A 123,015-nucleotide genomic window follows, 5' to 3' on the forward strand; every position below is an offset into this window, starting at 1 on the left:
AAGCAGGATGTTTGCTTTGTAAACATTATGTATGTGCCAGTGGATATTTTGAAATTTCTTATTATTACTAGTAGTCATATTAGTATTAGTATTCTGCATGGAGCCTTCAGGCGGGTGGTGAATGGTGAAAACAGAATATATTTCTAATGTATGGGGCTTTTAAATCCTACAGTAGCTTCCTTAAATTTTGATTTCATGAAGTGTTTTCCAGTGTGTCAAGTTCTTAATCAGTTATGCCTATGATGGTTCCTGGGCAATCATAATGAAAGACACCAATCACACCTTGAGTTATTCATGTGTGGATAAAGCTAGAACTTTCCCCACCTTTAAAACAGATGCTACCACAAGAACAGATTCGCTGTCCAAGTTCACTCTGTCCCCAGAATTTAGTTTCTCCTTTAGGATTCTGCATGATTTTCTACTTCCTGATTTTCTGAAGATGCCTTTCGTGAGTGGTCCTTTCTGATTGATAAATGAAAGCATATCCTGTAGGAAAAGAAGAATAGTATATGGCATTTCATATCCCAATCCCAGAGCAAAAGCTTGCTTCCTTTTTGAAAGACCTAGGGAATGTGACAATATGTGGTTTTACAGCTGGGGGGACTAAAGTCAATTTAGATTCTTTAGTCAATGTCTCTCTATAGTTTCTACCCAAAAATCCACCTTACAGTCATACACTGAAACATTGTAATCACTTATTTTAATAAGATTTTTTCATTGAATTTACCCTTTTAAACAAACTTCCATGTTTCAAGGCCTTTGTGGAATCCTTGCCTGTCTCCTACTTTACCAGTCTTTTCTCCTTATTCCCTTACATATATGCTCTTCCCCAAAGTATGGAATACTTTTTGCCATACTCATTTCCCTTTCATTGATTCCTCTTTAAGTGATTGCATCCTTCATTCCTACTATCTCTATTTCATTTCCTCTTTTAAAATCAAGCTCAAATGCTCTCTTCTTATTCTCTGATTACAGTCCCTTCATGAGTCTTTCACTGTCCTTTGCTCTATCTTCATGTCCTCTCCCTGCAGTGTAGAAAGATAATAAGGACTGGAGTGAGATAGACCAAGGGACCAGAAACCTATTATGCTTCTGATCTATTGTGGGAACTGGGGCACATGCAAACTCTACTGAGAAGTTTCTAATTCATTTGTAAAGTGTGGAGGATGATAGTTTTAGCTACCCCCAAAAATTACCATGATGTAAGGACTGAGGTAGTAGCTAACAAGTAAGTAATGTAGTAAATTTCTCCACACCTAGCATAACATTCCCAAATCTAGTGCAGTGCTTGCAGAGGTCCTGGGTACTCAGTAAATTTCCACACTGAAAATTCAGTACACCAATTTCAGATAACACATAACCAAACTCTGTGGCTGTCATTTAACATATTCTGGTAGGATTAATGGATTCATATTTGCCACAAGATGAGTCTTTATGCTTAGGTAAGATGTTTTCTAGTGTTAGATTTAGTAGACTCAGTTGAAGGAGACCTGAAACTACTGTGAGTTCAGGAAGACAATGGCAGAATTGAAGATGATTCATGTACTCAGTCTATTTTGACTGATCTGAACAGCGCTACATAGGTCTCTGTGGAAACAAGTGGAATGGACAAAAATTTGTCCTGTTGTATTAGCCTCATGACTCTGCAGTACCTAAATCAAATGACACTACGAAAGCCTCTCAGCCACAGCAGGGGCTGTCCAATGATTTCTCCATTTGGGTGTAGGTTTACATGAAAACACTTGGCCTCTCCGAGTTCCCCCTCCTCAGGAAGGCAATAAAAGACCAAACTGAAACCTACCAGATTTGGGAAGGGCAAGTTGTCATTATCACAGATATCAATGAGGGAAACTCAAAAGAGCTGTCTGGGTTTTGCAGAAGGTGCAGTTGTGCACTGGTTGTTCTTCAAGTGCCAGCGCACCGCCAAAAGGCCGAGTTTCTGAAAGCACTAATTTTAATGGTTTTCTGGCCTGAATCTAAGGAAAAAGGGAGATTAGTGTATTTTAATTCACTTAGCCTTGTTTCCACCATTGCTATTATACAGCGTGTTCATTGTAGTGGCTAGACGAGGGAAACTGAGTCATTTGTTGTATAGAATTCTCCACGTTCTGTTGTTGGCTAATACCATCCTCATGGTGTTGATGACTTCTTGCCCATATCCTTCAGACTGATGGTTAAACCTAGAGACTCGATCACACTCAAGGTCAGTATTTCCTGTGCCATCAGTTACTGTCGATTACACTGCATCAGGAGGCACTGAACCTGTAGATGTGTTTTCTACTGGTGTGATCAGTGGGTTCAGGTGTCAGATCTCATTTTAAAAGCTAGAAGGATTTAGTATTCAAATCAAGCTGAGTTTGCTAATCATAGGCTTTCACAGCTCAACTCCCCTCAGCCTCAGATATCCTCTTTGGCTTTCTCAGTGCTCAAGTTTCTCCCATGCAGAGGATCTGCCTCTCGTGACACAATTTGCCTGAGCCATACTTCTCTGGTTCCTCTGCTCTGGGTCATCTTCAAGGATGACTATCTGCAGCCAGGGTCCTTGGGAAGTTGTCATCACATGCTGGCTATGTGGTGGCTGTGTTTTCTTGTCATATCCCACCAACCCACCCAGAGATGATGTTTTCGGTTAAATATGTTTAACATTTACTGAAAAGAGCCTAAACCACAATGAACTGTGGAAACACAATTCCTCATACACACACTCAAACATACATGTATATATACATCTACACACAAGTACAAGGCTTGAAAGAAAACATCGAAAAAGCAAAACAATGAGAGGTTATAAATGCATTTATTTACCACCAGTTTCCAGAGATGATTTTTAATTACTCAACATTCCCTATCAAAGGAAGAGCTTTCCAAAGAAAAGGTGATCAGCAGTGAAAAGCTTAATTCAGAGTTTTGAGTGGTCAGCTATGAATGTTTCCCTTTGAAGATACCTTAACATTGCTTAAATAAGTGAATTCCTTAAAAGTCAACAGATGAGCCAAGCTGTTGAAGGATAAAGAGATGAGCAACATTTCACCAAATGACCTTAAACACCTGGCCTCTTGGCTTTTTTGGAATGTAGTGAGTGCATCACCACCTCCACTCATGTGGGTGCCAGCACTCCACCAGAAGCATCCTGGTCCTGCCACTTAGGAAGCTCAGCATTTTAAAGCTTCGGTTTCCTCAACTTTAACATAAATGATGCTGCCTATGACTCTTAAACTAAATATATAATATTCTACTCAGCACAAGGCAATAAATGGCCCCAGGATGATTAATTTTTGGGGTCACTTCAAAAAAGTCAAATAATGTCAAATAAATGTGGAAAAATTTGGGGCATTTGACTTTCAAAAGGAAAGTATGAATTTTCCAAAGCAATTTGACAATGGAACATTTCTGGGAATGGGAAAACAATGCATGGATCATATATTCTATATGCACAGATACCAATCTCTGTCTATACACTGGCATATGTAAGAAACCTACACTTCTGTAGTTCTAAACAGCTCACTTGATGTCTAGTTTGGTTCTCTGTTCCAAGACTGCTAGAGTTTTAGGATTTCTTAATTGCCCCCATGAGTGTGTCTATGATCTGGAGTCTTCTAGTGCCAGGGAGGCTGTAAAATGGTGAAGTGGCACTTATCTGGTTGCTCTGTGTCATTGATGTACACTAATGGCCATTGAGGTGTCGGCACTGCTCTCTTGACCTGGGAAATTGGTCTGTGTGCCTGTTGATGAGGCATGTCTTTCAAACCCAGTGGATTTCTGTTTCTTCCATACTATTCTGTGACTGATGGAGATACTTTTACTAACCGATCTGTTCCATGTTGAGGTATAAGAAACTCTGTGTGGACATAGAGGGCCATATTTCTTAGACATGTCAGCTCGCTATTCTGTGAGGAATATCTGCTTCCTTTTGGTTTCCATGCAGGAAATGGTGCAGATATCCCATGTACCTGCCTAGTGGTTTTGAGCTTTTCCCATGAGTTTGCCACCAAAATCTTCTACTCTATGCCATGAATCATTTTTGGTTCCTAGAAAGCTAAATCTTTAAGACTTATAAGCAACAAAGAGCTTCCTTTTCCTCATATTCTCCTCTTCTATTCCCTGAGGAGGTGATTTAGTTGTCTCTTAAGGCAGCTTAAGATGGGAAGAAGGATGAGGGACGGAATACCTGAGGTAAAAAAATGAGTTAGTACTTCAAAGATACTTCCTACCATACTTGGAATACCCCTTAGGAAATGCTGTTGTAGAGAACTGAGGATTAAAAGCCAGTGAAGAGAGGGTATGTGTAGTAGTGGTGCTGCCATGAGTTTTATGATGTGTGGTCTCAAGAAATAATGCTTCCTCATCTTGTAAACCACCATCTTTGGCATGGTCCTTTGCACAGTCCTCTCAAACATTAACTCTTGAAAAGTCTCTTTTGGTTCTGGGAACTCTTCCTCCACCCTATGAAAGGAGGAGAAGTTACCTTATGGAAGACATGAGGACCAATTGAGAGCCAGCTCCAATAGACAGACACCTAGGTTAGCTCCAGATGAGCTGCAGGCTAACTAGAGTATTAGGTCACTGCACAAGTGACCTCAATTGAGCCTTCAGTGAAGTGTTATGTGAATCATAACCAAGTTAAATAGTTGTCTAACCTACTGAGTTATGGAATGATTTTTATTATCCATATAAAAACATACAACACAATACAGTACAGTACAATACAATACATTAAAATACAATACAAAAAATATGTAATAGGATATGGTAGGCATTGAAGAAAAAAGAGATATTTTGTGGGAAGATTTCCTCAATATGAATATATGGGACCAAGGAAAAAACGTTAAATGGAAATAGCTGGGTGTTGGATGGGGTTCATTTATCATTCATTGGAAAAATAAAGAAAGAGGAAACGTCAAGCGTCATTATGGAGATTCCAGTCTTCAGTGACTTAGTAAACTGTAGACATGTAGATGGATGGACCCATGCCAGATGGGTACTTTGTAGCATTCTACAGTTTTGCCTTTTTGGAAATCACTATCACTCTCAGTGGCTTGGATTCAGCAGTTTGTTTTTATGTCACTGATGAAAAACAAACACTTGTCTTATACCAACATATTCTCAGACATGACACAAGACTAATCTTAATACCTAATGACGTGGGTTACCCTAAAGATTTCCTCAACACAATGAGGTATGTGTCATAAAATGCAGATGTCAAAACTATGGAGGGATTTATGATATGTGTCTCCAGGTTCTGAATCTAAACTCTGTTTTACAAAATGGGGTGTTGCCAGAGAGCTGTGGTCAGCTAGGCTCCAATAATACTCACTCTAGTCTCAGGGGAACTTCTCCTAGTTCTATTAATTACTTTATTAGAAACGTATTTTACAGCCATTATCTTATTTAATCTTTACAGCATATCTGAGATTTAGACATTATTTTTATCCACATGTTAGGGATGAATAAACTGATACTGAGCTTGAGTAATAGGTCAAATGTCATATAGCTGATTAATGGGAGCACTGGAGTTTGTACTCTGGAGAGGTGGTTTGAAGTCAAGTCAGGTCCTTTTTACTCAATGATGTTGGTTCTTTTCAACTCATTTTAAAGAGCACTGGAATCCTATGGTACCTCAAGACCACTGAGCCAAACGAGGAGGGAGGAGGAATAAAGCCTTGCGCTCTGGTTTCAAACAAAACACATTTATATATTACAAATAGAAATACAAAATTATGCATTATATGCTTAACTACATATATAATATATATGTGAGATCCATTTAAAACTGTGTTTAAAAAAATTCCCAAACACTCTAACATACCATGCTATCTCCTAATACAGCTAGAAACTTTTTGAAGTTTCTATGCTTTCTTTGTTCTCCAACAGTATGAAACCTCCCTTGAACTGTGAGCCAGCCTTCAGAAGAAGGAGCAGCTGGGAATTATTGCCCTGGGGATGCTCTGGGCTCCAAAACGGGGCTAAGTATCTACCATGACCCCCAGCAACCTTACTGTCTGCATCTGGCCAAAGCCAATTAAATTATTCACAGTACCTGCAGCCTTCTCATTGTTATCACAACTCATTGAATTCTCTCCCAAGAGAGAAGTGATGTCTTCTCCAAATATCTAGAGGCAATTTTCAATCAAAAAGTGTACAAGACAAGCCTGTAATGCAAAAAGTCCACAAAGGGGTGCTCTTTTTTATATGGCATAGCTATAAGTCACATTTTGTTTATAAATCTTGGATCTAACCAATAATGTGAAAGACTTCTAAGAAGAATGCAGAGTTGATAAAAAATACATAGAAACCTGAGTTCCCTAAGAAAAATAAAATAGAGTGATACTTTACAGTGTACTTTCGGTACAGATTTTAAAATACTACTAGTCAGTGGGCTAAAGTTCTAATTTGTGGCCTAGTTTAATAGCTAACTTTGTGATATCAATGGTTACATTTTTAAAACTAGGATGGTTTTCAAAGTAACCTACTTTATTAAACTTTACTTATTTTTCAAATTTTCGTTTCCAGTTTATATTGGATTGTAACTTATGTATAATGTCTTATTTAAATGTGTAAACCATAGACAAAAACTTATGAAATCCATTTCTTAAATGAGGAAGTATCTTAGTTGGAAGGTGGAGATTATCATAGGTTTTTTTGTTTGTTTGTTTCTTGAGGAAAATCTCACATGGCTGGAGAGAAAACATGTCTGTCTATCTAACAGCAGTCCCTTCTCATGTCTTGCTTTGCCTAATGCTGGCTCTAGACATGAGCTTGGGATAAAGCTGTCATCTTATTAGGCAGGTGTGACTACATTAGGAATTCCTGGAATACTCTAGTAGTTTCTGTCTGATGTAGCAGAGGCAAAAGAGTAGCCAAGTATTTTTCTAAATGAGCCACAACTTGCAGAGCAAGGCCAATGTGTTTGGAGCCATGGGTGCTCATAGTGCCCGAGCCAACTAGAATCTGCCAGTAATGACCAGAGGAGCTGGGTGTTGTTACCACTGTGTCATGAGGAGCCATGGCTTTGCCCAAGGTTACAAGTTCCCCGCTCAAGGATCAGGCTGAGAGTTTAACCTTGGCTTGTCAAACTCCAGAGCCCAGGTTCTTTCCTACCATATCACACCACTCTTCTCTCTCTTTTGTTTAGTCAGTCTAGTATTGAATATCTTGGATGGGAAGGAAGCGACTCAACAGCTCTGCATTTACCACTTTAACAACACCCCTTCCCAATTTCCACCAGAGTAGGATAACGAACTCTGCCATTCCAAGGAGGCCTATGAAGATGTGCTCTTTTCAGTACTGATCCATCCAATTTACTACCACACATTTCAGATTCAAAGCATGGATTCTAAACCCCAGAGGACACAAATGAGAGCTCTCTCTACCTTTTTTATGAAGTTGTCTTACAATTCCAAGCTCCAGGAATTAGGCAGACAAAGAATGCTTGGGGCTATATGCAGTGATAAAATAAAAGCTGTCATCTGATTGGATGAGGTTCATTGCTTAATGTTGTATAACACCCCAAAAAGGTATCACAAGAGAACAACATTCGCTTTTGGTAGCTGGGCTAGAAGCCTAAAGTCAGAAAGATGCACTTCTGAATAAGGCAAGTCATTGCACTTAGGAAGCTGGAAGCATAGAGATAGAGAACAGAGAACATCTCTCTAGATCTAGTACACAACCCGCTGTAGCAGAGTTCCAGGCATGAATGTATACGAAAATGTTTCACTGAATTCGATTTCTGGGCTAACCCTCTCTGGTTAAATGTTTGACAAACATAAGGTTATACCATGGGCTGTTGATGCTCTAGGATCTCTCTTAGGCCACTGAGTTTTGTCTACCAGTTTCATATATTCAGAAGGTGTACAATGGCTAAGGATTCCACATTAATAAGGTCAGGTGAAGAGCAATAATAGCCATGAGGCTTGCCTGTATTCTGAAACTGGCCTCCACAGGTGTGAAGAATTAAAACTCTTTGGCATTGATCGGTATTTTAGTGGACAAAGTGGCAAAAAGTAAGACAATATTTTCCTAATAGCATATTGGCTGTATTTCTGAGACATGACCAGATTAGAGCAATTATTGCATCATTGCCTTTGGGCTGCATTTATTTTCTCCTCCTCAGTCAATTCATCAATAACGCCAAGCCATTTATCATAAAGGTAGAATGAAAATATACATCCTTGGATATTTCGAAGAAAATCCTTATGTAGATAAAAAAAAGATATATACAAACAAACATAGATATAAAATAGAAAATATATATTGGAAGTTTTACAGAGAAAACACTGAGTTGAAACTTCACTTCAGTCCCTACTTCCTTCATAGATACTCAAACTGTGACCCACACAGAGCTCAGCTCTAACTATCCATTTACTTGCACATGCAAAAGCAGGAGAGTAGATTTTCTCCAACAAAAATGAAAGCATCAAAGCAGAGCCTAGGCTTCAGTGGAAAGGAAGACAAAGCTCCCTTCCATCATATGGCACTTACTCTTTTGTGTACTTTTTTGCAAACTATTACAAAAGCTACTCTCATAACTGCTTCATTCTTCCTTTCTTTAACTGTATAAAAGTAGACGGTCTAATGGCAAACTCATGATGGTCCTGAGGATATATTCATTTCTAGTGTAGGCCAATTCTCCAGATAGTTTGACATGATACTATTCAGGCCAAGGTTGCAGAGTCTGATTCCCCACAAAGATTAGTCAACTTTAGGAAGGGAAAACTTTTGAAATGTGTAAGAACTCTATGCACATGTGGTCACCATCTTCCTAGTCTGTGCTTATAACATGGAAATAGAAAAGACCCTACTAAGTCTTGCTAGAAGCATCAATTCCATGTGTGCACCTTAAAGAGGGCTACACTTATCATGTTACCCGAGTACCTAATGTATCATCATTCTTTCCCCTGTCTCTTGATCCCTATATATATATATATATATATATATATATATATATATATATATATATTTAGTGGTGTGTTTTACTGTAGCCCAGTGTAGTAGTGGTCAGGGAGTATTGCTATTTATTGTATAGTTGAACAGTAATGGCGGAGAAGGAAAGACCAAATGTGACAAGGAAGGACCAAATATGATCTTGATTCTAAGAGTGTCATCATTACTGCATTACCATAGTTTTGTTTAGAGCTGTTAGCATGTACCAAGGTAGATGGATTAAATTCTTTGTTTTAGTTCTCACTTCTTTCTCCATTACCATTTTAGCAATACAATGGGATATCTGTGATTTAGGTATATAATTTCGAAATTAATCTATTTCTTGAGTCGATCCATTGAATTTTCAGAATTCCAAACTACTTTTGTCCGTTGCACCTACTTCAAAAGTTAGATTTATCAAAAGAGGCATGTAGCAAGAGCTGGTTGCCATGTTGTTATCACTTTGGATGGTGGGCTGGACATCACAAATATTAACTAAAGGATGCTTAGGATGTGGTGAAAGCAGACACAAATGGCAAAATCTTTCCTCCATGACTTATAAAGTAAAAGGCACTAAGAAACAGGAGACAATGATGGTTAAGAATGATTTGGTCACCTCACTGAGCCTTTTTGGATTCCTGATAAAGTAAACATTTGCTTACTATTGTGAACTTCTATGTCTATTTTCAAATGTTTCATATGATTTTTCTTTTGGAAACTGCCTTCATTAGGAGGGTGGTGAGGAAGTCATCAAAAGCAGGATGTTTGCTTTGGTGAACATTATGTATGTGCCAGTGGATATTTTGAAATTTCTTATTATTACTAGTAGTCATATTAGTATTAGTATTCTGCATGGAGCCTTCAGGTGGGGGTGTGTGGTAAAAACAAAGTATTTCTAATGTATGGGGCTTTTAACTCCTACAGTATCTTCCTTAAATTTTGATTTCATGAAGTTTTTTCCAGTGTGTCAAATTCTTAATCAGTTATGCCTATGATGGTTCTTGGAAAATCATGATTGAAAGACACCAATCACCACTTGAGCTACTCATGTGTGGATAAAGCTAGAACTTTCCCCACCTTTAAAACAGATGCTACCACAAGAACAGATTCGCTGTCCAAGTTCACTCTGTCCCCAGAATTTAGTTTCTCCTTTAGGATTCTGCATGATTTTCTACTTCCTGATTTTCTGAAGATGCCTTTCGTGAGTGGTCCTTTCTGATTGATAAATGAAAGCATATCCTGTAGGAAAAGAAGAATAGTATATGGCATTTCATATCCCAATCCCAGAGCAAAAGCTTGCTTCCTTTTTGAAAGACCTAGGGAATGTGACAATATGTGGTTTTACAGCTGGGGGGACTAAAGTCCATTTAGATTCTTTAGTCAATGTCTCTCTATAGTTTCTACCCAAAAATCCACCTTACAGTCATACACTGAAACATTGTAATCACTTATTTTAATTTGATTTTTTTCATTGTATTTACCCTTTTAAATCAAACTCCATGTTTCAAGGCCTTTGTGGAATCCTTGCCTGTCTCCTACTTTACCAGTCTTTTCTCCTTATCCCTTCCATAGATGGTCTTCCCCCAAGTATGGAAATCTTTTTGCCATACTCATTTCCCATTTGTTGATTCGTCTTTAAGTGATTGCATGCTGCATTCCTACTACCTCTATTTCCTTTCCTCTATTAAAATCAAGCTCAAATGCTCTCTTCTTATTCTCCAATTACATTTCCTTCTTGAGTCTTTCACTGTCCTTTGCTCTATCGTCATGTCCTCTCCCTGCAGTGTAGAAAGATAATAAGGGCTGGAGTCAGAAAGACCAAGGGATCGGAAATCTATTATCCTTCTATTCTATTGTGTGACCTGGGGCACATGCGAACTGTACTGAAACATTTCTAATTCATTTGTAAAGTGTGGAGGATGATAGTTCTAGCTACCCCCAAAATTGCTGTGATACAAGGACCGGGGTAGTAGCTAGCATGTAACTAACGTGGTATATGTCTTCACACCTAGCATAACATTCCCAAATCTAGTGTAGTGCTTTCAGAGGTACTGGGTACTTTGTAAATTTCCACAGTAACAATTCAGTAGACCGATTTGAGATAACACAGGTCAAACTCTGTGGCTGTCATTTAACATATACTGTTAGGATTAATGGATTCATATTTGCCGTAGGATGAGTCTTTATGCTTAGGTAAGATGTTTTCTGTTGTTAGATTAAGTAGACTCAGTTGAAGGAGACTGGAGTCTACTGTGAGTTCAGAAAACAATGGGAAAATGTGAAGATGATTCATGCACACAGAGTCCATTTTGACTGATCTGAACAGGCCTACATGGGTCTCTATGGAAACAAGTGGAATGGACAAAAAGTTGTCCTGATGTATTGGCCTCATGACTCTGCAGTGGCTAAATCAAATGATACTACCAAGGCTTCTCAGCCACAGCCAGGGGCTGTCTAATAATTTCCATATTTGGGGGTAGGTTTGTATGAAAACACTTGGCCTCTCCGAGTTTCTTCTCCTCAGGGAGGCAATAAAAGACCAAACTGAGACCTACCAGAATTGGGAAGGGCAAGTTGTCATTATCATAGACATCCATGAGGGAAACTCCAAAGAGCTGTCCTGGTTTTGCCGACGGTGCAGTAGTGCACTGGTTGTTTTGGCAAGTGCCAGCGCACCGCCAAAAGGCCGAGTTTCTGAAAGTACTGCTTTTCATGGTCTTGTGGCCTGTATCTAAGGAAGAAGGCTGATTAGTGTATTTTAATTCACTTAGCCTTATTTTCACCATGGCCATTATACAGCATGTTCATGTAGTGTAAATGTTCCCAGGATGATTAATTAATGGGTCACTTCAAAAGGGTCAAGTAATGTCAAATATATATGGAAAAAAAATTGGGGCATTTGACTTTCAAAGGGAAAGTATGAATTTTCCAAACCTATTTGACAGGGGAAGCCTTTCTGGGAATGGGAAAACAATGCATGGATCATATATTCTATCTACACTGATAGCAATCTCCGTCTATACACTGGCATATGTAAGAAATGTACAGTTCTGTAGTTCTAAATAGCTCACTTGATGTCTAGTTTGATTCTCTGTTCCAAGACTGCTAGAGATTTAGGATTTCTTAATTGCCCCCATGAGTGTGTCTATGTTCTGGAGTCTTTTGGTGCTGCAGAGGCTGTAAAATGGTGAAGTGGCACTTATCTGATTGTTCTGTGTCATTGATGTATACTAATAGCCGCTGAGGTGTCCAGACTGCTATCTGACCGTGGGAAATTGGTCTGTACACCTGTTGCTGAGGCATGTCTCTCAATCGCAGTGGCTTTCTATTTCTTCCATACTATTCTGGGACTGATTGAAATACATTTACTAACTGATCTGTTCCATGTTGAGGTATAAGCAACTCTGCATGGACATAGAGGGCCCCTTCTTTCTTAGACATGTCAGCTCATTATTCTGTGAGAAATTTCTGCTTCCTTTTGGTTTCCATGCAGGAAATGGTGCAGATATCCCATGTACCTCCCCAGTGGTTTGGGGCTTTTCCTATGGGATTGCCACCGAAATCTTCGACTCTATGCCATGAATCTTTTTTGTTTCCTAGAAAGCTAAATCTTGAAGACTCATAAGCAACAAGATTTATTTATTTTTTTTTATTTACTTATTTATTCATGAAAAAACACAGAGAGAGGCAGAGACATAGGCAGAGGAAGAAGCAGGCTCTGGGCAAAGAGCCTGATGTGGGACTCGATCCGGGAACTCGGGGATCACACCTTGAGCCAAAGGCAGACGTTCAACAGCTGAGCCACCCAGGTGTCCCTTAAATAGATTTTAAAACTTTTCCAAATTCACATGGTAAATAATCTAGAATAGGATTGAAATTCAGGGCTGTACGATTAAAAAAATCAATGTTCATAACTAAGATTCTATGTTCTTATTTTAGCCCCAGTGCCTTCTTTTTGACAACTCTGGTCCATAAATTATGCTAACAGTTAATGCACTTAATTACACCTATAGGTTATTTTTCACTGAAACACATGGATACCATACATTTCTTCTGCTTGAAAAAACTAGAATTTACCCATTTGCCTTCCAGATAAAACCTTGTATTTGTTAGTGTGGTATTCAGAAAGTAAAAGTAAATTAGGGAGATCAGAGTGAAGAAACAGGGGACTCAAGATGAGTTAAAGTTCAGAGTGATTAATGTACTTAATTGTATTTACTTATTTATGTTTTTTAAATTATCAAAGAAAATATCGGATTTCTGATAATATGGATTTCTGATATTTTTCTTAATTTACATTTAAAACTACCATCATGGGGTGCCTGGGTGATTCAGTCAGTTAAGTGGCCAACTCTCAATTGCGACTTGGGTCATGATCTCAGGATCCTGGGATTGAACCTCACATTGGGCTAGGCAGTCAGCATTGAACCTGTTTCAAGATTTTCTCTCTCCCTCTCCTTCCTTCCCTCCCTCCACTCTCTCTCTCTCTCTCTCTAAAATAAATAAATAAATAATAAATAAATAAATAAATAAATAAATAAATAATATAATAATATATTTTTAAATAGAAAAAATAAAACTATGATCATAATCACCAATGAACTAATTGAAAAATAACCTGTTGGGTGATATGGATATTTAAAAATCGGTGAAATATATTTTGTCAGATAGCAATTTCCAGCCTGACTTGGGAGAGAAGATAGCTGCATTTAAATACACAAACCACACATGCACAGATACATGCATGCACATGATTTACTGACTACCAAATAGTCATTAATGATAACAAGTGTTTTTTTAGGGTTTGGAAGAGGCATAGTCAGCAAAATGTTCCTGATGGAGATGGGCTGTGTGCTGAACTTTGAAGGATATGATACATTTCTGTTTCAGTAAAAGGGAGGAGAGAACAGAAGAGAGCCATGTGTAAATAAACAGAGGTAGAAAATTGCAATGTGTAACATATGTTTGATTAGATCAGAAAATATGTACAGGAGTAGTGGGGGAGTTGAGGTCATGTTATGTATCTGTGGTCTTTAAATGCTTCACTAGTAATTTAGATGTTATCTTATAAATAGTGGGGAATCATGGTAGGTGAGTACATGAGCTCCTCAATAGTAGGTTCTCTTAAAAAATTAACTCTTGGGTGCTTCTAGATGTACATAAGGAACACTTTATTATAATGATCTTTTAAGGGCCCATCCACTGCTAACTCTAGCAAAAGTGTTATACATTTAAATGTTACTGGTACCTGATTCATACAGACTTAATATTATAACCTGGCTTTTATACTTTTTAAGATACAAGATCAATGATGTCAGTGTCCATTACATATTCTGCACTTAAATCCTTGTGAAAACTTTCCAGCATAATCAGTTGATGAGGTGGATAAAATGAAATAGAGAACATGGAAAGCAACATTATCATAACTGTGTAGTCTTCCTTTAATCTTTCCTTCCAAGTACTGATTGATTTACTCTTTAATACCATAATTCAGTATATATCATCAATGTATATCATTAATTTATTATATATCCCCATCATTTCAACTAGGTGCTGAGGATTCACAGATGAATTAGGCTTGACCTCAAAGACACATGTACTTGGATAGAGCATAAGATACATATATGTTAGATGTATTGGGTTCATGGAAGGAAGAATGAGTGAATGGCTGTTCTACTATGTTGTGGTACATGACTTCACTATGGGCAGAATGTTGACTGAGTCACTCCTGTTACTTCTCCTTTCACCCAGACAAACCAGACAAAGTACCACTACCCCCAGCCCATTTTTTGAGGTGGCACTTTGAAACTGGCCTCTAAACTTTCCTAATTGCAATATATAAAGAGTAGTTCATTCTGTCATCTCAGCATGGCAAAATCCTTTTAAAAAAAAGATTTTATATATTTATTCATAAGACACACATAGAGAGAGAGGCAGAGACAGAGGCCGAGGGAGAAGCAGGCTCCTCACAGGGAGCCCAATGCAGGACTTGATCCCAGGGCCCTGGGATCATGCCCTGAGCCAAAGGCAGATGCTCAAACACCGAGCCACCCAGGCATCCATCAGCATGGCAACATCTTAGCCATTTTTCAATATGTTATACATTTGTGCACACCACTGTGGATCTTTCCCACAAAATCTTTTTACCTCAAAGTAGTGTCCCCTAAAGGTAAGAGGTGATCACAGCTGCAGAAAAATTTAGAGGACTCTAAAGAATAGAGAAGTCAAAAAAGGACTGTCCCTGTTCCCACTGGGACTCCTAGGAGGCAGTTGTGTGTGTCTAAGCAGAGAGGGTTGGGATGATCCCAGAGTCTTCTGTGCCATGGAAGCCTTGTGGAAGAGGTCCAGGAGTAGGGATGAAGAGGACAATAAATGGAGGACTGCTGAGGGAGACCATGGGGGAATTTCTGATGTGTTAGCAGATGCTAATGAGTTATGATGCCATTGACCAAAAACTATGAAACCAAGCCTGTACCAACTTTTTTAGTGTATGCCTGATATTTGGATTGAAAGTATTGTGACTGCTACCTAAGTCATGGGATCAAATATCTTTTCCCTCAGCCTTCTCTATTAAGAAATTATCTCTGTCCTCTATATGTCTACTCCATGTTTAAATCATTCCCGTGACACTTTTGTGGGGGAGATTATAGTAGAGTAACTAATGCTACCTGTCCTGTTTTCTTTATGAGATTGTAATTTGGGCAGCCCGGGTGGCTTAGCAGTTTAGCGCCGCCTTCGGCCCAGGGCCTGATCCTGGAGACCCAGGATCGAGTCCCATGTCGGGCTCCCTGCGTGGAGCCTGCTTCTCCCTCTGCCTGTATCTCTGCCTCTCTCTCTGTGTGTGTCTCTCATTAATAAATAAATAAATAAAATCTTTAAAAAAAAGGAGATTGTAATTTTGTTGGATTAAGTCATATTTATCTTGTTATATCCCATCCCTTGTAGGGTCAAACACAGGGTCTTATACTTCTCACATAGTAGGTACTTCGTATATAATATGTAATATGTTACAAAATGAACTGAATTGTAAAGAAAATACCATTGAGTTTGTATTCCAGAAAAGACCATTTCCTATACTGCATTGTAGGACAACGTAGCATCACACAGTTCTTTATCACATACATTAATGAGTTCTTACATAAATAAGCGAAGGGACAAAAATATTAGCAAAATGCTGTCAGTTACATAATAAGAGTTTTGCAGAGAATGTACTCTGAGTTCTATAAAGCAGATAATTCAGTCCTGTGGCTCCAAATAGGCATTTATCATGTCTCCAGAATGCCCCTTTCTTTTTTTTTAAAATTTATTTATGATAGTCACAGAGAGAGAGAGAGAGAGAGAGAGGCAGAGACATAGGCAGAGGGAGAAGTAGGCCCCAAGTACCGGGAGCCCGACATGGGATTCGATCCCGGGTCTCCAGGACCGCACCCTGAGCCAAAGGCAGGTGCCAAACTGCTACACCACCCAGGGATCCCCCTGCCCCTTTCTTTATTCCATCATTATAGAAGCTCTAATCATAGGGCACAATTTTAGAGAATATGTAAGTTAATGTGAAAAACCCCAGCTGTGATTCCTAAATAAACATCAAGAAAATGAACAGAAAAAACCTTAGTGTGAAACATTTACCTTGAAGAATTTTCTTCTTTCTCTGATACTGGCTTGATTACAGGGGGCTGTTGGAGTAATCGTTATATTTCCTTTGTGATTTTTTATTTTATGCCATTCTTGTAAAAACTGAATTTGTCTGATTTATTAATTTCTGTTTTGAGACATGAAAAATCACTCATCTCTATTTAAATTTTCTTTGTATTGATTACCAACATCTCCATGAATCTGTATGAGACTGTCCCGGAAGACGACTTACCTCATTTTGAGAAGATGAGATATTGACTATTTCATGCATATAGCAAAATGTTAGAATAGTGTCTTGTAATTAAAATTAACTGTATCTATAAGGATATGATTATGAAATAAATATTGGAAAATCTGGTTGAGAAAATAGAAACTACTCACCCCATTAAAAATAATTTTTAAGGGTGCCTGGCTGGTTCAGTCAGTGGAGCATGTGACTTTTGATCTTGGGGTTGTTTATAAGTTTGAGTCTCACGTTGGGTCTAGAGATTACCTAAAAAAATTTTTTATATGTCTCAAATTCTGAAACACTCATGATGAACATGACACCCAAAGTGCATTTTTACAATAAATGTGTTACTTTGAGAAGAAATATCTTTGTGTCTAACTAAAGAATATGACAAACCTGAACTTTTATATTCTAGAACTAAAAGTCTTACTGTTTGACATTTTTATGTTCATTTATACATTTTATAGAAATATAGACATTTCTAGAAATATAAATATTTTCACATTTCCCCCTATACATATGCTTGCATATTTATATTTCATTTCTAAGGTATTTATATTTTTTGACCTACTTCATACTTTAGAGATAGTGATGGTTAACTCATTAAACACCCAAACCAAGCAAATAAAACAACAGCACTCTATAGTGGTGCAGGCCATTTATGTGTGTATCTCTTAACATGGATCCCACAGCATCATGGTAAACAAGACAAATACTTTGGATAGAACAAATGCCTTTGCGATGTTCTTACAAATTTATATTCCCATTAATGGTGATATACCAAGAATAGAGTATATTTTTAATTTCTTTTAGGACCACAGCTATGTTTTCCTTCTCACAGCAAATGGTAAGATATCATCACTATTGGGAATTGAAGTCCATAAAAGAGAAAAAAATAGTTCTTCAATGACCAAATGTGATTTTCAGAAGTCATGTTTAGTGAGTAACATGATTAATCTTGCATTTAAAAAGAGTCAGAAAAGATAAAAGGAAGAACATCTTCCTTCTTTTGAACTACATTTCACTCCACAAATACTAATAAACAAAGAGTAGAGAGTCATGTGAAAAACCTATAAAGGATAATTCAATACAGGAACTTGCATAGAATTATTTTCCATTAACTAATCAGAACTTGCATTAATGTAAATGAAATCTATTTTAGCTTCCAGGAATACCATTGATTCTTTAAGGGACCTAAAAGAATAAAGAATGAATGTATAAGAATAGTAATACGATGGTAATGTGTAATAATTATACATCTACCTAATTGCAAGATATAGTGCAAAGTGTAATCAGTACTGTTGTTGTGCCCAAGATTGCGAATCCAAGAAACCACCGAGGAGCTGACAACGATGCAAGCGCACGAGGGTTTATTAGCAAGCTTGAGCTTGGGTCCAGGTATACCCGACACAGCGGAACAGGGACTTGGACCCCAAAGTGGGTTACAGCTGGGTTTTTATGGGCTGGTCTAGGGGATTTTCAGAAGGGATGGAGGAATCTCAAGTTCTGTTTATATTCTGATAGGGGGCTTTCAAGGGCATTGAGCTCTGTTCTTATTCTAATAGGGGCTTCCTGCCCTTGGCTTGGGGTCTGTTCTTATTCTAATATGGGATTTTCTACCATGAGCATGGGCTCTGTTGTCTTTCTGATATGGGATTACCTGCCGAGGACACTGAGGACATTCTGCAGTTTTTCCCATAAAGTTCAGCTCTTATTCACAGGGGCATAAAATGGCTGTACTTGTGCTAATGCTAAACTTGAGGTGGAATGGCTTTGATTTTTCTTGGCCTCCACACTGTGAAGAGCAATTTAGTAATCATTAATAATTCTCAGATGTTTCCCTCATAGTCCAGTGGTACAAAGCAATTGTTGTACATTTTCTGCTGATATCAGCCATCACTTTAAAATTGGTTTTGTTTATCTTTACTGAGTACAATAATTGGCTGTTTTTTATTTCAAATAACTTTTAAATATGAAAATATTTTGATATTATATTACATATGTTGCACTTAAATTACATGCTGTAGCCTTCCACAACTCACCCTGATACTTTTGGTTTTCTTACATGCGAACTGAAATGTCCTTTGAAAAAAATCCTTCATTAGCTGATAAGTCTCCTTTTGTTGACGTATCCTAGAGATATGGTAATTCCAGAAAGAGGATATGGAGACAAGAATTTTAATCACTAAATCACAAAATCTTTTATAAAATTGAATAACCTCCAGATGCTATTCTTTTTAGCCTTGTAAACTAATGGAAACATATTTCAAACTGTACATTTTTCTTCCCTTTAATGAGGTCACTTGTACCTTTTAGTGGTCTACAAATAGCAAGCTAAATAAAAGAATGTCTTCTTTCTTTATACTCTGATAGCACTAAAAATGAACAACAGCCTCTCTGCTAAGCTTGTCTATTGTTATCTCCAGCCTCGTAGGCATATTTCATTTAAATTAATCCTTGTCTTTCATGAACATACACATTTGGTCTTGGCATGTAGCTGGGCCAGTGGCCATTTTTAACGATGTAGCATAATAGACCCATGGGAGGAGAAAATAGTGTTCTATTTGTTAGTACTTCTCAAAGTACTTTGGTTTGCATACAAAATTACCTGGGGATCTTGGTAAAATATAGTTTCTGACTCAGGAGGGCTGGGGTAAAGCCTGATGATTCACATTTCTAATAAATCTCAGGTGACCCAGTGCTGCTGGTCTGCTGACCCTCACTTTGTTTGCTAGGTATGATCAAAGTGATGTATTTTCATCTTTTCTCTTGAATTGAGTGCAAGCTTGGGGGAAGGGACCTAACCTATCTTTATCTATTCTTTAGCAGGGCCAAGCACAGCACTCGGCATCTGGTGGGCGCTCAATAAACATATGTTGCATACCAGACGATACACCAAGAGTAAAGACTCCCTGTTCTCTGGTGCCCTAAATTTTCTTTTCTCTCAGAATGTATAACAACAAGGGACCCTCTTCTCACCTAGTAACGTGATCTGGTTACAAGTCAGAGTAGTAAATTGAAATTATAAGGTTGCACTAGAAGTCACAGAACCAGGATGACAATTTTACTTTTTTTTTCACCTCTTCCCTGCTTTCCTTTGTCTAGCTAGAACATATTCTAGGAGTGGTGCCCTCTTCAACTCCTCATGGTCCAAAGTACTGAAGTATTAAGCCTCTTAGAGGGAAAGTAAGGGAGGAGCACAGGAGGCTGAGGGTAACACCTTGAAAGTTCTCTTTAACTTGAGAATATCAACAGAGGGTCACCCAGACTTACACATGCATTGCTTTGACCTTCTTCTAAGATGTAAAATTGTTTGTTCTTGAGGTTATTTATCCACAGTTGTTTTTTTAGTTAGAATTGCTCCTAAGTATTTTTGGAAAATGAAGAGGTCACAGGTGTGTGGCTGTTGCATTTTGCCCCTAGATCATTAGGCATCCACCTTCAAGAGTGTACAGTGAAGCCATCCTGTGGGATGCTTGGGCAGCTTGCCTTCTTCGTGTGATGGACGTGTAGACAGTCTTATACCCACTCGGTGCTTAGAAAATCAGTGTTAACAAAAAGACATTAAAGGCATTAAATTGGCAAAGAAGAAGTCAAACTCTCCCTCTTCTTCAATGACATGATACTCTACATAGAAAACCCAAAAGACTCCACCCCAAGATTGCTAGAACTCATACAGCAATTTCGCAGCGTGGCAGGATAGAAAATCAATGCCCAGAAGTCAGTGGCATTTCTATATACTAACAATGAGACTGAAGAAAGAGAAATTAAGGAGTCCATCCCATTTACAATTGCACCCAAAAGCATAAGATACCTAGGAATAAACCTAACCAAAGGGATAAAGTATCTATACACTAAAAAGTATAGAACACTTCTGAAAGAAATTGAGGAAGACACAAAGAGATGGAAAAATATTCCATGCTCATGGATTGGCAGAATTAAGATTGTGAAAATGTCAATGTTACCCAGGGCAATGTACACATTTAATGCAATCCCTATCAAAATACCATGGACTTTCTTCAGAGAGTTAGAACAAATTATTTTAAGATTTGTGTGGAATCAGAAAAGACCCCGAATAGCCAGAGAATTTTAAAAAAGAAAACCATAGCTGGGACCATCACAATGCCAGATTTCAGGTTGTACTACAAAGCTGTGGTCATCCAGACAGTGTGGTACTGGCACAAAAACATAGATCAATGGAACAGAATAGAGAATCCAGAAGTCGACCCTAAACTTTATGGTCAACTAATATTCGACAAAGGAGGAAAGACTATCCACTGGAAGAAAGACAGTCTCTTCAATAGATGGTGCTGGGAAAACTGGACATCCACATGCAGAGGAATGAAACTAGACCACGCTCTTTCACCATACACAAAGATAAACTCAAAATGGATGAAAGATCTAAATGTGAGACAAGATTCCATCAAAATCCTAGAGGAGAACACAGGCAACACCCTTTTTGAAGTCAACCACAGTAACTTCTTGCGAGATATATCCATGAAGGCAAAAGAAACAAAAGCAAAAATGAACTATTGGGACTTCATCGAAATAAGAAGCTTTTGCACAGCGAAGGATACAATCAACAAAACTCAAAGGCAACCTACAGAATGGGAGAAGATATTTGCAAATGACATATCAGATAAAGGGCTAGTTTCCAAGATCTATAAAGAACTTCTTAAACTCAACACCAAAGAAACCAACAATCCAATCATGAAATGGGCAAAGACATGAACAGAAATCTCACAGAGGAAGACATAGACATGGCCAACATGCACATAAGAAAATGCTTTGCATCACTTGCCATCAGGGAAATACAAATCAAAACCACAATGAGATCCCACCTCACACCAGTGAGAATGGGGAAACCACAAATGTTGGAGAGGATGCAGAGAAAAGGGAACCCTCTTACACTGTTGGTGGGAATGTGAACTGGTGCAGCCACTCTGGAAAACTGTGTGCAGGTTCCTCAAAGAGTTAAAAATAGACCTGCCCTACGACCCAGCAATTGCGCTGTTGGAGATTTACCCCAAAGATACAGATGCAATGAAACGCCGGGACACCTGCACCCTGATGTTTATAGCAGCAATGGCCACAATAGCCAAACTGTGGAAGGAGCCTCGATGTCCATCGAAAGATGAATGGATAAAGAAGATGTGGTTTATGTATACAATGGAATATTACTCAGCCATTAGAAATGACAAATACCGGGGATCACTGGGTGGCGCAGCGGTTTGGCGCCTGCCTTTGGCCCAGGGCGCGATCCTGGAGACCCGGGATCGAATCCCACGTCAGGCTTCTGGTGCATGGAGCCTGCTTCTCCCTCTGCCTATGTCTCTGCCTCTCTCTCTCTCTCTGTGTGACTATCATAAATAAATAAAAATTAAAAAAAATAAATGAGAAATACCCACCATTTGTTTCAACGTGGATGGAACTGGAGGATATTATGCTGAGTGAAGTAAGTCAGTTGGAGAAGGACAAACATTGTATGTTCTCATTCATTTGGGAATATAAATAATAGTGAAAGGGAATAGAAGGGAAGGGAGAAGAAATGTGTGGGAAATACCAGAAAGGGAGACAGAACATAAAGACTCCTAACTCTGGGAAACGAACTAGGTGTGGTGGAAGGGGAGGAGGGTGGGCGGTGGGGGTGAATGGGTGACAGGCACTGAGGGGGGCACTTGACAGGATGAGCACTGGGTGTTATTTTGTATATTGTAAATTGAACACCAATAAAAAATAAATTTATTAAATAAAAAAATTAAAAGAATAAATTCTAGAATCTCCAGAATTATACCAACAATTATTTACATATTCAGAAAAATGAAACCGAAAAAAATATTTCCTTAAGTGCTCAGTATTGATATAAAATTCCTCATAAAGAGAAACAATTTTTATTTGTAGTAAGCTGAGCATGTGGCTCTACCAGTATCATGCCCGAGTTCTCCCTCTAAGTTCCTGGTGGAAGTAGTGAAAGATGGTGATTTAAACACACCTGTGTATACACAGGTACAAAAGACTAAAGGGTGTAAGGAAAATATTTTACGGCTACTTGGCCTATTAGCTATGTTTCAAACTGATCAAAATCTGATAACACTGTCATAGGCAGCATTCTAAGAGGGCAGAAAAATCCATGACTTCTAAGGAGCACATTTTAGATACTCTCCTCTGTTTGAGTGTGGCCAGAGTCTGTGAATATGATAGGATTCACATCCCGGATTAAATTCATCAAAGGTAAAAAAAAAAAAATCATCAAAGGGGAAATTAACTGACTAGGTCTAATCCAATCAGATGAATCCTTAAAAGAGATCTCCATGAAGTCAAAGAGACTCGCAGTATGAGAAGGTCTATGGAAGAGCCATCTGGCTAAGGCACAAGACTCCCCTCTGGCCAACGAGCAAAACAATAACGCCAGTCCAAGAAACACAAGGTTATTAATTCTGCCAACAACCAAGGGGCTTGGAAGAGAACCCTGGATCTTCTGGGTTGATGGATGCAAGCGGATGAGATTCCACTTGCAGAGACACCTGTATTTCAACCGAGTGAGATTCTTAAGCTGAGCATCCAGCTGTGTCACACCAACCCCTGACCTACCCGACAATAATAAATGTGTGTTATCTTAAGCCATCAACTTGCGGTAACTTGTCATGCAATCATAGAACAGTAAGACACTAGGGCATTTCTCATTTAAGCAAGTAGGATAGCATGTCTGGTAGGTAGTTTTCGGGGCTTGAGTTTTACAAATAATATTTCTAGCTCCTTCAAGAACTACACTGTTTTTGCAATTGACATGGATTGTGCACTCTCTTCCAAGCTTCTCATCCTAAGGTAAAATCCGTGAATTCGTGGGTCAAAATTCCCTGACAACTTCTTCAGTGTGTCTGGGCCTGTTTGGTGGGGGAACTTATGCCCGAGCAACTTATTCCCGCGCACAGAGGCAGCCCCTGCGGCTCCGGCTGACAGCACAGGACAAGGGCTGCGGCTCACCCCTTTCACCCCAACCCGATTCCTTTGTTTTTGAAGAAGAATGTATTTATTCACGATAGACACACAGAGAAAGAGAGAGAGCGAGGCAGAGACACAGGCAGAGGCAGAGGCAGGCTCCACGCAGGGAGCCCCACGCGGACTCCACCCCTGGGCTCCAGGGTCAGGCCCAGGCTGAAGGCGCGTCAACCGCTGGGCCGCCCGGGCCGCCCCCAATTTCTTAAAAGCTGCGCGGGCAGACAGTCACCAGGCCCTCTCCAGCTGTGCTCGGTGCCACGCAGGCGGCTTCTTGACTGGCTGGAAGCATCTAAGCAAAAGTTTGCGGGGGGGGGGGTCCCTGGGGCCACGTTAAGATGCAACCGGCGCGCAGTTCACATCACTTTGAAAATAGCTTTGAAAAAAAAAATCGCTTTGAAACTGCCGAACTGGGATCCTGGGCCTCACTCCGCAGGCCTCGGAGCGGGCGTCAGAGCCAGGTTTTGCAGTCCTCTCGCCTCAGCTGCGGCCCCGCGACCACAATTCCAGGTGCCCGCCAGGACCCTTCGAGCCCCGACAGCCCGGAAGCGCCTGACCACGCCTACCCACTGCGCCTGCGCGAGGCGCCCCCTCCGGCGAGCGGGGAGACTGGCGCTGGGCGGGCCGAGAGGCTCGTCGCGCCTGCGCGAAGGCCCCGGGGAGCAGCGTCGTTACTTTCCAAACGACTGGCGGGAACCGTTGGAGGCTGTGCGGTCGCCGTCTGGTCTGCCGGGCAGCAGCGCGCTCCCTCGTCCCTAGGCCTGGCCGTGGCGCCGCAGCTCTCCCGCGAGCAGAGGCGGAAATCGTGGCCCAGTTCTTCTGTGAGTCCCCCTCCCGCAGGCCAGAGGGCGGGGACAGCTGAGGCCAGCGGCCCTGGAGGCCCGGCCGGCCCGGAGGCGGGGGCCGGGGGTGGGGGGCGGCTCTGCTCCAGCGCCCGCCTGGCTGGAGAATCTAATCTAGGCGCCTTGCTCCTGGGGGAGCGGGAAGCCCAGGTGCTGCCCGGCCTGCCTCGCGCCGCGCCCCTGCACCAGCAGCCTTGCGGGAAACTGCGGATCCCACAGGCTGCCCAGCCCGGCCGCCCGGCACCACCCCGAGCGGTGGAGCCCAGTGCACTTTGAACAGCCCATCCACCAAGCTTTGATTCCGGTACTGAGGGCGATGGGCTAGATTTAGGACCAGGCCATGCTTGTACCCTCTGATAGACTCTGGCAGGAGAAGAGGAGGGAAAAGTGAGGGAGAGGCTTGCTCTGGAGCATCCGACCGGTTAATCAATCAATTGCTAATCCAGACGCAAAAGCCTATTTCCACACCCTGTGATCACGTAACCTGAATTGGGGCTTGCATTACCCTGAGCTTGTAGTTCTACTTGGACGCTAGGTTAATGCAGTTTGGCATTTTTATTTCCGCATAAACGCAGGTATCGTGTTCTTTTGATTTAGAAGCAACATTTTTAAGGATTTTCAGTGGCACTTTTCCCCTACTCTGCTTTCAGCAAGACACGCACAAACGCACGTTTAGGCTTTTTCAGTTTGATGCCATGAATGAAACCGCAGCCACATCTAAATAGGCTTTATTTTCCAGAGTTACAAAGTGGAAATAACTTTAACATTCCTTTTGTTTTCAGCATTTGGCATCAACAGCATTTTATATCAGCGTGGCATATATCCATCTGAAACCTCTACCAGAGGGCAGAAATACGGACTCACCTTGCTTATAACAACAGATCCTGAGCTCATAAAATAATTCAATCATGTAGTGGACAAGTGAAAGGTATTTAATTGTTGAAAACCAATTTGAGTTTTGCAGGTCTTCTTGGACCCGTACTTTCTGGCATCTTGGTGTTCATTTTTCAGCTCTATACAAAGAGGTGTAGAACACTGCAATCTCAAATATAGTGATTCTCCATCGGAAGGAAGCAAATAATAAAGTGAAAGAAAGTCCACTCTTCCCTACCGCATTTTGAGTGGGTTAAATACGTTGATGTTAGGAATCTGATCTGGCTTCACAAAACAATCTCTATCAACTCCTTTTGAAGTGATTTTTGCAGTTCGTGTAGCCAGGTGGAACAAGTTGGAATTTTACATAACTATGATGATGTTTATTATTGGAGAGAAATCCACTACATATTTTTAACATGATATATTTTCTATAGCTGCCTACAGTTTAAAACCGTCATTATTTTAAGATAAAAGAAAATGAAATTGGATCCAGCCTGGGAACTAAACTTAAAAAAAATACTACTAATAGAATACCCAATAAAGTTTTTTAATGTCTTACTGTCTTCATTTGTCTTTGTTAAAATCCTGCCTGTACGTTAGCCATTTCTATCTGAACACCCCTTGTTTTTTCTTAGCTCAAGAAATTACTGAATACTTGTTGAATGGATACTTGTTCTCCATCTATTCTGTCTCTTTTTTCCCCCATTTTTTTCTCTACTTAGGATTCTCACTTCTAATTTTTCTGTGTTATAGGATGTTTCTCCCTGGCTCCTCATTTCACCTTCCAAAACTAGTTCCAAAAAAAAAAAAAATTACAGTAATTTTTTTATACCTGAGTCATATATATATATATTTTTTGTTTGTTTGTTTGTTTGTTTGTTTCAAGAGGCTTTATTTTTAAAATCTATTAATTGTGTTTTTATCATCTTCAGGGCTAAATCACCCAGGGCGATACTCAGATTACTTAGCCTGAAACATAGAAGTAACTAAGAATCTATGTCACCTTAATTTGATGAAGAAGCAAGCCCTGCCTAAGTTACTGGTTTTTAGGTTGTCTCCTTTAAGACTACACTTAGGACATTTCACCTCAGTTGTATGTAGACCTTCCTATTTAATTTGTCCCTTTTATTTTAGTTAGAATGGAGGAATTGCCCTTCTTAGAGGCAAATTGTTCAATCTCTTTGAATCCCCATCCCTCTAGCCTTCTTAAGGAATCTACCCTAGTTCTTCTCTGGTATGTCTGATTTCTTTGTTTTGAGATATTTTCATTGGTTTCATTTGTCTTCAGTTTTAAAAGAAAAAAATTTCCACCCACCCCAGATCTTTAAGTGACTACCCAATCTCTTCCTCTTCCGAGCAAAATTGAGACAAGGTTTGTTTTTGTCAAGGGGTCAGCAAGACTGATGGCCCATATCCAGCAAGTGGCCTATTTTTGTACTACCTGCAAACTGAGTGTTTTCAGATTTTTAAAGGCTAGTTTTTAAAAAACTATGTAAGAGACCTAGGTGGCCCACAAGTCCTAAATATTACAAGATTGTTTTTGTGTCTTAAAAAAAAACAAAACTGTGTATTCTTGAGTATATTATCCCAAGTTCCAATATTAATTCAGGGCTCATTATGAGGCCCCCTTATTATAATCTCTAAGATGACTTCTGACACATTCATAACTTTACTAACAATCTTTGTGTAGTTGACTCATAAACATACATCCAACCCAAGTCTTCTCTTTGCTCATATAGTAAGTGGCTCCCTTGATATCCACATGTGGCTAACCAAGTGATACTTGAAAACTAAATTTAAGGGGGTCCTGGCTGGCTCAGTCAGTAGAGCATGCAACTCTTGATCTTGGGTTGTAAGTTCCAGCCCCACATTGTGTGTGGAGATTACTTAGAAATAAAACCTTAGGGCAGCCCGGGTGGCTCAGCAGTTTAGCACTGCCTTCAGCCCAGGGCATGATCCTGGAGACCTGGGATTGAGTCCCACATCAGGCTCCCTGCATGGAGCCTGCTTCTCCCTCTGCCTGTATCTCTTCCTCTCTCTCTATCTGTCATGAATAAATAAATAAAATCTTTACAAAAGAAGAAAAATAAAACCTTAAAAAAATTGTAAGCATTGTGTCTCATTTCCGTTCTCTTTCAATGAATGGATCAACCTTCCAACCAGTGGTATAAACCAGAAAGTTGGCAACTATCTCTGAGTATTTCCTCTTCCTTAGTCTCATAAGTATCCAATAAATCTTAACAATTTTAACCACGAAATCTCTTGACTCTACCTATACTGATCCATCTCTACCAATTTATCCTTCTATAAGCCTTCAGTACCTCTTGCTTGAATTACTAATCAATTAGCATCCCTAGATCCTCTCTTTACTTCCACTCTACTTTCCACACATCACAGCCTAAAGGATAGTTCTGAAATATAAGTTTAATCACATCACACCCTACTTCAGACACAGTAATGACTTCCCTGATTCTTGAACTATAAGTTCTTTAATTTACCCCATGTGACCTTGTGTGGTCTGACCCCTATGTATCTTGCACAAACCGACCTTGTTCATTCTCCCTTTCTTAACTGTATTTGTATTACCCTTTCAATCCTCTGGTCAGATACTTTTCGCTTTTCAGTATTTTAGACCTGTACCCTTTTCTGTAATCTTTTGCATATTTAATGGTATTTATTTGTAGAACTGAAGTCAAGTGAGAATTCCCTGAGTCAAGTTTTCCTATATTCTCTCATTGGATCACATACTGCACCTTCTTAACATTTATTACAATTAAAAATTTGCATTTATTGCTGCAGTGATTAGATTAATGCTCATCTTCTGGAATTTACCTTGGATTAGAGTATACTGCATGTTCACTACTCTGTGCTTAGCATTCAGTACTAACTACATCTGGTACGGATACTGAGAATTGGACAACGGGAGCTAGGTTATTGTGAGGCAAGTTTTCTGTACAGGTTGGAGGAGTTCCAAAATACCAGTGGTAGGAATTTGCTAAGGGCAGAAAGTGAGACCTGGGAAGAGTTACTTTGTAATGCAGTGAACCAAAAAAGATGCCCTGTTCTGTATTGCAGATTGGTTATACAAGTGTTCAGTTCAGAAACTGGTGGTATTCATCTCAAATATTGAAAGCGGTGAAGTCCTTGAAAGGTGGAAGTTTGATATTGAGTGCGACAAGACTGCAAAAGATGACAGGTAAGTATGAATTAAACTGCTTCCACTTTCATAGATTTTTTTTCCAAAACTTGTTTTCTTGACTAACTGAGTTCTAACTATATTGAACTAGTTTCGTATAAGGTAGTTTGTTTCTAACTATGTTAGATCTCCCGTGGAGAAGAATAAGACTCACAAACTGTGCTCACAAAAGAGTCGTGCCTATTATGGACTTGTATAGTGTACTTTTAACATAACTGCCCTTAGTCTAAAATCCATAAATTTCACCCTTTAGTATTTATGGTGCTATATGTAAGCTACACATGATGTATTAGGTGGGCCATTTAATGGATTGTGTCAAGGTACTTTTAACCATGAAGTATTATCCTAGATTTTCTCCTAGCTTGATATGCAGCTCTACTGTATTTCATTTAACGCTATAAACTTCCTAAGACACTCTGAACTGAAGTTCTTAGATCCTCTGGATGGGAAATGCCCCCTCATTATATGCTAATTCTTAGCATTGTCCCAGGCATGCTTACCTGTAAACTCAGAACTCTCTCGCATAATGAAATGTAGTTTGTTCCTGAAGCCTTTGGTCTGTTTTAGAAAATGATTATTTTATTTTTTAATGAATTTATTTTTTATTGGTGTTCAATTTACCAACATACAGAATAACACCCAGTGCTCATGCCGTCAAGTGCCCCCCTCAGTGCCCACCACCCAGTCACCCCCACCCCCGCCCTCCTCCCCTGCCACCACCCCTAGTTCGTTTCCCAGAGTTAGGAGTATGTATGTTCCGTCTCCCTTTCTGATATTTCCCACACATTTCTTCTCCCTTCCCTTATATCCCCTTTCACTATTATTTATATTCCCCAAATGAATGAGAACATACAATGTTTGTCCTTCTCCGACTGACTTACTGCACTCAGCATAATACCCTGCAGTTCCATCCACGTTAAGCAAATGGTGGGTATTTGTCATTTCTAATGGCTGAGTAATGTTCCATTGTATACATAAACCACATCTTCTTTATCCATTCATCTTTCGATGGACATCGAGGCTCCTTCCACAGTTTGGCTATTGTGGACATTGCTTCCAGAAACATCCGGGTGCAGGTGGGTGCAGGTGTCCCGGCGTTTCATTGCATCTGCATCTCTGAAGTAAATCCCAGAGGTGCAACTGCTGGGTCATAGTGCAGGGCTATTTTTAACTCTTTGAGGAACCTCCACACAGTTCTCCAGAGTGGCTGCACCAGTTCACGTTCCCACCAACAGTGTAAGAGGGTTCCCTTTTCTCCGCATCCTCTCCATCATTTGTGGTTTCCTGCCTTGTTAATTTTCCCAACTCTCATGGTGTAAGGTGGTATCTCATTGTGGTTTTGGTTTGTATTTCCCTGATGGCAAGTGATGCAGAGCATTTTCTCATGTGCGTGTTGGCCATGTCTATGTCTTCCTCTGTGAGATTTCTCTTCATGTCTTTTGCCCATTTCATGATTGGATTGTATGTTTCTTTGGTGTTGAGTTTAAGAAGTTCTTTATAGATCTTGGATGCTAACCCTTTTTATCTGATATGACATTTGCAAATATCTTCTCCCATTCTGTAAGTTGTCTTGTAGTTTTGTTGACTGTATCCTTTGCTGTGCAAAAGCTTCTTATCTTGATGAAGTCCCAATAGTTCATTTTTGCTTTTGTTTCTTTTGCCTTCATGGATGTATCTTGCAAGAAGTTATTGTGGCCGAGTTCAAAAAGGGTGTTCCCTGTGTTCTACTCTAGGATTTTGATGGAATCTTGTCTCACATTTAGATTTTTCATCCATTTTGAGTTTATCTTTGTGTGTGGTGAAAGAGCGTGGTCTAGTTTCATTCCTCTGCATGTGGATGTCCAATTTTCCCAGCACCATTTATTAAAGAGACTGTCTTTCTTCCAATGGATAGTCTTTCCTCCTTTATCGAATATTAGTTGACCATAAAGTTCAGGGTCCATTTCTGGGTTCTCTATTCTGTTCCATTGATCTATGTGTCTGTTTTTGTGCTGGCACCACACTGTCTTGGTGACCACAGCTTTGTAGTACAACCTGAAATCTGGCATTGTGATGCCCCCAGCTATGGTTTTCTTTTTTAAAATTCTCTGGCTATTCGGGGTCTTTTCTGATTCCACACAAATCTTAAAATAATTTGTTCTCTCTGAAGAAAGTCCATGATATTTTGATAGGGATTGCGTTAAACATGTACATTGCTCTGGGTAACATTGACATTTTCACAATCTTAATTCTGCCAATCCATGAGCATGGAATATTTTTCCATCTCTTTGTGTCTTCCTCAATTTCTTTCAGAAGTGTTCTATAGTTTTTAGGGTATAGATCCTTTACCTCTTTGGTTAGGTTTCTTCCTAGGTATCTTATGCTTTTGGGTGCAATTGTAAATGGGATGGACTCCTTAATTTCTCTTTCTTCAGTCTCATTGTTAGTGTATAGAAATGCCATTGATTTCTGGGCATTGATTTTGTATCCTGCCACACTGCCAAATTGCTGTATGAGTTCTAGCAATCTTGGGGTGGAGGCTTTTGGGTTTTCTATGTAGAGTATCATGTCATCGGCGAAGAGGGAGAGTTTGACTTCTTCTTTGTCAATTTGAATGCCTTTAATGCCTTTTTTTGTCTGATTGCTGAGGCTAGGACTTCCAATACTATGTTGAATAGCAGTGGTGAGAGTGGACATCCCTGTCTTGTTCCTGATCTTAGGGGAACGGCTCCCAGTGCTTCCCCATGGAGAATGATATTTGCTGTGGGCTTTAGGTAGATGGCTTTTAAGATGTTGAAGAATATTCCCTCTGTCCCTACACTCTGATGAGTTTTGATCAGGAATGGATGCTGTATTTTGTCAAATGCTTTCTATGCATCTAATGAGAGGATCCTATGGTTCTTGGTTTTTCTCTTGCTGATATGATGAATCACATTGTTTGTTTTATGAGTATTGAACCAGCCTTGTGTCCCGGGGATAAATCGTACATGGTCATGGTGAATAATTTTCTTAATGTATTGTTGGAACCTATTGGTTAGTATCTTGTTGAGAATTTTTGCATCCATGTTCATCAGGGATATTGGTCTGTAATTCTCCTTTTGGTGGGGTCTTTGTCTGGTTTTGGAATTAAGGTGATGCTGGCCTCAAAGAAAGAATTTGGAAGTACTCCATCTCTTTCTATCTTTCCAAACAGCTTTAGTAGAATAGGTATGGTTTCTTCTTTAAACGTTTCATAGAATTCCCCTTGGAAGCCATCTGGCCCTGGACTTTTGTGTCTTGGGGGGTTTTTGATGACTGCTTCAATTTCCTCCCTGGTTATTGGCCTGTTTAGGTTTTCTATTTCTTCCTGTTCCAGTTTTGGTAGTTTGTGGCTTTCCAGGAATGCATCCATTTCTTCTAGATTGCCTAATTTATTGTCCTATAGCTGTTCGTAATATGTTTTTAAAATCGTTTGTATTTCCTTGGTGTTGGTCGTGATCTCTCCTTTCTCATTCGTGACTTTCTTAATTTGAGTCTTCTCTATCTTCTTTTTAATAAGGTTGGCTAACGGTTTATCTATCTTATTAATTCTTTCATAGAACCAACTCCTGTTTATGTTGACCTGTTCCACAGTTCTTTTGGTCTTGATTTCATTGAGTTCTGCTCGAATCTTTCTTAACTCTCTTCTTCTACTGGGTGTAGGATCTATTTGCTGTTTCTTCTCTAGCTCCTTTATATGTAAGGTTTGCTTTTGTATTTGAGATCTTTCCAGTTTTTGAGTGGATGCTTGTATTGCGATGTATTTCCCCCTTAGGACTGCTTTTGCTGCATCCCAATGATTTTGAATGGTTGTACCTTCATTCTCATTAGTTTCCATGAATCTTTTTAATTCTTCCTTAATTTCCTGGTTGACCCTTTCATGTTTTTGCAAGATGATCCTTAACCTCCACGTGTTTGAAGGCCTTCCAAACTTCTTGTTGTGATTTAGTTCTAATATCAAGGCATTATGGTCTGAGAATATGCAGGGGACGATCCCAATATTTTGGTATCGGTTCAAACCCCATTTGTGACCCAGGATGTGGTCTATTCTGGAGAAAGTTCCATGTGCACTTGAGAAGAATGTGTATTCAGTTGAGTTTGGATGTAAAGTTCTGTAGATACCTGAAGTCCATCTGGTCCAGTGTATCATTTAAAGCTCTTGTTTCTTTGGAGATGTTGTGCTTAGAAGACCTATCCAGTGCAGAAAGCCTTAAATCGAAGTCACCAAGTAGAAGTGTATTATTATCTAAATATGTCTTAATTTTGGTTATTAATTCATTGATATATTTGTCAGCTCCCACATTCAGGGCATATATATTGAGGATTGTTAAGTCCTGTTGTTGGATAGATCCTTTAAGTATGATATAGTGTCCCTCTTCATCTCTTACTACAGTCTTTGGGGTAAAGTTCAGTTTATCTGATATAAGGATGGCTACCACTGCTTTCTTTTGAGGACCATTTGAATGGTAAATGGTTCTCCAACCTTTTGTTTTCAGGCTGTAAGTGTCCTTCTGTCTAAGATGAGTCTCTTGTAGACAGCAAATAGATGGGTCCTGCTTTTTTATCCAGTCTGAAACCCTGCACCTTTTGATGGGGTCATTAAGCCCGTTCACGTTCAGAGTTACTATTGACAGGTAAGAGTTTAGTGTCATCATGATATCTATTCAGTCCTTTTTTTGTGGATTGTTCCACTGAACTTCTTCTTAAAGGGAAATTTTAAGAGTTTCCCCTTAAAATTTCTTGCAGAGCTGGTTTGGAGGTCACATATTCTTTCAGTTCCTGCCTGTCTTGGAAGGTCTTTCTCTCTCCTTTTATTCTGAATGAGAGCCTTGCTGGATAAAGTATTCTTGGTTGCATGTTCTTCTCATTTAGGACCCTGAATATATCCTGCCAGCCCTTTCTGTCCTGCCAGGTCTCTGTGGAGAGGTCGGCTGTAACCCTAATACTCCTCCCCATAAAAGTCAGGGATTTCTTGTCTCTTGCTGCTTTAAGGATCTTCTCTTTATCTTTGGAATTTGCAAGCTTCACTATTAAATGTCGAGGTGTTTAATGGTTTTTATTGATTTTAGGGGGGGATCTCTCTATCTCCTGGATCAGAATGCCTGTTTCCCTTCCCAGATTAGGAAAGTTTTCAGCTAGGATTTGTTAAAATACATATTCTGGCCCTCTGGCCCTTTCGGAGCACTTGGGAAACCCAATTAAATGTAGGTTTTTCTTCCTCAGTCTGTCGTTTATTTCTCTTAATCTATCTTCATGGTCTTTTCATTGTTTGTCTCTTTTTCCCTCAGTTTCTCTCTTTGCCATCAACTTGTCTTCTATGTCTCCCTCTCATTCTTCTGCCTCATGAACCCTCGTTGTGTGGACTTCTAGTTTGGATTGCACCTCATTCAATTGATTTTTAATTTCTGCCTGATTATATCTAAATATTGCAGTCATGAAGTCTCTTGAGTCCTTTATGCTTTTTTCTAGCCCCCAGTAGGTTTATAATAGTGCTTCTGAATTTCCTTTCTGACATTGAATTGTAATCCAGATTTTGTAACTCTGTGGGACAGAGGACTGTTTCTGATTCTTTCTTTTGAGTTGAGGATTTCTTTCTAGTCATTTTGCTCAGTGCAGAGTGGCCAAAAGCAAGTTGTATTGGGAAAAGGAGAAAAAGAGAGGAGAGAAAGAAGGAAAGAAAAGAGAAAAAGAAAAAAGAAAAAAGAAAAAAGGAAGTAAAAAAGAGAAGAAACAGAGATAGAAAAATAAAGAAAAGAAAAAGAAGGGCAGGGTAAGCAAACAGAAATCAAAAAGCAAAAAAAAAAAAACAAAAACAAAAAAAAACACAGGGGAGTATCTTCTATTTCTGTACTTTAATTCCCTTGACTTCCCCTGGAATTTGTCCATCTAGTTGGTCTTCTGGGGGACGGGCCTGTTGTGCTGATCTTCAGGTGTTAGCACTTGGGGGATCTGCTCTGCCGCCTGCCTGTTCCAGGGCTCAGTGGGGATTTTTTACCCCCTTGAGGCTCCAGAAGGAACAACCACAGTGACAGCGGCCAGCTCTGGAGCTCTGGAGTCTCCTCCCGCAGTAACTACAGAGCTCTCCATCTGCAGGGACCTGGATGCTCTGGGGGCGGGGCCGCTGATCTGCTCAGCTCGGGGCAGGAGCGTCCTTCCCGTCCTGGGCCCTCCTGGCCTCTGCCTGTCCTGGGGGGAGGCCGGATCCTGGGCTGTGTCCCTGGCGCCCTGTGCTCCTGGGCCTGCGCTGTTGGATTTGCACTCCACCGCATAGCCACCTCTCCGCAGAGCTGCCGTCCGAGCCCCTCTGAGCTGCTCCCGGGTCCAGCGATGCCATGCTGCAGCCCTTAGGGAGCTCAGCGCACTCTCCCCAGGGCACAGTTGCTCTGTTAGTGTCCCAGGGAGCCTGAGGGCATCCCCACCTTTCTGGGGTCCTGCTCCAACTCCCTGTGAGGCCTTTCCACCCAGGAAGATTGGTGAAGCTCCTGTTTCTTGGGGCCTGGGCTCTCCTGTCCTGGGGACACTCACCCCGGCCTTAGCCTGACTCTTCGTGGGGCCCCTCTCCCTTGGATGCCTTTTGTTTCTTTATTTCTTTTTACCCCGTCTTCCTAACTTGATAGAAGCGTGAACTCTTCTCACTGTAGCATTCCAGCTGTTCTCTCTTTAAATCTCAGGCTGAATTCATAGATTTTCAGGATGATTTGAAGATTATCTAGGTAATTGGTGGGGACAGGTGATTTGGGGACACTAGTCTTCCGCCATCTTGCCCCTCCCCTAGAAAATGTTTAATTATAAATACACCTTGGTATAACATCTTCTTTGAAGCACTACAGAATTAGACATTTAGGTATTCCTAAAAATACCAAAATGATTATGCCAATTAAAGATCTTAGATACTAATTGTTATCTTTATTTTACAATATCCTGAATGTTTCCTGACTTGAAGCACTCGGCAGGTTTTCTAGTCATCTGTTATTTAATGATCTGATACTAAGATCAGCCTTAATATCTGGAATAATAAATGAAATTATAATTGTTTTTTAAAAACTCCTTTGGAATGCATTACTTAATTTGAGTTTTGAAGCATTTAATCAAACAAATAATCTTATCAGTGTTTTAAATAACTTGTTAAAACTTAAAATGAATCAACTCATTTAGTTTCTTTGGTAGCACACCCAGAGAAAAGTCTCAGAAGGCCATCCAGGATGAGATCCTCTCCGTAATCCAACAGATCACAGCTACCGTGACATTTCTGCCGCTGTTGGAAGTCTCTTGTAAGTATTATATGACTTCACGTTGGTTCAGATTTCTTGTTGAAAGACTATTACTAAAGCTATTACTTTAAGAATTAACCGTTTTGTTGAATTTTTTCTTAATTATCCATGTCATGGTATATAAGTGAGAAAAACGTCATGAATCTAAAGCAATGCTGGTTGTGTTTTATTTACAAGTGCTGAATAGGGAAAGAATGAAAATTTTCTACAGTGCTCCTGAATATTTTGATGTAATTTCTTCCATTTCTTTTATTTTATACACATTTCCTTGTATATAATTAAGACTTAGACAGGTATAACTGTGTCTTTCTTTTCTAGATTAGTTACTCCTTCATTCATCAGATATACCCTAAATGCCTACTGTATGCCTAACACGGTTCTGGGCATTGGGATACAGCGGTCACAGAACCAAGATGTTCTTTTTCTCTGGCTTAGATTCATGCTGTCTCGTGATTAATTATATACTTTCTGCAAATATCTTTAGTGGTTCTTTGAAGAAAAAAATCAAGTTTTTCATTAAGTAAAAGGGAGTACAGTATTTTCTGTACTAAAATTTCCATTGAAGAAAAGCAATTAGCTAATATAACTGATTAGAGATCAAGCTAAACTAGCTTTTCTGACATGATAGCTGGCTCACATGTGAGGGAGACAGGAAGGATAGTTGTACCTTTCGAAAAATAATTGTACTTTAATGATCTTATCCAATTTGGGTTCATTTGACCTACTGATTTATACAGACAAGGATTTGGTTGTACTTGAAAAATGGGAAGAGTCAGGACCACAGTTTGTTACCAATTCTGAGGAAGTCCATCTTCGTTCATTTAGTACTACTATCCACAAAGTAAATAGCATGGTGGCCTATAAAATTCCCACCAGTGACTGAGGATGAGATAAGGACAGTGATGTACTTGTAGTTCTCAGATGCGGTTTTCCTGAAACCAAGTCAACTATAGTTGATAAATTTTGTATCACTGGTTAATTTTTAGACTGGGAAAACTTAACATTCTACATCTATTGAACTGTGCATAATTGTCCAATTTTTTCTACCTGTATAACTTTATACAGGGTTGACATAAATTATTGCACATTGTTCAAAAGGGAACTAGCAGATCACATCAGCATTGTTGTCAATTCCTTGAAAGTGGTAACTGTAGATGGATAACTTTTGCCATAAAACTAAATGCCTTCTTAAATCAGACCTTTTGGTCAAGGACTTTGACTCTGGAATATAGGTAGGGAGATATTAAATGTAAAATACAGCAACAGAAGTCTGAATATTGAGAGTCTTTGTTTAGATTCTGAAATTATCTAACGATAACTTGCAAGTAATGAAACATTGCTCATAATAGGTCTCTGCCATTTATTTTATTTGTCTATTTTCCATATTGAAAACATTTCCAATGATTTGATTTTAATTTGTTGTAGAACTCGAACCTACAAAGCTACATATATTGCCACTGTTTAAATTCCTGTGATACAGAACTCTTAATTTTTTTTGTTTTATAAAATCAAGCTTTAAATGATGATGAAATAAAGTTAAATATGTATGTTTAAAATTTGTCTTAAAATATGTTTATATTGGTGTGGTATTAACACATACAATAGAATGGATTCAGTATAGCAAATAATATCTTGTGCCTACTGAGGCCTAAGGATACAAACTTGAATAAATCTGGAGTTACTTTCAATTTAATGAACAAGCTTTGATTATATCCCTTTAATCTTATAACCTTAGACTTAAAATAAGCATCATTCTCTGTAAAAAATAATAGATGTCATTGGAATTAATTCATTTTAGCATGTAGTGTACTGGAGAACTTTTCTATCCTCTTAGCCTTATTGCCAGCCTAGTTTTCCTTATTTTTTAAGGGTCAGTTTAAGGCAAACTTCTGACGTCTTTTCTCATCTCTATTCTAAATGTTACCTTGTTTTGTAATTAAGTGCTTAGTATCAGACACCGTTCTAAGCTTTTTATATGATTTAACTCATTAACCTTCACTATAAAGTAAAAACACATAGCCTGTATCACTCATTCAGAAATTACAAAGTGAGCACCTGTTAAAGTGCCAAGTATTAGGATGAATGAAACAAAGTCCTGGTCTTTCTAAAGCGTGAGATATGGAGAGGAAAATAGATGGCAATCTTCCAGGCAGTTACTACACAGGTTTATCTCATTATGTATTTGTCTTTGTTTTTTCACCTGAGTAATCTAATCTCTTTGATCCAGTTGCCTGCTTGTTAAGAATAAAGGGCAATTCTCTCATTGCAAGACAAATAAGTGCCAGTAATTGATGACAGGTATCGTGAATGCTACTGTGAAAGCCCATTGCCTTGAGAATTGTTGAAGCTATCTAATTGAGGTCCACCCACATGTGTCCTTTTCCTGAATAAGAAAAGTAGTTCTGCAGAAATGAAAATGATGTTGAATTAAGGTATGGTCAAGAGTCTGGTTTTCCAAACATGAGGTATGTTACAAAGTGGACACTAGTAAGATTAAAACATTTAAATTCTGGGCTGTTTGTAACCTCTAAACATGAAACATTAGGTTGAGAAGGAAAGCAGAACTGGAAGTTCAGTAAAAATATGAAGAGTTAACAATTCTGGTCCTACTTTTGGGACAAAAGTTTGAAATTCTTTTTAGAAAGCAGTAACTGCTTTAGGAAACACTAAATACCTCGCTAAATAAGCAGAAATAATGTGGTCATTCCCTGAAAAATGTTCACCAGTAGCAACTTTCTTAATAGATCATGGATAATACTTAAATTTCTGTCAGTTGTTTTTATTCGCCAAATTAAACAGTCCTAATATTACCACTTATACTTTGTGGCTTATAACACTACTGAGTCCTACTAGTACATATATTAGAGTTGAGTGGGAGCCAAGCTACAAGCTTTATTGGCAAAGCTCAATCGGAAAAGCTTTGGCCTATGGCTCCAACTAAACTTGTCCTGCCCTCTTTTCCTATACCTTGAAGTCCACCTTAAGAGGAAGATATTTATTTATTTTTTTTTAAGAGGAAGATATTTAAACCAACAGATGCAAGAATTGCGAATGACCTATGAACAGTGGGTATTATGTGTAAGTGATGAATCACTAAATTATACTCCTGAAACCAATATTACACTATATGTTAACTAAAATTTAAATAAATGTTTGGAAGAAAAAAAGAGCCCTACATGACTTCCACACCATGTTATACAGAGAAACCAAGATTCTAAGAGAGCCTGATGGGCCTGCCCTGGACTCTTGACTCAGTTTTGCTTACCATAGGTGGAGGAATGGAAACATGTTCCGACTGGGCCTATCAGGGTCTGAAATAGAGCCCCAGAAGGGACTGAACCACACGTCTCCAGGATTCTTCTCCCAGTGTCATCAATTGGAGAGAGGAGTCAAGCCTCCATGGGAATTCACACAGAGGTGTGTAATAGTCTCATGTATTAATTGGCTTTTGCACAAACAACCATAGAATAACAATTTTTTCCCTGTAAGTCTGTGGGTTATCTGGAGTGCTTGTCTTCTTATCATGCAAATCTGCAGGGTACGTGTCTCCTTCTATCATTGAAGGGGCAATGCCTCACCAGGACTGCTAAAGCTTATCTTCAGAACTTTCACACTGACATTTTTGCCCATATTCCACTGATGCAGGTAAGACTTAAGGCTAAGCCAAACTTCAATGGGGCCAGAAAGTACACTCTTCCCATGGACTTGGGGAGAGGGCTGTGTGAAAATCTGGTGAAAGTGATAGTATACAGGATAGATCAGGATATCTAAATAATGCTACCCTGTAACTTGTTTTCCACCAGATGTCACTAATGCTACAATATTCAAATTAAGGTGAACTTTTAACTTTAATATTCAGCCTTTCCTATTGGGAATTAACATTGGGATTTCTGGCTACAAAGATATAAAGACATCAGAGGAAGAAAACACAGCACCTGTATTCGTTAGGTAATATTTCATTTAATTTTCCTGCTTTAGTGCACAAGTAGAATTGCAGGATCAATGGACACACAAACAGCTCTACATTTTTTAAACTTTAGATGGTCTCTTCTGTTCATGATCAAGAAGCTCATTTGGCTCCTCAGCAAGCTCATCAAGAGCAGTGTTTCTTCACCTTTCCTAATGGCTCCTACCCTTTTACATCCTTTTAACAATTGAATGTCCATAACAAATTAGTTTCCATTTACTGTACTTTACAAAGCTCCAGGTTTCTTTGGGAGCATTGTAATTACACTGTCCTCAGATGACTTTAACCGATTAATGGCAGGGACCAAAAGACAGAGGACTTAACCCTGTAACTTACCTATATCGTTCAAAGAATAAATCAAGTGTGAATTTGTGAGCAGTGGTGCAACAATTTCCCAACCAGTCAAAAGAATTGTTCATTAAATAACCTTTTACTCTTTAGGGAATTAATTTTTGGCTAAAGTTGTAAATAATAATATCTTCATCTTTTTATTAAATATGTAAAGTTCTGTTTTAAGTTATTTTTGTTCAATGTAACCATGATAAAAACTTGTGTTGGAATAACTATGGAATAGAAATGCTGCTAAATTTCAAATTTTATTAGTTACATCTTCTTAGAGCAGATCTTTATTTTTTATTTCTTTTTTTTATTTATTTTTTACTGGAGTTCAATTTGCCAACATAGAGCAACATAGAGCCCCCCTCAGTGCCCGTCACCTAGTCACCCCATCCCCCTACCCACCTCCTCTTCCACTACCCCTTGTTCATTTCCAAGAGTTAGGAGTCTCTGAGAGCAGCTCTTTAAAGATCTTTCCATTCTTCATGAATATGGCTTTGAAAGCCAGCAGCATTAACTGATGCTTATTTTAAAAAAATCTAGTTGGGAAGGCTACTTAATCTTCATTAGAGTTGACAATCCTCTTCCAATCTGGCAAAAACATGGTAGCCTTAGCAACAAAACTATTAGAAAAGCTTAGAGAGGAAAATGCCAAGCGTTGACCCTCTGATTACACAAGTCAGTTTATGTTACCATTTCACCTACTTTTGTGCTCTTACCATTTGATCTATTTTTATACTAGAGAAACATAATTTCATTTATTTGTATAAAGTCCATTCATCTGTGTATATCTGCACCATTTTGCTAGGCAAGCTTGTTTGCATAAAGGAACACATGAGATCAAAATCTTTATTGTTCTGGCATTTTATCTGTGCTAAAAAAAAGCCTCTGAGTATAAGCACGACCACACATACTCCACTATCCATGCAAGGAAAAGATCTCAAACCTCTTCAAAAACTATCTAGTTATGGACATACCCAGTGGATACCTAGACATGGATCTGAATTTCTTTCTGAATGGCAGTGTCACTGACTCACATGCATTATTACTTAATCCTCACAACAAACCTAGAGGGGTTATTGTTCCCATTTTACACGTATAAAACCTGAGACTCAGGAAGGCTAGGTAATTTGCTGAACTTCAGACATCCAGGATCTAACCCCAGGCCTGACCCTAAACCAATATTCTTTCTCATTGGTTTTCAGAAACTAAGCAACAGCGGAAGGTGCCCTGCTCCAGCTGCAGGGACTCAGCCAGAAAGACTGGAATACTACATGACTCTACCTGCAAGTTGGGGAAGGAGAATTCAACACTATTTGAGTATTGAGTTGCATTAAATGTTTACATATACATAGTATTTTTGCTGTATAATAGCATCATGCATTTTCTTCCATCAATGTTTTCTTCTCTCATTCTTTCACTTGTTTTTGTAACTACAAGCTGTGTTGGAATTTGCGCTTCTTTACAGGTTGGAACCAGTTTGAGAAAGGGGAGACAGAAGGCAATTTAAATGTATGTTATCATCCAAATGATAGGGTTCCCTAGTAAAGCTGGGTAGAGGCTTAGACCTCATGCAAAAACAGGGTTTGCTACTGCATCTCCATAAACAAGCCATGGGATGGCCAGACAACTGCAGTTGTCCTCACTCAAGCCCACTCCAATAGGGGACCAAGAAACTCTTTAAGTACAAAAGCTCTACACAGCTTCTATAGGTCTTTTAAAAGGTCTGTTCTACATTGTTTGGGATGGTGTGAGAAAGTGAAGAGAGCGACCCCAAATCTCTTCTCCAACACCATGTTCTGTCATCAGGATTGGAGTAGAATCCTGAAGAGGGGAATAACATGTATGCCTCTGAATGTTTGCCAGCTTTTTAATTTTTTAAATATATTACATTGTGGGTTCCACTGGCATCATGTGAGTTGTTTTAAGTAGCATACTCACAGGCATATTTTTTTTCAGTTTTAGTAATTATGTATGTATTTTCATCTGTAGTCAGAAAGATACCTGTTTTTTTTCCTAACATGTTTTAACACATATTACCCTGAGCAAAGATTGTAAAGTCCATGCTGAATACTTAAAAACATGTATTTGTAGAGAAGTCATGAAGGCGGTGTACACATGATGGAAGGCTGAAAAACAATGTCATAACCCTTTGTACTCAGGCATCAGAAGGGGACCAGGCAGCTGTCCCTCTCAGCCGAGTGGTGCATGCTCAAAGTGCTGCTGTGCTCACACAGTCCCCAAGTCTGCTTCTCCCTACACAGAGTCCTTCTGGGACTTCTTGAAGGGCATTTTGTTTTTTGCCCATACAAGACTAGCACCATGAGTCAGATAGTACTAAGCTGAAAGTTCACTCTCTAATTCTATTTCTTATCTCTAATTATGCCCAGTCATGTCCAAAATAGCTCACCAGACTTTATGAAATGAATACAGAGAACTATATCAATATTAAAATGTCCCAAATTTGAACAATATGAAACTCATTTTTGTTACTCAACTTCCCCACAAACTAAATCCCCTTGCAAATAAAAGCTCATAGAGCTTTTATTTAAAGTCCAAATGCTCTCACTCTCCATTTTATACAATTGGCTCAGTGTCAGCCAGAGGCTTTTACTCAGAGCCAAGGTTCCTATAGCTGCAGCTGTGTCCTGGGATTTCACAGGAATGAGTATAGCTTCTTCAGCCTCTTCAAAGTTGCTTCAAATCTCTAATTAGTTCTAGTCTCCAAGGGGTCAGCAGTCACAAAAGAAACTGTCCACTATAGAAGTTGTCACAAACAAAACTGTGGTACCCCACCTAAGTGACTATGTAATGTCACCTGACACTGCTATCGGAGCACAGCAGATAACTTAGTAGCACCTATGCTGGAGACAGCGAGGACCTGGTCTCAGTCCGGTGGCAAGCCAGCCAGCTGCACCAGCACTGAATCCACGGCCTGTGAATCTGTATGACTGAGCAGAAAGTGCCCATCAATAGTTGTGCTTCCACATGTTTAATATAGGTATTCCTTTGCTTTTGCTGTTGTTATTGTTTTGTTTTGGTCATGTGTCCCGGGTCTCCCATATATATTACCTACTTTCTCTCAGAGAGTGACATTTGAGACATTATTGCCTTCTTCAAAAATGTAGATAGGTATTCTGGTTTCTTCATTTCCTTGTGTCTTGTGTCTCATGTTTTGGCTACTTTGGTACAAGATTGTGAGACCACAAGTCTAGAGAAAACTTCTACTCCCAAATTCTTCCAAGTCTGTTCTCTCTAGAACAGGGAAGTACACTCTCCTCTGTAAATGCATGAGGAATGGGATAATGAACATCACCGTACTCCCTTAGTACTATGTTTAACTTACTAGTATATGACGTTTTACTTATTCTGAAAATGGTAATTGTCATCTCTCTTCCATAGACGTTTCATTCCTACCTAGGCAGGTTGAGTTGGGCCAGGCAAAGCAGTAGTTGGCTAGAATCAAGATTCTAAGAAAATAAAATACTGTGATCACAGTAAGAGGCAGTGAGTCAGGATTAGTCTTTTGTCAAGAAGTAAAAGAAGGATAACAAAGTTTAGCAAAACTTTAAGGAGATTCTAGATATCACAGATTAAAATAGTCAAAAGTTAGTATTCCAAAGAGTTGCACCATTGAAAAGATAGAACCCAAGCACAAGCCAAAAAGATTCCAAGAAACTTAAATTCAGGACAGAAACTTTTTTAAAAGCTTTTTTTAAAATTTTTTATTTATTTATGATAGTCACACACAGAGAGAGAGAGAGAGGCAGAGACACAGGCAGAGGGAGAGGCAGGCTCCATGCACCGGGAGCCTGACATGGGACTTGATCCCAATTCTCCAATTCTCCAGGATCGCGCCCCAGGCAAAAGGCAGGCGCTAAACCGCTGCGCCACCCAGGGATCCCCAGGACAGAAACTTTTCTAGTCTCTCTTATTCCTTCCTGCCTCCATAGGATCGGACTACTGGTGTAAGGAGAGAGATTGCAGATGGGAAGGAAGTGGTGCCAAGAGCTGCAGCTGCAAAAAGTCGAGTTGGTTTTGTTTCTTCTAACTTTTCAACTTAAAATTAATACATACACACATTTTAAAAATCAAGCAGTAGAGAATGATACCAAGTGAAAAGTAAATTCTCAGCCTGAACTTGTTCCCCGACTCATTTCCAGCTCCCTGTTTTTAAGTATTTTCTGTTTTCCTGGTGGTTACCACAATACCTCTGAAATATATGTTAATACTTGATTTCTTCTTTTATCTTGTTTATCAACTTTAGATAGCATCTATTGGAAGATGAGAAACTTATTTCTTTGATCCATCCATGTCTATGTTTTTCCAGTTACATTGCTTTGATATTTCTGGTGATTATCATTTTAAAGAGTATACTTAAACTCTATTTTGTTACATCAATTTTAGACAGTATATAATTGATTTCTTGCTATATAAATAAATAGGTGAGAAAAATCTGTGACATTATCTTCCATATCTCTCTGCTGCTTTAATATTCAGACTTCCATTGTTTCATATTATCAGTGTTACTATTAGTCAGATTCTCTTTTACAGTTGTTGTCTTCCAAGCTTTGTTTGTATGTTGATTCTACAAATTAAAATAGCATTTCCGTTATTCCAATGATTAAATTACTCCTTACTGAAGGACTAAATAGCTCTAGTTATTGAGAAAAAAAAGGGTAACCTTAGGTCAGGAAAACTGAAAGATGAATGTTCCAAGTGTCAAGGTCAAATGCGATTCCTTGAACTCAATCTTCAAGACTTTCTATTAAATTCAATTTGGTCGATGATACCTTTAATATACAAGAAATATTTATCTGCCTTTGTTCTTATTTCATAGCCACCTCTTTTTTGGCTTCTTGACTCTAAAGATGTTAGTTGGCTTTGTTTTCTTAATTTTTTTTCCGTTCTCTTGTTTTCCTCAGGAGTCTACTGTTATAATATCTCTTCCACTTGCACCTTTTTTTTTTTTTGGTTTATTCTAAATTTTCTGGGTCTTTTTCCCAAATATGCGAGTGATGAAAAAGGTTCATCAGCACTGGTAGCATGATTTTCCACTGTGGTATTAGACCTCTTTCTTGAATGAAAAGATGGATGGCAGGGTCTTTGTACATATAAGCTAGTAGTACTGTTTTAGGGTACATTTCGGTATTTTGTTCATCATGTATCTTTTGAAAATTGACTTCTAAAAATATTAAATTAAAATATCATATCTTATTTACTTAGTTTTTTGGTGCATCTCAAATTTTGTGTGCCTGGTTTCACTCACTGCAGTATCTCTATCTGCTTTGGGACAAGGACCTGGAAGGTTAAACGTAATTTCCAGATATGGTCAGTAGAGGGCAGCAAAGGGTAGTAGAGTGAACACTCAGCTGCCAAGGCCTGGGCATCCCTTTTTTCCCTCTTTATAGAGATCAATTAGTGGTAGTAGAAAATCCAGAGTGCCAGAATCAGGATAGAAATTATCCATAATACTGATCCAGGATGGGTATCAAGCTTAGAAGGCAGTGGAAATGTTTAGTCACAAATTCATAGCCTGGTATCTATCAAAGAGATGTGAACCACTGGACATTAGGAGGGGAATCATTAGACTTTCACAGACCTGACTCTTACTCCCAGCCTGCCTAAAACCTAAGATCTCGTTCTGTAAAGTCCCAGGAGTCTCCTATCCACATTGAGAGCTTTGCAAATTTCCTGTCTGACAGTCAGTTCATGGTACCAGCAGTGGCTCTGGGTTCCACAACCAGCCATTCCTGAGAGAAGAGACAGAGTGGGACATGGGCACCATACATAAACACTGACAGTTGATGAAAAACTCACTTATGTGTCAGTTAAATAATTTGGGAGCCAACCTAAATGGGATGTGGCTTAAAATACATTTTCTTTCCTCTTCCAGGACGGACACATTCTTTAGGCAAGGAAAAATTATAGGACTTTGAAATTAGACAAACTTGACGCTATGAATTATTAGGTATGTGGTTTTCAGTGCCTTAACTTTACTAAACTTCAGTTTCTCCAACTATAAAGTGGAAATAATGATTCTTACCTCACAAACCTGCTGCAAGGAAATGAGATGATGTCCATAAACTGCCTGGCAAAGAACTTGGCAATTTGTAGTTACTCAATTGGCATTACTACAATCTCCCCCTATCTTTGGTCATGGAGAATACCCATGATATTGTTACTATTTCTGAATAAAAAGTCTCATTGTCTCCTATAAGCATAACTAAATCATTTGAAGGATTACTCTGTTAGATATCATACTAAGATTTCTGCGGTATGATCTCATTTAATTCTCATAACAGCCCTATGAAGCAGGTGCTTTTATCACCATCCTGATTTTATAAATGACAACAGTGAGGCTTCAGAAGTGTAACTAGTTTACCCAGTGTCATGTAGGTAGTAAATTATGAGGAAGGATTAAAACTACATAATTTGATTCCCGACCTCGTGCTCTTGCCATTACATAATGTTTTCTGATGTACACATGTAATCAAAGATTTAAAATTTTAAGCGAAGAAATCAAAGAAGAAGTTTAAAAATAATTGGAGACCAATGAAAATGAAAACACAATGGTCCAAAAACTTTGGAATCCAGCAAAATCTGTTCTAAGAGGGAACCTTAGAGCAATCCAGCCCTACCTCAAGAAGCAAGAAAAATATCAAACAACCTAACCTTACACTAAAGAAGCTGGAAAAAGAAGAACAAATAAAACCTCAAACCAGCAGAAGAAATAAAATAATAAAGATTAGAGCAGAAATAAATGAAATAGAACAAAAAAAAAAAAACACACCAAGGAACAATAAATCAGATGAATGAAACCAGGAGCTGGATCTTTAAAAAGATCAACAAAATTGATGAACCTTTAGCCAGACTCATAAAAACACAGAGAGAGAGGGGACCCCTGGGTGGCTCAGTGATTGAGCATCTGCCTTCAGCTCAGGGCATGATCCCAGAGACCCAGGATTGAGTTCCACATTGGGCTCCTTGCACGGAGCCTGCTTCTCCTTCTGCCTGTGTCTCTGCCTCTGTCTCTGTCATGGATAAATAAAATCCTTAAAAATAAGACAGAGAGGGCAAGAGAGAGGACTCAAGATTATAAATGAAAAGGATTTCTGTACATGTCTTTTGCCCATTTCATTATTGGATTCTTTGTTTCTTTGGTGTTGAGTTTAATACATTCTTTATAGATCTTGGACACTAGATATCTGATATCTGATATGTCATTTGCAAATATTTTCTCCCATTCTGTAAGTTGTCTTGTAGTTTTGTTGACTGTATCCTTTGCTGTGCAAAAGCTTCTTATCTTGATGAAGTCCCAACAGTTCATTTTTGCTTTTGTTTCTTTTACCTTTGTGGATGTATCTTGCAAGAAGTTAGTGTGGCCAAGTTCAAAAAGGGTGTTTCCTGTGTTCTCCTCTAGGATTTTGATGGAATCTTGCCTCACATTTAGATCTTTCATTCATTTTGAGTTTATCTTTGTATATGGTGCAAGAGAGTGGTCTAGTTTCATTCTTCTGCATGTGGATGTCCAATTTTCCCAGCACCATTAATTGAAGAGACAGTCTTTCTTCCAGTGGATAGTCTTTCCTCCTTTATCGAATATTAGTTGGCCACAAAGTTGAGGTTACAATTCTGGATTCTCTATTCTGTTCCATTGATCAATGTGTCTGTTTTTGTGCCAGGACCACACTGTCTTGATGACCACAGCTTTGTAGTACAACCCAAGAATTCTCACAGAGGAAACATAGACATGGCCAACAAGCACATGAGAAAATGCTCTGCATCACTCGACATCAGGGAAATACAAATCAAAACCACAATGAGATCCCACCTTACACCAGTGAGAATGGGGAAAATTAACAAGGCAGGAAACCACACATGTTGGAGAGGATGCAGAGAAAGGGGAACCCTCTTACACTGTTGGTGGGAATGTGAAATGGTGTAGCCACTCTGGAACACTGTGCGGAGGTTCCTCAAAGAGTTAAAAATAGACCTGCCCTACGACCCAGCAATTGCACTGCTGGGGATTTACCTCAGAGATGCAGATGCAATGAAACACCAGGACACCTGCACCCCGATGTTTCTAGCAGCAATGTCCACAATAGCCAAACTGTGGAAGGAGCCTCGGTGTCCATTGAAAGATGAATGGATAAAGAAGGTGTGGTTTATGTATACAATGGAATATTACTCAGCCATTAGAAATGACAGATACCCACCATTTGCTTCGACATGGATGGAACTGGAGGGTATTATGCTGAGTGAAGTAAGTCAAGCGGAGAAGGACAAACATTATATGGTCTCATTCATTTGGGGAATATAAATAATAGTGAAAGGGAATAGAAGGGAAGGGAGAAGAAATGGGTAGGAAATCTCAGAAAGGGAGACAGAACATGAAGACTCCTAACTCTGGGAAATGAATAGGGATGGTGGAATGGGGGGTGGGTAGTGGGTGGGGGTGACTGGGTGGTGGGCACTGAGGGGGGAACTTGACAGGATGAGCACTGGGTGTTATTCTGTATGTTGGCAAATTGAACACCAATAAAAATAAATTTATTTTAAAAAGAAATGAAAGAGGAGAAATAACAACACCACAAAAATATAAAGGATTTTAAGAGAATATTATGAAAAAATTATATGCAAACTAATTGGACAACCTAGAAGAAATGGGTAAATTCTTAGAAACATATAACCTCTCAAAGATGAGTTGGGAAAAAATAGAAAATTTGAAAAGACTGATTATCAGCAATGAAATCAAATCAGTAATCAAAAAACTACCAAAAAACAAACAGCAATGAAATCAAATCAGTAATCAAAAAACTACCAAAAAACAGATGGCTTCACAGGTAAATTTTACCAAAGATTAAGGGACACCTGGGTGATTCAGCAGTTGATCATCTGCCTTCAGGTCCTGATCCCAGAGTCCTGAGATCGAGTCCCACATTGGGCTCCTTCCATGGGGCCTGCTTCTCCTTCTGCCTGTGTCTCTGCCTCTGTCTTTCTCTGTCATGGATAAATAAATAAAATCCTTAAAAAAATTTTTTACCAAACATATAAAGAAGAGTTAACACCTACTTTTCTCAAACTACTTCAAAAAACAAAGAATGAAAGCTTCTATGTATTCTATGAAGTCAGCATTACCCTGATACCAAAACCAGATAAAGACACTACAGAGAGAGAGAAAGATAGAGAGAGAGAGAACTACAGGCCAATATCTCTGATTAACATACATGCAAAAATCCTCAACAAAGTATTAGCCAACCAAATCCACCAATACATTAAAAAAGTCATTTACCATGATCAAGTGGGATTTATTCTTAGTATGCAAATGTGATTCAATATTCACAAATCCATTATCATCATACATATCATCAACAAGAGAAGGGTAAAAAACCATGATTATCTTAATAGGTGCAGAAAAGCATTTAAAAGTACAACATCCATTCATGATACAAACTCAACAAAGTAGGTTTAGAAGGAACATACCTCAACAGAATGAAGACCTTATGTGAAAAACTACAGCTAATGTCATACTCAATGGTGAAAAAGTGAGAGCTTCTCCCCAAGATCAAGAACAAAACAAGGATTTCCACTCTCACTACTTTTATTCAGCATAGTACTGGAAGTCCTAGCCCCAGCAATCATACAAGAAAAAGCAATAAATGGCATCCAAATGGGTAAGGAAGAGGTAAAACTTTCACTATTTGCAGGTGCCATGATACTATATGTAGAAAACCCTCAGGATTCTACCAAAAATGGACTAGAACTGATAAATGAGTTCAGGAAAGTCACAGGATACAAACCAATATACAGAAATCCACTGCATTTCTATACACTAATAATGAAGAGAAAAAAATAAATTAAGAAACAGTCCCATTAACAATTGTACCAAAAATAAGATACCTAGAAATAAGCTTAAAGAAGGAAGTGAAAGACTATATATATATATATATATATATATATATATATATATACTGAAAAACTATAAATCATTGGTGAAAAAAATTGAAGACAACACAAATGGAAAAATATTCCATGCTTATTGATGAGAGAACAAGTATTAATAAAATGTTCCATACTCAAAATAATCTACAGATTTGATGGAATCCCTATCAAAGTGCTAATAGTATTTTCACAGAACTAAAACAAGTAATTCATAAGCATGTATGGAACCACAAAGACCCCAAATAGCCAAAGCAATCTTGAAAAAAAAACTGGAGGTATCACAGTCCCAGATTTCAAGATATATTGCAAAGCTGTAATAATCAAAACAGTATGGTATTAAAAAAAAAAAACAGTATGGTATTGACAAAAATGGACAATAGATCAATAATACGGTATTACTGGCATAAAGATCACCTTAGAGTATCTCTTTTATTTGATATTTAGGGTGAAAACATAGGTGTTTGGTGAAATAGATGAAAACAGACCCGGGCAGCCCGGGTGGCTCAGCGGTTTAGCGCTGCCTTCAGCCCAGGGCATGATCCTGGAGAACCGGGATCGAGTCCCACGTCGGGCTCCCTGTATGGAGCCTGCTTCTCCCTCTGCCCCTCTCTCTCTCTCTCTCTCTCTCATTCTGTGTCTCTCATGAATAAATACATAAATAAAGTCTTTAAAAAAGAAAAAAGACCCCATCATTATTATTCTATTTAGAGCTCATTCATCAAATTAAAATAAATCACAATGGTATTATGGAAGAAATTAAGCTTTAGCTATTACTGCAAAGGTAACTGTGACCTGGTAAAAGAAGCTCCCTTTATCTTTCTCAAACTTTTCTTTCCTTTGCTTTACTACAAGGAGAAGATACTATCAAACACTGTATCTTTCTCAATTAATTCCTTAAAACCAGTGACTCACAATCCTGGTTACATGTAAGAATCACTCAAAGAGCTTTTTCCAGATCTGATGAATCAGAACCTCTGGGGGAGGCAGTTTCAGAATGAGTGCCTGAAAAGCCTCCCAAGTGAGTCTGATGCATATCAGAATTGATCAACAGGACGAGATTCTAAAAGGAGAGTTTTCCCGGCCTCTAAATCTCTAACCTCTCTGAAGGGAGATGCAGAGAATGGGACATAATCTGAGAATTGGGGAAGGTGCAGAGATAAGTCTGCCTATATTTTTTACCTGAAATAGATTATTTTTTACCTGAAATAGATTTTGACAGGTACTTGATGGGAGGCCAGAAAGTGTTGCCCAATGAGCCTCCATGGTTCTAAATATAGTCAAGCATGGCCAGACTAGCACTTGTCCTTTAAAAATGGTGAGAAAGGGGTGCCTGGTGGCTTACTTGGTTAAGTTTCTGACTCTTGATTTCAGCTCAGGGTTATGATCTCAGGATCATGAGACAGAGCCACAGGTCAGAATCCACACTCAGCACCATTTGTGCTTCTTTCTCTCTCTCTCTCTCTCTCTGCCCCCACCTCTTGTGCACATGCACTGTCTCTTTATCTCTCTCTCTCTCAAATACATAAAATATTTTTTAAAAAATGAATGAAAGTGGTGAGAAGCCTGGAGGCCACTATCTACATGCCACTTCTGTGTTAGTTTGGTTTTAAGATGAGAAGCCTTAATAAAGTCTAAAAGGACTACCAGGACTTGTGCTCTCACCTCTACCTAATTTACAGGCCAATTGCACTCTCCTGTACCTTCTGCCTGTGTCTCCAATCCAGCAAAGTCTTCCATGTTTCTGAAACATCAGTTAGTCACATTCTGTCCCTTCAACTGACAAATGTATCTTCCCTCCCTTCCTTCCTCTTTCTCTAAGTAATCCCAAGTTATTCTTTAAAGGTCATTTCAAATGAGCTTGTCAAAGAAGCCTTCCTCTCCATAATTGAAATCAGGTGTCAAGCCCCTCCCTAAATTTCTCACCTCAATCTTTAATTTTCCTCTGCAGTACTTTCCAGAGGCTGTGTTAGGCAGTTATTGATGACATTCTCTGTTTAATATCTGTCTTCCCCCCTCCTCACTTAAATCCTGGTTTTGTGAGAGTTGGGCCTGGCTCCCTGTTGCCCAGACCTATCAAGTGCCTTTCTCCTAGTACAGGTTCAAACACTATCTGTTGAATGAATAAAGTAAATAAGAGAAAGACTATTTTATGTCATGCCTTTTTCCCTGTCCATCCCTGCCAGAAAACTATTTCATTCACTTGTTCAATACAGAATTTTTTGATTCCTCCGATGTGCCAATGTTTGTGAGAATTTAATGATAAGTCAGACATAGACTCCTTCCTTGAGGTCCATAGAGTCTAGTAGGGCATAAAAGATAGGTTTTCACATGCCTGTTACAGGAGCCTGTAAGGGAAACCACAAACTTTGTCTGTAGGATCAAATTTCTGTCCTCCACAGTTGTCAAAGAAAGACACTGTCCATGGTGGGAAGAGTGGGGATGGGGGGCCCTCGCAGGAGGCTGTGTGACCTCCTGAGTCAGTTGGATTTGAATCCTTCATATTATGTCACGGCTGCTTGGATTCAGAGTCCAACCTGTATGCGCAGGAGCCTCCTCATCTGTAAAACCATCAGTTTCCTAGTGGAAAGGGAACACTGTCTTCATGTAACATGTTTTTAACAGGCTCCTGTAGGTGCTTTGACACTGAAGGAGATGTCCAGGTGGCAAATCAATGTTAGTATCACTAACCATTAGGGAAATGCAAGTGAAATCCACAGTGAGATATCACACTACACAGCTATCAGAATAGCTAAAATAAAAAATGACAACACCAAATGTTCATGTGGATGAGGGGAAACTGAATGACTCACACAGTACTGGGGAGAATGTGAAATGGCACAGCCATTCTGGAAAACAGTTGGACAGTTCCTAAGAAATAAAAAATAAAACTATAAAAAAACAAAAAACAAAAACAAAAACAAAAAAACATACCTAGCATATGACCTGGCTCTTCCCATCCTGGGTATTTAGCCCAGAGAAGTGAAGACTTCACGCTGACACAAAAACCTGTACACAGATGTTTATAGTAGCTTTATTAGTGACAGCCAAAACCTGCAGACACTTCGAACTCCTTCAACAGGTAGTTAAGCAAACTGTGATACATCCATATCATGATGTACTACTAAGGGACACCAGGAAATGAACTGTGAATACTTGCAGCCATCTAGATGAATCTCCAGTTACATCAAATGGGAAAAAGGAAATCCCCAAATTTCATAAACTATGTGATCCCATCTGTATAACATTCTTGAAATGGCAACATTATACACATGGTGAACAGATTTGTGATTGCCAGGGATTAAAGAGGTGGTGGAGGGGGAAAGAAATTTGTGTGGTTGTAATCGGGGAATAGGAAGGACCCTTGTGGTGATGCAAGTGTCTCTGGAAGACTCCATCTGTAAAAAAACTGATGTCATCTCTCTGTGTTATTTATTACAGCTGCAAATGAATCTACAGTTATCTCAAAATAAAATGATTACTTTTAAAAAGTCAAAACTTGGAGGCCAAGATAAGGAAACCAGTATGTCAGTTTGGCAGTTACAACATGAGCTTTGAATATGTGACATCATAATGGCAGTGACCACGGACCGCTGCGGAATCTTCAGGCTTCAAGCATTTGACAGTACTCTGCCAAGTGCTGTAGACTCACTCGATTTCCCGTCCCGCGAATTGAAGAGAAAAGGATGTTCCCGTCAATCAGAAAGCACGCTGAGCTTACAGGTGGACATTCAAGGCTTCAGCGCATGAGGTAGTCTTCTGATCCACTATTTCTGACCATCCAAACAGACCGGCAATAACAGGAACTGTTCTTTTCTTTTGTTTCCTCTAATACATAGAAACTAATTAGTAACTCCAGCACCAGCTTCCTGAAAAGCTGCTCCTGTTCATAAGATTCAGTGCTGCTGAGCAGAAGGGAGCAGGCTTTATACATCCTTGGGGGAGGCGGAGACACTTTCTTGGCTCCATGAGAGAGCCAACTCTCTCTCTCTGTGAGACAGTTTTCAGTGGGTCTATGAAAATACCTGTCCTAGTTATGAAAGAATTTTTACACTCTGCTCAATTGAGTTGTTTTATTACCTATTTTGACCAGGAAGTCCTGTCAGAGCTCAGCCAAGTAATAGCTAAACTCTTGTGTTCAGAAACTTTCTGAGGTTTCCAATATTTTTGTTGATCTTTGAGAATTTTTACCCCAATTTTGAATATTGAATTAGATAAGATGGGGGTCAACTTCCAGGATCTTCAGTTATCTTCATTTTATCTTAACATAAATATTATTATATTTATATTATATTATATTTTATAATATATTATTAAATATATTATTATATATTTTATATTAGGCCACAAGTTGTCCTGTTTGTTGTTGTTGTTCATTCTCCTTCTTGTAATCTGCTCTACCTTTGGCTTCTTGGCTCTCGCCTACCTAATGGCTCACAATTAGCTCTGCAGCTTTCTCCACCACACCTCTAAGTGTTGGCATGCCCAAGGGCTTTGTCCTTGAAACTGTCCTCCCTCTGCATCAGTTTCCCAAGTGACCTCACCTCTTTCTATAGCTTTCTGTAACTCAGGGATCCTTGATTCTGAGCTCTGGAGCTCTGCTTTGGGGGTTGAGACTACATTTTAGTGTTGTGTGAACCTTGAAACTTGGCATTAAACTATATTGTGTATTTGACCAGTAACTAACTGCTCTGTGTTTGATGTCTTGCAGGAAGAGCTCGTCTGTGGAGGTGGACACCTACAGCGAAAGCACTACATCATCTGAGGGTGCCACTCGTACCTTGCTCATCCATGGCCCCGTTGAGCTCAAGAAAGGCTGGAGGAGGCAGAAGTGGCAGCTTTTCTTGTACAGCGATTTATTACTGATGTCTAATACCAAGTAGGTGTACCATGTTTCATGCTCTTGTGAATCTCAAAAAAATTACATTCCCATTAACCCTTACTATATGAAAACATAACATTTTTTCCCTTTTGTGTTTGCCAATGCTTGAGTCCTTCATTCCATGAGTACTTCTGGAGGTCTTGTTTTGTGTCATGTCCCTGCAGCAAATACAATTGACAATGTGACAGACCAATGTCTCTCCTGCCTGGGACTTACAAATGATAAAATAAGAGGGGGAATGATAATGATTAGTGCTGCTGATAGAAGGTGGATAGGGGGCTGTGCGGAGAGGGTGGGAACGTGTTAGAGAGGAATAGTCTAGGAGGGCCTCTCTGAGGTGGAGCATTAAAACCAAATCTATGAGAGGAGAAGCAGCCACATTCCCAGACAATGTGCCTGAGCCATCGAGGCTGAGGGACTTGCAGGTCTACGTGGGTACAACCTGACCCTCAGAGAGAGGGGCTCAGGGAAGCCTGATTTGACTAGAGCCCAGAGCATAGGCCATGCTATCAGATATGATACTATGCTCAGGGGTCTAGTCACACAGGGTCTTCACAGGCCATGGTAAAAAAGTGGAAATATTTTGCCAAAGGATTTGTAATTAGGGGACTGACCAAATCTGATTTATATTTCCAGCAAATTTTTCTGACTGTTGCTAGATAATAGATGGATGGGTAAGCAAGAGTGGAATCAGAGAGAGTAGTTAGGGGAGGCAATAGTCCTGATGGATGGTATCAGGGCTCTATCTTAGCAGTTTAGTAAAAAGGAAAGATGGAGCAGGGTAGCCCGGGTGGCTCAGGGGTTTAGCTTCGCCTTTAGCTCAGGGCATGATCCTGGAGACCCAGGATTGAGTCCCACATCAGGCTCTCTGCAGGGAGCCTACTTCTCCCTCTGCCTGTGTCTCTGTTTCTCTCTCTCTCCTCTCTGTGTTTCTCATGAATAAATAAATAAATCTTTTAAAAAAAAGATGGAGCAGATAGATGGAATGTAGGAGAAAGAATTGACTGTGTGCATTTTCCTCTCAACCCTGAACACAAATGCATTGAATATCCAGTCTAGAACATGATGATTGCTCAATAAACGTGTGGGAGCAGGTCATGGAAGGTCACCTGTTTACTTACTCCATCTCTGTTTGCATTATTCACAAAACGTGGAAGACCAAGAACACTCCCACAAACAAAATATCAAGAAGTTTTTTGGTCATGAGAAAAAACTAACTCCCTCTTTTTTTTTACTGCTTTCACCCTAGATCTCAGTTATGCCATGTCATAGGTACGACATGCTAGTAATAATTTGGCAAAATGATATACTCATCTGAGTTACATTAATAACAATTTATCAGGGGCTTACTACATGTCAGATATTATGCTAAAAACTTTATGTACCTAATTTTGTCCAACCTTACAATGACCCTGTGAGATGGGAGTATTTTTATATTGGAGAACCTTGATGCTCAGAGGTCTAATGGATCTGCCCAGGTTACCATATTAGTAATGGACAGAGTCTACATTTGAAATCAGGTCTATTTATTTCAAAGCACAGGCTTTTATTCACTATGTGATGCTACCATTTCTATTCTCTCTTTTTTCCTGAATTTTATACAACATTCCATGAACACCTAGATTCTTTCATTATTGAAATCAACCCTTCCTTTACATTGAGTGAACAACTAACTCCAATCTGCTTGGTAAGAAATAGATCAGAATGCTTAGTGAATTGAAAAATGAAGCAAGTATAGCTATCAAAAAAATCAGAGTCAAAGATAGTAGTAAAATATATTTGAGACTAGGGAAATTGCCCATAGATGTAACCTTGAAGGTGGTGATGTCATAAGGAGGACAAAGAGAAAAGGAATGTCCAGGCCTTGGCATGAGGTCCATATGAAAGACTCTCTTCCTCCTGAAAGAAGGCCAAGTCATTATTTTAAAAATGCAGACTAGTTACCATTCTCTTTATTTAACCAAGGTGAGTATGGGAGACCAAAATATGTGGGATGCATGCTGGGAACCACACTAGGAACATCACAGATGCCTCACCCACCTGGGTTTCTCAGTGATTGAGCATCTGCCTTTGGCTCAGGTCGTGATCCCTGGGTCCTGGGATCGAGTCCCACATCGGGTTCCCCACAGGGAGCCTGCTTCACCCTCTGCCTATGTCTCTGCCTTTCTCTGTGTATCTCTCATGAATAAAGAAAATATTTCTCACAGCCCTCCAAGGCCCATATTTTTTATCATCCACAGGCTGCAGAGATGAAAATGGGAACAGAGGAAGTCTCAGAAATGGTCCAGTCATACATAGGGAAATCATGCAAGAGATTCCAACCCAGGCCTGCCTTCATCAGAAGGCCATGTTCTTCCTTCCATACCATGTTGTACCCTTCCATCCTTAGCCCAAGAGACATGCTAACAAATAGCAAACTCATTTCCTGGTTGTTAGGACCTTGCAGACCACTCATATTCAATTTACAAGGGGAATATGTTCTTCTTCTTTTCTTTTATCTTTGTAATTATTATAGCATTAGGGACAGGAGAAGACTTTCCTTTTCTTACTAGAACTATTTATTGTCCTGGGTGCTGCTTACCTCTCAGCCGGTTTTACAGAGCCTATGATGTTCTACTAAAAAGATTTTTATATAAAGATAGTGTTGTTTTTCCACTAGAGAGTTGCATCTATTGAAGGGCTGAATTTTTATTTCGAATGGTTCATTATGACAAAACAAGTTGAACATTTTTCATCTTTCACATATTGCTTTTGAGATATGTCCTTATGTCTACTCAAGGGTTTTTATGTGACAAAATCTTTATCAATTTATTTGTTAATGTTCTTTGAAAGAGACTCAGTTCCCAAAAGATTATCTTATATACTTTATATTATACATTGGTATTATTAGAAAATGTAAGTGATCACAGGCATGTTAATTTCATATTTAACCCAAGGTCTTTGATATAGAGAGAACACAGATTTTTAGAATTCCGAGTTCGGGATATCATCATGGTCAGGTTCTGGTAAGAGCTCTTTTTCTGCTTGCACGCGGCTGCCTTCTCACTGTGTACCCCAAGGCATGTCCTCAATGCATGTATGTACACACATACAGATCTCTCCCACTTCTTACAAGACCATCCATCTTACTGGATTAGGACCTGACCTTGATGATCCCATTTAAACTTAATTACCTTCAAAAGCTCTAGCTCCAAACATGATGATACTGGCAGAGAGGGCTTTATGGTAAGAAGGTGGGAAAGCAGTGGGAGGGAGACACAATTTCATCCATAGCAGTAGCAAGCAGCACTTAATGCTTGCCACAATCTTTAGAAAACTACTATGAGATCATTCCCATAGTAAATATTTTGGTATATTTTTGATCACTGTTAATATGAAAAAATTTACCTTTTTTTCTAGAAGGAAAAAACTAAGAAGAAATAGCCCCTGAAATAAAAAAAACATATTTCATCCCTGTCATGCCTTGGTCTTACATGGAGGAATCAATACCCTCAATCAATCTATTCAAATGAATAATCTGAGTTTAGTGCCTAATTTTTACAATTAGCCATAAAAAAGGGGGTAGGCTGACCCAGGTTCCATTTTACCTCAGCTCAGCCTCAGGCTTCAGCTGGAGACTCTCTCATCTTTAGGTTGACACTACAGAATTTAACAGAAATTGAATAGTTGATTAATTTCTACCTATTTTTCAGTCAGAATTAGTGAATTTTGGCTTGTGTGTAATAATGAGGGGAATTAAATGTTTGTTTCTTCACAAAGAAATTCTATTTCTCTTGTTGTACAAGATGTTACTAATAGTGAAAATTGGGGATTTTTCTCACTTCTTTCATACACTAGAAACTTGTGTTCACAAGAATTGAAGTCAAATGGAATCTTCCTTATCATTTTTGGTATTCATTAGAATACTAAATAAGTTATTTTTCAAATAAAAATTACTTTAAAAATTAAAGTACTTTAAAGTACTTTAAAAATTAAAATAAAAATTACTTTATTTTTAAGAACAGTATCTACTTGGGGCCCTTGGGTGACTCAGTGGTTGAGTGTCTGCGTTTGGCTTAGGTCATGATCCCGGGGTCCTGGGATCAAGTCCCTCACCAGGCTCCCCAGAGGGAGCCTGCTTCTTCCTCTGCCTATGTCTTTGCCTTCTCTCTCTCTGTGCCTCTCGTGAATAAATAAAAGAAATCTTTAAAAAAGAAAGAAGAGTATCTATTTGATAAAATATTAAGATATTTGTACTAGTAGAAACCCGTGAAGAATTTAGAAAAAGGGACTGAACTTAGCTCACACCCTCTTTAGACATCACATTCCTCATCATTAGTTATTTTTTTTAATTTATTTTTTATTGGTGTTCAATTTACTAACATACAGAATAACCCCCAGTGCCCGTCACCCATTCACTCCCACCCCCCGCCCTCCTCCCCTTCTACCACCCCTAGTTCGTTTCCCAGAGTTAGCAGTCTTTACGTTCTGTCTCCCTTTCTCATATTTCCCACACATTTCTTCTCCCTTCCCTTATATTCCCTTTCACTATTATTTATATTCCCCAAATGAATGAGAACATATAATGTTTGTCCTTCTCCGACTGACTGACTTCACTCAGCATAATGCCCTCCAGTTCCATCCACGTTGAAGCAAATGGTGGGTATTTGTCATTTCTAATGGCTGAGTAATATTCCATTGTATACATAAACCACATCTTCTTTATCCATTCATCTTTCGTTGGATGCTGAGGCTCCTTCCACAGTTTGGCTATCGTGGCCATTGCTGCTATAAACATCGGGGTGCAGGTGTCCCGGCGTTTCATTGCATTTGTATCTTTGGGGTAAATCCCCAACAGTGCAATTGCTGGGTCGTAGGGCAGGTATATTTTTAACTGTTTGAGGAACCTCCACACAGTTTTCCAGAGTGGCTGCACCAGTTCACATTCCCACCAACAGTGTAAGAGGGTTCCCTTTTCTCCGCATCCTCTCCAACATTTGTTGTTTCCTGCCTTGTTAATTTTCCCCATTCTCACTGGTGTGAGGTGGTGTATCATTGTGGTTTTGATTTGTATTTCCCTGATGGCAAGTGATGCAGAGCATTTTCTCATATGCATGTTGGCCATGTCTATGTCTTCCTCTGTGAGATTTCTGTTCATGTCTTTTGCCCATTTCATGATTGGATTGTTTGCTTCTTTGGTGTTGAGTTTAATAAGTTATTAAGGAATGTAGAAATGAAATAAAAAATGAATTTAATTTGGTCAAAAGATGAAGATGACTATTAACTCACTGTCGTGAAATGACGAATAGTTACAGAATAGACTATGACCCCTGCTCCCAACATTTGTAAGAGAATGCCTCTATCTTAGAACAGAGGATATCTCCCTAGAATTCTGCAAAACTCCCCAGTTCACTGGGGCTTACCTTTTGGCATAAAGATTAAGGTAGTGGAAAGCAAGAAGGACATCATGTTAATACAACTATAATAAATGACTATTTTTAGAAATAAAAACTGCAGTTCTCCTCCTCTTCTTCTTAAGTCAGTTTACAGTAGATTATCGCTTTCTAATTTCTGCTGAGATAATCCAGTTGGGTCAGTGATTGAGAGTAAAGAAACACAGTAAGACCTTAGAAGAATCTATTGAAGTATAAAGCTTTGTTGTAACACGTTTTAAATATTTCCAAGCTAGCAACTGGCTTTATTAATATAATGCCTTGAGATTTATCCTCTCACTCCCAATATAAATCCCATGAGAAAGCTGGGCTGATGGCTCTGGGGACAGAAATGAGGCTGAGGGTAGGAAAGATGAAAAGGTTACTTCACGGTCAAGTGGTTACAAACATGGGCTTATGAGTTAGGCTGTCTGGGTTCAAACCCTGTCTCCTGCATTTGACAATTTATTTAAACTTTCTGTGAGTTTCCTTATTTGTAAAATGGAGCTAATAGAGACCATCTAGTGTAGTTGCTTGAGGATTAAATTTTTATATTTATATTTATAAAATATTTAGAACAGAGCTTGGCATATGATAAGTGTTCAAAACATTATAGGAGAGTAGAAACCACACTCTGGGCTCTAGGATCATTCCTTGGTTCAACTAATCCTGGTGCTTTATTGAACTAAGGTTATTGGATGGCTTTTTCCAGGTCAATGTATTTGGAAGTTTCCACACAGGATCTTAGGTGTCTGTATATACACAGATACCTATATTAGAAAGAAAAAAATCTGTAAAAACAAGCAGATACCTGTCTATCATTCCCCTTGGGCATATATTTTTGACATGACAATGCCTTTTGAATTACTATCTAGAAAAATGATTTTATCTGTTAATTGACTATGTTCCATAAAAATCTTCAAGCACATAGATACAGGCACTTGGCTGTAATGTTGAAATAAAAAAATGTTGAAATAAAAAATATGGAAAGATATTGGTATCCATCATATTTATATTCATTGTGTCCTAAGCTTTGAATCTACATTATCCTTCAAGTGGGCTTCCTAAAAGATTATTTTTATTTCATAAATCCCACTGAAGAGTTTTAGCTCTAATTTTTCCATGAATCAGTGGAGTCATAGGGATTTTTGCACATGAGGTGTCTTTCATCTCAGTTTAGTTCAGTGTTTTCCACATGTGTTTCTGAATACTAAGGAGTTCCAGAGTGGAGGATCCAAGTTCCCCAGGCATTCCTTATAGGACTTGTAACTGTTTAAATCTCAAGCCCACCTGCGAGTCAAAGTTGTGAATTAACCAAATTAATCAATTAATTAATCAACCAAAATAAATCAATGGTGGTTTTTATCTTTGAGGTCAAAGAAGATTAGGCAGAAATTATCAAAAACCCATTTCACCCCTTCTTACCCCTCAGAGAAATGGGAAGTATCCATGACTTACATATAAGACCTCCGAACCACTGATCTTGGATTGATTGATGGACAGATGGATGGATGGATGGATGGATGATTTTTCAGTTGGGCTCAGTCTGTAGGCTAACAATTTTTTTGTTTTAGCCAGAATCTATGGGAAAATGGTATGGACAAAATTTTAAGAAAGCAAATTGAAAATAACCTATGCTTTAAGGGCTAGAAAATATTTTTTAAATTAAGGTTGAAAGTAACTTTTAAATCTTTCTGATCCAAGCTTGTTTTTTTTTGTTTTGATTTCATCTCTCTCCTTCACACTCTTTAAAAGATTTATTTATTTGTTTGTTTATTTATTTATTTATTTATTTATTTTAGAGAGAGAGCAAGCATGAGTGGGGGGAGTGGCAGAGGGAGAGAGGAAGCCGACTCCTCATTGAGTGGTGAGCCCTACACAGGTGCATGATCTCAAGAGCCTGAGATCGTGGCCCAAGCCAAAACCAAGAGTTGGATGCTTAACTGACTGAGCCACCCAGGTGCCCTTGGTTTGTCTCTCTTAAGAAAAAAATTGTATAACTATTTTTATAAGTCATGTATCATGTACCTTTGTTCAGCCCCTCAAACACTTTTTGAAGTATGCAAGTCATAAATGAATAATTAACTGCAATAATAGCCATAAAATTATGTGTAATAGGTAACAAATCCAGCAATAGCAAATGAATTAATGGTTTTCCTACAAAGCTCTAAAATATACAGTGGTTACTCAACACTCACCATTCAAAAATATGGCTATTTGCTGCCATTAGAGTGTTTTCAGTTTTCCAAGCCAGAGTTTGCTCAACACACACATTGCAAAGGCCCATCTAACCATTTGCTGTGTGTGCACAGAGGGTAATAGAGATGTGGGAGACCTGATTTGCCCCGGAGCAGTGAGAACTGGTCTCTAATGAACACAGCTGTTCCCATAACATTTTGAAATGAACTAACAGAGGTCATGTTTGGGATCTTTCCAGGTATAAGAAAAACTTTAAGATAAAAAAGAAAATACCACTGAACACCATGTGGATTGCCAACTGCATGGATACAGTGGGAGATGCCAACATCAGTTCTGGGAGGTCCTTTGTGTTGGGCTGGCCCACGGTAAACTTTGTGGCCACCTTCAGGTAAGACCGATGCCTTGGTGTCCTGTATCTACATGGCTTGAAAAGGATAACATTGAAATCTATTGTCTACCAAGCTGGTGACTCACTTTTTGACCTCCCATGACACTTGTTTTGCCTTGTACTTGGCCTAAGAAGGTGCTTATATCCACATGGAAACAAGTAGATGATGTATAGTGGGAACTACTGGAGTAATTTCCTTCAGTTTTGATCAATGGTTTTTCAAATGGGCTCTAGTAGCCACTTGAGGAGTTAGGAGTTCTAGTTCTGTGGAAGGAGAATCAACAGAGTGAGGTTCAAGGTCTCCTCTCCAAGATCCTGCCCTCTGATTCCCAGGGAGTATCTGCATTTTTAAATCACCGGAATAGATTTCTTGAGCAAGTACTATTAAAGGGTCCAATTAAATTTGAAAAATTGCTTTTACACTCCCAAGTTAATTCCCTTAACATCAGTATGTAATTATACAAATAAATTGATCATGCCGTTGGATACTAGGTTGCCTGAATTGCTGTGTACAGATTATCTTAGTTGGTGACGATCTAAAACAAAATATGATTCCATTGAGTAGAGTTTAGTTGTGTAAGACACATTTTTAGGCTGACAAGAGGATGGGGAATGTGGATCTCGACCCTGGATATCCTGAGCAGACACCTCTGAGTTTACAGGGATCATGCCACACTTGCATCTCTGTTTGAAACATCCACACCCCAAGCCTCATTCCTGTTTTATGCGGTTGTACTTAACACACTGCTTTCTTCTCCTCACCCCACTCCACCAAAATCTCACAGGTCATCATAAATGTAAGACAACAAAAATCTTTACAAGTTGTTAATTTATTAATCCTATAATGCAGCTGTTGAATTAATGAAAAATTTTCAAATCTTATTAGGAAGAAACATGTATTTATATCCTCTCTGCAGGTCTTCTTTTGCATAAAGATCATCAGTTCCCATTGCTTAATATCTTCTCCAGGTTGCAAGTGGAAGGAAAGAGTTTCAAATGGGAATTTTAAAAAAAAAGGGAATATATAAAGTGTTTGGTAGGGGAGTGTCCAAAAAAAAAAAAAATTTCCCCCTAATAGGAGGAAAATGTGGAAGCCATTTAACTATTAGTTAAAAGGCTGTATAAATAGATAGAAGGCACATATAACAACATCTGGCACCTAATGCTTTTGTTATTGATTATTATTACTGTTCTGCGGATTGGCATGAGTAACTAGAAGCTGTGTCTATGCACCTAGGCAGGTTGGGACACTAAATGGGCATTCTACTTTCTTGATGCGACAGGTCCTGAAATGGTGATGGAGAGGGTGGGGAGTAGTGTTGCTGGTAGAATTATAGAATGTGACAGCCACTGTAGACAGTTTGATGGCTCCTCAATAAGTGAAACACAATTACATATGACCTCCAGACACATATCCAAGAGAAAGGAAAATATATGTCCATGCAAAAATTAATACACAAACATTTGGGGGATCCCTGGGTGGCGCAGCGGTTTGGCGCCTGCCTTTGGCCCAGGGCGCGATCCTGGAGACCCGGGATCGAATCCCACATCGGGCTCCCGGTGCATGGAGCCTGCTTCTCCCTCTGCCTATGTCTCTGCCTCTCTCTCTCTCTGTGTGACTATCATAAATAAATAAAAATTAAAAAAAAATACACAAACGTTTGTAGCGGTATTGTTGACAATAGTAAAAGAAAGAAAGATAGAAGGAAAGAAAGAAAGAAAGAAAGAAAGAAAGAAAGAAAGAAAGAAAGAAAGAAAGAATAAAGAAAAGGAAACCAAGTGTATATCAACAAATATACAAAATGTGGAACAGGAGCTAGGGACAGGAGGGAAGGGAGAGTGACTGCTTAATAGACACATGTTTGCTTTGGGGTGATAAACATGTTCAGTCACGATGGTTGCACAGAACGATGAATATACTAAAGGTCACTAATGGTCAATTTTCTTTTATGTGTAATTTACCACAACCAAAAAAAATGCTGGTAAGTGATAAGCCCACATGTGAATGAGCCTTAAGACATTTGCAACTTTGGATATTAAATGCTGTGAAAATTTTAGCAGAGAACATACTGATCTTTAGTAATTTTGCATCAGGGGATTGATCTTTCTCAGAAGATCACAGTGATGAAGAATACGGTTTTTAGGAACTAATTTAACATATTACAATCTGCCATATGTATAAAGAAATAAAAATATTACAGGTGTTTTTTTCTGAAAAAGATATTCTTGTTTCTGAGCCAAGACAGTTCCATCAAATTGCTAAATTTCTTAAATGTGATTTAATTTGAATGGTAATATTCTTTATATCCGAATAGCCCTTGCAGCTGCAGGAACACTCTGAGCTATAATTAACCTTTTTCCAGTTCTGGAAACTAAATATCAAAGTGGTTAACAACATGCCCGTGATCACATAGCTTGCATCACATAGTCACAATTAAGTTTTCAGATTTGAAATCAACTCTTCTTCCTCTTTAGGATCTACTTCCCATTGCTTTAATAGAGTCCACCAAAAGCCCAACTCTAAGGGGAGTACAATTTACACATCCACATCCCTTAACAACGGGCTCCTGATATTTTTAATCTGGAATGGTGATCTTAATATGTTAGTAGGAGTATTGTACGTTCCTCAATTTTTTTCTTCTCATTTTTTAAATTGCAGTTCTTCAGAACAAAAGGAAAAATGGCGTTCTTACCTTCAAAGGTATTTTGTCAATGTATTATTATAAGTCTTTAACCCATGATGGAAAAAATGTAGATCTCTTCAAAGCAGTGCCCCCAAACTATGTTCCCTTCCCTTAGTAGAAATTGTTACACTATCCTCCAATGATTTCTTATTTAATTGTACCCTGGCCATTACTACAAATAACCTGCTCTCCTTTACATGCATATATTGCTTATTTTTTATGAAATTCTGGTTATCACTCTCATCTTCCCCCGCTCTCCAACCTCATGATTATAGCTAACATTATTCTCAAAACATATATTAAATTTCCATAAGTGCAGTTTACCCTACCGAGTAATGCTGAAAGCAACTTCTAATTCCTACATTTGAAGGTGCTAGTATGCCCTCTGGTCTAGCTAGGCAGGAAAGCTTTGGTGACTGGATCTGCTGGTCAAATCTCACATGACGAGAGTGATCCATTGTTTTCCGAGTCACAGCTTATTTTCCTGAAATATTTTTGCATGTTTCCTTCTGACCCAAAATTTGGTTTTGCTGAGCTTATTTATATGCATTTAAAAATAACAAAGTACGTTGAAAACATGATCAACATAAATTGATTGGAAAGTAAGGTAATTTATCCTACTCTATTTTGGGTTACTATCAAATTCGATTAGGTACATCATGCTAGCCAAAGAGAAGGAGCAGCCAAAAAGCATTCTCCTCAAAATCTTCACTGAGAACATCAAGAACTGTGCCTGTGTGAGTATTTTTAAGACCAACAATTAAATTCTGAGTTCCTAATTCTGACTGAATGAAAAAGATGGAGATAGAGGTGGAGACACAGAGAGGGAGGAAGCAGTGAGTTGGGGAGAGAGGAAAGAGAGAGCAAAAGGTAGGAAGAGAGAGAGAATATTTAGAAAAGTACCATGAGGAAAAATGTATTTTCCCCCTCTCCATGTACTGCTTTATAGACCTAAAAATTGCGTCCTAGGTAATATGAAGCAAGAGGAATACATACTACAGTGCTTAAGCAAGGAAAGAGTATCGGATGTTAAGTGTCTATAACATTTCTCTGGATCCTTCTAATTGCTTATAGTGGCTTGTAATACAGTGATTTAGAATCAACCATTTTTTCCCCAGTGGCCACCACTTACATACAGAATGGTCTGGATTGTCTCCACAGTCCTTTTTCCCCTCCAGATATTTTATTTGGTATAACTATAAACTCAGAGAAAAGTTGTAAGTATAAAAGTAATACAAAAAGACCCCGTATACTCTTTCTCTAGATTCACCTATTGGTAACACTTTATTCCATTTGCTTTATCACTTATTTTCTTTCTCTCTGTCTATTACATGTATGTGTATACTTACGTTTGAGGGTCATACATATACTATGGCCCTTTTTCCTTAAACCTAAGCATTTCTTAAGAATAAAGATATTCTACAGTTATCACCTTTAGTGAATTTAACCTTGGCATAATACTTTACTCTGCCATTCCCATTCTCATTTTGTCAGTTGACCTCAATAATGTCTCCTTTCTAGTACAGGATCCACTTAAGGATCAGGTGTTTCATTGAGTAGTTATGTCAAATGCAGAGGAGTTTTAAAAAGTCTTTTGTTCCAAGGAATATCAGGATTGAATTGAACTAAGAGGGATGACACTTTTAAGGGATCAGCATATTTCTATTTCAATTTCTTTATACCGTGGGGAGAAAAAAATCAAACCAATTGGCCCAGTTTTGTGTGTAAAATTTGATTTCTGAAATTGTAGTACAGTAGCCAAGACATTTACAGTGATGAACAAGATACTTTGGGTATCTTTAAATGGCATTTTTTTGTGGTTGTTGTTATAGTTTGAAGTAGCTCTAGATCACACAAAACATTATTTGAAGGTGGAAAAAAAAGATATTCCTGGATAAAGCAAAAGCCATGCAAATATTTTGATCTGTTGCTAAGTGCAGGCTAGATGCACTGCATGAAGGAGAGAGAATTCTCTAGCAGCAGAGCACATTCTCGTCTCTGCCTTTGATATCAATTGTGGCAGTGGTTTACATTCAGAACTTTCCTTGGAAAATTACCTTGAATTTTTTAAAAATCAACTTTATTGAGGTATAGTTTGGGTGAAATAAACATTTCTGATGTTCTTCACCCATTATTAAAGATCCAGGTTTCCCACTGCACTGTTTCACTTCATCGTAGAAAGATGATTCTTAGCATTCCTTGTGCAAAACTGGTGCAAACAGATTTACTTAATTTCTTTTATCTGAATATGGCTTTATTTTTTGACACTGACTCTTGAAGGATATTTTTGGGGATGTAGAATTTTGTTTGCAGATTTTTTCCTTTTAGTCCTTTAGATGTCCCAGTCTTTTGCTCTTGATGCTTTCTGATGAGTAGTCTGTGATTAAACATTAATCCTCAGTAGGTGATTTGTCATTTTTTCTCTAGCTGCTTTCAAGTTTTCTCTTTATTTTTGGTTTTTAACAGTGTGGCTAGGAAGTACCTAAGCATGGTTTTCTTTGAATCTGTCCTATTTGACATATTCTGAATTTCTTGAATTTATAAATTGATGCCTTCACCAAATTTGGGAAATTTTAATCATTATTACATCAAATATTTCCTTCCTCATTATTTCTCTTTCTCTCCTTGTGACAGTTCCATTCTTTGCATATCAGACACTTTCACATTGTTCAGAGATCTCTCAGGCTCTGTTAATTTTTTCAATCTTTTCCCCCCTTTTCTTCTTCACACTGGATAATTTCTAGTATCTATTTTCAAATCACTGACTTCTTTTCATCATCTCCATTATGCAATGTAGCCTAGTCAATAAATTTTTTAAAAATATTTTTTCAGATAAAAATTTCTATTTTTAAATATTTTTCCTCTCAAAAAAGGAAAAGTCATAAATACTTCTTATTTCTATACTAAGATGCCTCTATTTTTGTTTATTGTGAGCACATTTTCATTTGTATCATTGAGCATTATTGTAATAGCTGTTTTTGGCTAATAGTCTAAGCATCTAGATCATCTCAGGTGTGGCTTCAGCTCTTGAAAATTGATCTCATTTTCCTGGTTCTTCATATATTAAGTAACAGTTTGACTCATGAACAAAAACTAACTTTTCTTTTTCTTTTGAATTATTTCAAAAAATAGTTTGTTTTTCTGAAGTTATTTGTTTAGAGAGAGTTCCTTCTAATGGAATTTGTCTGTTGGGAGATCCTACAACATGCAGGAAAATATACATACATCCCTTGAATTACTATTTCAATGACTATTTGAATGACTATTGAATTACTTTTGGACCATCTGTGATATCAAGTAATTGCATTCAATTCATAGGAAGAAAAATACAATGAAAGGACAAGGAATGAATTATGAAAGAGCATCTTTTAACTTTGCTTTTAATATTTTCAAGGCCTGTGAGTGTCCACTTGTGCTGTTTCTTCTTTATGCACTGTTTCCTGAAGGACACAGGCCCCATTGCCTAAAAATGTTACAAAAACTGTATGCATAGTAAATGTTCTGGTTACATATTCTCTTATTTTAAAATGACTTTTGTAATTGAGATAGTTTTATAGATCCATCTCAGATTCCTATTAACCCCTTTCAGAAAATTTTCTGTAAACTTTTCCTAGTTGTATGGAGCAGTTTCTCAATGTATGGTCTGATAGAGAGCTATTATAAGTATCTACTCACTGGCAGAGTTGTGAATAGAACATAAACTTCTAACATTTCCAGTCTCATTTCCTAGATTCATTGGTTTTATTTGTCTTAACAGATTGCAACAATGGAAGTCTTAGTTAATCATGATGCCTGACAAAGAAAATACAGACTAAATAGTAGTTTTTAAAAAAAGTGTCTTTCATAGCCAGTTCTTATCTGATTTTACTGAAACCGACTATGTAATTACAAAGGAACTAAGCCATACTATACAAACACAACTCAGTAAGAGAGGAAAGTATCTAGTGCCTTCCTTTAATACTATCCCCCTCCCACCATTTTGGAAATAGCCTTATGGAGCTGAGGGTCACCCAAGTGCCCTCTTGGAATTCTCAGTTTTTCTCTTCCTTGCTTCAGCTGCTGTATTTTGTATGCCACAAATTCTTGGAGGGAAATATATGTTTTACTGACATGTTTCCTACTAGCTTCATGTTACATAAAAAAAATGAAAATATAATTAAGGGTTCGTGTTCTACACGTGCTTTACTTTGTCATTACCTGAAAACAAGCTTTACCTTTGGAGTATGGATAATAATTTGACAATTATTTGGTCACATGCTTTAAATCTAAAAAAAAATTGTAGCAATTTTTCTTATTTATTTTTTACAGTCCGTAACTATAACAGTGACAAATTCCAACACGGCAAATGACACTATCAACATGTTACTAACAATGCTGGGAATAACCGTAAGTTGCCTATAAACTATTTTTAGTTTACGAACCAACTTTGACTTTTGAGATTTGTGTCTGTGTGTGTGTATGTGTATGTGTGTGTTGTGCACCTCCCATCATAAGACAGCTGATTATTGTAGATAACAGTCATATTTTGTCCTTCCAACTTTAGAAATTGAAGGCAGCAAAGCTATAGTATTAGCTTATACATGAGTGCTATCTTATATTCCCATTTTAAATTTTCTGAAAATTCAAAGTCATAGCCTAAAATTGGGCTATAATTTTAGAGTGCTAATAACAACATGCAGTTTATTGTATATATTTTAAATACAGACAATAACAATGTTTCTAAATTTCTTTTTTTTTTGTTTCTAAATTTCTAAATATTTCCTCCTCTATTGGACTCTTTTCTGTGTTTTCAATTCTGATACGTCCCCATCCCTATTGACCCTAGTTATCACACAAGGAAGAACTCAATCTGTTTAATGAATCCTAAATTACATGTTCTGTTGTACCTTTTGACATAAAGACTACATGGCTACAAGCTACCTCTGTTTGATGCAGATCCTGAGGATGAAGCAGCTCATACTCTTTAGGAACTGGTAAAGACAAAGACAAGTTCTGAATAAGACCATGGATCTGGGGCATTTGTACATAGCACTTTCATCTTGTTTGGGTTTTAACTGTCTGTTCTTTACCTTTTGATGGTGCTCGTGTGAGTTGCTGATATCTTTTTATGAAAGAGAAATATATTTGAGGATGAGGTTTTATAAGGGAAAAAAGAGGGACAGTGATAGATGGAGAGAACCAAAAGGAGCACTTGGAAAGCACAGCTTCTTATCCAAAATCCTCTGTAAATGTGACGTGACATAATCATAAGATTGTTTGTAAATTCTATCTGACCCAATGGTATAATAAAGCCCTTTAAAACTTCAGAGCAACTGGAATTTGGCAGAAGAGATCAATGATTTCTGTACAAACAACATTTAATAATACATCCAAAATAAAATTGAATTTATATGTACTGACTAAAGCACATCTCTACATACATTTCTAACCTGTATGATATATAAACCCTAAGTAAGAATTAAATCCTGGAAAAGAGAGTGAGTGGTTTGAGGGATGAAGGTGGGGAGATTGATTAATGATTTAACTCATTTTATTTCACGTTTGTGATTTTCTTTGCTTAAAGTGATCAATGTCACTAGGCAAAGAATTTCTATTTTAATGAAGAACTGGGGTTATTTGGCTTTATGTATACCTGATTTAAAGGATTCCAGCATGGCATTTCCAAACCCTACCCTACCTTATTAGCTCTTACTTCTTATTTGCAACACAATCTTGAGCAGATTTAGCTGTGTGTGTGTGTGTGTGTGTGTGTGTATCTGTGTCTGTGCCCATCCATACCTGTGACATTCCTTCATAAGGTGAAGGCCATGATTTTTAGTCAAGAGTCAAGGGCACATGGTAACTATTACCAATAATTCTATTTCAAACATTTTTTGTTTTAGTCTCCTGGAAGACTCTTTAAAATAGTTCAGCAATCTTTATAATTTAGAATTGTTTGTTTCAAACAATTGGTATTTCCAGTATTACTGGGCAATAATTCTGCTGGGAGTAATCGTTTTCTGCATCTGACATGTCTAGAGTCCTCATCCTTTCTCTCCCTAAAGTGGGGTTTGCCTGCCCCAAAGCCAGTGGCTGACTTCCCTCCACGATCTCCTCAAGGTCTCTTGGGCATTTGTCTCCTTTTGTTCAGGGCTGCTGAGCTATTGATGCCTCTCAAGTTACTTTGCTCAGGATTAGTCATAGCAGAGTATATGGCTCTCTGGACAACATGCATCTCTGGGCAGGGACATTTGGAGACAAAAGCCAACACTATCCAAGGAGTCTAGAGACAGAAGAAGAGAGGACTCTGAGATGAGACTTTTACTCCGTAGTAAAGGGACACAAATCTCATTTCTTATGCCATGGATCACCCACAAAGTGAGGGGCTGGCTGTACTGTGGTTTCCCGGTCTTTATCAAAAATTACAAGAATCTGGGACAGTCTATTGGAAGTTGTGAGGGGAACTAGTTAACAAGTACTATAGCTACCTCCATGGACCAAATGCCATTTATCCTGGCCCCAATTCTTCTTTTTGGAAATACAGATATGCTAAGGAAATGTGTTCTTCAAGTACTGTGAAAGATTTGTTTTGACACCTAGTTCTTTTTGTTTCCAAGGGCTCTGAGAAAGACTTCCAGCTGTGGGTGAGTTCTGGCAAGGAAAAACTTCCACTAACTGGTAAGTGTCAGGGAAAATCTAAGATGGGATTGATTAGGTTCAAAATTGTAACTCAAAGTTTCAAAGTAATGGTTGTTCTTTCTTAAGCTTCAAAATCCTTAAAAGTGAAAATCACATGTTATATTCCCTCACATGTTTATTAAATAATTACCAGGTACTGTTTCCCAGGCATTGATAACATCTCTTCATTCAGCAGCTATGATTTAGTGAGGGAGAGAAATGTAAATTTTTGTTTCTACTTCTTGTTACCTGACAAACAGAGCTGTCTTGAAAAAGTGTGATTATTTACTATTTACTTACTTATTTACTCACTTAGGTATGAAAGCAAAATGGATGGGAATTTTTTTCCCATTTATTTTTCATATTTCAATCTTGAATTCTAGTTCCTAACTACTAAGAAGCCTCTATTTTGTGAGAATCCTCTAAAATCCAGTTATGTCCCTGAATCTGGGTACAACTATGTATTTAACACCCCTGCCCTGTGCCCACTTTTCTCTGCATCATAAAGAAAATGAGATAATCACATTTAAACTCCTCTAGTCTTCACTGATGAAATCGCCTGCACTTTGCTGTTTCTCAGGTTTTTTCCATCACTGTTCTTAAGGTTATTGATAAACAGATTGCACCTCTTCTAAAATAGTTATTAGCACAAGTTCTCTGAAAAAAAAATCTTTGGATTAGCAAAATTGTTTAGTGTTTCCAGTAATGGAAGGATTTTAAAAAAAGAAAAAGAAGATAGGGTCGGTAGCAGACCTTGAAGTATAGTAATGGATGGTAATGGTGACAATAATCTCTTCTAGAAATCTTAAAGCATTCCTTCTTACATGAAATTCTTTATCCTTGGGCAGCCCGGGTGGCTCAGTGGTTTAGCACCGCCTTCAGCCCAAGGCCGGATCCTGGAGACCCGGGATCGAGTCCCACATCGGGCTCCCTGCATGGAGCCTGCTTCTCCCTCTGCCTGTGTCTCTGCCTCTCTCTCTCCCTCTCTGTGTGTCTGTCATGAATTAAAAAAAAAGAAATTCTTTATCCTTTTAATAAACCTGTGAAGCTATAACTCTTTTTCAAATAATCTGGAAATCTAAACAACCAATTTCCTTTTTTAAAAAAACAACCAATTTCTTTCTGCAAAATATATATTCCCAGTCTTAGACTATAGAGTCACAAAGCTCATCACTGAGATCAAAATCCCCCAGTACCACTTCCTGTTTTGAATTAATGTTGATATCTTTGTAAAAGTTGGACAGGGGCAGCCCTGGTGGCTCAGCGGTTCAGCACTGCCTTGAGCCCAGGGTGTGATCCTGGAGAGCTGGGATCGACTCCCACATTGGGCTCCCTGCATGGAGCCTGCTTCTCCCTCTGCCTGTGTCTCTGCCTCTTTCTCTCTCTCTGTTTCTCATGAATAAATAAATAAAATCTAAAAAAAATGGTTAGCAGTAAAAAGGAAAAAAGCTAAATACTTATATATGTTTTAATAAAGTGCATTAATTTAGATAAAAATGATGTAGATGATAACTTTTTAGACTTTGAATAGCTTCACACACGAACGCAGCTCTAAGGAATCTGAAGAGCCTGTTGTTCATGATGATCCATTACAGCATTCAAAATGCATTTTTTAAACGTACTCTCAATTCTCAATTGTGGATTAACTCCTGGTTATCTTGGCTTGGTTGTATTGCTGTCATAGAAGCTTCTTTTTCCTTAATGGAGGGAAGTCCCTGTGATTCTTGTGAACATTGCATTTATGACGGATGAAAAGAACAGCAAAAGCTCCTTTAGGTACATTCAATAATAAATCTGAAATGACAGAATGAGAATTTTCATTCTATTCTTAAAAAATGAAATCCATATCATTGCATAGGGTCTTTGAGAATTCTCTAGAGAGGAAAAACAATTTAAAGCATAAAAGAGCAAAACAAATCACTTGGCAGGCAATTCTGGATGGCTGTGGGTGTGGTTTTCTATTCTCTAACCATCGTTTTACAGTTTGCTTCTGGGTTTCCCACTCTGCACACCCTTCCTTCTGATCATTGCCTGGCAGGACACCCATAGAGGGAGGGCAGCAGTGGGAGGGAACCATAAAGCATAAGGGCAACACATCCCACTACTCTCGAGTAGCTCTGGCTGGAGAATTGACAAAAGGAAATGAAAAAAAAATCTGTTCGACTGACATTCTGTTGGAGAGAATAGTGAAGATAGCAATTCTTTATATATATATACTCCAAATATTTAAAAATTTATTAACCAAAAAATAAAAATAAAAAATAAATAAAAAATAAAAAATATTAACCACCAATGCTTATTAATATATTCACTCTGATAAGTTTGTGTGTGGACAAGCATTTCAAAGAATGAATGTAAGGCTCGACGGGGTCAAGTAATTTGCCTAAGATGTATAGATCTAGTTAGTGTCAAGGCACAAACTAGAAAAACTTAAACATTCTCAGAAACACAGAAAAAGTCAGCATTGTTTAATGCACTCATGAATATATGTATTTCATGTAACATGCTTTAAATTGTTTTCTCTTCTTAAAATCTTTCCCTTGGGCACACGCTTTCTGTAAGGTGTTCCCACAAGGGTGCATATGATGCTCACTCAGGAGGCACAGCCTTCTTTATCTAGAAGTCCCAGAAAAATACCAACATATACAAATAGGGTGATGCTTACACTCGTGGTAAGGTAGGTTTGATGACAGCCATCACCATCAGCCTAAATATTCAGGTTTCTTTCCATACAGGACATGAACATCCCTATGGAATTAAAATGAGCCATCTTCCATCTACTAAACTGCTGCCAAAGGAAGCAGAGGACTCCGTCTCTCCTTCCCCTACTCAGGAGTCCCTCCTTCTGGAGCAGAAGATCACAGACATGCAAATCCATTTCATACTGAAGCCCAGGCACCCAGCCCAGAACAAGCAAGGGAGAGGTGAGCCACTTGCCTTTCTTCAAGTGCCTTCCCTTGGCTCATGTCTCCATGCTTAAACACAATTCAGACACACAGTTTATTCTTTCTGGGTGAGCTTATTGTCATCAATGAGGAGGAACAGTATAGGAAAGAATGCAAACACTACCAAAAATCAAGCTTAGAAAAATTCAAAAGTCTGACATCAAGACCCAACTCATTTCTATGAAGGTTGTTTTCTTGTTTTAAATCTTTTGGAAGACCATTAACTCCTGTCTTTCTCTATATCCCCAGAGCACTTTCAAGGCTGCCCTGAGCCATGCCTTGTGCTGAGTAGTATATCATATATTTAGTTTAACGAGTTGTAGGCAGCATCATTTATGTTAAAGTTGAGCAAACTGAAGCTTTAAAATGCTAAGCTTCCTCAGTGGCAGGACCAGGATGCTTCTGGTGCAGGGCTGGCACCCACATGAGTGGAGGTGGTGATGCACTCACTACATCCCAGAAAAGCCAAGTGGCCGGGTGTTCAAGGTTATTTGGTGAAATGTTCCTCATTTGTTTATCCTTCGACAACTTGGCTCATCTGCTGACTCTTAAAGAAATCAGTTATTTAAGCAATGTTAAGGTATCTTCAAAGGGAAACATTCACAGCTGAGCACTAGAAACTTTGAACTCAGCTTCTCACTGCTGGTCACCTTTTCTTTGGAAAGCTCTTCCTTCATAGGGAATGTTGAGTAATGAAAAATCATCTCTGGAAACTGGTGCATATGCATTCATAACCTCTATAAATGCATTCATGACCTCTCATTGTTTTGCTTTTCTATGATTTCTTTCAAGCCTTGTACTTGTGTGTAGGTGTATATTTACATATATGTTTGAGTGTGTGTGTGAGGAAGTGTGTTTCCACACTTCATTGTGGTTTAGGCTCTTTTCAGTAAATGTTCAACCTATTTAACTGAAAATATCATCTCTGGGTGGGTTGGTGGGGTATGACAAGAAAACACAGCCACCAGAGGGCCAGCATGTAATGACAACATCCCAAGGACCCTGACTGCAGCAAGTCATCCTTGAAGATGGCCCAGAGCAGAGGAACATAGAAGTAGGGCTCAGGCAGATTGTGTCCTGAGAAGCAGATCCTTTGGATGGTAGAACTTGAGCACTCAGAAAGCCAAAGAGGAAATCTGAGGCTGAGGGGAGACTGGCTGTGAAAGCAGAGGATTACCACACTCAGCCTGATTTGCATACCAAATCCTTCTAGCTTTTAAAATCAGATCTGACACCTGAACCCACTGATCACTCCAGTAGAAAACACATCTACAGGTTCAGTGCCTCCTGATGCAGTGTAACCGGCAGTAACTGATGGCACAGGAAATACTGACCTTCAATCTGATCAAGTCCCAAAGTTTAACCATCAGTCTGAAGGATATGGGTAAGAACTTATCAACACCATGAGGATGCTGTTAGCCAACATCAGAACGAGGAGAGTTCTACAAATAAATGACTCAGTTTCCCTCTTCTAGCCACTACAATGAACACACTGTATAATGGCAATGGTGAAAATAATGCTAAGTGAATTAAAATACACTAATCTCCCTTCTTCCTTAGATTCAGGCCAGAAGACCATGAAAAGCACTGTTTTCAGAGACTGGGCCTTTTGGTGGCGCGCTGGCACTTGCCAGAAAAACCACTGCAGAGTTGCACCATCTGCAAAACCACGACAACTCTTTGGGGTTTCCCTCACAGATATCTGTGATAAGGACAACTTGCCCTTCCCAATACTGGTAGGTCTCAGTTTGGTCTTTTATTACCTTCCTGAGGAGAGGGACCTCGGAGAGGCCAAGTGTTCTCATGCAAACCAACCCTTAAATGGAGAAATCATTAGACAGACCCTGGCTTTGGCTGAGAAGCTTTGCTAGTGTCATTTGATTTACCTACTGCAGAGTCATTTGGCCAATACAACAGAACGACGTTTTGTCCATTCCACTTGTTTCCACAGAGACCCATGTAGGCCTTGTTCAGATCAGTCAAAATGGACTCTGTGTGCATGAATCATCTTCACATTCTGCTATTGTCTTCCTGAACTCACAGTAGTCTCAGGTCTCCTTCAACTGAGTCTACTTAATCTAACAACTGAAAATATCTTACCTAAGCATAAAGACTCATCCTGAGGCATATATGAATCTGCTAATTCTAAAAGAGCATGTTAAATGACAGCCACAGCGTTTGGCCTGTGTTATCTCAAATCAGTGTACTGAATTGTCAGTGTGGAAATTTACTGAGTACCCAGTACCTCTGCAACCCTGCACTAGATTTGGGAATCTTATCCTAGGTGTGAAAAAATTTACCATGTTAGTTACATGCTTGCTACTACCCCAGTCCTTGCATCACAGCCATTTTAGGGGGTAGCTGGAACTATTATCCTCCACACTTTACAAATGAATTAGCTTTCAATATAGTTCACATGTGCCCCAGGTCACACAAATGATCAGAATGATAATAGGTTTCCGATCCCTTGGTCTATCAGACTCCAGCCCTTATTATCTTTCTACACTGCAGGGAGAGAACATGAAGATAGAGCAAAAGACAGTGAAAGACTCATGAAAGAAATGTAATCAGATAATAAGAAGAGAGCATTTGAGGTTTTTTTTTTTTTTTTTTTTTTAAAGAGGAAGGGAAATAGAGATAGTAGGAATGGAGGATACAATCACTTAAAGAGGAATCAACAAATGGGAAATGAGTATGGCAAAAAGATTTGAAAACATGGGGAAGGGCATCTATGTAAGAGAATAAAGAGCCAAAACTGGTAAAGTAGGAGACAGGCGAGGATTCCACAAAGGCCTAGAAACACAGAAGTTTGATTTAAAAGGGTAAATTCAATGAAAAAATCTGATTTAAATAAGTGATTACAAAGTTTCAGTGTATGTAAGGTGGATTTTGGGTAAAACTATAGAGAGACATTGACTAAAGAATCTAAATTGACTTTAGTCTTCCAGCTCTAAAACCGTAAACCATCCGATAGCCTAGCTCTTTCAAAAAGGAAGCAAGCTTTTGCTCTGGGCTTGGGATATGAAATGCCATATACTCTTCTTTTTTTCCTACAGGATATGCTTTCCATGATCAATCGGAAAGGACCACTCCTGGAAGGCATCTTCAGAAAATCAGCCTGTATAAATTCATGCAGAAACCTAAAAGAGAATCTAAATTCTGGGGACAGAGTTAACTGTTATAGCAAATCTGTTCATGTGGTAGCATGTGTTTTAAAGGTGGGGAAAGTTCTAGGTTTACCACACATGGGTAACTGAAGCTGTGATTGGTGTCTTTCATTACGATTGCCCAGGAACCAACATAGGCATAACTAATTAAGAACTTGTCAAACTGGAAAACACTTCATGAAATCAAATTTAAGGAAGCTACTGTAGGAGTTAAAAGCCCCATACATTAGAAATACTTTCTGTTATCACCACGAACAGCCTACCTGAGGACTCCATGCAAAATACTAATACTAATATGACTACTAGTAATAATAATAAATTTCAAAGTATACACTGACACATACATAATATTTACCAAAGCAAACATCTGCTTTTTTTTTAATTTATTTTTTATTGGTGTTCAATTTACTAACATACAGAATAACCCCCAGTGCTTTTGATGACATCCTCACCACGCTCCTAATGAAGGCAGTTTCCAAAAGAAAAATCATATGAAAAATTTGAGAATAGGTAGGGAATTTCACAATAGTAAGCAAATGTTTACTTTATGAGGAATACAAAAAGGCTCAGTGAGGTGACCAATCATTCTTAACCCTCACTGTCTCCTGTTTCTTGATGTCTTTTACTTTATAACTCATGAAGGAAGGATTTTGCCATTTGTGTCTCCTTTCACCACATCCTCGGCATCCTTTAGTTAATATTTGTGATGTCTAGCCCACCATCCAAGGTTATAATGACATGTTAACCAGCTCTTGCTACATGCCAGTTTGGATAAATCGAACTTTTGGAGTAGGTGCAACAGACAAAAGTAGTTTGGAATTCTGGAAAGTCAAGAGATCGATTCAAGAACTAGATTAATTTGGAAATTATACAGCTACATCACAGATATCCTGTTCTATTGCTAAAACCGTAATGGAGAAAGATGTGAGAACTAGAATAGAGAATTTAATCCATCTACCTTGGCACTTGCTAACAGTTATCAACAAAACTAAGTTAAGGCAGTAATGATGACACTCTTAGAATCAAGGTCATATTTGGTCCTTCCTTGTCACATTTGGTCTTTTCTTGTCCCCCATTTCTTTTTTTTTTAATTTTTTTATTATTATTTATGATAGTCACAGAGAGAAAGAGAGAGGCAGAGACATAGGCAGAGCTTGTCCCCCATTTCTGTTCAACTATATGAAAGATACCAATAGTCCCTGACCACTACTACATTGGACTACAGTAAAACACACCAGTAAATATATATATAGGCATCAAGAGACAGGGGAAAGAATGATGATACATTAGGTACTCAAATAGCATGATAAGTGTTGCCCTCTTGAAGGTGCACACATACAATTGATGTTCTAGCAAGACTTAGTAGGATCCTTTCTATTTCCGTGTTATAGGCACAGACTAGGAAGATGGTGACCACGTGTGCATAGAGTTCTTAGGCATTTCTGAAGCTTTCCCTACCTAAAGTTGACTAATCTTTGTGGAGAATCAGACTCTGCAACCTTGGCCTGAATAGTATCATGTCAAACTATCTGGAGAATTGGCCTACACTAGAAATGAATACATCCTCAGGACCATCATGAGTTTGCCATTAGACTCTCTAGTTTTGTACAGTACAGGAAAGGAAGAATGAAACGATTATGAGAGTAGCTTTTGTAGTAGTTTGCAGAAAAGCACACAAAAGTGCCATATGATAGAAGGGAGCTTTGTCCTCATTTACACTGAAGCCTAGGCTCTGCTTAGATACTTTCATTTTTGTTGGAGAAAATCCACACACCTGCTTTTCATGTGCAAGTCAATAGAGAATCAGAGCAGAGTTCCATGTGGGTCACAGTTTGGGTATCTATGACATAAGTAGAGACTGAACTGAAGTTTGCAACTGTTTTCTCTGTAATATTTCCAATATCTATATTGCATATGTGAGTGTGTCTGTGTGTATTTTTCTTTTATCCACATAAGGATTTTCTTGAAAATATCGAAGGAAGTTTACTTTCATCCAAACTCTATGAAAAATGGCTTGGTGTTCTTAACGAAGTGACTGAGAAGGAAAAAATAAATGCAGCCCAGAGGTAATGATGCAATAATTACTCTACTCTGGTCATGGCTCAGAAATACAGCCAATATACTATTAGGAAAATATTGGCTTCCTTCTTGCCACTTTGACCACTAAAATAACATTCAATGCCAAATAATTTCGATTCTTCTCACCAATGGAGGCCAGTTTCAGAATACAAGCATGCCTTATGGCTATTATTGTACTTCTCCTGACCTTATTAACATTGACTCCTTAGTCACTGTACAACTTCGGAATATATGAAACTGGTAGACAAGTCAGTGGCCTGAGAGATGCCAGTGCATCAACAGCCAGTGGCATAACCTAAAGTTTGTCGAACATTTAACCAGAGAGGGTTAGCTCAGAAATTGAATTTGGTAAAACATTTTTGTGTACGTTCATGCCTGGAACTCTGCTACAGCAGGTTGTATACTAGATCTAGAAAGATGTTCTCTGCTCTCCGTCTCTATACTTCCAACTGCTAAGTGCAATGACTTGCCTTATTCAAAAGTGCATCTTTCTGACTTTAGGCTTCTAACACAGCTGCCAAAAGCGAATGTTGTTCTCTTGCGATACCTTTTCGGTGTGTTATACAACATTGAGCAACAATCCTCATCCAATCAGATGACAGCTTATGATTTATCAGTGTGTATAGCTCCAAGTATTCTTTGTCCACCTAATACCTGCAGCTTGGAATTGGAAGACAACTTCATTAAAAAGGTAGAGAGATCTCTCATATGTGTCCCCTGGGGTTTAGAATCCATGCTTTGAGTCTAAAATGTGTAGTAGTAATTGCGAAGGATCAGTTCTGAAAAGTGCACATCTTCATAGGCTTTCTTGGAATGGCAGAGTTTGCTATCCTTCTCTGGTGGAATATAGGAAGGGGTGTTGTTAAAGTGGGAAACGCAGAGCAGTTGAGTCGCTTCTTTCCCATCCAGGAGATTCAATACTAGACTGACTAAACAAAAGAGAGAGAAGAGTGATATAATATGATAGAAAAGACCTGGGCTCCGGAGTTTGACAAGCCAAGGTTCAACTCTCAGCCTGATCCTGGAGGGGGGAGCTTGTAACCTTGGGCAAAGCCATGGTTTCCTCATGACACAATGGTAACAAGACCCAGCTCCTGTGGTCGTTACTGGCACATCCTAGGTGGCTCGGGCACTATGAGCACCCATGGCTCCAAACACATTGGCTTTGCTCTGCAAGTTGTGGCTCATTTAGAAAAATACTTGGCTACTCTTTTGCCTCTGTTACATCAGACAGAAACTAGAGAGATATTCCAGAACATCCTAATGAAGCCACAGATGCCTAATAAGATGACAGCTTTTCCCCAAGCTCATGCCGAGAGCCAGCATTAAGCAAAGCAAGACATGAGAAGGGACTGTGGTTAGACAGACAGACATGTTTTCCCCCAGCCCTGTGAGTTTTTACTCAAAAAAGATAAGAAAAGAAAAGAAAACATCAAAAAAAATCCACAAGAATATCCACTTTCCAAAAACTATTCTTCCCTATTTAAGAAATGGATTTCATAGGACTTTGTCTATGCTTTTTACATTTTAATCAGTTATGATACTAAGTTACAATCCAATATTTTCTGGAAGCAATACTTTACAAAATACATAAACTTTTAGAAGGTACATTACTTTGAAAACTATCCTAGTTTTAAAGATGTAACCTTTGGTATCACAATGTTAGGTATTAAATTAGGCAACAAATTAGGACTTTAGTCCACTGACTAGTAATATTTTAAAATCTGTACCCAAAGTACAACAAAAAGTATTACTCTTTCTTATTTTATTAGAGAACTTGGGTTTCTATATATTTTTATCAACTCTGATTTTTTTTTAATTTTTATTTATTTATGATAGTCACAGAGAGAGAGAGAGAGAGAGAGAGGCAGAGACTCAGGCAGAGGGAGAAGCAGGCTCCATGCACTGGGAGCCCGATGTGGGATTCAATCCCGGGTCTCCAGGATCGCGCCCTGGGCCAAAGGCAGGCGCCAAACCGCTGCGCCACCCAGGGATCCCTTTTTATCAACTCTGAATTTTTCATAGAAGTCTTTCACATTTTTGGTTAGATCCAAGGTCTATAAACAAAATGTGACTTATAACTCTTCCATATGAAAAAGAGCACCCCATTGTGTTCTTTTTGCATTACAGGCTTCTCTTGTACAGTTTTTGATTGAAAATTGCCTCAAGATATTTGGAGAAGACATCACTTCTCTCTTGGGAGAGAATTCAAAGAGTTGTCATAACAATGAGAAGGCTGCAGGTACTGTGAATAGTTTAGTAGGCTTAGGGAGACATGGACAGCAAGGTTCCCAAGGGTCATGGCAGATACTTAGCCCTGTTCTGGAGCCCAGAGCATCCCCAGGGCAATGATTCCCAGCTGCTCCTTCTTCTGAAGGCTGGCTAGCAGGTCAAGGGAGGTTTCACACTGTTGGAGACCCAAGAAAGCATAGAAACTTCCAGATGTTTCTGGCAGTATTAGGAGATAGCATGGTATGATACAGTGTTTTGGAATTTTTTTTAACACAATTTTAAATGGATCCCACATCTATATTATATGATATATGTAGTTAAACATATAATGCATAATTATTAATTTCTACTTATATAAATTTGCTCTGGTTGAAACCAGAGCATGGGACTTTTATTCCTGCTCCATCCTCTTTTTGATCAGTGGCTCTTGAGGCACCACAGGATTCCAGTGCTCTTTAAAATGAGTTGAAAGGAACCAGCATCATTGAGAGAAAAGGACTTGACTTGATGTCAATCATCTCTCCAGAGTACAAACTCCAGTGCCCCCATTTATCAGATATACAACCTTTGGCCAATTACTAGCTTGGTATCACTCTATTCATGCCTAAAATGCTGGATAAAAGTAATGTCTAAATCTTAGAATGTTGTCAAGATTCAATAAGATAAGGGATGAAAAACATTTCTAAAAAGCAAATATTAGAATTGGAGAAGTTCCCCTGAGACTAGTGCGAGTATTATTTGAGCCTAGCTAATCACAGCTCACTGGCAACACCCCATTTTTTGTAAAACGGAGTTTAGATTCAGAACCTGGAGACACACATCATCAATCCCTCCATACTTTTGACATGTCTTAGTTTTACGACATATACCTCATTGTGTTGAGGGAAGCTTTTGGACAATCCGTGTCATCAGGAATTAAGATGAGTCAGTGCTGGTGTAAGACAAGTGTTTGTTTTTTGTGTCATCACTGACAGAAAAACAAACTGTTGAATCCAAGCCAGTGAGAGTGATAGTGATTTCCAAAAGAGCACAACTGCAGAATGCTACCAAGTCCCCATCTGGCATGGGTCCATCCACCTACATGTCTATAGTTTAGTAAGTCACTGAAGACTGGAATCTCCATAATGACCCTTGACACTTCCTCTTTATCTCTTTTTCCAATGAATGAGAAATGAACCCCATCCAAGACCCAGCTATTTCCATTTAAAGCTTTTTCCTTGGTCCCATATATTCATATTGAGGAAATCTTCCCACAAATTATCTCCTCTATCTTCAATGCCTATCATATCCTATGACATACCTTTTGAATTGTATTGTACTGTGTTGTATACTTTTATATGGATAATAAAAATCATTCCATAACTCAGTAGTTTACACAACCAATTCTTTGGTTATGATTCACATAACACTTCAGTGGAGACTCATCTGTGCAGTTCTGGTCTCAGACTGGATGTGAAAGCAGAGGATTTCCAAACTCAGCCTGATTTGGATACCAAATCCTTCTAGCTTTTAAAATCAGATCTGACAGCTGAACCCACTGTTCACTCCAGTAGAAAACAAACATCTACAGGTTCAGTGCCTCCTGTTGCATTGCAAAGACAGTAACTGATGGCACAGGAAATACTGACTTTCAATCTGATCAAGTCCCAAGGTTTAACCATCAGTCTGAAGGTATTTGCAAGAACTCAACAATGCCATGAGGATGCTGTTAGCCAACATCAGAACATAGAGAGTTCTACACAACAAATGACTCAGTTTCCCTCTTCTAGCCCTGCAATGAACACACTGTATAATGGTAATGTTGAAAATAAGGCTAAGTGAATTAAAACATACTAATCTCCCTTCTTCCTTAGATTCAGTCCAGAACACCTTGAAAATCACTTCTTTTAGAGACTCGGCCTTTTGCCAGCGCATTGGCACTTCCCAGTACAACCAGTGCACAGCTGTACTGTCTGCAAAACCAGGACAGCTCTTTGGGGTTTCCCTCACGGATATCTTTGATAAGGACATCATGCCCTTACCAATACTGGTAGGTCTCAGTTAGGTCTTTTATTGCCTTCCTGAGGAGAGGGACCTTGGAGAGGCCAAGTGTTCTCATGCAAACCAACCCTCAAGTGGAGAAATCATTAGACAGTCCCTCGCTTTGGCTGAGAAGCTTTGCTAGTGTCATTTGATTTACCTACTGCAGAGTCATTTGGCCAATACAACAGAACGTTTTGTCCATTCCACTTGTTTCCACAGAGACCCATGTAGGCCTTGTTCAGATCAGTCAAAATGGACTCTGTGTGCATGAATCATCTTCACATTCTGCTATTGTCTTCCTGAACTCACAGTAGTCTCAGGTCTCCTTCAACTGAGTCTACTTAATCTAACAACTGAAAATATCTTACCTAAGCATAAAGACTCATCCTGAGGCATATATGAATCTGCTAATTCTAAAAGAGCACGTTAAATGACAGCCACAGAGTTTGGCCTGTGTTATCTCAAATCAGTGTACTGAATTGTCAGTGTGGAAATTTGCTGAGTACCCAGTACCTCTGCAACCCTGCACTGGATTTGGGAATGTTATCCTAGGTGTGAAGAAATTAACCACGTTAGTTACATGCTTGCTACTTCCCCAGTCCTTGCATCACAGCAATTTTAGGGGAAGCTGGAACTATCATCCTCCACACTTTACAAATGAATTTGAAGCTTTCAGTACAGTTCGAATTTGCCCCAGGTCACACAATAGATCAGAAGCATAATAATAGGTTTCCGATCCCTTGGTCTATCAGACTCCAGCCCTTATTATCTTTCTACACTGCAGGGAGAGAACATGAAGATAGAGCAAAAGACAGTGAAAGACTCATGAAGGAAATGTAATCAGATAATAAGAAGAGAGCATTTGAGCTTTTTTTTTTTTTTTTAAAGAGGAAGGGAAATAGAGATAGTAGGAATGGAGGATACAATCACTTAAAGAGGAATCAACAAATGGGAAATGAGTATGGCAAAAAGATTTCCATACTTGGGGAAGAGTATCTATGTAAGGGAATAGGGAAACAAGACTGGTAAATTAGGAGACAGGCGAGGTTCCACAAAGGCCTTGAAACACGAAAGTTTGATTTAAAAGGGTAAATTCAATGAAAAAAATCTGATTAAAATAAGTGATTACAATGTTTCAGTGTATGACTCTAAGGTGGATTTTGGGTAGAAACTATAGGGAGACATTGACTAAAGAATCTAAATCGACTTTACTCCTTCCAGCTCTAAAACCATATACCATCACATAGCCTAGCTCTTTCAAAAAGGTAGCAAGCTTTTACTCTGGGCTTGGGATATGAAATGCCATATACTCTTCTTTTTTTCTTACAGGATATGCTTTCCTTTATCAATGAGAAAGGACCACTCACAGAAGGCATATTCAGAAAACCAGGTAGTATAAAGTCATGCGGAATCCTAAAGAAGAAACTGAATTCTGGAGACAGAGTGAGGCATTACAGCAAATCTGTTCTTGTGGTAGCATTTGTTTTTAAGGTGGGGAAAGTTCTAGCTTTATCCACACATGAGTAAGTCAAGCTGTGATTGGTGTCTTTCATTATGATTGCCCAAGGAGCGACATGGGCAAAATTGATTAAGAACTTCTCAAACTGGAAAACACTTCATGAATTCAAAATTTAAGGAATCTACTGTAGGAGTTAAAAGCCCCATACATTAGAAATACTTTCTGTTTTCACCACACACCACCCACCTGAAGACTCCATGCAAAATACTAATACTAATATGACTACTAGTAATAATAAGAAATTTCAAAATATACACTGACACCTACATAATGTTTACCAAAGCAAACATCTGCTTTTGATGACTTCCTCACCACACTCCTAATGAAGGCAGTTTCCAAAAGAAAACTCATATGTAACATTTGAAGATAGGTATAGAAGTTCACAATAGTAAGCACATGTTTACTTTATGAGGAATCTAAAAAAGACTCAGTGAGGCAACCAATCATTCTTAACCATCATTGTCTCATTGTCTCCTGTTTCTTAGTGCCTTTTATAAGTCATGGAGGAAGGATTTTGCCATTTGTGTCTCCTTTCACCACATCCTAGGCATCCTTTAGTTAATATTTGAGATGTCTATCCCACCATCCAAGGTTATAACGACATGGTAACCACCTCTAGCTACATGCCTCTTTCGATAAATCTATCTTTTGGAGTAGGTGCAACAGACAAAAGTACTTTGGTATTCTGAAAATTCAGTAGATCGACTCAAGAAATAGATAAATTTGGAAATTATACAGCTACATCACAGATGTCCCATTCTATTGCTAAAATGGTAATGGAGAAAGATGTGAGAACTAGAATAGAGAATTTAATCCATCTACCTTGGCACTTGCTAACAGCTCTCAACAAAACTATGTCAAGGCAGTAATGATGACACTCTTAGAACCAAGGTCATATGTGGTCCTTCCTTGTCACATTTGGTCTTTGCTTGTCCCCCATTACTGTTTAACTACATGAAAGATAGCAATAGTCTCTGACCACTACTACGCTGGGCTAGAGTAAAACACACCAGTAAATATATATATAGGCATCAAGACACAAGGAAAAGAATGATCATCCATTAGGTACTTGAATACCATGATAAGTGTTTCCCTCTTGAAGGTGCACACATACAATTGATGTTTCTAGCAAGACTTAGTAGGGTCTTTTCTATTTCCGTGTTATAGGCACAGACTAGGAAGATGGTGACCACGTGTGCATAGAGTTCTTAGGCATTTCTGAAGTTTTCCCTACCTAAAGTTGACTGACTAATCATTGTGGAGAATCAGGCTCTGCAACCTTGGCCTGAATAGTATCATGTCAAACTCTCTGGAGAATCGGTCTACACTAGAAATGAATACATCCTCAGGACCATCATGAGTTTGCCATTAGACTCTCTACTTTTGTATAGTTCAGGAAAGGAAGAATGATGCAATTATGAGAGTAGCTTTTGTAGTAGTTTGCATAAAAGCACACAAAAGAGTAAGTGCCATATGATGGAAGGGAGCTTTGTCTTCCTTTCCACTGAAGGCTATGCTCTGCTTTGATGCTTTCATTTTTGTCAGAGAATATCCACAACCTGCTTTTGCATGTACAAGTCAATGGAGAGTCAAGCTGACCCCCATGTGGGTCACAGTTTGGGTATCTATGAAGGAAGTAGAAACTCAACTGAAGTTTTCAACTAAGTGTTTTCTCTGTGATATTTCCAATATATATTTTGTATTATATATGCATATATATGTGTGTGTGTGTTTCTGTGTATATTTGTGTGTATTTTTTTTTTTATCCACATAAGGATTTTCTTGAAAATATCGAAGGAAGTTTACTTTCATCGGACCTCTATGAAAAATGGCTTGGTGTTCTTGACGAAGTGACTCAGAAGGAAAAAATAAATGCTGCCCAGAGGTAATGATGCAATAATTACTCTACTCTGGTCATGGCTCAGAAATACAGCCAATATACCATTACAAAATATTGGTTTCCTTCTTGCCACTTTGACCATTAAAATAACATTCAATTCCAAATGGTTTCTTTTTTTTTAATAATAAATTTATTTGTTATTGGTGTTCAATTTACCAACATACAGAGTAACACCCAGTGCTCATTCCGTCAAGTGCCCCCCTCAGTGCCCATCACTTATTCACCCCTAGCCCCTGCCCTCCTCCCCTTCCGTCACCCCTAGTTCATTTCCCAGAGTTAGGAGTCTTTATGTTCTGTCTCCCTTTCTGATATTTCCCACACATTTCTTCTCCCTTCCCTTATATTCCCTTTCACTATTATTTATATTCCTCAAATGAATGAGAACATACAATGCCAAATGATTTCAATTCTTCTCACCCACGGAGGCCAGTTTCAGAATACAGGCATGCCTTATGGCTATTATTGCTCTTCTCCTGACCTTATTAAGTAGACTCCTTAGTCATTGTACAACTTCTGAATATATGAAACTGGTAGAGAAGTCAGTGGCTTAAGAGAGATGCCAGAGCATCAAAGGCCATGGTATAACCTTAAGTTTGTCAAACATTTAACCAGAGAGGGTTAGCTCAGAAATTGAATTTGGTAAAACATTTTTGTGTACGTTCATGCCTGGAACTCTGCTACAGCAGGTTGTATACTAGATCTAGTAAGATGTTCTCTGCTTTCCGTCTCTATACTTCCAACTGCTAAGTGCAATGACTTGCCTTATTCAAAAGTGCATCTTTCTGACTTTAGGCTTCTAACACAGCTGCCAAAAGCGAATGTTGTTCTCTTGCGATACATTTTCGGTGTGTTATACAACATTGAGCAACAATCCTCATCCAATCAGATGACAGCTTATGATTTATCAGTGTGTATAGCCCCAAGTATTCTTTGTCCACCTAATTCCTGCAACTTGGAATTGGAAGACAACTTCATTAAAAAGGTAGAGAGATCTCTCATATGTGTCCCCTGGGGTTTAGAATCCATGCTTTGAGTCTGAAATGTGTAGTAGTAATTGCGAAGGATCAGTTCTGAAAAGTGCACATCTTCATTGCCTTCCTTGGAATAGCAGAGATCTTTATCCTACTCTGGTGGAATATGGGAAGGGGTGTTGTTAAATTGCGAAATATAGAGCAGTTGAGATACTTCTTTCCCATCCAGGAGATTCAATACTAGACTGACTAAACAAAAGAAAGAAAAGAGTGGCATAATATGATAGAAAAGACCTGGGCTCCGGAGTTTGACAAGCCGAGGTTCAACTCTCAGCCTGATCCTTGAGGGGGGAGCTTGTAACTTTGGGCAAAGCCATGGCTTCCTCATGACACAATGGTAACAAGACCCAGCTCCTGTGGTCATTACTGACACATCCTAGGTGATTCAGTCACTATGAGCGCCCATGGCTCCAAACACATTGGCCTTGCTCTGCAAGTTGTGGCTCATTTAGAATAATACTTGGCTACTCTTTTGCCTCTGCTACATCAGACAGAAACTAGTTAGATATTCCAGAACATCCTAATAAAGCCACAGATGCCTAATAAGATGACAGCTTTTCCCCAAGCTCATGCCGAGAGCCAGCATTAGGCAAAGCAAGACATGAGAAGGGACTGCGGTTAGACAGACCGACATGTTTTCTCTCCAGACCTGTGATTTTTACTCAAAAACAAAACAAAACATCAAAAAAAATCCACAGGAATATCCTCTTTCCAAAAAACATTCTTCCCTCTTTAAGAAACGGATTTCATAGGATTTTGTCTATGCTTTACACATTTTAATCAGATATTATCCTAAGTTACAACCCAATATTTTCTGGAAGTAAAATTTTACACAATAAGTAAAGTTAAGAAGGTAGGTTGCTTTGAAAACCATTCTAGTTTTAAAGATGTAACCATTGCTATCACAATGTTAGGTATGAAATTAGGCGACAAATTAGGACTTTAGCCCACTGACTAGTAGAATTTTAAAATCTGTACCCAAAGTACAACAGAAAGTATCACACTAGTTATTTTATTAGAGAACTTGGGTTTCTATATATTATTATCAACTCTGAATTGTTCATAGAAGTCTTTCACATTTTTTGTTAGATCCAAGGTCTATAAACAAAATGTGACTTATAACTCTTCCATATAAAAAAGAGCACCCCATTGTGTTCTTTTTGCATTACAGGCTTCTCTTATACAGTTTTTGATTGAAAATTGCCTCAAGATATTTGGAGAAGACATCACTTCTCTCTTGGGAGTGAATTCAAAGAGTTGTCATAACAATGAGAAGGCTGCAGGTACTGTGAATAGTTTAATAGGCTTTAGGGAGACACAGACAGCAAGGTTGCCAGGGGTCATGGCAGATACTTAGCCCTGTTCTGGAGCCCAGAGCATCCCCAGGGCAATGATTCCCAGCTGCTCCTTCTTCTGAAGGCTGGCTAGCAGGTCAGGGAGGTTTCACACTGTTGGAAACCCAAGAAAGCATAGAAACTTCAAGACGTTTCTGGCAGTATTAGGAAATAGCATGGTATGATACAGTGTTTGGGGATTTTTTTTAACACAATTTTAAATGGATCTCACATCTATATTATATATGTTGTTAAGCATATAATGCATAATTATTAATTTCTACTTATAATATATAAATGTGCTCTGGTTGAAACCAGAGCAGGGGGGTTTTATTCCTACTCCATCCTCTTTTTGATCAATGGCTCTTGAGGCACCACAGGATTCCGGTGCTCTTTAAAATGAGTTGAAAAGAACCAGCATCATTGAGAGAAAAGGACTTGACTTGATGTCAAACCTAGGTATTTGTGTATTGGCGCTGGCTTTCAATTGGTCCCCATGTCTTCAATAAGGTAGCTTCTCCTCATTTAATATGGTGGAGGAAGAGTTCTCAGAAGCAAGAGGGACTTTTCAAGAGTTAATGTGGGAGAGGACTGTGCAAAGGACCACGCCAAAGGTGGTGGTTTACAAGATGAGGAGGCATTATTTCTTAAGACCACACATCATAAAACTCACAGCAGCACCAGTACACGCATATCCTTTCCTTCACTGGCTTTTCCTCCTCAGTTCTGTACACCAGCATTTCCTAAGGGGTATTCCAAGTAGGGTAGGAAGAATCTTTGAAATACTAACTCATTTATTTTACCTGAGATATTCCTTCCCTCATCCTTCTTCCTGTCTTAAGCTGCCTTAAGAGACAACTCACCTCCTCAGGGAATAGAAGCAAGAGGAGAATATGAGGAAAACGGTGCTCTTTGATGCTTATGAGTCTTAAAGACTTAGCTTTCTAGGAAACAGAAATGATTCATGGCATAGAGTAGAAGATTTAGGTGGCAATCTCAAGGGGAAAAAGCCCAAAACCACTAGGTAGGTACATGGGATATCTGCACCATTTCCTGCATGGAAACCAAATGGAAGCAGAAATTCCTCACAGAACAGTGAGCTGACATGTCTAAGAACAATGGGGCCCTCTATGTCCATGCAGAGTTTCTTATACTTCAACATGGAACATGTATCTCCATCAGTCCCAGAAGAGTATGGAAGAAAAAGAAAGCCACTGGGTGTGAAAGACATGCCTCAGCAATAGGAGTACAGGCCAATTTCCCAGGACCAGAGAGCAGTCTGGACACTGCAGCGGCTATTTATATACATCAATGACACAGAGCAATCAGATAAGTGCACTTTACCATTTTACAACCTGTCTGGCACCAGAACACTCCAGAACAGACACACTCATGGGGGCAATTAAGAAAACCTAAATCTCTACCAGTCTCGGAACAGAGAATCAAACTGGACAACAAGTGAGCTATTTAGAACTACAGAACTGTACATTTCTGACTTATGCCAGTGTATAGACGGAGATTGCTATCAGTGCATATAGAATATATGATCCATGCATTGTTTTCCCTTTCCCAGAAAGGGTTCTCTCGTCAAATAGGCTTGGGAAATATATTTTCCTTTTGGAAGTCAAATCCACCAGTTTTTCCCAGATTTATTTGACATTATTTGACCTTTTGAAGCGACCCCATTCATTAATGATCCTGGGAACATTTATTGCCTTGTGCCGAGTAGTATCTTATATATTTAGTTTAACTTGGTGTAGGCAGCATCATTTATGTTACAGTTGAGCAAACCAAAGCTTTAAAATGCTGAGCTTCCTAAGTGGCAGAACCAGGATGCTTCTGGTGCAGTGCTGGCCCCACATGAGTGGAGGTGCTGATGGACGTACTATATCCCAAAAAAGCCAAATTGCCCAGTGTTTAAGGTTATTTGGTGAAATGTTCCTCATCTTTTTATCCTTCGACAGCTTGTCTCCTCTGTTGACTCTTAAAGCAATCGGTTATTTAAGCAATGTTAAGATATCTTCAAAGGGAAATATTCACAGCTGAGCAGTAGAAATTTGAACTCAGCTTCTCGCTGCTGATCTCCTTTTCTTTGGAAAGTTCTTCCTTCAATAGGGAATGTTGAGTAATTAAAAATCATCTCTGGAAACTGGTGGTCTATCAATGCACTCCTAACCTCTTATTGTTTTGCATTTTCTATGTTTTCTTTCAAGCCTTGTACTTTTATGTAGGTGTATATACACATGTATGTTTGAGTGTGTGTGTGAGGAAGTGTGTTTCCACACTTCATTGTGGTTTAGGCTCTTTTCAGTAAATGTTAAACATATTTAACCAAAAACATCATCTCTGGGTGGGTTGGTGGGGTTGACAAGAGAACACAGACACCACATAGCCAGCATGTAATGACTACTTCCCAAGGACCCTGACTGCAGAAAGTCATCCTTGAAGATGGCCCAGAGCAGTGGAACCAGAGAAGTAGGGGTCAGGCAGATTGTGTCCTGAGAGGCAATTCCTTTGGATGGTAGAAACTTGAGCACTCAGAAACCCAAGGAGAGAATCTGAGGCTGAGGGGAGCCTCGCTGTGAAAGCACAGGATTAACATACTCAGCTTGACTTGCATACCCAAAACTTATAGCTGTTAAAATCAGAAAAAAATAAAAAAAATAAAATCAGATCTGATACCTGAACCCACTGTTCACACCAGTAGAAAACAAACATCTACAGTTTCAGTGCCTCCAGATCAGTGTAACGGCAGTAACTGATGGCAGAGGAAATAATCACTTTGAGTCTGATCAAGTCCCTAGGTTTAACCGTCAGTATGAAAGTTATTGGCAAGAACTCATCAATGCCATGAGGATGCTTTTAGCCAACATCAGAACATGGAGAGTTCTACACAACAAATGACTCATTTTCCCTCTTCTAGCCTCTACAATTAACATACTGTATAATGGCAATGGTGAAAATAAGTCTACGTGAATTAAAACACACTAATCTCCCTTCTTCCTTAGATTCTGACCAGAACACCAAGGAAAGCAGTGCTTTCACAAACTCGTCCTTTGGCCACTGTGCTGGCACTTGGCAGAACAACCAGTGCACAGCTGCACTGTCTGAAAAACCAGAACAGCTCTTTGGAGTTTCCCTCACGGATATCTTTCATAAGGACAACTTCCCCTTCCCAATACTGGTAGGTCTCAGTTTGGTCTTTTATTGCCTTCCTGAGGAGAGGGACCTCGGAGAGGCCAAGTGTCCTCATGCAAACCTACCCCCAAATGGAGAAATCTTTAGACAGCATCTGGCTTTGGGTGAGAAACTTGGTAGTGTCATTTGATTTACCTACTGCAGAGTCATGAGGCCAATACACTGAACAACGTTTTGTCCATCCCACTTGTTTCCACAGAGACCCATGTAGGCCTGTTCAGATCAGTCAAAATGGACTCTGTGTGCATGAATCATCTTCACATTCTGCTGTTGTCTTCCTGAACTCACAGTAGTCTCAGGTCTCTTCAACTGAGTCTACTTAATCTAACAACTGAGAACATCTTACCTAAGCATAAAGACTCATCCTGAGGCATATCTGAATCTGCTAATTCTAAAAGAGCATGTTAAATGACAGCCACAGCGTTTGGCCTGTGTTATCTCAAATCGGTGTACTGAATTGTCAGTGTGGAAATTTACTGAGTACCCAGTACCTCTGCAACCCTGCACTAGATTTGGGAATCTTATCCTAGGTGTGAAGAAATTAACCACGTTAGTTACATGCTAGCTGCTCCCCCAGTCCTTGCATCACAGCAATTTTAGGGGGTAGGTAGAACTATCATCCTCCACACATTATAAATGGATTAGAAAATTTTCAGTCAGTTAGCATGTGCCCCAGGTCACACAATATATCAGAAGCATAGTACGTTTCTGAACCCTTGATCCATCTGACTCCAGCCGTTATATCTTTCTACACTGTAGGGAGAGGACATGAAGATAGAGCGAAGGATGGTTGAAAGACTCATGACGGGAATGTAATCAGAGAATAAGAGAGTATTTGAGCTTTTCTTTTAAAGAGGAAGGGAAATAGAGATAGTAGGAATGAAGGATACAATTACTTAAAGAGGAATCAACAAATGGGAAATGAGTATGGAAAAAGATTTCCATATATGGGGAAGAGCATCTATGTAAGGGAATAAGGAGCCAAGACTGGTAAAGTAGGAGACAGGCGAGGATTCCACAAGGCCTTGAAACATGGAAGTTTGATTTAAAAGGGTAAATTCAATGAAAAAAATCTGATTTAAATAAGTGATTACAAAGTTTCAGTGTATGACTGTAAGGTGGATTTTGGGTAAAACTATAGAGAGACATTGACTAAAGAATCTAAATTGACTTTACTTCTTGCAGCTCTAAAACTGTATACCATCCGATAGCCTAGCTCTTTCAAAAAGGAAGCAAGCTTTTGCTCTGGGCTTGGGATATGAAATGCCATATACTCTTCTTTTTTTCCTACATTATGTGCTTTCCTTTATCAATCAAAAATGACCACTCATGGAAGGCATCTTCAGAAAATCAGCCAGTATAAAATCATGCAGAATCCTAAAAAAGAAACTAAATTCTGGGGACAGAGTGAACTTGGACAGTGAATCTGTTCTTCTGGTAGCATCTGTTTTAAAGTTGGGAAAGTTCTAGCTTTATCCACACATGAGTTACTCAATTGTGATGGTGTCTTTCATTACGATTGCCCAAGAACCAACATAGGCATAACTGATTAAGAACTTGTCAAACTGGAAAACACTTCATGAAATCAAAATTTAAGGAAGCTACTGTAGAAGGTAAAAGCCCCTTACATTAGAAATACTTTCTGTTTTCACCACACACCTCCCACCTGAGGACTCCATGCAAAAGACTAATACTAATGTGACTACTATAATAATAAGAAATTTCAAAATATACATTGACACATACATAATGTTTACCAAAGAAAACATCCTGTTTCTGATAACTTCCTCACCATGCTCCTAATGAAGGCAGTTTCGAAAAGAAAAATCACATGAAAAATTTGAGAATAGATCTAGAAGTTCACAATAGTAAGCAAATGTTTACTTTATGAGGAATACAAAAAGGCTCAGTGAGGCGACCAATCATTCTTAACCATCATTGTCTCCTGTTACTTAGTGCCTTTTATAAGTCATGGAGGAAGGATTTTGCCATTTGTGTCTCCTTTCACCTGATCCTAGGTATCCTTTTGTTAATATTTGTGATGTCTAGCCCACCATCCAAGGTTATAACGACACAGTAACCAGCTCTAGCTACATGCCTCTTTTGATAAATCTAACTTTAGGAGTAGGTGCAATGGACAAAAGTAGTTTGGAATTCTGAAAATACAATAGATCGACTCAAGAACTAGATTAATTTGGAAATTATACAGCTACATCACAGATATCCCATTCTATTGCTAAAATGGTAATGGATAAAGAAGTGACAACTAGAATAAAGAATTTAATCCATCTACCTTGGCACTTGCTCTGAACAAAACTATATTAAGGCAGTGATTATGGCACTCTTAGAACCAAGGTCATATTTGGTCCTTCCTTGTCACAAGTTGTCTTTCCTTGTCCCCCATTACTGTTCAACTATATGATAAATAGCAATAGTCCCTGACCACTACTACACTGGGCTAGAGTAAAACACACCAGTAAATATATATATATAGGCATCAAGACACAGGGAAAAGAATGATCATCCATTAGGTACTCGAATAACATGATAAGTGTTGCCCTCTTGAAGGTGCACACCTGCAATTGATGTTTCTAGAAAGGTTTAGTAGGGTCTTTTCCTATTCTGTGTTATAGGCACAGCCTAGGAATATGGTGACCACGTGTGCAGAGTTCTTAGACATTTCTGAAGCCTTCCCTACCTAAAGTTGACTAATCTTTGTGGAGAATCAGACTCTGCAACCTTGGCCTGAATATTATCATGTCAAACTCTGTGGAGTATCGGTCTACACTAGAAATGAATACATCCTCAGGAACATCATGAGTTTGCCATTAGACCATCTACTTTTGTAGAGTTAAGGAAAGGAAGAATGAAGCAATGATGAAAGTAGCTTTTGTAGTAGTTTGCCAAAAAGCACACAAAAGAGTAAGTGCCATATGATAGAAGGGAGCTTTGTCTTCCTTTCCACTGAAGCGTAGGCTCTGCTTTGATGCTTTTGTTTTTGTTGGAGAAAATCCAGAACCTGTTTTTGCACGTGCAAGTCAATGGAGAGTATGAGGTGAACTCCGTGTGGGTCACAGTTTGGGTATCTATGAAGAAATTAGGGACTGAACTGAAGTTTTGAACTAAGTGTTTTCTCTGTGGTATTTCCAATATATATCTTGTATCATACATACATATATATTTGTGTGTGTGTGTGTGTGTGTGTTTGTGTCTGCGTCTGTGTGGGTGTGTCTGCATGTATTTATTTATTTTTCTATTCACATAAGGATTTTCTTGAAAATATCGAAGGAAGTTTACTTTCATCTGACCTCTATGAAAATTGGCTTGAGGTTCTTGACGAATTGACTGAGGAGGAGAAAATAAATGCAGCCCAGAGGTAATGATGCAATAATTACTCTACTCTGGTCATGGCTCAGAAATACAGCCAAAAAAAAAAAAAAAGAAAGAAATACAGCCAATATACTATTAGGAAAATATTGGCTTCCTTCTTGCCACTTTGACCACTAAAATAACATTCAATGCCAAATAGTTTCAATTCTTCACACCCACGGAGGCCAGTTTCAGAATACAGGCATGCCTTATGGCTATTATTGCTCTTCGCCTGACCTTATTAATGTGGACTCCTTAGCCATTGTACACCTTCTGATTATATGAAACTGGTAGACAAAAGTCAGTGGCCTAAGAGAGATGCCAGAGCATCAACAGCCCGTGGTATAACCTTCAGTTTGTCAAACATCAACCGGAGTGGGTTAGCTCAGAAACTGAATTCAGTAAAACATTTTTGTATACGTTCACGCGTGGAACTCTGTTATAGCAGGTTGTATACTAGATCTAGAAAGATGTTCTCTGCTCTACATCTCTATACTTCCAGCTGCTAAGTGCAATGACTTGCCTTATTCAAAAGTACATCTTTCTGACTTTAGGCTTCTAGCTCAGCTGCCAAATGAGAATGTTGTTGTCTTGCGGTACCTTTTTGGAGTGTTATACAGCATTGAGCAAGAATCCTCACCCAGCCAGATAACACCTTATGATTTATCAGTGTGTATAGCCCCAAGCATTCTTTGTCCACCTAATTCTGGCAGCTTGGAATTGGAAGAGAACTTCATAAGAAAGGTAGGGAGAGCTCTCATATGTGTCCCCTGGGGTTTAGAATCCATGCTTTGAGTCTGAAATGTGTAGTAGTAATTGCGAAGGATCAGTTCTGAAAAGTGCACATCTTCATTGCCTTCCTTGGAATAGCAGAGATCTTTATCCTACTCTGGTGGAATATGGGAAGGGGTGTTGTTAAATTGCGAAATATAGAGCAGTTGAGATACTTCTTTCCCATCCAGGAGATTCAATACTAGACTGACTAAACAAAAGAAAGAGAAGAGTGGCATAATATGATAGAAAAGACCTGGGCTCCGGAGTTTGACAAGCCGAAGTTCAACTCTCAGCCTGATCCTTGAGGGGGGAGCTTGTAACTTTGGGCAAAGCCATGGCTTCCTCATGACACAATGGTAACAAGACCCAGCTCCTGTGGTCGTTACTGGCACATCCTAGGTGGCTCGGGCACTATGATCACCAATGGCTCCAAACACATTGGCTTTGCTCTGCAACTGTGGCTCATTTAGAAAAATACTTGGCTACTATTTTGCCTCTGCTACCTCAGACAGAAACTAGAGAGATATTCCAGAACATCCTAATGAAGCCACAGATGCCTAATAAGATGACAGCTTTTCCCCAAGCTCATGCCAAGAGCCAGCATTAGGCAAAGCAAGACCTGAGAAGGGACTGTAGTTAGACAGACAGACATGTTTTCTCCCCAGCCCTGTGAGTTTTTACTCAAAAACAAAACAAAAAAACTTAAAAAAATCCACAGGAATATCCACTTTCCAAAAAATATTCTTCCTATTTAAGAAATGGATTTCATAGGATTTTGTCTATGCTTTATACATTTTAATCAGATATTATCCTAAGTTACAACCAAATACTTTCTGGAAGCATTAGTTTACAAAATAAGTAAACTTTAAGAAGGTAGGTTACTTTGAAAACTATCCTAGTTTTAAAGATATAACCATTGGTATCACAATATTAGCTATTAAATGCCACAAATTAGGACTGTTGCCCACTGACTAGTAGTATTTTAAAATCTGTACTCAAAGTACAACAGAAAGTATCACTCTTTGTTATTTTATTAGAGAACTTGGTTTTCTATATATTTTTATCAACTCTGAAGTTTTCATAGAACTCTTTCACATTTTTGCTTAGATCCAAGGTTTATAAACAAAATGTGACTTCTAACTCTTCCATATGAAAAAGAGCACCCCATTGTATTCTTTTTGCATTACAGGCTTCTCTTATACAGTTTTTGTATGAAAATTGCCTCGGGATATTTGGAGAAGACATCACTTCTCTCTTGGGAGAGAATTCAAAGAGTTGTCATAACAATGAGAAGGCTGCAGGTACTGTGAATAGTTTAATAGGCTTTAGGGAGACACAGACAGCAAGGTTGCCAGGGGTCATGGCAGATACTTAGCCCTGTTCTGGAGCCCAGAGCATCCCCAGGGCAATGCTTCCCAGCTGCTCCTTCTTCTGAAGGCTGGCTAGCCGGTCAAGGGAGGTTTCACACTGTTGGAGACCCAAGAAAGCATAGAAACTTCAAGACGTTTCTGGCAGTATTAGGAGATAGCATGGTATGATACAGTGTTTGGGATTTTTTTAACACAATTTTAAATGGATCCCACATCTATATTATATGATATATGTAGTTAAGCATGTAATGCATAATTATTTCTACTTATAATATATAAATGTGCTCTGGTTGAAACCAGAGCACGGGACTTTTATTCCTGCTCCATCCTCTTTTTGATCATTGGCTCTTGAGGCACCACAGGATTCCAGTGCTCTTTAAAATGAGTTGAAAAGAACCAGCATCATTGAGAGAAAAGGACTTGACTTGATGTCAAACATCTCTCCAGAGTACAAACTCCAGTGCCCCATTTATCAGCTATACAACCTTTGGCCAATTACTCTAGCTCGGTATCACTTTATTCATACCTAAAATGTGGATAAAAATAATGTCTAAATCTTAGAACTGTTGTCAAGATTCAATAAGATAAAGGATGTAAAACACATTTCTAAAACGCAAATAATATAACTAGGAGAAGTTCCCCTGAGACTATTGCGAGTATTATTGGAGCCTAGCTAATCACAGCTCACTGACAACACCCCATTTTTTGTAAAATGGAGTTTATATTCAGAACCTGGAGACACACATCATCAATCCCTCCATACTTTTGACATGTCTTAGTTTTATGACATATACCTCTTTGTGTTGAGGGAAGCTTTTGGATAATCCGTGTCATCAGGAATTAAGATGAGTCTAGTGCTGGTGTAAGACAAGTGTTTGTTTTTCATGTCGTCAGTGACAGAAAAGCAAACTGTTGAATCCAAGCCAGTGAGAGTGATAGTGATTTCCAAAAGAGCACAACTGCAGAATGCTACCAAGTCCCCATCTGGCATGGGTCCATCCACCTACATGTCTATAGTTTAGTAAGGCACTGAAGACTGGAATCTCCATAATGACACTTGACACTTCCTCTTTATCTGTTTTCCAATGAATGAGAAATGAACCCCTTCCAAGACCCAGCTATTTCCATTTAAATTTTTTTCCTTGGTCCCATATATTCATATTGAGGAAATCTTCCCACAAATTATCTCCTCTTTCTTCAATGCCTATCATATCCTAAGACATGCTTTTTGAATTGTACTGTGTTGTGTTGTATACTTTTATACGGATAATAAAGTCATTCCATAACCTAGTAGGTTAGACAACCATTTCTTTGGTTATGATCCAAATAACACATCAGTGGAGCAGTTCTGGTCTCAGCTGAGGTAACTTGTGCACTTGCAGTTAGCCTGCAGCTCATCTGGAGCTAACCTAGGTGTTTGTGTATTGGCGCTGGCTCTCAATTGGTCCCCATGTCTTCAATAAGGTAGCTTCTCCTCCTTTTTTATGGTGGAGGAAGAGTTCCCAGAAGCAAGAGGGACTTTTCAAGAGTTAATGTGGGAGATGACTGTGCAAAGGACCACGCCAAAGGTGGTGGTTTACAAGATGAGGAGGAATTATTTCTTGAGATCACACATCATAAAACTCACAGCAGCACCACTACTGCACATATCCTTTTCTTCACTGGCTTCTCATTCTTAGTTCTGTACGCCAGCATTTCCTAAGGGGTATTCCAAGTAGGGTAGGAAGAATCTTTGAAATACTAACTCATTTTTTTTACCTCGGGTATTCCTTCCCTCATCCTTCTTCCTGTCTTAAGCTGCCTTACGAGGCAACTAAATCACCTCCTCGGGCATAGAAGCAAGAGGAGAATATGAGGAAAAGGGATCTCCATGTTGCTTATGAGTTTAACAGAGTTGGCTCTCTAGGAAACAAAAATGATTCATGGCATAGAGTAGAAGATTTAGGTGGCAATCTCATGGGAAAAGCCAAAACCACAAGGTAGGAATATAGGATATCTGCACCTTTCCCTGGATAGAAACCAAAAGGAAGTAGAAATTCCTCACAGAATAGCAAGCTGACATGTCCAGGAAAGATGGGGCACTCTATGTCCATGCAGTTTCTTATACCTCAACATGGAACAGATCAGTTAGTAAAAGTATCTCCATCAGTCCCAGAATAGTTGGAAGAAATAGAAAGCCACTGGGTGTGAGAGACATGCCTCAGCAACAGGAGTACACACCAATTTCCCAGGATCAGAGAGCAGTTTGGACACTTCAGCAGCTATTAGTATACACCAATGACACATAGCAACCAGATAAGTGGCACTTCACCAATTTATAGCCTCCCCGGCACCAGAAGACTCCAGAACATAGACACACTCATGGGGGCAATTAAGAAAACCTAAATCACTACCAGTCTCGGAACAGAGAATCAAACTAGGCATCAAGTGAACTATTTAGAACTACAGAACGGTACATTTCTGACTTATGCCAGTGTATAGATGGAGATTGCTATCAGTGCATATAGAATATATGATCCATGCATTGTTTTCTCTTTCCCAGGAAGGTTTCCCTTGTTAAATAGGTCTCGGAAATTCTTACTTTCCTTTTGGAAGTCAAATGCCCCAGTTTTCTTCCACATATATTTGACATTATTCCACCCTTTTGAAGTGACCCCCTTAATTAATCATCCTGGGAACGTTTATTGCCTTGTGCAGAGTAGTGGCCAGGTGTTTAAGGTTATTTGGTGAAATGTTGCTCATCTGTTTATCCTTCGACACCTTGGCTCATCTGTTGACTCTTAAAGAATTCAGTTATTTAAGCAATGTTAAGGTATCTTCAAAGGGAAACGTTCTTTTGAGCAGTAGAAACTTTGAACTCAGCTTCTCACTGCTGATCAACTTTTCTTTGGAAAGTTCTTGCTTCAGTAGGGAATGTTGAGTAACTAAAAATCATCTCTGGAAACTGGTGGTCAATAAATGCATTCATAACCTCAGGATACCTTGTTTTCCTTATTCTATGTTCCCTTTCAAGCCTTGTGCTTGTGTGTAGGTTTATATATACATGTATGTTTTAGTGTGTGTGTGAGGAAGTGTGTTTCCACACTTCATTGTGGTTTAGGCTCTTTTCAGTAAATGTTCAACCTATTTAACCGAAAACATCATCTCTGGGTGGGTTGGTGTGGTATCACAAGGGAACACAGCCACCACATAGCCAGCATGTAATGACTATTTCCCTTGGACCCTGACTGCAGAAAGTCATCCTGGAAGATGGCCCAGAGCAGAGCAACAGAGAAGTAGGGTCAGGCAGATTGTGTCCTGAGAGGCAGATCCTTTGGATGTTAGAACTTGAGCACTCAGAAAGTCAAAGAGGAAATCAGGCTGAGGGGAGACTGGCTGTGAAAGCAGAGGATTACCACACTCAGTTTGATTTGCATACCAAATCCTTCTAGCCTTTAAAATCAGATCTGACACCTGAACCCACTGATCACTCCAATAGAAAACAAACATCTACAGGTTCAGTGTCTCCTGTTGCATTGCAAAGACAGTAACTGATGGCACAGGAAATACTGACCTTCAATCTGATCGAGTCTCAGATCAGTCTGAAGGATATGAGGAAGAACTCTTCAACACCATAACGATGCTGTTAGCCAACATCAGAACGTGGAGAGTTGTACACAACAAATGACTCCGTTTCCCTCCTCTAGCCACTACAATGAACATGCTGTATAATGGCAATGGTGAAAATAAGGCTAAGTGAATGAAAATACACTAACCTCCCTTCTTCCTTAGATTCAGGCCAGAAGACCACTAAAAGAAGTCTTTTCAGAAGGTTAGCCTTTTGGTGCTGCGGTGGTATTTGCTGGAACAAGTGCACAGCTGAGCCTTCTGCAGAACCCAGAGAGCGCTTTGGAGTTCCCTCTCGCGGATATCTGTAGTAATGACAACTTGCCCTTCCCAATTCTGGTAGGTCTCAGGCTGGTCTTTTATTGCCTTCCTGAGGAGGGGGACCTCAGAGAGGCCAAGTGTTCTCATGCAAACCTACCCCAAATGGGGAAATCAATAGACAGCCCCTGGCTGTGGCTGAGAAGCTTTGGTAGTGTCATTTGATTTAGCTACTGCAGAGTCATGAGGCCAATACAGCAGGACAACTTTTTGTCCATTCCACTTTTTCCCAGAGACCTATGTAGGCCTGTTCAGATCAGTCAAAATGGACTCTGTGTGCATGAATCATCTTCACATTTTCCCATTGTCTTCTGAACTCACAGTAGTCTCCGGTCTCTTTCAACTGAGTCTACCTAATCTAACAACTGAAAACATCTTACCTAAGCCAAAAGACTCATCCTGTGCCAAGTATGAATCCATGAATCCTAACAGAATATGTTAAATGACAGTCACAGAGGCATCTTCAAAAAATCAGCCAGTATAAAATCATGCAGAATCCTTTTTTTTTTTTTAATTTTATTTATTTATGATAGTCACAGAGAGAGAGAGAGAGGCAGAGACACAGGCAGAGGGAGAAGCAGGCTCCATGCACCGGGAGCCTGACGTGGGATTCGATCCCGGGTCTCCAGGATCGCGCCCTGGGCCAAAGGCAGGCGCCAAACCGCTGCGCCACCCAGGGATCCCTCATGCAGAATCCTAAAGCAGAAACTAAATTCTGGGGACAGAGTTAACTTGGATAGTGAATCTGTTCTTGTGGTAACATCTGTTTTAAAGGTGGAGACTTCTAGCTTTTTCTGCACATGAGTATGTGAAGCTGTGATCGGTGTCTTTCATTATGATTGCCCACGAACTGACATAGGCATAACGAATTAAGAACTTGACACACTGGAAAACACTTCAAGAAATCAAAATTTAAGGAAGCTGCTGTAGGAGTTAAAAGCCCCTTACATTAGAAATATACTCTGTTTTCACCACACACTTCCCACCTGAAGACTTCTTGCCAAATACTAATACTACTATGACTACTAGTAATAATAATAATAATAATAATAATAATAATAATAATAACAATATAATATCAGTCCATTCATCCATAAAATGTGGATAAAAATAATGTCTAAATCTTAGAAATGTTCTACAGATTAAATAAGATAATATATGTAAAATACATTTCCGAAAAAGCAGTTAATAGAACTAGGAGAAGTTTCCCTGAGACTAGCGTGAGTATTATTGGAGCCTCGGTAATCGCAGCTCACTGGCAGCACCCAATTTTGTTAAACGGAGTTTAGATTCAGAACCTGGAGACACATATCATCAATCCCTCCATACTTTTGACATGTCTTCATTTTTTCTTTAGTGTAATCCATATCATTAGGAATTAAGATGAGTCTAGTGTCATGTCTGACAGTATGCTGTTATAAGACAAATGTTTGTTTTTTATTTCATCAGTGACAGAAAAACCACCTGTTGAATCCAAGCCAGTGAGAGAGAGAGAGAGTGATTTCCAATAAGGCACAACTGCAGAATGCTACCAAGTCCCCATCTGGCATGGGTCCATCCACCTACATGTCTACAGTTTACTAAGTCATTGAAGACTGGAATCTCCATAATGATACTTGACACTTCCTTTTTCTTTATTCTTCCCATGAGTGAAAAATGAACCCCTTCCACGATCCAGCTATTTCCATTTAAAGGTTTTTCGTTGGTCCCATATATTCATATTGAGGAAATCTTCCCACAAATTATTTCCTCTATCTTCAATGCCTACCATATCTATCATATTACATAGTTTTGTATTGTGTTGTGTTGTATGTATTTATATGAATAATAATCATTCCATAACTCAGTAAGCTTGACAACCATTTCCTTTGGTTATGATTCACATAACATTTCAGTGGAGGCTCATCTGAGCAGTTCTGGTCTCAGCTGAGGTCACCTGTGCACTTGCAGTTAGCTTGAAGCTCCTCTGGAGCTAACCTAGGTGTCTGTCTATTGGCGCTGTCTCTCAATTGGTCCCCATGTCTTCAATAAGGTAGCTTCTCCTCCTTTCATATGGTGGAGGAAGAGTTCCCAGAAGCAAGAGGGACTTTTCAAGAGTTAACGTGGGAGAGGACTGTGCAAAGGACCACACCAAAGTGGTGGTTTACAAGACGAGGAGGCAATATTTCTTGAGACAACACATCATAAAACTCACAGCAGCACCAGTACCACACATATCCTTTCCTTCACTGGCTTTTCATCCTCAGTTCTCCACACCAGCATTTCCTAAGGAATATTCCAAGCATGGTAGGTAGAATCTTTGAAATACTAACTCATTTTTTTACCTCAGGTATTCCTTCCCTCATCCTTCTTCCAGTCTTAATCTGCTTACAAGGCAACTAAATCACCTCCTCAGGGCATAGAAGCAAGAGGAGAATATGAGGAAAATGGAGTTCTTTGTTGCTTATGAGTTTTACAGATTTAGCTTTCTAAGAAACAAAAATGATTTGTGACATAGAGTAGAAGATTTACGTGGCAATCTCATGGGAAAAGCCCAAAACCACTAGGCAGGTACATGGGATATCTGCACCATTCCTGGATGGAAACCAAAAGGAAGCAGAAATTCCTCACAGAATAGTGAGCTGACATGTCTAAGAGAGATGGGGCCCTCTACATCCACGCAGAGTTTCTTATACCTCAACATGGAACAGATCAGTTAGTAAAAGTATCTCCATCAGTCCCAGAATAGTATGGAAGAAATAGAAAGCCACTGGGTCTGAAAGACATGCCTCAGCAACAGGAGTACAGACCAATTTCCCAGGACCAGAGAATCAAACTAGACATCAAGTGAGCTATTTAGTACTACAGAACTGTACATTTCTTACACATGCCTGTGTATAGACTGAGATTTGTATCAGTGCATATAGAATATATGATCCATGCATTGTTTTCCCTTTCCCAGAAAGGGTTCCCTTGTCAAATAGGTTTGGGAAGTTCATGCTTTCCTCTTGGAAGTCAAATGTGCCAGTTTATTCCACATTTAGTTGACATTATTTGACCCTTTCGAAGTGACCCCATTAATTAATGTTCCTTGGAACATTAATAAACATTTCTCTAAATTTATTTCTTAAGTCATAGTTTAACATTCCACTCCCTGCTTAGAAGCCATCAATGGATTTCAATAAATCTTTGGTGTTTTCCTTTTTTGTCCAAAAAAAAATCTCATCTTTAAAATCCTCCCCAATGCAGCCTGCTCTAGTAATTAGTATTGTCTTCACTCTTTCCCAGTGCAGATCCTTTAGTTTAGCTGGGTCAGACATTTCCTTGGTTCCTGAACACAGCACACTCACTTTTCTACTAGAATTCTCACCTCTTCTTGGACTCTGCATTGCCACACACTACGTAGGCTAGGCATTTGGGTTCTCCAATCCCAGTAATTTCACAAAGCCTTTCTGATCTCAATTTAATTTTTTCTTTATAAAATATGAGCACCTAACCCTACTAGACAGTGGCTCACATGCTGCTTTGACCATCAGGAATTATGCTGATGTGTTCATACGTTATACAGAAAATCCAAATTCCTGAGGTAAACAACTGTATCTTGTGTTAGTTTTATAGTACTTTTAAAGCCTGGCTAAATGTCTACTCAAAAAAAAGTATGAATTAATATGTTCAATTTTCTAACAGTATAGAGATTTTATAGAGACTGGTAGAAACTGCAAGTTTTAAAACATGAGGTTGAACACAGCACATGAAATTTTAGGGGGCGACAATAAGACATAGGTTTGAGTAATTGTTTTAGATATGACTTCACAGGCTGAGTCACATGTTCTTGGATAGACTATTTTTATTTATTATACAAACAACGTGATATTGATGTGATGTATTTGGGAATAATTGCATGTTTGTATGAAATTTAAATATCAACAATCCAGAATAAAAGGGGCACAACACATAGCTGGGTAAGGCATCTGTGAGTTTTTAAACCAAGGAAGATATTGGAAAAAAAGGAAAGAAAGAAATTGACAAGAAGAGGAGATAGAAATACAAGGAGGTATAGAAAAGCTGAAACAACTAATTTGTCAATTGTGACTCATAGAAGAGATTTCTGACAGGGAAATAGTTAATAAATGTTAGTTTTTCCCTCAGGATACTCCAGCATAATATCTCTGAGAACAGCAATTCATTTCTTAATTTTGAAGAAAAGATCCTGAGAACTCTGATAAACTGTAAAGGATCTAATTGCATAATCTAGAAAGAATGACAGGCAATTAGGTGTTCCCCATTGGCCTTTACCATACCTGGGAGTAAGATGTGTGTAATCATTAGTTAATATGCACTTAGTGATACAGTTAAGGTTAAACATGTCTAAAAGGAAAATAAAGGTACTTAGAATGACTATCTTACTTTATTCCAGAAAGAAAGTTACTCACAGGCTACCAGTATAAGAAAACTAATTCTCATAATTGGTGGATCAATTACCATGATGAATCTCTCTCTCTCTCTCTCTCTCTCTCTAATAACACTCAGTTTTTATTCATACGAGGAACATGTAAGTATTTGGTGAATGGAATATATATCAGTACAAGAAACCAGCTTTTTTTCAGAGAGCACTGAACAATGCCTTTTATATTTTTCTGTAATTCTTTCTATGCTAGTCGAATGGGCCAATAAATACTCTGAAGATTTATAGTGGATGGTGACTATTTTCCAGTTTTGTTTTGTTTTACTTACCCATAGCATAACTGGTGCTACGAGCAAATTGGTTTCTTCATAGTCTTGGGCCTCAATGTCAGTATTAATTTAGTTGGCTTACTCTTTTAAAGAATGAAGTCATTCCTTTGTCAAATAAAAGAGACAAGTAGAAAAACCAAACTGCCAAAGGAAAATTGTAATTTCTTAAAGTGGATAAAGAGAAACTGCTTTATAAGAATGGGAGGTTTTCCAAAATGTAAAAGTATAAAACTAGCTGGGAAAAAAATAAACAAAACAAAGCAACACCATCCTCAGGATAATAATTATCTCTGTGCAAGGAAAGACTAGGATTAGGAGAAAGGGGAAAGAAAGAAACTCCAAGCACACATACATCAATTTAAATTCTTGGAAGATTTAAAAATGCTTACACTTCACCATGTGCTTCATACTTCTGAAGAACATGTTGTAGGTAACTTGATCATATAAATATCTACCACATACCCATGCATACACAAATGCACACATTGAATTGTATATGTAAACATACAGAACACTGTTAAATGAATAAGTAAACAAACGACAGAAATTTTAAGATTTTGTATTTATTCATAAGAGACCGATAGAGAGGCAGAGACACAGACAGAGGGAGGAACAGGCTCCTCACAGGGAGCCAGATGCGGGACTCGATCCCCAGACCAGGATCACACCCTGAGCCAAAGGCAGGCAGATGCTCAATCGCTGAGTCACCCAGAGGTCCCTAAAGTACAGAAATTCTTAGCATTCAGCAATTTTATCTGTGATTCCTCTGTATTGATGATCTAGTTCACTCAGTCCAAGTGGCTGAACAGTAGTACTCCATTATATGATGATACATTTATGTGTGTACACATCTAGTCAAACTTTCTAGAGGCTTACCTAGTTTATAAGCTTTCAAAGAAATTGATTTTTTAAATCATCTCCATAAATGTTTTTCCTAGGCTTATTAATTTGTGTTTTGTTTTTATAATTCTGTTGCTTCAACTTTCTTACTCTTGATTTCTTCATCTATCTTCTTGGATTAAATGCTAGCTAATTGTAGTAAATATATTTAAGACTATTCATAACTTCTAAGTATTGCTTTAGCTATACCTCACAAATTTATTTTTCATATTTTAGTTTGTTGATAAAACCATTACAGTTTATGATTTTCCTTGTGAAGTCTTTTTTAACCTAGTCATTACTTAAGCTTTTGTTTTTTTTTTTCAGATTTTCTCACCTATAGGATTTTAATTACTAGCTGTAATAGTTAATTTCTAATTAAACTGCACTGTAATCAGATAATATGGTTTGAATAACTATGACTCTTTGTGACTGAGAGTGTACAGTTAATTTTATAAATATTTAAAATGTTGCATGCATGCTTTAGGAGAATGTGTATTCTCTGTTGTATTCTCTTTTGAGTGCAGGGATATGGAAACTCACAATTATGTCATACGTGTTACTCAAATTCTCTATATATTCTCCAAATGTGCAGTTTCTGAGAGAGGTGTTAAATTTTGCCATTATGCTTCTGTGAGCTTTTTTTTTAAATTTTTATTTATTTGTGATAATCACACAGAGAGAGAGAGAGAGGCAGAGACATAGGCAGAGGGAGAAGCAGCCTCCATGCACCGGGAGCCCGATGTGGGACTTGATCCCAGGTCTCCAGGATCGCGCCCTGGGCCAAAGGCAGGTGCCAAACTGCTGTGCCCCCCAGGGATCCCTTCTGTGAGCTTTTCATTTTTATTTTGTAATTCTGAGTTTTCGTGGTTGCTGGCTTTTGGTGTTTTATGGTTTAAGTCTATATTATTAGGCACATACAAATTTATAATTTCTATAGCCTTTTCATGAATTATAAATTATAGCTTATTTGTTTTATTCGCATTAATGCTTCAACTTCATACTCGACTTTGACAGATACTGTTGCACTAGCTTTTTGGTTTTTTGGTTCATATATGCTTAGTCTATTTCTTTTTTTTTTCCTTTTTATATTTTCTGTTTTAGGTTGTGTGTGTAGCAGTGTCCCCTGGAAGCAGCATATAACTGATTTTTTTATATCCACACTGATAATTTCTGATATTTATTAAACCGATTTAATCTATTACATTTATTGTCATTAGAGTGTATTTCGAGTTATACTGACAAACCATATTTTGTATTTTTATTTCATCAAAGATTTCTCCTGGTTCCTTTTTTCTTCTTTCCTAAGTTTTGTTAGATTCATAATCATATTTTTGTATCCTCTATGTCAATTTTTATTTACATTAGAATTTCTTAGCTATTATATCTTTGACCACTTTTTCCAATATTCCTCTATTATCTCTTACTAGAATCCATTAAAATTTTATGAAACAATGATTCTCAAAGAACACTCGATACGAACAACCTTTTCACTTTTCCTCTTTGCACTGCATCCTGGGTAAAATTCTCAGTTCTTTTTTCCAGTTTAATTCCTTAACCTTGGTCATTCTAGAGTCTATTCTTTTACTTTCATATTTTTTCTTTTTTCCACACCTATATGTTTTCTGGGATTACTAATCAGATCTTTTTCCTATTCATACAATTTTATATTTTTTCAATAAAGATCATTTCAGGGGCACATGAGTAGCTCAGTCGGTTGAGTATACAATTCTTGATTTCAGCTCAGGTCATGAGATGGAGCCCCCACATGGGGCTCCTCACTGGGTGGGGAGTCTGCTTGAGATACCTTCTCTCCTTCTCTCCTTCCCTGCTCTCTCTCGCTCATGTGCTCTCTCTTCATTAAATAAAAATCTTTAAAAAGATCATTTCATTCATTTTCCCCTCTGATTTTGGTACCAAGAAGTAGGTCTTACTGTGACAAATGCCTAAAAATGCCAAAGCAGCTTTATAACTGGGTAAGGGGGAAGGCTGTAGAAGTTTGGAGGGCCACACTGGGAAAAGCCCACATTGCTGTGAAGGAACTATTGGTAGAAATAATAGATGTTGAAGGCGATTCTGGTAAGAGTTCAGAAATAAAAGCAAGAGCTTCAGAGATAGACTCTATCTTCTTAGAGAATACATAACTAATCAGAAACAGATTGTTCGAAATATGGATGTTGAAGATTTTTCTGTGAGATCTCAGATGGAAATAAGGAACGTGTTATTGGAAACCATAAAAAAGGAGAACCTTGTCATGAAATGGCAAAAACTTGTCTTAACGAGTGTTCCAGTATTTTGTGGAAGTTTGAACTTGGAAACAATAAAATCGGATATTTATCTGAGTAGATTGCTCAGGAAAGTTTTAAAGGAGCTTGTTTCCTCCTGACTCCTTATACTAAAATGCAAGAAGAGAGAAATGAGTTGAAGAAGGTATTAAGCAAAAAGAAGTCAGGACTCAAAGATGTGGAAAATTCTCAAGTTTCCTAATTTCTCAGTTTGTCATTTCTGCTCTAGCACTTGTGCTCATGCTCTTGCTACCCCTAGACAGTTCCCTTCTTGTCTTCTTCCCATCCATGTCCGACCTATAGAGTCAGCTTCCCAACAAAGTCTGTCTTGATTTGATCAGCCATGTTGGCATTTTCTCTTGTGAATTTCTGTAGCCTTATAATCATTTTCCTGTGATTTTTGTGACATGTAGTCTTTAAGGCACGTTTCATTTTTTAATTTTACATTTTCTGAAATTGAAATTTCAATTTTACTCTTTTGTCTGTGTATATATCTATATCTTTTTCAGCAATTCTCTGTTTACCCATCAAATGCTTTTTATGGATAACACATATGTAATCCACGGGTTCTAGAATATGAGGAAATAGAAAATGTGACTTCTGAATGGTTCTCAGATGGTTCTCCATGGCACGTAACAGAGCAGGGCTAGAGCAGTGGGAAATTTAAGCAAACCAGTGGAGCCTTGCTCTGGTCACTCCACAGCCTTGAACAAGCAGCTCAACTCTTTTTTTTATACTTTTTGCTTTATTATTTTATTTTTGGGTCTGAGCAAAAAGTTTTGTGAACCCAAAAATATTGGTATAAATGTGTAGTATGTTTTAGCTTTGTCTCTCTTAGGAGAACACAGGCTTATGCACCCAAAGAGACTGGCACAGTTATGTCTAGATAATTGGGTCAGCTTATTCTTGATTGGTTTGTGTGCAAACATGCAGACTACATCGATAGTCATCACTCCTCTTAATCTTTCAAACAACTCTGTGCCAATCTCCTAAATGTTAGTTCCTTTCTAACATTTTCCTTTAAAAAATGGTGCCTCAGGCCTCCCAGAATGAACACAAATTTTATAGCGTTAATAGTTCTTTGCAGACAGCAAATTTTAGATTTCGTTCCAAAGCACATGAATGGATTTTAAGAAAATCTGTAAATGGCTATAATTTAAGAAGAAAGTATTATCCTTAAGAGAAGATTAGAATTTGGAGGGAAAAACAACCACAACTTTTATCTAGAAACTTGTTATCTTCTCCCTCTGCCCCTTCTCCTGCATGCTCTCAATCAATCAATCAATCAATCAATAAAATCTTTATTTCAAAAGAGTAAATGGGCTCACACAATTGTGGAGTCTGGCAAGTCTCAAATCTATAGGGCAAGCTTGCAGGCTAGAAATTCAGGTAAGAATTGATGCGATAGTCTTGAGCCCAAATTGCACAGGCAAATGAGAAATTCAGGCAAGGTTTCTATGGCACAGTCTTGAGGCTGAATTCCTTCTTCTATAGGAAACTGGTCTTTGCTCTTAAGGCCTTCAACTGTTTGGATAATGCCCACCCATACTACAGAATGTAATCTGCTTTACTCAAAGCCTACTAATTTAAATGTTATTCACATCTAAAACATATATTCACAGTAACATCTACACTAGTTCTTGACCAAACTATTGGGCACCATAGCATAACCACGATAACATATAAAATTAGCCATCACGGTGTGTCATTATCTATTAGGCTATGTTTTCTACCTCTTTTCCTCACTCAGCTCCACTTCGTTTCACCTTACTCCACCAGATAAAATGCAATATGAATTCAGCCTTGTAAGGGTCTCCAATCTGCTACAGACCTAAAATCTCTGAACTAATCAGGAGTTCAAAGAGCTCTCTAGATGACACAGCCACAAAGACCAAATTCCCAACAGCTTTGTGTATCAGAGGTTTTCCTGCATGGTAGGTTTGGTGGAAGAGACAATGAGTGAAAAAAGCAAATGGATGAGGCAGGCTGATCTCAAAATGTTAATATACATTTGCCACTGACTTCACATCATGGATGGTGTATCATTTGTGTCATTATTGCTCAAGGTAAATTTTCATGAAGTCTTTAAGCCTGTATCCTGATACATATGTCAAGACTGATGGAGTGTGGCTAAGTAAGGGTGGATCTGAGGTGCTCTTTCATTCTGTATTTGGAATCTCAGTAGTCATCTCCTGGATTTTTTTAGAGCAGAACTGATACAGCATTCAAGGGCATTTCAAACTCTCGAAATGACATTTGAAAGCATTCAAATGAATGCAAGTAGCTGCATAAAGTAAGCACCAAAACATGAGATTAACTATTGCTTTGCTTTATGAACCCTTTCATGTTTTTCTTCTAGCACCGTGGTAATAATAAAACTTAATCGTAGCAGCCTTGGCAGCTTAAAAACAGCACATATGTATTTCCACATTTGATTCTCCCTCCAAATAGCACCATGGACAAATATTGTTCTACAGATATGAAACTGGGGATTCAGAATTCAGATTTCACTTGCTGAAAACAAATAGTAAATACTGGGTCAGAAGTAGATCACAGCTTTATCCACTACATCATTTAGTCTGTTAAACATTCTCAATTGTTGTTCTGGGAAATAAAAATCATTATGTTTCCAAAGTAAATTATGAACCAACAGCCCCGAATGACTTGTGTTAGAGGTAAGAGTTCTTACAGAAGAAAAAAAAGCAACTATTTGTGGCATTACCATGGAAGTCTCTTACTGTGAACTGTCAGAGAAAAAAGTTAAATTTACATGACTCTCATTGACTTAAAATGTAACATAAAAAAACTAGAAGAAAAAAGAAATGGTGTTTTGTGTTATGATAATAAAGGAAGTAATTTTCTTTTGTGTCTGGTAATTGCATTGGAAAACATTTAAAAAAATAAGTACAACTCACCTTAACTAGATCTTTGAAGGAGTAGAGGAAGGAGGAGATTCATTCTGAGGATCAGCTTGATGTTTGCTTCCTTCACAGAGATCAAAAGACTTATTGTTATTTGAGAGGGAAAAGCAGGACTGAGATGAAGGTTGGTGGGAGCAGAGTAGCTGCCTTCTCAGTACTTCCTAATAGGGTATCCTGTCTCCAACAAGATACTCTTAATTGATTCTTCAAAATCTTAATTCCAGTAATTAAGCCATTTAGACATTGGAAGGATGTTAAACAGAGTCCAGTAAGAGCAACAGGATTCAAAATCACTGCAAATGACTAGAGTGGCAAAGAGATAAAGGGATTGGAAAACAGGAAACTTTTTTCCTGGCCCTCTAAAGTTAATCTGCAGTGCCTCAAATGACTTCATTTATTATTCTTGGGACAGATAATAGGTCTCAGAAATCTCAGAACTGGTTCTCTCTATATAAATCCATCCTTTGTTTTAGAAACAAATCCTAATTATTCCCATTCTGTCCTCATCAGCACGCTGACTTCCGAGCCCAGCCCAACTCAGCATTTGTAGACTTCAGTGTAGTTAGGGGCCTGAATTATGTGACAAAAATGTTCTTAGTTTTACTAAAATCAAACTCATCACACATAATACAGTAAGTTCTGAAGTTGGTTATGTTGTTTTTTTTTTTTTTCTTTAAGCACAACCACAACAAAAGTAAGTGATAAAGCCCCAACTGTATTTCCTTTCCATGACAATGAACAATGAAATGTTCTCTGTTTCTGAGAGGATCATATGTTCTATAGAAAGTAATTTAATAAAAAAGAACATCATTTAAGAAGGCACATCTTAGAGCAGTACAGATTTAAAATTTGGGCCACGTATTTATGTTTTAAACTGCAGTTCTTACTCATTCTCTATCTTTTGCCATTTGCTTATCTCATTGGACAAGCATATTCTCAATAGCCTTTATCTCTTTCTCCATATATGGAATACCAATCACATACAGTTGAAAATCAGGAAGAAAATTAGCATTCTATAAACACCAGTCACTTTCTTTCATGGTGCTTCATTTTATTTACTATAGAGCTTTTATCAATATTGCCTGGAATGACTTGCTCTTTTGTTGAGTTTATGGTTGATTTTTATCTCAACAGACTGTAAGTTCCATGAAAGCAGAGCCATTTTCTGTCACGTGTTCTTCTAGAGCCTGAGCCCCAAAGAGGTGTGCTTGGCACATAGTTTTGTTTTGTTTTTGTTGTTTTAGAGAGAGAGAGAAAGCTTATGCATGGGTGGGGGAGGGGATGGGGAGAGAGAGGGAGAGAGAAAATCCACGCTCATCATGGAGCCAATATGGGGCTCCATCTCATGAACCTGAGATCATGACCTGAGCCAAAATCAAGAGTAGGACACTTAACCAATTGACACTTAGCCCACCTGGGTGCCCCAAGGTATTCATGTATTTTAATAAACTCCAGGCACAGGACTAGACACATTGTGGACATTACCTCATGTAATTCTCAAAGTGATCTTGAAATGTAAATATATTAGCCCTTTTTCACAATGAGGAATCAAGGCTTAAAGGAATTAAGTAACTTCTGAAAAATCAAACAATTCGGAATTTAGGTGTGCTGTGTGTTCTGTTTGGGGACCATGTTACAAGAAATGTTCCCAAAGTAGGCCATGGCTATAAACAAGATGATTATGGGTACTAAACAAAGTGGCATTAAGTAACAACTGCATCAGACCATAAAAAAATTATTCCCTTTAAAACTTCTTTGTAATTAACTTTATTACATCAAGGATAAAGTCTCAACCTGGTGCCAGTTTGTATTTATTGCTCCCGCAGTAATTGCTACTCTCTTCTCTCTCTCTGTCTCCTTATTTCACTTAAGGGCAGGGAAAAATATAAACCCAGACTTTGTTTGCAGTGTATAAATCTTCTACAACTTACTTAAGGCAATTAGTTCTGGTTTCTGATTTGCAATAGTTACATAGTTCCATCATAAATAAAATTTTAGATAAAAGCCTTAAATTTACTTAGGGAAAGTATTAATTAGAAAAGAGTACATGTGGGCAGCCCGGGTGGCTCAGCGGTTTAGCGCCGGCTTTGGCCCAGGTTGTGGTCCTGAAGACCTGGGATCAAGTCCCACATCGGGCTCCCTGCATGGAGCCTGCTTCTCCCTCTGCCTGTGTCTCTGCCTCTCTCTCTCTCTATCATAAATAAATAAATAAATCTTTAAAATTCAAACAGGGATTTTGTGATTTCTCCAGAGGCAACTTTCACATATCCTCTGTAGAATCAGTCTGGAATGTTCTTCTCATTTGCCACTCTCTTCTTTAGCTGGCTAAGAGTTAACATTTAATACAATGCTTGCCCTAATCTTTTTATAGCCACTAACTGCAGCTCCCTGGAAGCTTCCACATTTTGTTTCTGATAAACCGCATGTTAGACATTTGTCCAAACAAAACATAAAGAAAGTGTTTGAACTCAGCCTGTGCTATTTTTGCATACTTTTGCTTTATAGACAAGTGCTACAATAAAGACAATGTGTAAGTTTAGGGAGATAGAGCATGTAAGACCCCCAGACTTATTGGCCTGTGTACAGAACAAAATGTTTAATCCTTCAGAATATCTATCTGGAGGAAGAATCATTCCTGAAATGTTATAGTTTCAGTTGTGTGTGCTGAGTGTGAAACAGGCCCCCAGTGGCTGTAGCCATTTGGCTTATGGAGAATCAACTGGACCTGAGAAACCACAGAACTCTTCTCTTTAACTTGGTTTTTAGTGGTAAAAACCTGAGGCTGGATTGTTCAAATCTCCTTAGATTCTCAACATACCAACATACCAGAGTCCCCTTATTGTAAATTCCCTCTTGGGGCTTAAGCAATCATAAGTGGGTGTCTGTTACATATATATGAAAGAATCCAACTTTAAAACTGAAATTTTAAAACTTTTAAGGACATTAAACTGGTCATTAATATATTAGGCTTCTGTATGTCTTAGTACATTTTTTTTCACTATAAAAAACTCATCTACTTGTTTCAAGAGCCAACAGGTAGGGTTAACTGCCTCTAAAAAAATATCAGTGAAGAAAAACACTCTTATTCAGTCAATTTCTCAATGTAATGGGGCATATAAAACATGCACATACATAGCATTTCAGATTTCATTTTACCTTCACCAAATTTATGTTCTCATTAAAATGACCTAAATCTTTTGAATTAAAAGAACAGGAGTTTCTTAAAATATTCAATATTCTTGTGATATTAGTTATATATATATATATAACTCTAAGATTTTAGGCAGTGACATGATATATTAGCCAGATTTTCAGGAATTTGTACTGGGAAGTCACAATAGCTGTTTTACTTCTTTTTGTAATGTATATCTTGAGAAATTTAGTCCCTCTATACTTCCTGAAATTCTTCTTTGACTATTACAATTATCCTTCCAACATACCACACACTTTCCTATGGCTTCATCTTTTTTTGATGCTATCTCTCCCCTCAAGTAAGTTTGCAAGGAAAACTTCTATTTATCTTGCAGAACCTGATTTAAATACTACCGCCTCTGGCAAGTATTCCCTATGTACTTTCTCTCTCTACCTCTTTGAGCAGAAGCCATTTTTTACTTTCCGTTTATCTTTCATCATATCACTTTGTAAAACCATCTAGTATTTTTATGATCTGCTCTATTAGTAATTTCAGGTCTGTCATCCAAAGTTATCTATAAGTCCCTTTATGGCAAAAAACAGGTCTTCTTCATAATTGTGTCTTTCTAGCACACTAGACAATTTCTCATTGTTTAGTACATGTTTGTTGTTGCAAACAAAGAAATTTCAGCTCAGAAAAATGTGAAGAAAATTTCAGGTGATCCTAGAGTAATGGTTTTGAGAATTATTAAAAGGTTCTTAAGTACAATATTAAGGCTTTTTGTGGTTTAGATGTATTTTTTTCATTTATGAAAAAATCATTTATGATTCTATTAAAGTTTTAAAAGTGTTCCAAAGTAGTTTTTATCAAATTCTATTCCAAGCAACAGTGTATGAGAGTTCCAGTTGTTCCATATCTTATGACACTTAGGGTTTTCAGATTATATTTATATATTTATATATACACACACACACATTGCTTTTTAAACTATTTCATTTTCTTTTTTTCTTACCTTACAAACAGTAACAGTAGGAAATAATACTGTAATAATCTTTTTTGTGTGTGTATTCTATTTCATTATTAGCTCAGTACTATCACAAAAGCTACGAGAGAAGAATTAAGAAATCAGACAAGTTTCAACTTTATTGGTTGTTAAATTCTGGTAAAAAATGTTATTAATCTAAATATATTTCTGAGATCATATACTTTATAGAAAAGTACTCATATATCACACACAACATGTTACTACCCTAAAGAAAAACTGATATAATCCTTATATAACATTTGTATATCATATCCAAAAATAGGGTTTAACTTTCTTCCATTCTGATGCTGTTGGTTACTGATATAATTAACCATAGTAGTTCATCCTTATCCTCAACAGGTAATACTGATTTCCTTTCCTGATTGCCCAAAAGCTCTGACATGAGGCAGAGGCCAAACACTGTTTTTTATAATAAGGTAGGGCAGTTTCACAGCCTCATGAAAAGGACTGTACCAGGAACTCTAATAATGCCTCAAGAAATGGACTCAAAATATAGCACAAAAGCAGCAGCTTTTAGTTTTTTAAGATTTAATTTATTTATTCATGAGAGCCACACATAGAGAGGCAGAGACATAGGCAGAAGGAGAAGCAGGCTCCCTGCGGGGAACCCCATGTGGGCCCCGATCCAGGACTCTGGGATCACTCCCTGAGTCAAATGCAGATGCTCAACCACTGAACCACCCAGGCATCCCATGGAGCAGCAGTTTGAAACACAGCAAGGACAAACATTATATGGTCTCATTCATTTGGGGAATATAAATAATAGTGAAAGGGAATAGAGGGGAAGGGAGAAGAAATGGGTAGGAAATATCAGAAAGGGAGACAGAACATGGAAGACTCCTAACTCTGGGAAATGCACTAGGGGTGGTGGAAGGGGAGGAGTGCAGGGGGTGGTGGGCACTGAGGGAGGCATTGATGGGATGAGCACTGGGTGTTATTATGTATGTTGGCAAATTGAACACCAATAAAAAATAAATTTATTATTACAAAACAAAGAAAAAAAAGAAACACACGGAGGAGATTGATTTCCTGATATCACAACTTGTGCTGGGGGTGTAGGGATCTTCAGGAGACTTCTCCAAGAACAAAAGAAATGATAAATGCAACTGCACTCCTCTAACCCTCAGCCTGTATATCTGGACAACTGCAGGATTCAGCATGAGTACTCTCCATTTAGCTTGCTAATACTTCATGCCTTACCCCAGTATTCTCCTGTGGACATGTCCACTTCAACACACCCTCAGCAGGAGTCAATCCAAAGCTGTGTCACAAGAGTGGCAGTGTGCAGGCAACCCTAACAGGGACCAGCACCACTTCATAATGACTCCTGCCCTGGGGAGAGGGAAAGAAACCACACATACCAGTTTGACTGCAGCCCCAGCGGTGGGCTGGAGCCAGACATCTGTTCTGACTATAGGCTCCACCAACCAACCAAAGCTTCACAGGGCACAATGTAGGGAGCCTGCCCTGTAGTTCAGTGAGACTGAAGCTCTGGAAAACTGCTAGTCTGAGTAAACTCAAGCCCAAGGTGGGCCCCAGACTGACCTATTAACAACACAGAGACCAAGCCCTAGCCACAACAGGCAAAGAGAACCATTGCAGACTACTGGACTAAAGACAAACACGAGTGAGACACAATAGTAGGGCACAGACAACCCACATAGGAGACACTTGAGAAGCATCAAGTTCTGGGGAACAGGGGACATTGCATTGCAAGGCACAACAGGACCTCTTTTTCAAAAGGTCACTATAGTTAAGAGCAGAATATGTAACTGACATTCCAAGCACACAGAATCAGACATAGAGAATTAGACAAAATAAGGAGATAGAGGAATATGTCCCAAATAAAAGAACAGTACAGTATCAAAACAAGAGAGCTAAATGAAATGCAGATAATATGCCTGATAGAGAATTTAAAGAAATAGTCATAGAGATTCTCACTAAATTTGAGAAAAGAGTGGAAAACCTCAATGGGACACTCAACAAGGAGATAGAGAACATAAAAAAGAACCAGTCAGAGATGAAGAACTCAATAACTGAAATTAAAAACACACTGGATAGAAGAGAGGAAGCAGAACTCAAGGAGGCAGAAGAATGAGGTCAGTGACCTGGAAGGCAGAGCAACAGAAAGCAATCGAGCTGAATAAGTAGGAGAAAAAAAATAATAAATGAAAATAGATTTAGGGAACTCAACAACAACATCAAGCATAATAACATTTGCATACTAGGAATCCCAGAAGAAAGAGAAGAGGGGGTAGAAAACGTATTTGAAGATATAATAGCTGAAAGCTTCCCAAATCTGAAGAAGGAAACAGAAATCCAGATTCAAGAGGTACAGAGAGCCCCCAACAAAATCAACCCAAGGAGGTCCACACCAGACACACAGCAATTAAAAACAGCAAAAAGTAGTGGGAAAAAGAATTTTAAAGGCAGCAAGAGAAAAGAAAATAGTCACAAACAAGGGAAACCCCATAACACTATAAGCTGATTTTATTTATTTTTTGTAATATGTTATTATTCTTTATTGCAATAAAGATAAACCATGTATTCAAACAAAAATGTAGTAAAAGGCCTATCCAAAATGAAATTCTCCTATAGTTAAAATTCTTTTTTTTATAATAAATGTATTTTGTATTGGTGTTCAATTTGCCAGCATACAGAGTAACACCCAGTGCTCATCCTGTCAAGTGCCCCCCTCAGTGCCTGTCACCCATTCACCCCCACCCTCCGCCCTCCACCCCTTCCACCACCCCTAGTTCGTTTCCCAGAGTTAGGAGTCTTTATGCTCTGTCTCCCTTTCTGATATTTCCCACACATTTCTTCTCCCTTCCCTTATATTCCCTTTCTCTATTATTTATATTCCCAAATGAATGAGAACATATAATGTTTGTCCTTCTCCAATTGACTTACTTCACTCAGCATAATACCCTCCAGTTCCATCCACGTTGAAGCAAATGGTGGGTATTTGTCATTTCTAATGGCTGAGTAATATTCCATTGTATACATAAACCACATCTTCTTTATCCATTCATCTTTTGATGGACACCGAGGCTTCTTCCACAGTTTGGCTATTGTGGACATTGCTGCTAGAAACATCAGTGTGAAGGTGTCCCAGCGTTTCATTATAAGCTGATTTTAGCAAAAATTTTGTGGGCCAGAAGGGAGTGACATGATATATATAAAGTGCTGAAAAAAACATCTGCAACCAAGAATATTCTAACCAACAAGGCTATCATTCAGAATAAAAGGAGAGAAATAGTTTCCCAAACCAAAGTTAAGGGAATTCATCACACCTAAACCAACTTTACAAGGAATGTTAGAGGGGAGGCTTTGAGTGAAAAAGAAAGACCATAAGCAGGAGTAAGAAAAATAAGAAGCAAAAAACAGTGAGTCTACAAAAACTAGTCAAGGGATTCATGAAATAAAAATGATGTAAAGTATGTCACCATACACATAAAATGTTTTGGAGAGAGTAAAAATTAAGTGCTTTTAGAATGGATTCAAACTTAAGGGGACCATCAACTTAATATAGGCTGCTTTATGCATAAGATGTTATACATAAACCTGATGGTAACCACAAATCAAAAACTGGCAACACATATGCAAAAAATAAAGAGAAATGAATCCAAGTAATCCACTAAAGAAATCAGCAAACTCTGAGAGATAAGAGGTATGTTCTCTATGTACCTATTTTGTTGAGGGTTTTCATCATGAGTGTATGTTGTACTCTGTCAAACACATTACATCTACTGAAATTAGTATTATTATTATTTTTTTAAATATTTTTATTTATTTATTCATGAGAGACACAGAGAGAAAGAGAGAGGCAGAGAGACAGGCAGTGGGAGAAGCGGGCTCCATGCAGGGAGCCCAACATGGGACTTGATCCAGGGTTCAGGACCACACCCTAGACTGAAGGCGAGCTGAACCGCTGAGCCACCTGGGCTGCCCTATTATTATTTTTTTAAGATTATTTATTTATTTATTCATGAGACACACACACACACACACACACACACAGATAGAGGCAGAGGCACAGGCAGAGGAAGAAGCAGGCTCTATGCAAGGAGCCTGACATGGGACTCGACCCCAGGTCTCCAGGATCATGCCCTGGGCTGAAGGCAGCGCTAAACTGCTGAGCCACCCAGGCTGCCCTCTACTGAAATTATTACATGGGTTTCATCCTTTCTTTTATTGATGTGATGTATGATATTGATTGATATGTGACTATTAAACCACCATCATCCCAGGAATAATATCTTACTTGATTATGGTGAATGATTTTTTAATGTACTGTTGGATTCTGTTTGCTAATATTTTGTTAAGGATTTTTGCATCTTTATTCATCAGAAACAATGAGTGGCCTGTAGCTCTCTTTCTTTTTTTTTCCCCTTTCTTTCTTTCTTTCTTTCTTTCTTTCTTTCTTTCTTTCTTTCTTTCTTTCTTTCTTCCTTTCTTTCTTTCTTTCTTCTTTCTTTCTTTTTTTCTTTTTGGTAGTGTCTTCATCTGGTTTTGGTAGTAGGGTAATACTGGCCTCATAAAATGAACTTGGAAGCTTTTCTTCCTCTCTTTTTTTGGAACAGTTTGAGAAGAACAGGTATTAACTCTTTAAATGTTTGATAGAATTTGCCTGTGAAGCCATCTGGCCCTGGGCTTTTACTCAAACACAGACCTTTTTCCAAAGTCCTTGCTCTTAACCTGTATCATATACATAGACAAGAACACGCTGTGGATAGCAGATATAAACTTTG

The 123,015-nt window shown here is 38.6% G+C and overlaps 3 protein-coding genes and 1 long non-coding RNA gene across 20 annotated transcripts; 3 read left to right on the plus strand and 1 right to left on the minus strand.

Moving 5' to 3' along the window:
- Positions 1 to 4,758: 4,758 nt before the first annotated feature.
- On the minus strand, positions 4,759 to 18,184 carry LOC144309599 (rho GTPase-activating protein 20-like). Of its 3 annotated transcripts, XR_013375547.1 has the most exons (6): positions 18,044 to 18,184; positions 16,933 to 17,044; positions 11,475 to 11,650; positions 9,997 to 10,158; positions 6,038 to 6,149; positions 4,759 to 5,667 (listed from the first exon to the last, which is right to left on the minus strand). XR_013375547.1 is itself a non-coding variant. In XM_077890689.1 (5 exons), the coding sequence occupies exons 3-5, from the start codon at positions 11,631 to 11,633 to the stop codon at positions 6,111 to 6,113; spliced, it is 360 nt and encodes a 119-aa protein (XP_077746815.1). In that variant the 5' UTR covers positions 11,634 to 11,650; positions 16,933 to 17,044; positions 18,044 to 18,184; the 3' UTR covers positions 4,759 to 6,110. The 3 variants fall into 3 exon arrangements, 1 of the variants encoding a protein (XP_077746815.1); XM_077890689.1 differs by having other exon boundaries at positions 4,759 to 6,149; XR_013375548.1 differs by lacking the exons at positions 4,759 to 5,667; positions 6,038 to 6,149; positions 9,997 to 10,158; positions 11,475 to 11,650 and adding an exon at positions 12,577 to 12,779.
- Positions 18,185 to 24,359: 6,175 nt separating this feature from the next.
- LOC144309603 (rho GTPase-activating protein 20-like) lies at positions 24,360 to 77,255 on the plus strand. Of its 15 annotated transcripts, none has more exons than XM_077890697.1 (17): positions 24,367 to 24,597; positions 25,401 to 25,546; positions 28,570 to 28,690; positions 35,843 to 35,958; positions 39,229 to 39,375; positions 39,818 to 39,906; positions 41,467 to 41,581; positions 44,215 to 44,287; positions 53,645 to 53,954; positions 54,915 to 55,082; positions 62,934 to 63,083; positions 65,743 to 65,784; positions 66,420 to 66,504; positions 70,076 to 70,153; positions 72,364 to 72,424; positions 75,160 to 75,348; positions 76,930 to 77,255. In XM_077890697.1, the coding sequence occupies exons 9-17, from the start codon at positions 53,890 to 53,892 to the stop codon at positions 77,238 to 77,240; spliced, it is 1,149 nt and encodes a 382-aa protein (XP_077746823.1). In that variant the 5' UTR covers positions 24,367 to 24,597; positions 25,401 to 25,546; positions 28,570 to 28,690; positions 35,843 to 35,958; positions 39,229 to 39,375; positions 39,818 to 39,906; positions 41,467 to 41,581; positions 44,215 to 44,287; positions 53,645 to 53,889; the 3' UTR covers positions 77,241 to 77,255. The 15 variants fall into 15 exon arrangements, with proteins under 15 accessions (XP_077746831.1, XP_077746830.1, XP_077746829.1 ...); XM_077890701.1 differs by lacking the exon at positions 39,818 to 39,906 and adding an exon at positions 38,257 to 38,390 and having other exon boundaries at positions 35,855 to 35,958; XM_077890696.1 differs by lacking the exon at positions 39,818 to 39,906 and adding an exon at positions 38,186 to 38,256 and having other exon boundaries at positions 24,368 to 24,597.
- Positions 77,256 to 79,448: 2,193 nt separating this feature from the next.
- On the plus strand, positions 79,449 to 97,231 carry LOC144309592 (uncharacterized). The gene is made up of 11 exons (XM_077890673.1): positions 79,449 to 79,460; positions 80,493 to 80,602; positions 81,117 to 81,306; positions 82,746 to 82,857; positions 84,738 to 84,876; positions 86,199 to 86,259; positions 88,164 to 88,273; positions 89,081 to 89,270; positions 90,491 to 90,602; positions 93,662 to 93,837; positions 97,118 to 97,231. Exons 1-11 carry the CDS (start codon positions 79,449 to 79,451, stop codon positions 97,229 to 97,231), a joined length of 1,326 nt encoding a protein of 441 aa, XP_077746799.1.
- Positions 97,232 to 97,816: 585 nt separating this feature from the next.
- On the plus strand, positions 97,817 to 105,134 carry LOC144309588 (uncharacterized). Its single transcript, XR_013375544.1, has 4 exons — positions 97,817 to 97,964; positions 99,184 to 99,295; positions 103,136 to 103,309; positions 104,738 to 105,134. It is a non-coding gene; the product is annotated as an uncharacterized LOC144309588 (long non-coding RNA).
- Positions 105,135 to 123,015: the final 17,881 nt, after the last annotated feature.

This window comes from Canis aureus, unplaced genomic scaffold (genome assembly GCF_053574225.1).
Source record: "Canis aureus isolate CA01 unplaced genomic scaffold, VMU_Caureus_v.1.0 ptg000124l_RagTag, whole genome shotgun sequence".
Classification (NCBI taxonomy): Eukaryota; Metazoa; Chordata; class Mammalia; order Carnivora; family Canidae; genus Canis; species Canis aureus.

Bases quoted from the DNA above. Each gene is read 5' to 3' on its own strand.
- LOC144309599 (XM_077890689.1), bottom strand. From the start codon at position 11,633: ATGAAAAGCAGTACTTTCAGAAACTCGGCCTTTTGGCGGTGCGCTGGC. The intron at 10,159-11,474 runs GTAGGTCTCAGT...CTTTTCCTACAG, and splicing joins ACTTGCCCTTCCCAATTCTG to GATATGCTTTCATTTATCAA. The intron at 6,150-9,996 runs GTGGGGAAAGTT...TTTGCATTACAG, and splicing joins TGGTAGCATCTGTTTTAAAG to GCTTGTCTTGTACACTTTTT.
- LOC144309603 (XM_077890705.1), top strand. From the start codon at position 53,890: ATGTTCCCGTCAATCAGAAAGCACGCTGAGCTTACAGGTGGACATTCA. The intron at 72,425-75,159 runs GTAAGTGTCAGG...CTTTCCATACAG, and splicing joins GGAAAAACTTCCACTAACTG to GACATGAACATCCCTATGGA. The intron at 75,349-76,929 runs GTGAGCCACTTG...CTTCTTCCTTAG, and splicing joins CCAGAACAAGCAAGGGAGAG to ATTCAGGCCAGAAGACCATG.
- LOC144309592 (XM_077890673.1), top strand. The intron at 82,858-84,737 runs GTACTGTGAATA...CACTTCTTTTAG, and splicing joins TAACAATGAGAAGGCTGCAG to AGACTCGGCCTTTTGCCAGC. The intron at 84,877-86,198 runs GTAGGTCTCAGT...TTTTTCTTACAG, and splicing joins TCATGCCCTTACCAATACTG to GATATGCTTTCCTTTATCAA.